General features: G+C 50.5%; 2 protein-coding genes across 17 annotated transcripts; both read left to right on the top strand.

Moving 5' to 3' along the window:
• The first annotated feature begins 45,270 nt into the window (after positions 1 to 45,270).
• On the top strand, positions 45,271 to 62,315 carry GDPD2 (glycerophosphodiester phosphodiesterase domain containing 2). Of its 4 annotated transcripts, none has more exons than XM_051792327.1 (16): positions 45,271 to 45,349; positions 53,532 to 53,680; positions 54,763 to 54,866; positions 54,940 to 55,033; positions 55,237 to 55,296; positions 55,638 to 55,736; positions 56,117 to 56,210; positions 56,652 to 56,797; positions 57,271 to 57,353; positions 57,890 to 58,040; positions 58,579 to 58,794; positions 59,667 to 59,818; positions 60,146 to 60,293; positions 60,528 to 60,610; positions 61,048 to 61,076; positions 61,348 to 62,315. In XM_051792327.1, exons 2-16 carry the CDS (start codon positions 53,567 to 53,569, stop codon positions 61,398 to 61,400), a joined length of 1,626 nt encoding a protein of 541 aa, XP_051648287.1. In that variant the 5' UTR covers positions 45,271 to 45,349; positions 53,532 to 53,566; the 3' UTR covers positions 61,401 to 62,315. The 4 variants fall into 4 exon arrangements, with proteins under 4 accessions (XP_051648287.1, XP_051648283.1, XP_051648284.1 ...); XM_051792323.1 differs by lacking the exon at positions 45,271 to 45,349 and adding an exon at positions 50,676 to 50,939; XM_051792324.1 differs by lacking the exon at positions 45,271 to 45,349 and adding an exon at positions 52,037 to 52,288.
• Positions 62,316 to 62,581: 266 nt separating this feature from the next.
• DLG3 (discs large MAGUK scaffold protein 3) lies at positions 62,582 to 138,629 on the top strand. 13 transcript variants are annotated; one of them, XM_051792140.1, is made up of 24 exons: positions 62,582 to 62,675; positions 64,693 to 64,824; positions 72,664 to 72,812; positions 74,404 to 74,559; positions 101,983 to 102,036; positions 108,581 to 108,631; positions 111,668 to 111,792; positions 112,262 to 112,431; positions 112,797 to 112,933; positions 113,250 to 113,394; positions 113,527 to 113,686; positions 116,595 to 116,751; positions 117,104 to 117,206; positions 122,313 to 122,427; positions 125,972 to 126,148; positions 126,834 to 126,909; positions 127,498 to 127,597; positions 130,437 to 130,478; positions 131,210 to 131,260; positions 132,070 to 132,171; positions 132,347 to 132,519; positions 133,087 to 133,196; positions 134,164 to 134,255; positions 135,970 to 138,629. In XM_051792140.1, the coding sequence occupies exons 1-24, from the start codon at positions 62,660 to 62,662 to the stop codon at positions 136,074 to 136,076; spliced, it is 2,700 nt and encodes an 899-aa protein (XP_051648100.1). In that variant the 5' UTR covers positions 62,582 to 62,659; the 3' UTR covers positions 136,077 to 138,629. The 13 variants fall into 13 exon arrangements, with proteins under 13 accessions (XP_051648100.1, XP_051648111.1, XP_051648147.1 ...); XM_051792151.1 differs by lacking the exon at positions 101,983 to 102,036; XM_051792169.1 differs by lacking the exons at positions 62,582 to 62,675; positions 64,693 to 64,824; positions 72,664 to 72,812; positions 74,404 to 74,559; positions 127,498 to 127,597 and adding exons at positions 87,298 to 88,030; positions 129,294 to 129,339.
• Positions 138,630 to 141,348: the final 2,719 nt, after the last annotated feature.

Raw genomic sequence — 141,348 nt, 5'->3', positions numbered from 1 at the left:
TGCCCCGAAGGAAGCCACCAATCAAGCACATATCCCATCTCTATCAAGTCCAATTGCCAGGGTCCTGTCAAGCAATGACAGAGCTGCCTTTCTGCTCAAAAACATTTAAAGTTTTTCCAGAGATGCTTTCATCTATCAGTGTCCATTTAGGAAGATTAGTCAATCAATCCTTTTTCTAATAAAATCTAACATTAAATGCTTTTTAATGCTAGTGTTTCTTTTCCAGTTCCGGAGAAGCAAATCAAGAAAATGTCCTGGTTTTCATACTTTTTTTTTTCAGCCTGCATTAATGGGTAAAAAACACCACTTTGGAAATGGAAATACTTTCAGATCTCTGCCCAACTAGCAATCAAAAAGTGGTAACCAGTGGTGGAAACCCCAGACACGTGCTTCTTTCTACCTCTAGGGCCCAGATGTAATTTAATATCCATTTAAATTAAAGTCAGTTATCACATTAAGTACAACCTTGTCAATGCAAATTGGGGTTTTTAAAAGAAAAAAAAAATATTTTGATTTAATAATCAAGACTTCTCGTGGAACCACATTCTTTGTGTAACACGCTGAAATAGGGGTTGCCAATTCCAGTGGCAAAGAAATTGCCTGAACTTTGACATTCATAACGAGGTGACATAGTCCAGGAACTTCCTCAAGCTTTTTTGGAAATAGAGAATAGATTTTCCTCTCGTGAAAACCAGAAAATAGAACAGCCCTTCAGTTTCAAACTAAAAAGCATCTGGGAAACAGCTTTTAGCTGAATTAGGCTTAGAATGTGGAATTTAATTAAACTAATCTGAAAGCTGAGGGCTATTATTTAATAAGGAAAGGTTTCACCTTCTGAAGAAATCACTCCTATGCTTTTTGGCTGGCGGCAATTTTGAGTAATGATCACTCCAAGGGCTGAGGATTTATAGGTCCTAAAGAGGAGGCAAGTAAGAGGCCATGGGGGATGAGGTGGCACCTAGACAGAAAGTACATCTTGGCTACAGCTGTGGCATGATAATTTTTAGCAACTTTCATAATCCAGGTGCAGAAGAAGTGTTCCCAGAAAGGTTCCCAGGCAACATAGCTGCTGGCAAAGAGCACCTGAGCCACAGCACAGCTGACCACTTTCCCCCTTTGTAGTTCTTGGTCTCATTGGAGCCACACTTTGGAGGGCAGCTGCCCCCTGTCCCCCCTGGGCTGGCACTGCTAACACAGCCTTGCACTGCAGGGCATCCCCCAGCCCGAGCTACAGGGCAAGATAACCCAGCAAAGGGCTCACGTGAGCACCTCCAGCACAGCTCAGATGTGAGCCATCGTGGAGCTCAGCAGGACTCACAGAGGCTTCTCCTCCCTTTGTTCACAGGGTGGAGCAGGGTCTGCTCCAGTTCACCCAACAGCTGTAACAGAACCACCACGTGTGGGTCACAGGACCCCCCACAGGGGGTATGATCACCTGCATGGGGCAGGTGCTGCATCTGCACCAAAAAATTTCATTTTGCCCCAAGTTAAAAAGAGCAAGAGCAGCAGCAAGCCCAGAAGAGAAGCACAACCAGGTACTTCTTGTTACTGTTAATATGCCTATTTACACAACCCTGTTGTTTTCTTTTCCTCATTCACTTTTCCACTTTGTCCCAACACTTGAATACCTCTGTGTTCACAATGAACATGAATACCTGCATGTTCACAGTGTTCCTCAAAGGGATTGCATCTCTGTTCTTTACCTTGTTCTTGCAAGAGTGACACTTCTTGCTTGCACTCACTACAATGAAATCGCACTTTAATCAATAAGGTTGTTCCTCTTGCAGCCCTGGCACATTATCAGGATGTGCCCTTATGAACAGCAGAAAATACTCCTTATTTGTCCTTGAGATGAGGTGTTGTCAGGCACAACTGCCTTATATTTAAAAGCTCTTATCTCACATCTCAGCTTTCCATCTCTGTTAACTGAAGAAACTAAAAGATAATCTTTCTCAGGCAAGATATATTTGTTTGGAATTATGAAGATGTAAATATTTGCACATGACAGGTCCATCCCCAGTACAAACATCTTGTACTGACTTTTGTAGCTCGTTTCCACAGTCCTTTCTCCTCTTCCTCTGTAAGTCTGATTTAATCCAAGGGTCATCTCTAGGTTCCTCTCACTAGGGGAGTAACTGTCCTTTCCAGATCGAAAAAATTTAAAGGGAAACATTTGATGAAGTCAAGAAACCATTTTGGCCATGATCTTTTCCACAGAGGTAGGGCCATCACCTGTACCAAAAAGGGGTTCCAACCAACAGACACTGCAGTTCCTGACCCACAGGGGTGACAATTTGTGAAAGCAACAGGATTTTCTTCTTCCTTCTTAATCTTGTTGCAAGAAATTACAGACAATGAGATCCTGGGAGTGTCATGTGCTTTTAACAGAAAAAATTGTCTGCAGGAGTACTTCATTATAAAGAACAGAGAGTTCAGAACCCAATCTGCAACTTCATTTTGAATTTTGCAAAAGGATCTCCAAGTTTTTTCAGGCACAAAGAACAGAAGGACAGCAAAGCTCCAAATGTTTCACAGCACTTCTATAGGCAAAACTGGTTCTGCTTGTCCTTCATGTAGCCCATCAGGAAGGTTATCAAATTATGGAAAAAAGGCTTTAATGTCCAGGTAATAGCTCAAGACATCCCACAAATCTAGTAAGTCTGACTGCAGAAGGAGGAACAGGGAGTGCTATCACGTTCTGCAGTCAGGTCACACCAGTGCTCCAGATAATCACACTTCTTTCAGGTCCAGGTTTCTTGTAACTGATATACTCTAAGAGGTGTGATTATGAGTGGTGACAATTTACTGCCAGACACAAAAACATCAAGAATGGAGTGTAAAAAAAAGAAAAAAAAACCAACAAAATAGATTCTTTCTCATTTTGGAGGCAGCCAGGATTATTACTGCTTCATCAATTTATTGCTGCTTCTTCCTTTCTTATCACTGCTGCCAGTGAATCACAAATTGCAGCTTGCAGCATCACAGTGTTTCCTGTAAGATACATATTCACCAAAAGGGCTGTCAAGCACTGAAAGAGGCTGCCTAAGGAAGTCATGGAGTCACTATCCCTGGAAGGATTTAAAGGACATGCAGATGTGGGCACTTGGGCACATGGTTTAGTGGTGGGCTCAGCAGTGCTGGGTTAACAGTTGGACAGAGTGGTCTTGGAGGTCTTTTCCAACCTAAATGATTCTATGATTCTATATCTACAACTTTGGAAATGGGCTTTCCTCCACACCAGGTTACCAGGAGGGCCTTGTGCCTGGATCTACACGGAAATGTGAGACAATGTAGCCCCAAAAGGACTGCATCAACGGCAAAAATAAAGGGGGAGACACTCATGGGCAGAGACAAAAAGAGCTCCTAGAGAAGTGGGATGCAAGCATCCCTCAAGCAGCATGACAGCAGAGAGCTCTGCACACTTTGCAGAGGTAGGAAGCTGCATTCTGCAGTGGCTGGTGACAAGTTTCCCACTGCACTCATATCAAGGCTTCATTTTTATAGAAGTAACAACAACCTCTACTGTTGCATATGTGAAGCAGAACATGGCTTATAGCTTTGCAAACTCCAGACTTTTAAGGTCCCCAACACTCTCACTGACTTTGTTGTGCTGGCTAATTCTTTGAAGTCTAGTCTGCAGCTCAGAAATCAGCTGCCCAAAAGAGTTCCCAGATTTTTTCCTCAGAACTTTTACAGACAGAACTTCTTTCAAACAGGTCCAGGTTATTGCAAGGTACCAACATCTCAGACCATAAGGCAGCTGCCAACAAGATCTCAAGAAGGAAGATGGGCTCCCTGGCAGTGACAGCTCTAGGATATGCTGTAGCCTACCACAGAGCTATCACAGCTCTTCACACGTTCTTAACTTCCTCTGGATTTGCATATCTTGCATATATTTGCATACCCTTATTTCCCTTTTTTATAATAGCAGAAGCCCTGAAACCTGCATTTGGTTTATATAGATCACATACCACACATTGATCTAACAATAAAACAGGCAATAAAGCTCTTAATAGGTGTTTGGTAGCAAAAAGATACACAAATCCTTTTCACATGGAGGACAGCAATCTAAGAAGAGGAATTCATGAAACAAAAGGACTTGTCTCAACATTAGTCCCATATCACATTAAATTCAAAATTTTATATAAACTAACAGGGTTTTTATGGTAGACTAAATAGTTAGAAATAAAGTTAACTTCTAAAATTTATTAAAAGAACCACAGCTAGTGCTATTATCCAAGTAGTACTATGCAATTACACTGCTTTGGACTTAAAGCAGGAGAATGGTCCCATAAGGCACCCTACAGACAGATATACACTGAGCTTGCAGTTAGCAGTGGCTAATGGCTAAGGCATTAAGTTTTCCACCCTTAAATGAAAGGCAGAAGCATATTTTCAGAATGTTTCTATTCTTAATGTTTTCATTCAGAATTTTAAAGAGGCAAGCAGTTAGCTAAGTGGACAGGTGCATACCACAAGACAAAGTACAGGAGGTACTAAAAAAAGCAATGACCAATTTAAAATATATTTCATTACTTTGAAACAAACAAAGTGAGGCAAATACCTAGTTTCACAAATTCAAATTGCTTGGAAATGAACACCTATTGGATAAGTGCAATGCTTAGCTTTCAAAAGTGCCATAGCCCAGTTCTGGCAATGAACTGATACACCTGCAAACCAGTCTATGCTTTTGCTGACTATAAAGCTGCCATTTACAGAAACATTTCACTCCAAAATGTTAATGCAGATATAAATGTCTGAAGCTACGAGCAAACAGGCAAAGGCTGGGTTACAGCAGCAGCACAGTCCAGAGCTGGCTGCTACAATTGCAGCAAGGCACAGGAGGCATCCATGATTTCCCAGAGGAAAACTGCAGTCTTTAACACAGTATTCAGCACAAGAAAAATGTAAATTGCTTATAGACTCCTGTATTGCATCTTCACTACCTGACAAAACCAGCCTACAGAATAAGATGGGGTTTCTGTTGTTCCACATCTCTGGTATAGAAGCAGTTTGTTTTTTAAATAGTGTCTGAGGTGAAGTCTAAAAACATATCCCTTCCCCCAAATGGAGTTCATGCTATACCCCTTGGCTTACACTTCTCTTCCACTTCAACTCTTGGAGAGAAATCCTACTGATTCTCTTTTCCACTTCTCCCAGCCCCAGCAGATTTCAGCCATTGCTTCAAATACCTGGACTATGATCCATAACTGCAGCAGGTCCATCAGACCTCGGCCAAGGAGCATCTGTGGGATATGCTCCTCCACAAACATGGAGTTACTTACTCCATGCTAAATGTCTGCTCGTGCTCAGGGCATTGAAACCACAGCTGCAGTGCACCTGGAGCAAGAGGACAAAGCACCTGATGCATTAAGGCTCAGTAAAGAGGCATTCCACACTTCATTTTCAACTTTCCTTTAAGGCACGAGTAAGAGCAGCTGTTAGAGGTATCAAATCTGGAGTCCACCATAAAAATCACATTTCTTACTAGAACTGCAGAGTACAACTGCTTCTGCTCTAATTAACATACACAGTGTGACAGCCTCCCCTAGAATGCAGCCTTCCAGCAAAGCAGAATTAGCAACTTCAAGGTAATTACCATCATTCGTTTAGCAGAAAGTAGCACCAAAAATACAGGTCTGAGATCTCCCCTGCTTTCTGAGTCTTTGAAACAATTTGGGTAACTTACTGGAATCAGCTAAATGAGCAACAGGGCAGCTCACTGTAGTGTATCACATATATACTTAGTGAATGCAAACTGCTTTTTAATTAGTATATCAGGTGTTTATAATACTTTTCTGGACTATACAAGAGGATATGGAGCACGCAAGTTCTCTACTAGTGCCTAAATCTGCCCATAAACAATTCAGTAACTAACAGCACAAAACACTAAGAAGGACTGTTAAACACATTCTGGAGGGTTTTTTAAAAAGAAGAAAACCCTCAAAATATTTAGGCAAGTAATGCAAGCATGCATCAAAGACAGATATTAAACTTTGCTTTCCAAGAGCAAATCTACTGGTATTAGTAAGCTGCCAGTGATCTGCACTGGGCAGTGTTAGAAATTCTCCCATTACTATTCTAAGTTCCTAGAGGATCCCTGAGAAGCTGGGGTGTAGCAGGCCTATAATCAGGAGAGCAAAACCAGAAAAGTTGGCAATGCCAGGTGCTCCTCAGGGAGTTTAGGATACACAGGATTCCCAGGGCAATAGTATTTCAAGATATATTGCAGATGGAGCCACTCTGCCAGTCATGCTCCAGAAAGTCTTACCCAGTTTATTAAAACTGAGAGACTGCTAGAACAAACAAAAAACCTCCAGGCATGTTGTAGCAACTGGCACAGCATTTTCAAACACTTCATCAACTCTAGTCCTGAACTCCACACGCAGAAGTCAAAATAAAGTTCCCAGATTTTTCTGGAGTAAAATGTCCAGAGTTACTACAACAAAAATTAAAAGATTAAAGCATGTAAATATTATGAAGTTAACATCTTCCTCTGATGAAAAGAGGAAAAAACATCTTCAGGCAAGGGTTATAAATGTAACATTGACCCAGTGATGGTCTATTAAATTAGAAAAATACTGCAATTGATTGAGAACACTTGGACTGCACTTACCCAGAAAGTTCTGATAGGATAAAATATCTTCTCATCAGAAAGGTCAGGCTTTTGAAAAGATGATGTATTCTAAACAGAAACTTAGTGAATTTTCAGGCTTTTGAGAAGATGATTTATTCCACACAGAAACTTGGTGAATTTGTCCACTTCATCGATCAACTGTATTAGAACAAAAATCCAATTATTATTGATTTATTGGCAGGTCTTGGAGACCAGTAAAAATACAATTTTTGTATCTTCCAGTCCAGGAGGATCCACAGCTTGCAACAGCAACTTTCTGTCACAGAGCAAGTATTAGATTAAATATGAGAAGAGCAATATGTTTTTGTCAGCAGAACTTGCTGCAACGCTCTATGCAGGCATCTGAAGCATTTTTAAGCACTGCAGAGCATATTAAGAGATGAACTCATGTCACTACTCACTCTATTAAATTTGAGGGTAAGTAATCTGGTATCACATTTCCTACTTGTTTTGCACAAAGTTAGCAAACTGAGCTTGTAGTAGGGACTACAGTGAGTCAGCAACGTTCTAGTTTCTATAAGAAAATGTCAATCCAATGAAACACAAATGTTTAAAAGGCCATATGTCCTGGAGTGTTAGAGGCCACAGCTAGAATGAGGGGTGAGATACCCTTTACAAAGCTGAAGTTGTGCCCCAGTCCTCACGGTGATTTAGGGCAAAGAAAGACTCACAGGAGGCAGCTCCCTGTGCACCCTCAGCCTCCTCACCAGGGAATGAGATGAGGAGCAGAAAAGGCCTTGACCCTGTGCAAGTGCTGCTCATCAGTAACTAAAACATCTCTGTATTACCAACACTGTTTCCAGCACAAATCCAAAACACAGCCCCATTTCAGCTATTATGAAGAAAATTAACTCTATCCCAGGCAAAACCAGCACAGCAGGGTTTCCAAGCACACAAGATGGTACCACATGCGGCAAAGTCCCACCATGCTGCTGCACTCCTTCCCTCATTTCCAGACTTGCTTGGAAGTGACCAGAAGACTCATATTTTTTCAGACTTTGTCCAAACCCACACCTCAGAAATTTGACTACTCACACATTGGATATTAGATCACTTCTCTGCTTCCACAGCAGAGGCAGTGGTGGAAGGGAGTTGGTCTTCTGGCTGTGAGCTGTGCAAACCTACCCCCATTCACCCTTTGAATGGGAAATTTATAAAAACTCCTTTAAAAGGAAGCTGGTGCACGGAAACAATCTTTTATTCCCAACCATGCTTCCCCAGGCAGCATCCATTCTCCTCCTGCTTCCCCTTCCCAAAGGACGGGTGCATCCATCACAGTGCCTGCTCCGTGCAGCCAACAGTATTTCCGAGCTCCCAGCCACTGCCAGCTCAGTTCTCCCAGTGGGGGAGAAGCCAATTAAACCCAGGATTCATGGGGCTGTCACAGAAACAAAACCAGCACCTTTTTCCAGGCTGCAGCACTTGCAAGGTGTTCACTGGAGATTAGATGCTGGCACTGAGTCATCCTGCAGACCACAGGCAGAACTGGGAGGGGGGCACAGGAAGGGATTTTAAGTGATCAGCCCCTCAGGACATGCAGGGTCAGTGTCTCTGGCTGAATCCTCAGATCTCTCCTCCCTTGCTCCTTTCTCAGACATTTTTGGTACCTCATAGTTTCCAGTTACCTGTCAAATGACACAAAATAAGAAAAGAGAAGGGAGTGAATCTACTCCTATTTTACAATATTTTTTACTGAAGGAGAGGCCACTTTCAGACCAGGTCTGTGCTATGTGTTGTGCATTGCCCTGGAAGAATAATGGACAAGAAATAACTATCTGGGAGATACAATTTAGTACACAAACCAATTTACTGGCCTCTCTCAGCAGATTAATGCTGGCTCACCTTAACAAAGTAGGAGACTGTAGTTTTTAACAATTCCATTTCTTCACTGGAAAACTTCATTCTTTTGCAGCAAATCTTGGAGAGAATAACTGCTTTTATTCAGCAATTTAAAGGGGGGGGGGGAAATCAAACATTTTAATCACAGTGTCTAAGAAAGCTACTGAAACTCTTCTTGATAATCTTGTCACATGCAATGTTAAACTGAAGTACAGTCAGTGTCAGCTTTGCAGTGCATACAGTGTTTTGAGGCTGCTAATTTCATGCATCTCTACATAATACCTTTTTTCCCCTATAAACAAATAAATAAATATTCCACTTTAAACACTGAATATCTCTCCATATCTATTTAAGAAAGAAGTAAGAAACATTTGGAAAAACAAAACTAAGTTATTTGTCAATGTTTCTTCTTAATGACTTTGACTTTACAACACTTCACCTATTGACAATACTTTTAATAATGCATGGGTTTATTTCTTTGAATTTTCTTGACTGAAATAAGTAGGGATAACAAATTTTGATGATAATACACTAATATTTAGTAGTAGTTTCCATTGCTTTTTATTCTTCTTGCAAACTCTTTCTGTCAATATGATATACAGTCCACAGAATGGCTGCAGACCCAGATGTACAGCTTTGAGTTTCCTGCATAACAAACCACAGAATTAAAGTAAACCTGTTACTCTACAGTGGTCCATAATTTCACACCTGTAAGTTTACCAGGAACTGCATTAAAGCTCTGGGGCAAATAAAGTTCATTAACAATTCAGACTTCAGAGGATTTTATTTTATGCCAGATACAGTGTACATTTGTTTGCTTGGAAGGAGATATATTTCTTGTTGATTTACCCATGTCAGTTAAATGTCATCGATATCTTCAGCTGCCAGAAATGGTAAATAAATGTGATAAACATGTGCAGCCTAGTCCAAATGTATTGCAATGAAACAAGGAAAATATTATGAAATATGTTCGTGATCAAGCAAAGAATATCAACCAGTTGCTGTTTTGCTACATTGTAGTAAATATTATTATTTCACATAGCGACACAATTTCATCCACAACATATCGTTTTACTGACAATTTTTGTCACAACAGGTTTTCCTTCTTGTAGAATTACATTTTTTCTCGGGGATTTGATCTCTGACATGTTATTTTGCATTTGAAAATTTGCTCTGGATTAGAGAAGTAGGAGCAAATGAACCTCAGCAAAAACATGGCAAAAAAGCAGAAACCATTATTGTCAAGTCCGGGTAATCCACATCTGAAAGCTGATAATCAAAACAGCACAAGCACTGCAAAGATATTGACTGCTCTTCCTATCACCTTGCAGAGATAAACAGATTCATAGCTTTGCTGAGGCATTTGCTCATTAATTCCCTGGGAGGGTTAAACTTGATAACTGAATGTATTAGTCACACATTATTTTGCCATCTTATAAAATTCTAAAGTTAATTAAATGAATAATCAAAAAAAATCCTGACTATTAATAGAGTTCAAAAATGAAAGTTATGTTTCCTGTAGAAAACCTAATAAATTATTTTTTTTTTTTAAATCTGCTTATGACAAGGCAACAGGCCCAATATTTGACCCTTGTCCACCCACTTCAGTCTAAGAGCTTCCATGGATCTACATTAGCCATCATAATTTTGACATATTCAAAGCAAATAAAGGATAAGTATTTCCTAAAAAGGTCTTTCTCATATCTAGGACTGAATGGGGCTGAGCTCTAAATTAAAATACCACAGACAGCTGGTTAAAGAACAGTTCCAACCAGAAAAAAAAAACCACACCACAAAAAAAAAAAACCATACCACAAAAAGAACCCCTTTCACTTTCAGTCAAATGGTGCTTCTGTAAAAGAAGTTGCTAGAAACAAGGAGAGGTGGGCAGGGAGGAGAAAAACAAAAGCTTAACACTTTAACTATTCAAGCCAAAAGCCTAACAGCTTAACCATTCAAGCATTACCAGGTAAGCTCATTATGAGCCAGGTTGTCCCCTGGAGAGGTGCTGCAGGTTATCTGGCAGCTCTGGCACAGGGTAATAAACAGCAGCCAGCAGAGATTCAGCAGCTGGGGCTGCTCTCCAGCACTGCAGTCCTGCCAGACCTCTGTGTGATGCTCTATGGGACACAAGTCGTCAGTGATGTGAGGCTGGAAAAAAATGTTTTCTTTCCTGTCTGAAAAGAAAAAAGCCCTTCCACAGAACTAACGAATGGAGAATCAACTGAGGGTTGTTCTGCATAAGAACCTACAACATGACCTTTCTGAAGCCATGCAGCTCCAAGACATGATTTTAATTGAACAAAAAAAAAAATCTTTAGTTCAGATTAAGAAGAAAAAGCCAAAAAGCTGATAAATTCAATGTCCAAATGAGGGGAAAAAAAAAGACATGATTTGAGCATCATTCTTTGTCCCGTAACAGTACTCTCAGGCTCTTCTGATCTACTTTTCCTCCTTCAGAAAAGCCTACACTTTTTTAATTGCATAGCATAAAACAAGATTAAAGAGGATAACTGTGTATGTGTTCTGAAAAAGCTGAAAAAAGATGAGTCAAAGTTTCTTTGAGGCAGAAATCAATTTTCTGTAAAACAAGCAATCACACCTCGTTTTATCAGACAGAGCCTTCCTTCAATAGTAAGAAATACCAGTGCTAATATATTGATGTATATGTGGGTGGCACAGCACCAAATTCCTCATCAACAAAATAGAAATAAGAAGCTACCCATTAATTAGCAGTCTCAGTTGCCACAAATCTCTAGGGACAGGGAAGGTATCCTTGAGGGAGTCTCACTCCACCACTGCCCTGTGTTTAGACTTTTCCTCAAGCATCTTTTTTTCAATGCCATCCAACAACCCCATAGGATATTGGGCTAGATCAGCCTTCAGTTCAATTATGTGTGGTCAATTCTTACATGATTAAAAAAGACTTATTTTTTAAGCCTTAATCCGTACACTTTATTTAATTTATGTGAAACCATAAAGATGTCTTTTTGGTGTGCACTAGATGACCTTTAATAGATCCTTTCCAACACAAACTATTCTGTGACGTTGCAGACCTAGAGTGGATATACCCAGAATGTAGAACTGCCTGCAGTAATACAAAAACTGGCTCATCTCTAGGCTGCTGCTTGCTAGATGGGGTCTACAGACAGCAACAGGGAGGAAAAGAGATGATCATCACATTCCCATTGCTAGAGCATGAGAGATGATGTTCTATGCAAAGAGTAGCAGCACCCTAGCAGACGCAGCAGGGAGACTCCTGTTAAAACACACCACAGTGGCCAGAGCAGTGACTTATGTATTGTTTACCTCTTCTCTGTTCCACCACTGGGTTCCCATCAGCATCCTCCACTGCAGAAAAGTGATAATTGTGAATCATACCTCAGCCAGCTTCCCTTTATCAGTGAGCTGAGCCGCTGAGCGCACAGGGGATTCAAATCGCTCTCAAGGATCAGTTACTGGAAATACAAAGCAGCATATAATTAAATTTCTGCTTTTCCTTGCAGAACACTCATTCATCAATTGATGTTCATCAGCAGGAGCCATTGCACTGGCACACAGACTTTGAGCTGCAAGTTTTCTCCTGCAGCTGTTTGTGAGAATGCACAACGTGGTCTTCTCAAGCACAAGCCATCTGTAAGACAGGGGCAGGCATTTTTGTTCTGATGTTCTAAATTAAACCCCACGAGATACAGGAAGACCAGAAGTCCTTCAACTTCCATATATCCAGAGCTACTGCTAAACCAACAGGATAGTGCAAGTACCTTGGAAACTGGACAACCTCTTAAAAGTATATAAAACCCCGCTTATATATAAATTTAAGAGCCTGACTTTATCACCTACCTTAAAAGTGCTGGCTTCTTATCAAACCAGTAACAGTTCTTCAGCAGAAATAGAGACAGATTGCATGAAACATGTTGTGATTTGCAAAGCTCTGTAAATACAAGCCAAAAAGGTATAAAAAAAAATGTACTTGTGAAAAAATATGTGGCCCAAAAAAAAGGAAGCAAAGCATGCATAAAAAAAACCAAGTTAGATATAAATGTAAATGATGCTGCACAACTCAGAATATTGTATAAAATAAATGGATTTAACCATTTACATCAAATATTAAGAAAAATTCACATTCTGTTATTGACAGATGAAGAGCATTTAATTAACAGCCAGGGAAAAGTGGAGAGAAAACTATACCAGTTAGATGAGAAAAAAAAATTATTTTTAACAATAAAAGTATTTAAAACTTAGAGGAGTGTAAATTCTCCTGCTTCAAGTCCTTATTCAGCTTCTCACAGCTGTAAGGAAGAAGCAAAATCCTCTGAGGCAAGCTGTTCTTCTATTGCTCCATCAACAATTCTCACATTCTTTCTTCAGAAATCTGGTCCTGACTACCACTAGAGACAGAGTACAGAGGGGGACCTTGTTTTCATCTCATGTGACAACTCTTACATTATAAAATCCTAAAAACAAGCAATCCCAGGGCCTAAAAAATCTGTGTACACTCAAGTGTAGGGATCCAAATGCAACAGGAAGCATTAACAAAAGTCTTTTTTTTATTGATTTCTGTGGACATTACACGGGACCCTAGAGATCTCAGCACAAATGAGAACTGTAAAATAGATTCACACTCCTGTCAAAACCTGAAGACTAATAGCCTAATGTGAAATTGCTAAATGGAAGATCCAAAGATATCCATCAAAATTTTATTGAGAGGCATGAACATTTCAAGTGACACCAGGGTAATAGGAGCTTGTAATGCAGCATAAGGGTATGTTTCCTTTTGCTTTTCAAGTCCAGTTAAATATTGTCACCCTCTACAAAAAAGTTACACTGATCTACCAAAAGTTTACAGTTATAATAAATTTCCCCTTATTATGTTGCTTTAACAAAGGAAGTGAACTCCATCCTTGTTTTTATAGCATGGTTCATTAGCACTCATGAAATCCCTGGAGGAAATCTATTTTCCATCTTTGAATTTTCCAAAACTGATTGAAAAAAAACCTTCAATTTGCCATCCCAGAAACAAAACCAGAGTGATTACACTAAAACATACATAGAAATCTTCCCAGACACACAGATGTCTCTGCACCTGCTGAACTGCCAGTGTAGACATACAGGTCTGAATTTTACATGCTGTTTTCTTTTGTTCTAGACATAATTTTTAATTCATGTTGCATTATGTAGATCACATGTTATGCTGACACATGACATGAAATTACACTAGAGAAACACTCTCAAACTCAGGTGCACTTAAGGAGAAATAGCAAGTCATTAATTTTAAGGTTCTAGACAAAGTTTTGTTCTATCAAAAAACCTGCACTATAACATGACTAAGATGACTGGCAGGTTTTGGTATTTTCTGTCATGATTCCTGTATTTGCTGTATTATCCTCCACAATGGGATGTTATAAGAAGAGTTTCCCTTAGGAGAGGTCAATGTGAAGAAAACAGGGAGGAAAAAAAATCAGATTCAAGGTAAACCACGTCTTAAGAATTGATTTTTAAAGACTAATGCCAGGGCCACGATATATAAAAAAAAAAAAACAGCTTACCTTTCTGAGTTTGATTAAAGCTCAGACACAGGAACAGAAGATTTGTTGCCAGGTTTTAAGAGTTTTTATCATCAAGAAAAAGTTGGGAGTAATGTGAAGGAAGATGAAACTGGCACAGAAATGTAGTGTGAGTATCTAAGAACCTGAGTTCACAAGTGATCATCAGGCAAGGTTTCAGATACAAAAACATCATATGTTGCTCATAACTCTTAAAGTAATGAAAAATCCACAATAGCTTGCATTTATGGCTTCTGAGAGGATCAGTTATTCTCTACTAGTCAAAATCTTCAACATTTATAAGCAGAGGAGGTGAAATTTGGCTGAATTCCTGGCTGCAATACAGGCTTATCAAGGTCCTTGGCTCACACTAAGACTATACCAATTGTTAAATTTTACCCTTAGAGAAAGAGGCACAAGGACTAAATTTGGGGATTAAACACTGGGACAGAGGAAAAAGGGAAGGGAAACAGTCTTGTCTGCATCACTGGGACTCAAACAGCAGATCAAGAGTCTGAAGGCAACTCACACAAAGACTTCAAGAACTGATTTTAAGCCACATCAGGGGTAGAGGCAGTAGCAATGAATCCTTCTCTCTAAACAGGGAAGAGAGGCAGGTTTTCAGAAACTGTTTTGGGCTCTTATGGAGACTAACAGAATATTTTCTTTTCAACCAAACTGCACAAAGTGGGGACAGGAGGCAGTGCTCCCTTTCATGAAACTGGATAAAGGCAGGTTTCACAAACACTGTTGTAGTTCTTCAACATTTAAACTACTTCACATATAAGAGATAGCAGCAGCTCTTGCTTTTCTGTGAAATATTGCACCAGAGAACATGACAGCGTGTGTCAGTAGTTTCCTTCTGTTTTCAGGACTGAATAAACTATTAAAGTTTCAGTGCTGGCATAAAAGTTCTCTGAACACATTTTTACCACACACATGTAGAACATCAGTTTCCCCCAAGAAGCCTGATCACAACCCAATCTAATGTGTAAATTAAGCCAAATTCCCAGCAACAAGACGTTCACTTAAAATGCCAAAAATAAGTTTTGATCAGGAAACAAACTGCAGTTGTGGACTGGTTACATTTCTGCTTTGTTTCCAACTTAGAGACACTGGTTCAGCAGCAGCACTTCTGTCACATAGTATGTCACAGTACTGAGGCAGAAAGGCTTCTGACTTTGATACAAGTCAAACAAGTTCAGTGACAACTGAAGCCTCTGACAAGGCTTCTCTCAGATCAGGGTGAATGAACTTTGCAGCTGCTTTCGAGGCTGGTTCTGCATCCAGACTTTTCAATAGGCTCTATCACTGATCCCAACACACGCATTCTCACCCAAAGAAACAATGAGTTTCTATCTCAGCTATAAACTCAGACTAGATCTACTCAATACTGCGTAAAACCAGATTAAGCAAGGTCAGAATGAAACCATTAATATCTGCAAAATACAGACAAAAAGCAAAACCAAAATAAATATTGTCTGTAAAAAAAAAAGAAAAAGTTGATAATGAAAAAGGGAAATAATTCTTTCCTTAAAAAAAAAAAATCACAGCAGGGGATCTAAGTGTATCATCTAGACAGCTGTACCATTCTATAAAACAGATTCTCATTATGATCACAAAAGCCTGACAATAATTCTCTATTTTAGACAGGAATAACAATTCTTTTGTTCCAGTTGCTCTTCAGATGATGCCTTTCAAGTAGGGAACAATCATTTCAGTTTTCAGGGGAAGCCAGAAGAAATTACCTGTATTTCATCTCATAATCAAAGCTGTCCTGTTTGTAGTACAATCTATATTTAAATCTCATTTGCCTATGTGAAGATACTTCATATGCATTTAGCTTTAGACATTGTGTATTACTAAAAACCAACAAATCAGAACCATACTCTGTTTCCTTGAAAGTAAATGCAATTTTTTGCTTTGATTTCAGAGATAACAGCATTGGGTCCTGAATGCAGACAGGAGGTATTAGGAACAAACAACATGTTGTGGTTCACTAAGGTGCAGGGAGACAGCACATAGACTTCTAAAGCCAGTTAACAGCTCTGTCAAACATACAGCAAAGCTCTAGGAAGAGTTTCAGAAGTGAACAAAAAAACCACCCCACCCAAACCCACCAAACACCAGTGCAGCCCCTGAGCAGACTCCCATTCGAGAAGGAATGAACAAACACTTCTATCCTGCACTTTAGTCAATAGATGTGGGATGTGATGCAATCAAGTGTGATGTTCCTTGCAACCATCACAGGCTGCCAGTTCTAGCAAATCTTCATCTCATTTGCATTCCCTGATATAAATGTGTGAGTGGTATCACTGATCTGCTTCTCAAGCCATCACAACATTTTTTAAAATGACATCAATTGCTACACTGACTACCATAACCAAGTATTTCACTTAATCTTCTTGCACATAATAAAAGAGAATCTCCTTCTGTTTCTTTACTGACTGTAGACATAACAATTTTATGTTTTTTTCTAAGTATACTGTGTACAAACATTTTTGGATGATTATGTTCAAGGATTTTCTTGAGATAAACTAGAAGAAAATGTGGCTGGAGCACTGCTTCCTGTAACAGTATGTTTGACCACAGATGTTTTTTCCTTCATAAATACATGAATTCTTGCCAACCAAGAAGGATTACTTGCTCAAACCCCTACACTGGCTTTAAAACTTGGGCCAAATTCAAGCATTTCTTTCTCTTCAAATTTTGCTGAATTTTTCAACTGAAGATAAACAAGTAGTAAACATCATGTGGCAAAAACCATATATATGCTCTTCACCGAGCAAATATTTTTAGTTCAGTGCTGTTATCTACAGCTTAGCACATCAAATCTAAGCAGTTCTGGCAGTGATCTTCACTATTCCACTGGAGTTTTTATACTACCACCAACACCACAGTAATTTCAATTGTGAAGAAAGCCACATGGTTAAAAAGCAGGTGGTTAATCAGAAAATTCTTTGAAATTATTTGGCAATTTCCACCCAGTCCTTAGTGGATAATCATGCTTGTCACAAAAGCTGCCAGTGTGGCTGAGCATCCAGTTGGCAGGCTAGACCAATTAAGGAATAAGTAGACGAAGACACAAGAGATATCTTAGATTAAACTCTGATTGCCTGGCACATTCTATAGGAGATAACGAGGACACGAGGTAAGAGAACCCAGTCCTTAGAGGACTTCACTCACATAGTAACTGTGTGCTCACTTTGCTGCAGCAGCTTAAAATATGGGGAAGGAAAAGGGTGGTCATAACTCCCTCTTGCCAGAGCAGAAGCGGAGCCAGAAGCACCTCTGCAGACTTTACTCACTGATTCAATGTTAATCCCAGCTGTTGTCACTAACACTGACCATGCCTTCCTCTTAACTAAGAAAACACACAGGAAGAAAGAGGTGGTGAAAACGCACCCATGATTTCAGTTTTTATCATCTCTGTTGGGCACTTGGAAAAATCACCTCATAAGTAATGAAGTCAAATGTACTGCTGGCTGCTCTCAGTAAGAAGGGAAAGAATCATTTTGATGTGATCACATAAATATTCAACCAGCAAATAGTTTTTTTTACTTTCTGCAGAGCACTCACTACACAAACCAACTTTTAGCCTGATTACTTCAACCACTGTTCTTTTCCTCTTCGCATAATTTATATCACAACATAAGCATTTTAGCACATAAATTAAGCTACCTCCAAAGAGACAGTGATTAAATATGCTAAAAAGCTTTTAGCAGGTATAGGTTGACTGAGTCATTCATTGCATTTACAGCATTGTGCTACAAAGCAAACTTAAAATGAAAAATACAGCGTGTCAAATAAAAGTAAACAATCTCTCATTTTAGATATACTTATGCAGGAGCTGAAATGCTTGATCAAAATAAACTGACATCAAAAGTTCATAGCTTTCCAGTGAGTATTTCATGCTTTATATTATGCTCAAAAGGATATTTCGAGAGGTATTTGGTGGTGGGATGAGTCGTTTTTTGAATAACAGCTCCACCTTGTTTCAAGCAATTCCTGTGGTTTACACCAACGTGGTGGAAGTGACTGGGTGCAAGAGGAACACAGAGCTGCCTCTGTGCTGCTCTCAGGGACTGCTCTGCCAGCTCAGTCAATCTGTATCAGTTTACAGATGATGCCTTAACATTTTAAGAAGGACTTTGTTCGCAGAAACAATTTTTTAGAAGGTACACTTGAAGTTTAAGCATGGAGCAATGTAACACTCCTTGTGAGTCACCACCTTAGAAACTTCGACACTTGCGAAGGAAGATGTGTCACAGTGTGACCAAGACAATCTTTCTGTGATGGTGTTTTGCATGACAGCATCACCTATATGAGGGAGCAGAGCAGATGTTTTCCTGTTTGTCTCCTGCCACACACAGGGCTTTCAACTCCTTTCCAAAGACTTGGGAAGGCAGGAGTTACTCACAAGAAAGACTCAATAACCCACACCAGCAGGTTATTCCTCCAGTTACCATGAATTAATACACAGAGCAGAGTATGGAAAAAATAGGAGAATGGGACACAGGGGAAATTTCTGGCAGCTTCTCACAGAAGCCACCCCTGTTGCCCCCCCACTACCTTGCCACACAAATATATAAGCAACTCAGGACAAGGAGTAGAGCTTTCAGATTGGCTCTTTAAGTGCCCTCAGATAAATTGCAGCATTTTTCCCTTCCCATTTCCAAGTGGAGGCTTTAGTTAACAGCTTCTCTGAATCCTATTTTCCCACCATAAGACACTGCCCTGCTACTTAGGTTTCTGCCCACCAGCTGCATCTGCTCAGAATGTCAGGTTTGCTACTGAAACTAAGAGCTGCCAGAAGGAAGACCTTGGCACCAGAGTTCTGCTCTCTGACCTTGGCCAGCAATGTGACAACAGGGTCACAGTTCAGAGTGAGAACACTTTTCACTGAGACAGACAAGGAGATGTATATATCCTATTTCACTCAAAAGGTATATGTGTTTTGAAAAATTGAAATCTTTCAAGACTTTTGCTAGATAAAAGTTGAATATAGCACAAGACAGGCCAAGGGGCACCAGGGTACCAAAACACCTGCTTGTGAAAGGTACATGCTGTTCACTGAAGTCACAGCTTGTCAAAAAAAAAAAACCCTCATAAATAACTTTTCCATACATTTTTCTAAGTCTTACAGGTAGGTACATGTTTGGATTTTTTAAGGCAGATTTTTACTAATCCCAGAACACTCAACTTGATCACTGTCATCAGCTGTTCTGACCAAACTTACCTTGCTCTTCACCAGATTAATCTGTCCAACAGTCATAAAATTGTTTTCCTAAAGAAATGAGAATAAACTAAATCCAAATGTAACAGCTTTCTTTCCTAACTCCAAAACTGGTCAAAATAATTCATCAAGTTCATAATTCTCGTTGCCTTGAGTTGCAGTCAGTGAGGTCTGGCACAGATCCATCCTCCAAAAAATGTCCAGGTCTCAGATGTAGCTAAGCCCTAAATTCTTAAAAGATGCAGCATATTCCTCAGAATACACAGTGACTGACATCATTTTGTGTGCCTTGTCACAAAACCCCAGAGACAAAACCCTGCTTTAAGTCCCTGGGTCAGCATTTTTCTCCCTATACACGCCTGAAACCCTGTCTGGGACCAGCAAGGACACAGAACAGCAGGACTGAAGGGCAGCAGAGAGGAATGTCTGGGGAAATCACACATGTCCTGAAGCATAATCTGCAGCAGGTCACCTCCACAAAGCACGCAAAGCCTGGGTCCCAATTTCTCACACAGAATGCAGAGTTCATTTGGGGACAGCACATTAACTTAAGAGACAGCTTAAAAGGTACACTGAATGCATGACTGAAAGCAGTATGCATTTAAAGTCTGTGATACTATTATTTTAGAGCAAATCCTCTCCCAGGGATGACTTCAAAAGACTCAATTGAAAAATATCACAGGAAGTGATTAATATGCTAATAGTCGTTCAAAATGCAACACGATTCTTTCCACACCAGGGAATTGGTTTGATTTCCCTTTCCAGAGACAGAAGTAATATATTGTTTTAAACATAGATAAGTCTAATTTTAGAACATATGGACTCTGCCATGTGGTTGTTTACTTAGATGGGGTGCTTTAATTTGCTTGGCACTTCCTAGCGTTTAGGGTGTCTTTCAGGATAAGGAAGAGATGTATGGACACATTGTGGGCTAAAACAGAATATAATTAGAAAGCAAAAGCTTTACAAGATCCTTATTCATTATACCCACAACACTGAACACATTATGCAGCTCTGCACTCTATTATAGAACACTCAACATATATTAAAAGACAAACCAAGAGTAAAAATAGCATCATGAAAAGCCCTCCATATGTGTTTTCAGTGAGAGGCACCATGCAAAGGCAAGTCAGCTGCAGAGAAACCAAGTGAGTGCGTATTTTTCATATATAAATTCTGTCTTGTCTGTTTAGGAAAAAAACCCAGTAAGCAGATCCCTTAGGAGCTCCCAAGAGTTCCTGAAAAAACAAACAAATATATGCTGAATATAGCAATTATAAAACTGTTTATTCGCTAAATACAGGTATGTAGACTATTTTACTCAAAGATTCCCCTAAAAATGAGTTAAGACTTCAGCATAATTGAGTCAAGCCAGCCACAATCAAGGCTTGCAGGATGCAGATCATCTCTGTATATCCTGGCACCATGATAACTGTGGAAGAGGAAAAGAAGGGCAAGTACCAAAAAGAAAATACTGACAGTACTGACAGACAGAGTTTGACATCATTAGATGCTCTGCAGACAACTAAAAAAAGGTTTTCTAAACAAACCTACCTGTTACTGTCTGGCTATGCCAAGGCATGTACTTGACTTTTTACACAATTAGGCAGCTGAGAAAAAGCACCAACACTCAAACCATCCCTGCAATTTGTGTAGCAACAGAAGGAACTGCTCACAGCTCCTATTCACAGATCTGGCCCGAGGGGCCATTTGAGAAGCAGCATCTGTGATGGCCTTTTCACATTCCATGAGAGGTTTTCACCTCTTCAGGCTTTCACAAAATTAAACCACTGTGGTTGCCAGGTACTTTGCTGCTGCACCACTGCTAGCCTCAGCCAAAAGTTTCTGTTTCCAGTAAAAAAACATGGAAGTTTACCTTAAGTTGGCTTTGCCAACTTTGTTAATTTAATACTTCATTATTCTTTCAAAACATTATAGGACATGGCAGAACATAGTTACCTTAGTCTCAAATATGTCCAAAAAGTAATGTTACTAGAAGACTATTAGTATGATTCATCAGTTAACTTCTCAGTTACATAAACATACTCTGTTTAAGAAGAATCCAGAACCACCTGGTCATCTGTTTTATTAATATAGATCAGAGACTTATAGAAAATATTATAAACTCCTGATATTGCTAGACTAACAAGAACTTTGTTCAGATAACTTCTACAATATGGAATTTACATACAATTATAAAACACAAGCAATGGAAGTCACAATTTCTGTGCAGAGAGGAGTCGGATGGAATTGTAATTCAAAGGTAACAATGTTAATAAGAATCAGCATATCAAAGTGTGTTTGCATATCAAAAGATAATTCAGCCCCAGATAAACAGTGTTCATTTGCATTCTTACAAATTCCCAGAATTAATCAAGCCACAACATAAAACTTCCCTAACTTAATTAGCATGAACAAAAGGGAAGTGGAAGTCCCTACATACTGCTCTGAAGACTCATTAGTGCTCAACAGCATCCTGATAACGTTCAAGTGCAATCAGAAAGGGGTACCAGAGCAGAATACATTTTAAGAGACAGAGCCCCAAAAGCAGAGGGCTGAAATGCTGCCAAAAAACACTGCAGAGAAACACAATGTGAGGTAACAGCTTAATGCTTGGCATATTCTCTGCAGAACAGCTGCTTTTGTTTGATGCTTTTTCTTTTCCCCTGTAAATTTATTCCAGTTTTGTAACCACTTCGCTAGAACAAAATTTACTGCTCTGAGCTTTTTAAATCGTCACCAAGAGAAATTCCAACTTACTTTTACTTCTTTGAAAATTAATCCTAATCATACGGAGACACAAAAATATCCCGTAGCAGGCTGAAACTTGAGTCAAGTTTGAGAAGCTGCTGAGTCAAAGTGTATCTCCCATTAAACCAACATGGTCCCAGGTTGGAGCAGAGGAATGCATGAGGAGGAAGAAGCAGAGGAGATGAAACCTTAAGAACTGACTGTGACCCCCTTTCCCATCCCACTGGCTGCTCAGGTTGGGAGGAGGCAGAAGAGCCAGGAATGAAGGAATAAAGTTGAACCTAGGAGGATGTGGGGAGTGGGGGAAGGGTGTTTTCAGTTTTTTATTTGTTTCTCACTATCCTAGTCTATTTTTAATTGGCAACTCAAGTCAAGCCTGTTTTGCCTGTGACAATAATTGGTGAGTGACCTCCCTGTCTCTCCCTTGACCCTTGAGCTGCTTCACCTTATTGAGGAGGGTGAGTGAGAGGGGCTGGGTGAGTGTCTGGCAGCCAGTCAAGGTTAATCCACCACACAATCAGAACCCAGCTCTCATGGTATGTCTACACAAGGATGGCAGTTCTGATGAAGGATAAGTCTGAGCCAGTCTTGAATTGAGGCCTCTATGGCCAATTTATTGCAGCATTACCACTCTCTGCATCTTGCAGTTCTCACAGGTTCCTGAAGGCAAGGACTCATTTACTATGGAAAAAGAAACAACATTTGTGTAGAGGATGAATCACATCCTCAGTTATAAGCCCATACAATTACTCTACCTGTGAATGATGCCTTACTTAGTGTGCATGGCTGGGAGCTAAGGTGTACTATAAAAGGAGAATATTGAATATGATCCTCTACAAGAGTAGGACTGAAAATAATATATATACTAGATACCTATGAAGCAAATACGGTTTTAAGCAGATTAATTGCCATGGGTTTAAAATATTATTATAAACCAGAGGAACTTTCATCCAACAAGCAAATATTTCTGTTCCTGCCGTTTGGTTTCATGAACTGGTTTTGGTTTTCAAACAAAAACAACAACATACAAACTCCAATTTAATTTGGCCCTGACAGAAAAAGCTTCAGAGCAGTCTCAGTACTTCACTGTAATTGTCACACAGGGGTACTAGAGGTATGTCTTGTAGCCTGAGAAATTAGTCCTGGTAATCATGCTGCTGCAGAGTGCCAAGGAACTTTAGTGGGAATACCTTTGTGCTTCATTTGGCACAGGAACACAGTTCTGAACAGAGCCTCACAAACACCCCCACTAGAGTGCTCTGTTGCACCCTGTAGCATCTCCAACCATGTGAACTGGCTCCCTTTCAGCTGAACATAGCCTAGGAATCCACTCCAGCTGCAACACAAACCTGGGCTAGAGCTAATCTGAAGTTAAAAACAAACAAACAAACAAACCACACTGAAACCAACCAACCAAAAAGAGAAAAAAAAAACTCCACACAATCTGAAATGTCAGAAATGTGGACAGCATGGAAACCAAGCTCTGAGCAGCAGTTGTTTCACGCTGTATCTGTTCCCACTGGCCTGCAGACAGAGTTTAGCCCCCCTGCCCAGTGCTCCCTCAGGACTCTCTTGCCCATTCCATGCCACACCAGCCAGCCACAGAGTCCACAGGGGCCACTGTCACAGCTCCCACAGCCCTTTGCTAGTCTGTGCCAGGCATTTTCCTGATGGCCTGAGAAGCTGCTCCAGAACACCACACAGCCCACCCGGGAAAGCCACACTGCTGGGCTGGAGTTCATGGGACTGGGTGAATCCTTGGATACAGCAGGTCCTGCTGAGGGTGACTGCCCAGCACCTTGCTGCTGTTGGAAGAGTTAAATGAGTTATCCATTTCACTGCTCTGTGGTGGAATGACTGGCAAGCAGCTGGAGCAGAGGGCATTCCTGAGCAGAGAGCCTGAGGGGGGGAAAAAATCCAGAAATTTGGGCCTGCCAGGACAGAAAGAATCATCCTCACAGCATGGGAACAGAGCAAAAGGTTCCCTCTAAGACATTTAATTCAACAGTTATTCAAAGTATCCTGTATTGAGCCACAGGCCATGGGATGACCAGTGTATGACAGAGAAGATAGTGTTCTATAGCATATTAAATATTGCACAAACAGTGTCAGTATTCAGCAGTAACCTGAAGCCACTAACTGTTTTTTCAGAAATAATGGCTTCGAGCTATTTATCTAGATTTGATAACAAAACCAGTCAAGACAAAACTCTATGAGATAATTTAGTCTCTTTCTTTATCAAGTTTATCCATGCTGATTACAACAAATCCTAATTACTTCAGCTAAGCCATTTTAATTGAAAGCACAATCCTAGCCTGCTGAGTTAAGAAAAGAAAAAAATAAATCATATGTCTGTGTGTAAGAGAAATATTTTTTTAGGACAGCTGAGCAGTGTTGTTGTGGGTATCCAGTATTTTTCTGCAGGGCATTAACAGTCATTTATTTGCCATTAAAAAGACACAACAAAAATAGAAAATGGGTTAGAAAGCCATGAACACATCAATGTAAAGAGAGAAACTGGCAACTCAATCTTTCTGTTGCCCAAGGATGTTAAAATGGCAAAGAAAACAGAAAAACCCATTAATTATGGTGGAAGGGGAAAACTAACAGTGTCAAATAAGAGTTATGAGTTCAAGCACTTGTGACCAATACAGGAAATAAAAGCAAATACAATAAGATATCAATAGCCAATATGGTCAGAGAAAATAAAACTGGTGCAGTTAAGGGAAATAAAGCATTTTAAAATACAGTGGAACAAAAAGAACCTCAAGTCAGATACAGGTTACTGCTAAATGCAGTTGATAAATCCTAAACAAGGAGACAAAAGAAAAGTACAGTAGATACTTTCTATCCTCAGCAGATACCTGTGGACCTTTTTTAAAAAGATGTGTACCCTGCCTATCACACGTGCAATACAAAGATTAGTGTCTGTGACAGAAGGAAGAACCCATTTTAGACTTTTCATTTTCCAACTTGTGCATCTGACAGATTTGCATCTATGCATTTAGATAAACAGAGAAGCCTTCTAAACTCCAATGCTTAATAAATTCAACAAACTGTGGAATTTCACGAGTCTTGGAGGACTCCCTGGGTAGTTTCAAGATGTAAAAATGGTGAGATGGACACCCATGGAGTTACAGTCTGGATAACACAATATTTACTCCCACAGAACAGTTACTGTGAATCTCATAAAAAAAAAGAATTTGAAGCTAAAATGTAACTAATGACAGTCAATATGGTTTCATAGTCTTTCTATGCCTCAATCTTCTCAAACAAACCTGTAAAGCTGACAAGATTACTCATCTGGTAGATCAAGCTATCTTGACATATTATATTTGAATTTCTTTGAGTTGTTAGATTTAATTCTATATAATGTTGGCACCAGATACAGTCTGAGGGGTATCAAGAAGGATTACAGGGCTCTGGAAGTGGCAGTGAGTGACTCTGGAGTGCAGGCAGCTTTTTCATCAATCCCCACAGCCAAAGGGAAGGGTTTTGAAAGGGTCCCTCCAACCTGATGAGTCAACAAGTGGTAGCAGGACATGTGCCACAGCCAGGGGTTCAGGTACTTCTTCACTCAGAGGGTGGGTGGGCACTGGAACAGCCTTGATCAAATGCTGTTCAATGTTGTTATGAGCGACATAAAATCTTTGCTGATAAAGTTTGCAGTTAACACAAAGTTCAGCAGCATAAAAATGAAGACAGGTAATAAACAATGAACAGGACCATCTGAATTGCCTACAGAAAAAAGTCACAACCCAGCTAAACCTGTTTTAAACACAGCCAAGCACCAGGTAGTGGTGGCAGGATTACAGCACACAGACACAGTAACTGGTTCAGCCTGACCTCGGGGTATGTCTGGAGCGCCCTTCATAAAGTGGAAAATAACCATTAAAAACTGGGTAATGACAGTGATTATGCACATAGCACTAGTAAAATGTTAGAAAACCACATCCATTCAGAAAATGAGTTACACAAAGGACAAAATAAGACAGGAATGAATTCAAAGGATAGATATAAAAATAACCTGAAAAAGCAAACTTCATGACAAGGGGCAAAAAAATCTTAAGAGATACAAAAAAAAAAAAAAAGAAGTTATTGCCCTATGATAATTTCACAATTAAGTAAATGAAGTAAATCTAATTCTGAGTAATTCTTCCTTCTGATGCAAATAACAAAATCCAATGGCTAAAGGTTAAGGCTTGCAAAATTCAGCCTTAACCGTAAGATTTAATTTGCTAATGTAGAAGGTGAGCAGTGGCATACATAAATGGAAAATGCAGTGGGGGAAACTACATCAGTTCAGATTGCTGAGGCAGTCAGTTCATTTGAATTCATCTTCACAGATGTGAGCAAATGAAGCAAACTGGTGTTTGAGCTGGAATCCTGAATGCAGACTTTGAATGCAAGGGAGGACACCAAACAGCAGGAGACAGAATGGTCAGCAGACAAGTCTCTGCATCACACTTTCATAAAAAGTCCTGCTCATTCTGTAAAATCTTGCACCTACTGATATTTGCATCAGCATCACGAGGACTTGCTGTCACAGACACACAACGAACATTTGGTGAGTTTTATGTTGCTCTAAAAAGGATAATCACAGCTGAGAGAAACAACCACATAACATCTGATCCCTCAAAAAAAAAAAAATCTTTGAGCAGTTCACTTGGACACAAATGAATTGCTGCAGAAATGCTGCCACCCAGCTGTAAAAAAAGCACAGTAAGAGCCTCAGCTCCTACTACAACTCAGTTAAGTGGAAAGCTGCTAAAGTTCACTGACTTTCCAGCTATTTGAGCCTTTGCTAAGCAAAGCAGTAAAGATTCAGCAAAAATCAATTCTGTTAAGAAAAGGTGAGCATATGTATTTGCTTACAATACACAAACTATGTAACCCTACAGACCCTGTGAAAACTTCTGAACACACTTAGAACGTGTATCTGACGTATTTCACTTTATGCAACAAAATGTCCTTTTCATCCAGGCACTATATTAAAAAATAATCTTTAAAAGCTGATGTAATTTGGATAGTGGCAACATACCTCATTTTAGAGAGAGAAAAGGTCCTTTTTAATGTGGAGAAAAACAAAAAGAAAGTTCAGACGCAAGTTTCAAATATGTAATAATATTTAGCACATGACAAAACCAACTTCATTAGAAATATTTAGAAACTTCTACTGAGAAACCGATTTCCAGATTAAATTAATAAGTCACAGATGACTATGAATGCCTGAGTAGTGATTGGGGAGTCAGATGTTCTACTTCCATGTAATTCCTAGGTAATTTAGAGAACAAACAACTAAGCCTCTAACACATTTAAATACTAAATCTGAATTACCATATCCAAACCTGGCATTTAAGACCAGGAAGGTTTGGGGGTTTTTTTGTGCTCTTGACTCATTTAAAATAAAGATTAAAAGTCAACAAATGAACAGTGAACCCAGAATTTTAAGTTACTTCACACTGCTGAGTAAATCTTAGAATGCTCTGGGTTGGAAGGGACCCTAAAAAGATCATCTCATTCCAACTCCCCCCTAAGGGCAGGGTCACCTTCCACTAGACCAGAAGTTTTGCAGAACAGATGTGAACGACAGCAGAAGGTTTACCTAAGTAATGCAAGAGAGATCTCATCTAGTCTAGTGCTCCTGCAACACTTGAGCCTAATTTAATAAGAAATAACCTATTAGTGCACAAGTGCTTGCTCCTCTTCAGGCTCTTCAACAGACTGCAGGCACCAAGTGGGAAGCACTGCAGACCCATCACATCCAGCCTGCTCTGAGAGGCTGCACTCCCACACCAGCAATTACAGTTCCAACCAGAGAACCAGGAACATGTTGCAGTTCCTTCCTCACCATCCACAAACCCCTTGAAAAATTCTTCACAAGCACAGGAAAACATGTGACTACTCATAAAGAAAGTAGAGGGGGATGTATAAGCCAGCGGTTTGATATCTCATGTCTTTATTCTAAACAAAAGTACAAAGAATAAATACAATTCTGAGAGTTGTTCACATAACTCAAAGGGATCAGGTTTCAGCCACAGTTCCTTCCATGTCATGCCTGTATCATGAAATTCTTATTTCACATGGTCACTGCAATTTTATCTTGTATGCAGTGAAGTTATGCTCCTTCTGCTAGAAGTATTCTAGTGGCAATGCTTATTAAGTGGTAAGTGATAAAGTTTCATTGCTTCCTAACAAGTGGAAATAATTAGCATTAGGATAATAGGCTAATGTCGCTCAAGAACATAAAGGGCTGTTTGTAAAACTAAGCAGAGATGATTACTCACAGTAACAGAGGATTATTCAAGCTGTTAGTGCACCTACTCAATTGCTACCTTTCACAGGAGAGTTTAGGCACATGGTTGTATCCAGGCAGCATCACAGAATGGCTGAGGTGCCTCTGGATCCTCTGCACAGAGCAGGGTCAGCCAGAGCAGGTGGGTCATGACTTTGTCCAGGTGAGTTCTGAATAGCTCCAAGGATGGAGAGAGACTCCACAGCCTCTTTGGGCAACCAGCTCCAGTGTCCAATTACCCTCATGAGAAAAAAAAAAAAAAAAAAAAAAAAAAAAAAACCCAACAAACTTCCTGTATTTCAGTTTGTGCTTATTGCCTCTTGTTTCACTGTTTACTGCCTCACTGAGCACAAATGAGAAGAGTCTGCCTCTATCATCTTTACTTTTCCCACCATCAGGCATTTTCATTATGCACAGATCCCTCCAAGCCTCTGCTCTTCCAGGCTGAATAGTCCCAGCTTTCTCAGGCTCTCCTTACATGTAAGGTGCTTCAATCCCTTCATCTCCATGGCCCTTCCCTAGACTCACCCTCACTCCTCTCAACTTTATCCCTTGCAAACATGCTGAAGGGGCATTGTCATATTATCCATGCCAGGAATGAAGAACTCAACTGGCTCCATCACTGACCCCTGGGTACAAACCAGTAACTGGCCTCCAGCTGGACTTTCTGCTGCTCATCACAACTCTTTCAGAGCAGCAGTTCAGCCTGTGCTGTGAAACACTTTGCTTTTTGAAAGGCACTAAATGTTCAGCAAGGCAGATGACGAGTTTCACCTTTTTGTACAGGTAGCCTCACAACTGCTGAGTCAGGGCAGCACCACTAATTACAGTTCTGTTGACATTTCAGTTCCTTCCCATCAGTTAAGAAGCAAGTCATCAGCATCAGACACAGCTTTAAGCTGTTCTTGCATAAGAACCTGCATTATCTGTTTCACCCAAGCAGCAGGTATTTATGATCAGTGACAGCTTCCCTCCTGTGAACATAATTATCCACAACACAACAATTCCATGCAGGATCACTGGGATATTAGAGACTGATAACAACACTCACACACAGCATTTAAAAGATGGATTCTGCCCCCCAGAATCTGTGTGATTCCTCTGATCTCAACAGCACCCCCAAGGAACAGTGAGAAATCACACAGCAGCTTCCTATGGACAGGAAGCAGCACATCCAGAGGCAATGCAGCCTCTGTAGATGTGTCTGTGGGTTTACATCCTTTAGTCTTACAGTACTTTCCCTATCTGAAAGCCACAAGATTCCTCTCCTTCAGAAAAATCTTCTACTAAACAAAATTAGGACTTACCCAACTATTTAGGAGTTCAGAGTTATGCAATCCCTTTTGAGTCTTAAGTCATTAATACAGCATCAGGTTTGCTATCAAAGCAATCCTTGTCATAAGAAAAGTGGGTAGGCTAAAAAAAAAAAAAAGGACAGAAAGCAAGCACTTTAGTATAAAAATTCCATGCAACTGCAAAACCTAGGAAAAGTTTGCCTATTTGTCTTATATTCCTACAATTCAGGAGATAAGTCATAACTCCATCACATTCCACACTTGCAGCTTTGGGCAGTCACCAACTCAGGCACTCAAAGAACTGTTGGAAGCACAAATGCACGATGCCCACACAGAAGCATGAAGAACAGAACATGCATCAGGGTACACCCCAGCCAGGATTGTCACACAGTTCATCATTCACAGGCAAAAGCATCAGGGGCACATTATGAATTTCACATGATTTTCAGTGAGCACGTCACAGACCACACATTTTAAGCAACATTTCAGTAAACAATGAGCTTTTCCCCAGATCCAGAACTGCATGTTTGAACCACAAAATCCCACAATACAAATATCTTTAATAATCTAAACACATGGATTCTAACCACAGGGTGCTGCTCAACTGCTTTGCCCACACAAAATTCAAGTGACTTAACAGAGCACTCCTATTGCACCTACAACCTCAAATTTTCATGTCTATGAAGCAGAAAAATGTAGCCATAGATAACACGGCATTACAAAATGCACAGATGCAGATACAAGAATGTTTCAGAGAATAACCAAGAAGTCTGTTGATATTTTTTTTAAACCAAAGCTGTGTTGCAATTTGATCCATTTTCTGAACTTGTTTTCATTATAGCTTATCCTCTTTAGCCAAAGGAAATAAAGGTCAAGTGACATATGGTCCTACATGGCACAATCCAGATAGCTAGAAGGCAAGTTCTTTTTCCACAATTCTGTTTACAAATGACATGTATTTCACTTCATTTGTTGTTCCTATTTCCTTTGACACATGCAATGGCTTTAACTACTACCAGCTGTGTCGGAACAGAGTTTCAACTGTTCTCATGCAACCAGAGGACTAGAGATCTGCAGTACATGCAAGCTTAGAGTTAAGGCAGAACTGCAGGGTTTAGTAGCTCCGTAATACAGTATCCTAATCTATTTAAGCAACAAGAACCCTCCAGTACACTGACCAAAAAGCACCACATTATGCTACTACTGAAGCTGTTTTATTAAATCAAAAGATATCCAATAATAGTTGGAAAAAGAACCATCCACTGCCCATGGGGTATATCACTACTGGGAGCTATGACAGAGAACCATGTCACAGCAGGATCTTCTACAGCACACACCTGGCAGCTCAAAGCATTACAATTTATTTAATCAAATGAATCCAGCCCTTTGTGCAACAGCTTAAAGCTTCTAAAACAGCCTAACTCAAAGAAATCCCATGAAAATATTCTTTCCACTTACATTTAAGCAGCTAGCTCCCCTACTACACTTTGTCACAATTTTCTGGCTAACCATCACAAATCTTTCACTGACAGGCTTTTCAAATTTTCATTTACATGAGTGGCAACAAAACAAAAGAATCCATCCGTTTCTACCTACTGTTCTGTTCACAAACTCTGCAATTGTGGTGCATCATTTTTATTCCTTGTTATTTCGCTAATTGTTTCAATCAGATATGTACAAAGTTATTTTGCACAACAGCTAGATAATTACCCTGTTAGACTCCCACTGCTGCTTATTAATTATTTTCTGCTGTTCTCATTGAGAAAGCTGGAGTTGTTAGAATGCACCAAAATATACTGTAGATTTCAAACTGTGATTTTTTTCTTCAGCACAAAATTTGGTACAAACGCACTTCTATTAGAAAAATGTTAGCCACCTTTGAAAACAAAAATTAGATAAAGAAAAAAAATGAAAGCTCACATCCTTGGCATTGTATAGAAATCCTGCAAAACATTTTGAACTGTTCTTAGCACAGGTTGTGTACCTGCCGAGAGAGGGGTGGGTAAGCCCAAATACCTTCAGGAGTGAAACAACATTCCTATAACACGAACTATCTTTACTGACACTGCCACAGCAGGAGAAGCAAAAGCCACAAACAACAAATATGTACATTTTTATCCAGTGAAATAGTAAATACCTCATTCCTGTGCAGCTGGCCAGACCCTGGGAGCCTGGGGCCCTTTGTAAATATCTGAAAACAAACAAACAAAAAAACTATTGTGAGGAAAGCAAAAAACCTTCAGGTAGCACCAGCATGCTGTTGTATGGGATGTCCGACCCTCCAGATGCCATTCCTGGGGTCACACTTCTACCACCCCAGACTGTCACTGATTTCATTTATCAGTGTTATCCCTATTCCCTCTGTTTGACTGAATAGGTTTCATGATGGTGGTCTGGCTGTGAAATGGATGAGAGGCAAGAATATACATATGTCGATTATTTTTTTTTTTTTAAACAGCAGCAGCTTCCAGTCTTGAAGACAGATCATTGCAATCAGAGAACCTGCATGTTTGCAGACAGCAAAAACAGCTCACTAATAAAGTAGTATCTGCAGCTCTTAAATATTTTAAAAGCAGTTTTAAAAGCAATTAAAAGCTGAGATGCAATTGAGACATAAAACCCAGATACTTCATGGCACACATGCCCTTGAAGGACAGGTACAACTTCATATCATTACTAATTATGTAGAATTAAGTCACTGAATCAAAAATGACCATATAAGTAGATTGAAGACATGACGAAGTCTGTCAATAACAAATAAAAGTTCATATCCTAAAATCAGCATGGCCAAAAGTAGCTGGCAGATGTTCTCTAAGACCATGCAGCACATTCAGCATAGCCACATTCTTGGTATCCACTCTGTGCAGAAGTCACTGCTTGGACCATAGGAATGCTTTTTAGCTTTTTTAATCAATTATATCTCTTCCCACCATAAAACTCCCACTTTTTAATCAGGCACCTAACCTAGCCACAATCTGTTTTTTTGTCACAGAGTAAGAAGGAAGTGCATTAAGCACCAACACCCCCCAGATACCGGCTGCTGAATAATCACGGTCCTGTGCTGCACACCACAGCAACCTTCCAGTACTGCTGCCTTCCTGCCAGCACACCTACAGACTAAACTGAACTCAAGCACAGCAAGTCACTTCAGGAGGAAGCTGCAGCAGTCCCCACATTCCCCTTCGTCCACGCAGCCCCCGCGGTGCCGCTGTCAGACGCTCAGGGAGCACGAGTGAGCCTGGGGAGCATCTCAGAACCCATTTGCCTTCTGCCAAAACTTTGCAAAGGGACATCACACAACAGGACTTACTGTTTCCAAAGAAACTCTTCAGCTGGTTTCAGCTGTGCTTAAAGGGAGAGGAATTATGCAGTCTCAAGTTGTGTTATTCTGTGTTGGTATTTCAAGAAATCACTGGGAATGGGACAGATATCAGCATCTCCCACAGTTGCTGTTGCCAGATGTGGCTGACAATCTTTTACTGCCTATATTAATAGTAACCAAATCATTTGCAAGACACTTAAATATTGACATTTTTCTCCCAGGCCCCACTGAAGAGTTTAGTTCAGTTCTGATTCCAAGATCAAGAGGGAGCATTTTAGCTCACAGATCTCCAACAGATACTGGCTGTCACAGTAAAGAGCTGCAGAATTTCCCAGACCCTGAGAATCAGCCCCCACTATTTCAGGCATCATATCATACCCTCCTTTTCATGAACTATTCAAATACCATCTCAAAAGCAGTTAACATTTCTGTCCCCATTTTGCTTTTAGTAGAAGTCTTCTTGGGATAATCTATTTTTAGGCTGATTATTAATAGATCTAATTACACACTATTTACTTGTACCCACCTGTGCTTGTGGAAATACTGTCTTCCAATTGAACTGGGTTTTTTTTTCCTCCAAGGAAAGCAATTCTACTCTTTTTTTTTTTTTTTGGCAAGTTTTACAGGCCAAGCTTTTCCAGTCATTTATGAAATAGGCAATCCATTCCCTTAACATCTTTCTCTGTACCTGTTAGAGCTCATTACCCTTGTGTACAGCACAGAGGAAATACCTCACTTGAAGGACTGCAGCTGCTTCCTCACACAGCCACTTAACATGAAGTAAAGAAACCTTGTTCTTGATAAATTCATCCAGACCTCACTATCCTGCTCAGGACATCACTTGGAGAATTTCCACTGGTGTAAGGAGCAGTTAAGCAGCCTGTGCTCTCTGCTTTCAAAATGTCTCCATCAGGCACATATCATGCTAAATAAAAATGGAGTTATACACATGTTCAAATGCTTTGAGGAATAATCAATTCCCCTAATTTTACAACAGGTTTCAAGGAAGCAAAAGATCTGCCCGTGAGCATCTCACTGAGAGGTCACAGCCAACATGGTTGCTAGTATTAACTTAAACACTGAGTAAGCATGTTTTAATTAAAAATTGACACCAGCTCTGCCCTTGACTACAGCCTGATATGTTTGGTGAATGTTTAACTAGCAAGTTTTCCAGCTGCAATGTTGCTCTGCTGTATTTGCTGTTGCAGTGAGTCTCAGGGCTTTTATCAGTTTTACAAGTATCCAGGTAGAATGCAGGGTGCTGGGTAGGGGGGCATGCTTTAAATAGGAAAGGTAAAAAGGAAGAAGAAAAGGGGCACTGAGTACTAAAGTGCTACAATGAAGAAGGAACTGCAAGGTAACACTGAGAAACTTCCTGCCTATGCAGAGCCAGCCCCCTCCTACCATTCTCACAAATACAGATGGATGTTGATTACTGGCACCTTAACATCCTTCAAGTTGCATGCAACCTCAGAGCACACAAACTCAGCTGAGACATCCATTAGCAGCTGGCCCACTGGATCATTTTCCCTAGAGATTGATGTTGGCCATTTGTACTTTTCATTTCTTGATAGAGCTCTGCATTGTTTTTCTCTTGCTTGTATGATTTACAAGCTCCGCATGAAAAACTGTAAAATAATTCATTCTTCAGGTGATATGCAGTACAAAAATTTTCACAGAGAGAACTGGGTCCCCAAAGAAAAGTGTGTTCCAAGCTGGCAAAACTGCTTATTGTACAAGATAGATATAGTACTTTTTGTGAGAGATGTCTTGTGTTGAAACACACATTAGCCTTATCCACAGAAAGAGACCATTTTTCTCCACTGAAACTACCTGGAATGATACCCAAATCATAAGTTGTCCCTTAACTTCCCACTGGCACCACAGATTAGCTCACTGCTTTCCTTCCTGGTCTTAGCCTTTTTTTCAGACCCCTGTTAGTGTGGGTTAGAAATAACTCGTGAACAGATTAATCAACAGAAAGCTGTCATCACCATGTAGATAAAAGAGACACCTGCACTGACTCAACTTTCTCACTTTTCCCCCAGGTGCTACATAACAGGGCACCTAAAGAGGCTCATGGACATGGCACTGCATCTTTTACTCCAACAAGGTACGTGCCTCCCAGGATAACCCAATATAGCCATTTCAAGGACCACACTCCAGTTTGACTAATATTAGTGTTCCTCAGCTCCTCGCTCCACTCAGGGTTCCCAGGTGTGGAGAGAGGCTCAGGGACACACAGAGGTGCTGGCAGAGAACCTGCCCTTCTCTGTAAGGTAGCAATGCAGAGGTGCAAGGGACCAGCCAGGTCCCACCCTACTGCAGCAGCCAAGAGGATAAAACAGAACAGTAAAGAGATGTCACAAGGGCTGGCTACAGACCAATTTCTGTTGAGCAATGACAACTGCTCCATGGTGACACAAGGGCACTTACCCCTCAAAGGACAGAGGATTTTTGTTGCTCGTTGGTGTTTAGTTATTTTCTTCCCCCTTTTGTTTTTGGAAGAAGAATTTTTATAGCCTGGGTACAGAACTTGCTGCCTTAGGTTAGGAGGAGAGAAAGATACGGTGCACCAGATAAAGCAACTGAAAGAAGATCTCAGTCCCAAAAAGTTTATGGTTCTTTTTCAGGACTAAGGCTTTGCTCAAAGCTTGAAAGTCACCTTTTTCAACACTCTGAAAAGACTGTGAGAATTATTTGTTTATAGATACTTCTTATAGAAATAGGTATCTGCTTGGGTTCTCTGGGTAGGGATACAGCAAGAAGCCACTACTTCTCACAAGACAAGATCCTCCAAGACACAAGATTTCTGATGAGTTCACATCCAGATGGAGCTGTAAGCCAGAGGCAGGATATTGCCTAACAGCTAATTGCTGGTATTATACTTTGGAAGAAGCAGAGCTTGTTCAGAAGTGCCTGCAAGGTTTTCAGGAGGAGCAACACGAGCCTATAGTATGAATATCTACACAGTATGACTACCCAGCATGACATGGCACACAGATCTCAGGTGTCCTGGTGCAGCCCAGGAACCTGAAGCACTGCTCACAGGTTAGAGCAAAGCAGCTGAAAGCAGCAAAGCATAGGCTAATTGCTTACAGAAGTTGCTATACAGGCCACAACTGCCCTTGCTTTGACCTCCTTCTACAGCTACTCTTCTCTCCAGTTTTGTCATTAAGTATAATTTATACAATTTAAAAAGCTAGAATAAACAAGGGTAAGAACGTCCATCTCCCCTGCATGCTCCAGGAAGTGCCATTACCTCACTGTGTCATGTGAGCAGTTACTCACTCAGCCATTCCCTCCAGAATCCATGTGCTCGTGGCACAAGAACATGCTATGCTATGTCATACTCCACTGTCACCATTCTAGACACTCACTGCAGAACCTCCATCTTTTTCATGTGACAGTAAGGTGCAGAAAGTTTTCATTAACAAGAATTTATTGGGGGGGGAGGAAAATATTAATAGGACAGAATTTGTTTATCCTGAACCTCCAGAAGATGCCTCCTAGTAACAAACTCTGAAAAGCAACACTTCAAATACAAATAAGTCACACTTGAAATCCCTCCTTATCCAGTGTAATGGGATATAATAGTATCTCTTTCAGGGTATGCACATCCCCTATCATCTGTTCTCAGGGTAGCTACTCCAAGTTATATATTTCCCTAGGACTAAAACAAAAACCTACACAACTTTCCAAGGTTACTTGGCAAGAAACTGTTAATTTTGCATGCTATTCACTTTTGGAAGATTCAGTTTGAAATAAAAACAACAGCTGGCCTGATACTCAAAACTGTCATACAGCTCAATACCATGGGGGACCACCCAGTCAGCAATAAAATGTTTTATTATATCAGCTAGAGCTGAGAAATGTAAAAGCCATTCTGTAAATTTAATCACTGGTTGTTGGAAGAGCTGAAGAAAACGTCTCCATTTGTTTCAAGAGGAAAAAAGCAGTCTGGTTTATAAATGACAGGTTACAAACACTGTGCAACTAGTTCTGTAAATTCAGCATCTTTCATCAAATTTGCATTTTAATTTCATGACTCAGAGCCACTTGCCATCTCAGGTGGGATTAGTCCAGTACCTAATGCAATGACTCTTCTAGCAAAAAAACAGTCCATTATTTTTTACTCACTTTGGGACTTTGAATTAGCACAGCACAGTGCAGTACAAACATACAGTAAAGTACAAACAAGTAAATGCTCCCAAATCTCTTGCTAAGGCTAATAAAAATATCAAAGTAGCACACAGTTGTGTTGTTTTATTCAGTAGTCCGGCAGCACAGTGTAAGAACACAATTTATTGAACAATTTGCTCAAGGGACTCCTGCAAAAAACAATATATTCAGAAACTCCCAAGACAGTCTCACCACTGGTGTTTGAAGATTGTCTATTTATGATATTTTACAATGTCTTCATAGAAGAAAGGTTAAAATGCCTGGGTGTATCTTCCCTGCCTTGCAAAGAGGGAAAAACATACCAATACTGCCCCAAACCTGGTTCCCCACTGCAAGCCAGAGAGCAACCTGCTCTCCTGAAAAGCTAAGAAACAACACAGGGCTTTAACTGAAAGATTTCAACATAACAAAACATCTTGCATTTGGGGTAAATTGAACAGCAGCTTAGCAACTGTGCACAATAGCAGGTGTGATGTGCAAGGTTAGGAGGTCAATCAACTAAAAGACAAAAGAATGGGGAAAAAAACCAGTGGGGGATCTCAGATGGGCCAGATGTTTTCTGGCAAAATAGTAAGTTCCATCTCTGGTGCTTCATCACAAACCTGACAGCAAATTCAAGGAGAGGAACAAGTAAGGCCTGCTCCTTTTACTGTTTATTACCTTTCCTCTGCTGCCTCTTTATGTGCTCCAGTACATTGCAGATACTTTCAGTACTATCATCACAGTAATACAGTGTATTTCACCACTATGTCCTGACCCTGGTGTAACACAGTAACTGTTGCCCAGGCATCATGGCTCAGCTAGCTTCAAAGTAATTTATATCGTTAATAATTTGCTTATGCCATTCTTGGAACAACAGGGAGACCACTCGCTCCAGGAATGGGGGCTTGTGTGCAGGAAAACATGGATAGGTAGTGTGTCTAATAGGTACACTCAAGGAGTAGGGATATACAGGGAGCTTAAGGAGATGAGAGGTGTTCTTACCCTCAACACCACCATACTTATACAGAAAACAATGCTAGTTGGTATATAACATATACATGTATAAGAAAGGTGTACTTTTAGTATGAAAGCCACTACATAGTGCTGGCAGTTATTTCTACTCCAGTGGAAGATAAAGGTTATCTTAAGGGATCTTTACTTATCCAGAGGAAAAAAACACAGGTACAAAGACTATTCCCAGGGACGTGCTTCTAGGACCATGCTACCTACAGGAACCAGGAAAATGGAATAGACAGCTAAGGAGAAAAAACAGGGCAAAACAGGAGGAAAAAAAAAAAAACACACTAACAGCTGCTGCAATGCTGGTTAGACTGGCACTAGTGCAACGTTCAGCTGACACCTCATTCTGGATTTCCATGCTCATGGTGGGGGGGGGAGGGAAAGAATGACAGCCCCTGAGAAGGAGAACAGTATCAAGAAGCACCACTTTGTCTCAAAGAGTGATCACAGGAAATGAACACAGTACTGTGTGACAAGCACAGCCCCCTGGCTAGACCAAGACACCAAAAGGTACTGGTCTCATTGGTTTCAGTGACTAAGAAATTCATACTGTTCTTAAGCACATTTTCTCTGATCTTTAGGCATTTAAACAGATTTAAAGATCAGATGCTGGGTCATTTGCTGGCTCATAAATCCCAGATAATGCCTGCATCCCCAATGGTCACCATGAGTGTTGAAGTGAATCACCACCATCTGCCCACAGCAGCAGGACACTTGGCTGCACTTGCTAGTAGCATTCTTCCCAAAAAGCCACCCTCTGACACTGCAGTTCCCATATGGACATACTACCAGCAGTAGCTTGTACTCCCAGGCAGGTCTCTACAGACCCTTGAGATTGCCTGCACACTTGTTTGATTAAATGTTTCTGAGGTTTATCTCACCTGAAGTCTTTATCATAGAACGGCTTGGGTTGGAAGAGACCTTAAAGATTATCTTGCTCCAAGTGTCAGTAACAACCACACACTGAATTGGTATTAAGACATCAGACTCCAGAATAGACAAACTGCCCAGTAAAGGTCTTCAACACAGCAGCTTCCCACCATGAAATATATTACCAGTTCAGGAATCCTTCCATTAAAATTATTCAGAGCCGTGAGGTGCTGTGACTATTTTCATAAATTATGAGAGTTGGGTCCCCAAAGTGATGATGCTTGACAAATCAGAGATTTTATCTCACGAAGTTGCTAACAGGTGCTCAAACCACACAGGAGTACATGATCAGCTAGAGGTGGACTGCACAAGAATCCATTTGAGCCTGCAGCAAGTGCTCTCCCGTGTTCTGGGTTTGGCTCAGAGATCCTGGCTCTCCAGCCCCGGGGTGTCAGCCAAACTCTCTCATTCTCACACTTTTCCCCAGGAGCGTACTCTCTCTTGCATGGAGGCCACTCCAGCGTCTTGGAGAAGTGTCAGTGTTGCTCAGCTTTCCAGCAGCATCAGCTGGGATACACATGTAACTCTGTACACACTGCTTTCCACCAGGCCCAGCCTGCTAATTCCAATGGCACAACACATCCATGCACGGGGATGGGGCAGGAACGTGAGGAAAGATTTTAACTTTGCATGAGAAAACTACCAAATACCTCTGTAATTACTCATACATATTCCTTTCCAAAAAAGCTACACCAGCCTATCACATACTGGGTGGGGAAAAAAAATAATATTACCTAGGATTATTTTTAATATAAAATACTTTATTCCTTAACAGACTAATAACTGATCTGAGCAAGTATCCTCCATAATATTTATAATTTTAAGTGGTTTCAAGCTGGTTATTTCCAGGCAAGTGCAATCAAGTGATTATGCAAGAATAATGCACGCTGCTCTTTGAAGTACAGAACCTTCGGATAACAAAAAAATTTCATTTAATCATTAAGAGCAAATGCTTTCTCAAAGTCAGAAGAACCAATATAATCTGCCTTTTGATGTAGACATCTAGGGAATAAGTATCTCAGTCTGTTAGATCTTTAATTTAAGAACTTGGAAGCTCTCCAAGATTACTTATAGTTCTTTCTAGTTATGTATATCCAAAATTTTCTATCTGTGCTTGTTTAGAGGACTTCTATTCAGGTAGAGTGGACTAAGGTTACAACTTCTGTCAAATGAGGGCTTGAGTTATTGATTTTATCATCTGATGATGAATTGAAAAATTAAATAACCAAGAACAGAAGTTTTTTCAATACTTGAGATGCTGGCACCTCCCTCTGGCAGTGATAGATTAGCCTGGAATCCATTATTTGTTTATGAATATTCTATTACTGTAAAGGAATGCGTTGTAAGTATTTCTGCTTGTTGTTGACTTTTACTGCAAAAAGTGTTATTTATTTTGCTAGAATCTATGCAAGTTTGTCTTGTGCCATCTGGCAACCTTATTTACATGTATCAGATTGTATACAGAAGCACCATTAACTAACTAAGTTTCCTCAACACAACACTTTATTTTTAATTTCAGAAACTGTTTTCATTCTGATCACTGGCCATAAATCCGTTTATTTCCCAGTTAAACATTATTTCATGTTCCATTTAATCTCAGGTAAGTTTCTTCCCTTAATACACAGAATACAACTGATTTTTAGGGCTCTGGCTTTTAAGCACACACACAACTTCAGAGGTGAAAAACTGTCTAACAGATTTGAGGTGCCTGGTGAACAAGCAGGACCTATACTTCAAGAGGTAGCAGGGGAAGTTTAATGCATTCATTGCCAACGGGTTGCCAAAAAACACCCCTTGACTTGGGGGGGAATGGCCTATGTTCTTGTACAAAAAACCCCACCTCCTTTCTCAACAATCCCATTTGCACTCCTCATAGGATTCCCTAAGGTCTGTAAAAGGGATAAGCAGGCACTTAACTGAAGGGAACAGGAAAGGAGAACTCTGGTACTTCATTAACACAAGACACTGGGGTAGGAAATGAACCAAGAGCCAGAAAGAACCATCTGGGTTTCCAGTCCCCTGCCATTTAGGAAGCTACTCCAAATGCTTCATCCCTCTGGTTGAATGCAACCATGTTCTTGAAATGACAAAAATCACCTGAAGTAGCATTTGCAGTCAGGCTGTTACCTGCCACCTCTGCGTATGTCACAACAGATTCCGAGCAAGTTTTGGTTTTCTGTGTGTGTGTTTTGGCATTTGGTGGGGGTGTTTGTTTGATCGTGTTTACATATGTTTCATAGAAAGACACAACACTTATCTAGGCTTCACACAAAGGAAAACATCTTCAAAAAAAAAGGTAATTTGAATATTTCACGGAATTAAAGGTCACTTTAACTCGCTCTGTTAACCAAGTGACTAACACCCAGGAAGGCTCATTCAGAATGTAACATAATATAAAGCACCTACAAAACGCACACAAAGTAGCTAAACATACACTATTATTTAAGTAACTCCCTCCCAACTGCTAGATATATGTTAATTAGCCAAGAGCCTTGACTTGAAAAGTTAAAGCATTCTTGGCAAACACCCTCAAAATGCCAGTGTCACACCCAACTCCACCTGGGCACGAGGCCCCAGCAACATCCATCTACATTTTGCAGTTTTATTCCTAACATCTGATCACACAACTAGGACTCTCAGCTAACCTTCAGTCACTGCTGCATCCCTATTTTAGGCTTGTTCCATTCATATTTATCCTGAATACACTCTCCTGTATTTTCACCACTTTTGTTTTGCCAACAAGCATGTTTTATTTTCTCCCATGCCAGACTTCACGTGTGGGGACTGTCTCAAATATGTGCAGTACTTGTTCTGCTTCTGTACAGTTCTGCAGAACCCAGAAATAAAGACTGACAGTGACAAAACAGCCCAAGTGCCAAGACAAGTGCCCTTCATGCTGAGCTAGGCATATTTTCAGCTCCTCATAGCCATCTGTCAGTAACTGTATCTGACAAGGCAAGCAAGTGCAAGTACCTGAGGCAACAATCACCTTCCTCCTATAGCTGTATGTATCCTATAGCTCTAATGAAGTCAGGGACAAGTTGTGATGGCAGCTACAATGACAGCTGCAAACTTATGAGTGGCATTTTTCATCTCAATATCCATTTCAACCATTGAAGGTCCTCTCAGGATTTGTTCTTTCAAACTTTTTTCCAGGTATGCTTCTTTCTCTCCCAGCTCTGGAGCTAAGGACTTCATGCAACAAACCCTCCCCTACCAGCATCACCCTGCAGTGATCAAGAAGGCAGATTACCCTCTTCATCAACATCAGAAATTCTAAGCTCACCATGCACTTGTAAGTCACAAACCATCCCAGTTCTGCCAAACAAGAACAGAACCTCTGCTGAACATTCAAGCACCTTCTTCAGATAAAGGTAAGTTCTAGAAACAGACATTAAATCTCTGTGTAATTGTCTTATCTCCACAGAGATGCCTACAAGTTCTTAGTGAGTGTTAGTGCATGTCTGCTGCAACACAGGAGACCAGAACCACAAATCTGCTTTTATTTCCGGATGCAAAATATGTTCTGTTCCAGACACAGGATCAAATATTTAATTTATCAGCACAACCCAAGACTAACTTAGAAAAAGGCATAAAAGGGAATTTTATCATAAGCTACATTGTGGGGGGAAGCAATTGGCACATCCTTTAAGTGGACAAGCTGTAACTGCACGAGCTTTGCATTTGAGTGAAATATAAGCAAGCTGGGGGGGAAAAGGACCAAAGTAGTCATTCAGGAGGTACAAGTGCAGAACAATGAGAACAATGATTTTGGACCACATCCAGTTCTTCAGATCCATGCCTAGATGCGAACTGATCCATGATAAGCCGTCAATTAGCACTAACAAAAGAAAGCAAATCCAAATAGGCAAATGACCACCTAATAAGCAGACAGCTAGCCAATGCACAACCCAAAGCTGGTGGCACTTCAGAAAGCTCAAAGAGCACCTTGAAGAGACATTCAAACAGTAACTGAATTGCTTATAGTACTCCAATCTGTTGAAATAGATAAGCAAAAAAATTAAGCACAAAGTTCATTACAGGTAGGCATTAGTGTCATATTCCTGCCTGTATGTCCCACCCACCTGAATCCACTCAGCCACAAAGATATACACCTGGTTTAAGTATCACTACCTCTAAAGTTACTATTTATCTGGTCTTGGTAACACCTGAATCTGTAAAGCTTTTGCTGGCTCCAAAGCAGAACCATCTAGAAGCAGGATTTGTTTGTTCTACCATTATTTCCAATCATCAATTAAGACTTAGTAGGAATAAACTGATAGGCTTCTAGATCAGTTAGTAAACTTAAAAGAAACAGTATCACATACATGCCTACTTGTAAATCATTTCCCAAGCAGATAAGAATACACCTCCAACAGAGATAGTCCACACATACATGGATTCAAGACTCTGCAGTACAAATCATTCAAGCTGCTAATACATTCCCACAGCAGAGTCACTTTGCTCATTGGAAGGGGTATTTAGTCATTCTAAAAGTTCAAGCAGGTGTAGCCACTTCAAGCTGACAGCAGAAAAACACCAAGTCTGGGTAATACTTCCTTGCACAAGCTCCATGACCAACCCCTACTTTTCCAGAGCCAGTCCTTTCCAGCAGGTCCTCAGGTGGGAAGGGGCTTTAGGAGCCCAAAGGTTTTACATTGTGAAGTTCTGCCTTACAGCTGAGCCTCTCCACCACCACAGGACACTCAGTCTTCCATCACTGGAAAATTAAAAAACCACAACTTTCTACTAGGCTTTCTAAAGGTAACTCTTCATTACAGCAGCTCAGACACAACATCAAGCCTCTCCATGCTTTCAACCACTCCACTTGAAAAAGTAGTGAGTGTCTCTTGCAGGCCAGCTTCCAGAGAAGCTCTCACAGGATACAAGCCAAAAGAGAGACAACTTGCACTTTCCCCAATTAAATGCAAAAAAAAAAAAAAAAGTACCCTTTTCTCCCCCCCCAGCCAATATGTGACATTAAGAAAATGTTATTCTCACAACAGCACAAACACCTTTGAGTGTCTGAGGCGGGCACCTTTGCCCTCAAACATAAGTATTTTGTCCATAAATACTGAATATTGGAAACCACAGGCAGCTAGAAACTAAAGCCCCAGAGATACTGATTACACAGTAGCTCTGAGAAAATACAGAAGAAAGTAATAAGAGTGCAGGGCACTAGCTAGAAATCCCACACAACCTTTTGTACTAGTTAAAGGGTCAGAAGAAAATTCCCACAGTAGTAACAGAGCCTTTATAGACACTCACAGTAGCTATCTGTAACAGTTAACTAAGAAAATAGATGCTAGACACTACTAAAGCCTTTCTTCTTTAACCTCTGTAATATTTTTCCTATATTAAATAATTCAGAAGAGCCTGCAGCCAAAGATATTTACAGCTAAAAAAGGCCATAAGTAGGTACAAGAAAATAAGTCATAAATGAAAAGAGCTAGGAAATTACACTTCCAGTGGACAAATAAAGTTAAACTAACGACTCTAGACCAAAAGCATTACCTTTATAAATAAAAACTACTTCTTTCTTAACAACGCTACATACTGACTTCACTGTAATGCAGATACACCACCAAAGGACTTACCAACATCACAACCCCACCACACTACTGAGCACTCCCTAGCAAGGGCCCTTTATATAAACCCACCCTTAGCACAGCCCTGGAGGCTGGTCCTATAAATTTGGCAATGGCAAACAGCTGCTGCTTATATAAACTAGAGTGTTTGAAACCAGAAGTTGTTTCTGCCTGGTAAGCGTGCTAATTTGGGGCTTTTTCTTAGTTTGGGGGTGTGTGGTTTTTTGGTGGTTGTTGGTTGGTTTGCTTTTGGGTTTGTAGGGGTTTTTTCAGGTTTAATATTTAATCTAGTAGCTAATAATAACTATAAAATGTGGAATGTAGCTACATATGTGGGAAAGTTGCTTTCATAGGAGTATCTAATGTAATTATCTCTCTTAAGGCTGTAGGATAGGCCATAATAGTTTTGTAAAGCTGTCTAATAACTAATTTTAGGTATTAAGAGGCAAAATATAGCAGAACTACAAGTACAGTAGGAATACTATTGGCTGCAGCCCATTGCGACACAGAACTGTTACTTGTCCTCCAATAAGCTCTCGGGGAATAAGAAAGTGATAGTAAAATAGGCATGCAAGAGGACTGTGTTCTCTCTGCCTAGATTTAGAGAGAGGATAGAATCCTATGAATGGTGAGACTTGTAGGGGACCAGAAGGGGCACTCCTTGAGCAAGGACTGACCTGAACCACTGGCTGTGTCTGTACCTGAATACAAAGCAAGCACTTACAGGTAAGGTGCTTTGGAGCTTGGGCTGTATCCTAATGGGTCCTCGTTACAGTTTGAGAGTTGAGCTTCTCTTTGTCAAGTGCTTAAGCTCGTTTTTGACATGAATGCTGATGCAGGGTTTTATCCTATCTAGGCAGCTGTTAGCTCCTCAGTAATGCTGTAACAGAGTGTGTGGCTTAACAGTAATATCAGTGAGTGGTAACGACTTCATGGGAGGCTTCTCAAACAATGAGGAAAATTCAGCTTAAGCAACAAATAAATCTCATGTTCCACAGCACACCTTAACACAGTGATCTTGCAGCTGCTTTTACATCCTGAAAGGGGAGGGGGGGAATGCTGTTCTACAGGAACTACCTCTGAACAGAAATTAGAGATGTGGTAGGAGCAAACACTCCACAGTAAAGGCTTATCCCAGTGCAAAAATGGTCTGTCTTAAAAGTTAGTAAATAACAATAAAAAAGGCTAAATACAAAAGTTTCTGTAGTAGAACAACAGAAGTAAGTAGCAGGTAAGATGTTTCATTGACAAGGTAAATATTATATTTTTTTTCTGGGGAAAACAAAAAACACAAATATTGTTCTGAAAATAACACAGACCACTGGTCAAGAGCTTTTCAATGCAGAGCAAGTGGAACCAGATCTACACAACATCAGTGTTGCCAGATTCAGTAAGTTATGCCTACAGCTTAACTTCCAGTAAAGTTAACTATCCCTATAAAAGAAATGAACTAATTAGAAAAACAGTTGCGCCGTAATTAAATTAGTTGACTTCCTTTGTACAGATGATACAAAACACAAAAATATGTAGTTTAAGATGCAAAATTGCATGTGAGTATACTCTGTGAGCATCTCTTCTGCTTCTTAAATGTAAATTTGCCTTCAGTTTGTTATTGTGAGTTCAGATTTGCCTTCAGTTTGTTATTGTGTGACTTCAGAAGATTTGTCTTCAGTTTGTTATTGTGTGACTTCAGTTAAGTATGCAACAAGGCAATTAGGAAATGACAAATTATAAACATTTTCAAATTCTAAACTAGTTCAAGTTCCAAACAGAAAAGAGCTACATCTGAACAAACCCAAATATTTCAGTCCTTGAAAACATGAATGAAGTATAGCATGGTAAGTCTTACAGGCCAGGTCTCAGACATAAATATCAGAATCTGATTAACTATTTTTTTTTTTTTTAATGAAAGGAAGACTTGCCTGCTTGAATTTTTTTTTTTTTCAGCTTTGGATATGACATGATACTGTGTCTAAAAAATAATTTCCTAACTGTATGTATGTAGTATAAAACTTACTGAACGTATTATTTTTTGCTTATCCTGCCATGAAGGACATGAGGTTGCTGGTGGATGAGAGGCTGGACATGAGCTGGTAATGTGCAGTCACAGCCCAGAGAGCGAACTGTACCCTGGGCTGCATCACAAGCAGTGTGGGCAGCAGGTGAGGGAGGGGATTCTGCCCCTCTACTCCACTCTGGTGAGGCCCCACCTGCAGAGCTGCCTCCAGCTCTGGGGTCCCCAGCACAGGAAGGACATGGACCTGTTGGAGTGAGTCCAGAGGAGGGCCGTGAACATTGTTTAGAGGGATGGAGCACCTCTGCTATGAGGAAAGGCTGAGACAGTTGGGATTGGTCAGCCTGGAGAAGAGAAGGCTTTGGGGTGATTTTACTGTGGTCTTTCAGTACCTAAAAGAACAGCAAGCAGGGATTTTTAGATACATGATGGAGAGAGCTTTGCCTTGGTCTATCAGTTTATGTAGGTCAGCTGTTAGTTGGGGTGGAAGGACAGTCTGTGCCACTGGCTTTTAAAGTGTTGACAGCAGAGAAACGGTGAGACTCTGAATTTTTGTTGTCTATTACAAACCGAAAGAGTGTGAAATAATGTTTACAGAAACCTGTATTGCCTTCTTTTTTTCCTGGTCTTGAGTCCTATGGGAGACGATATGAAGGGAAAACATTCCCTAAAACAGCCAAACTTAAAAGCAGTATTTCTTGTAGATTACATGCAGTATAGTGAAAAACAGAAGTAACTGAAACAATGGCTTACATTTTTTTTCTTGAAGAGACTAGTTTGTGATGTCAGTTCAGCTGACCAACAAAAACCTAACACAAAGCCATTAAGTCACTTCCACATGTTCAAAATACCCTCTTGATTCCCCAAGTTACAAGTCTAGAGAGATAACTTCAGCTGAACTCTAATATACCAACATAACACTGCCTGCTCACTCAGACCATTCCTCTCCTTGTTTGTTTTTATAGCTTTACTATAATTTAAAAAAAAACACTCACAGATGAGACTTCACAAGTGAAGGCAGGACACAAACCACACTTAGAGCAACGCAACACTTGATGTTGCGCATGAACTCGTTCAACTGCATGAGCTCACTCAACTGTGCCGACAGGAACTCTATTTTGTCTTCTTCCCCACTAACTCTGGTGCTCCTGACTTTGTGGTAGAGCCAAGCCAGCTTAATGATGTGCTCTGGTTGCCAGCTTTAACTGCTCACCTGCGACTTGGCTCCGGAGATCAGACAAGTGACTGAGTGGGCAGGGCAGTGCATGCCTGGGATGTCCCTGTTTATGGCAGTATGATGGGCTGGGTGCTTGGGTCTGTCCTTGAGTTCCTTGAGTCTCACCCCTAAACTCAACTCCATCCTTCAGTCTCACCCCTGAGCTCGGCTCTGACCTTCAGTCTCACCCCTCAACTCGACTCCATCCTCCAGTCTCACCCCTCAACTCGACTCCATCCTCGAGTCTCACCCCTCAACTCGACTCCATCCTCGAGTCTCACCCCTAAACTCGACTCCATCCTCCAGTCTCACCCCTAAACTCGACTCCATCCTCCAGTCTCACCCCTAAACTCGACTCCATCCTCGAGTCTCACCCCTAAACTCGACTCCATCCTCGAGTCTCACCCCTAAACTCGACTCCATCCTCCAGTCTCACCCCTAAACTCGACTCCATCCTCCAGTCTCACCCCTAAACTCGACTCCATCCTCGAGTCTCACCCCTAAACTCGACTCCATCCTCGAGTCTCACCCCTAAACTCGACTCCATCCTCGAGTCTCACCCCTAAACTCGACTCCATCCTCGAGTGTCACCCCTAAACTCGACTCCATCCTCGAGTCTCACCCCTAAACTCGACTCCATCCTCCAGTCTCACCCCTAAACTCGACTCCATCCTCCAGTCTCACCCCTAAACTCGACTCCATCCTCGAGTCTCACCCCTAAACTCGACTCCATCCTCGAGTCTCACCCCTAAACTCGACTCCATCCTCCAGTCTCACCCCTAAACTCGACTCCATCCTCCAGTCTCACCCCTAAACTCGACTCCATCCTCGAGTCTCACCCCTAAGCTCGACTCCATCCTCGAGTCTCACCCCTAAGCTCGACTCCATCCTCGAGTCTCACCCCTAAGCTCGACTCCATCCTCGAGTCTCACCCCTAAGCTCGACTCCATCCTCGAGTCTCACCCCTAAGCTCGACTCCATCCTCGAGTCTCACCCCTAAGCTCGACTCCATCCTCGAGTCTCACCCCTAAGCTCGACTCCATCCTCGAGTCTCACCCCTAAGCTCGACTCCATCCTCGAGTCTCACCCCTGAGCTCGGCTCTGTCCTCGGGCGCTCCCGCGGGAGCGGCGGCAGCGCGGCCCGAGGGCGCCCCCTGGCGGCCCCGCCCCGGCACTGCCGTGCCCGTTCCCGCCGTGCCCGTTCCCGTTCCCAGCGCAGCTCCCGCCGCTGCTCCACAGCGCTGCCTCCTGCCCTTAGGGGCCGGGGGTAAAACACGGAATAGCGGCCCTGCCGCCGCTCCCCTTCTCTGTTCAGCCCCCGCCGGACCGCACCGCCCGGCCCTGAGCCCGCAGCCGCGGCGCTGCCCCACCCTGGTGGGCAGAGGTGGGCGCTGCGGGAGCTGCAGACCCCGGCGATGGGGCTCCCCCCGCAGCCCCCGGCTGTAACAGAGAGGGAAGGGGGCTCCTGCCCGGCTCGGTCGGACGGTGACCAGTACCCGGGGAGATCCCCGCCAGTCTCGCTGCTCCACGTGCGCGTGGCTGAGCGGTGCCTCCCCCGTCAGCTTTGCCTCGCACCCCTAAAATCCACAGCTTTTTGGAGCTCTGCTGCAACCTCCCCTTCTCCAGTATCCCCGTGGTCTCTTTATTCATGCCTGGGTTTCCCTTCCCCGCCTCCTAAGCTGTTTCTTGGTTTAAGTGGTCCTTCACACCCCCCCCCTTAGTGCTCACTTCTTCATCTCCTTTATAACCTGCAACCCAGTCCTTGACAGTGGATCTTCAATCCCATGAAATGGCCTCTCTGCATCCCGGAGTACAGATCCACTGGGAAGACTCATGCCCACAGGTTTGCTCTGCTGTGTAGCTAGTCCGTGTCAGAGCTGGCACAGCACGTGGATGCAGGACGTGAACCTCAGTGCTACCTGCTCACAGCTCACCAACTCTGGGGTCAGGGCTGCTTGCTTGTCTGAGGGGCGTTCCTGGCAATTGCAATGCTTTCAGCTTACTCCTTTGGGTGCAGAGCAACGGGTGTTACAGCACAACTCCTCCTGCAGTGCTCTAGACCTCCACTGGTAAGACCTTGATAAGCACATTTCCTAGAGCTGTTCAATCAGCTGTGCCAAAGCTGTTAATAGTAGTGTGGAACAGGATCAGCTGGGGGCTGAGCGCTGAGGCTTCTGCCCAAACTGGCAGTTTCTATGTCACTGCAGGATGCCATCACCTCCCTGTAAATCACCTTTCTCAGCTCCTTTGCAAGTGGCAAATCATAGGGGTCCCCTGAGATCCCAAGCAAGGATAGATCAAGTCACTGATACAGAAAGATCTGAGTGCCTGTCGTCCACCCTGGCTCACCCGGGGCTGTGCTTCTGCCGCGACCTGGAGCGGAGGGCGGGGGGCACACAGCTGTGCTGTGCCACAGGGAGGTAGTGGGGAGGTGGAAGGCACCAGCCCATCCGTCTGCAGGTGGCATCAGGTCCGATTTGGAGCCTCCTGTCCGTCCGCTGCTTTAGCAAAGTTTGGATGCGTTGGTTCTGAAGCGTTTCTCTTGGCTTAAAAACCACTTTTACTTCTGTCTTCAAAGCATGCCCTGTTGAATGTCGACTGTGGTGGCCCGGGATGCGTCTGTCCCCGGCTTCCTCTGCAAGGAAGGGAAAAGTCCCCCTTTGACAGAGGAGCTCCCACAGCCCCTCGCTCGAAAGCGCGGCGATGCACGAAGCTCTGCCTCCATCTGCATCTCCCGGGAGCTCTCCCCGGAGCCTCCGCCTGCCTGGACGTGGGCTGCCTGCAAACTCCTCTGCGCTACGACGCGTGACGCCCCCCGGGCCCCTTCCCCCTCTCTCCTCTGGGCCGGCGGGGCCCGCCCTGACCCCAGCCCGGCCCCCCGCTCGGCTCCGCTCGCAGTCTGCCCGCCTCTGCCGGCCTGTGCGGACCTGCCGCGGCCGCCCCGCCGGGCCACGGGCACACCCAGGAGGGTGTGAGCTCAGCGGGAGCGGGGCGCTGCCACGCATGGGCCCCGGCAGAGCCCAGCCCCGCGCTCACCTGGCCCGCCGGAGGCCCAGCGGTGGGAGCCCGACGTCGGCGGGGAGCAGGTATTTCGCCCCGGGGTGGCAGCCCCGGCCGTGGGGATGATGCTGTCCCGCACTGCTGCGGGAGAGCTGACAGAGCGCCACGTGGGGTGATCGTCCTACCCCTGCGTAAATCTGAGCGGGGGAAGGAAAGGGGCTGCCCGTGCTGTTCCCACACTGGAGAGCGGGAAGGGGGAGCCCAGGTCTGACTACCCGGGCATGAGGCTGGGAGTGGGGGCTCTGGGCCAGGCTGTGCTGCTCTTGCTGTTTTGGGGTCATCCTGTTCCTCATGCTGAGCCCATGCTCTGCCTTCCCTCCTATGAGGAAAGGGAACAGCGAGGCTAGGCATCAGCTCCTGCTGCCCTGCCTGGCGGCACACAGCCTGGGCTGGCTCGGCTGCACCAGGGCAAGGGGATCTTGCCCTGCACATGGCCACCTGGTTGTCCTGTGTCAGCATCCCTGGGGCACTGAGGTCCTTGCAGGGCTGCAGGCACATGCTGCCATGTCGCTGACTGTAGCAATGAGTTTGTCACCCCTTCAAATCCCCTGTGCTTCTCACAGGCTGTGGGTGTGCTCTGGGTGTTGTTTGGTGGGAGCTAAAGGAGAGATCCTTCCAGCACTGGACCCTAGCTCCCAGTCTGCTGCTCTCCCGTAGGAGCTGGAGCAGAAGCTGAGCAGGGTCTGCTGAGTGCCTAGCCCAGCTCTGTCTGGGACCTGTGCTCTGTACGGGGGTATCACAGCATAACTGCTGATGCCAGTGCTGCAGTCCCACTTTGAGCTGTGGAACAGCGTGGCATTTTCCCTCCAAACAGCACCATTGGGGTGGATTTGTGGCCAGTCCTGTGCCACTGCTCTACCAGGCTCCAGCCCTGGCAGTGACAGTCCCCTTGGAGCAGCTGAGCACTGAAATACAGCTGGTGCTCACAACCACTCCTACTGTACTTTGTACCCTGCGTGGGAGCCAGGCAGCAGCTGCTGGCACTGGTACTTTGCCTGTGTGACCCGTGACAGGGGACAGGGTGAGTCCCAGCAGAGGCTGGCTGAGCCCACTGCTCCCTGATGGAAGTGGGGGCTCTGCTTCTGGTGACAGCAGGGGTATGAGCCTTCAGCCAGAGCCCCTGGGCATCAAGAAGGGGAATATCTGGTCTCAAGGCTTCCTGCAGTTGTGTTAAGGTTGGCTCCTTCAGTGCCGTCACTGAGCAGGTCACAGCTGCTGATCTGGTCCTTAGAAGGTAGAGGGGCAGCAGATGTGGGGCACTGCTGTGCTGCTCCGCATCCTCTGTGCTTTGACTGGCTGGATCTGCTAATGGCAGCCCCTCGACCTCCCCCCGCCTGCAGAAGCTGACTGGGCAGGTTGGGGATCCTGCTTTCAGGTTGGTACCTGCCTGTGTGTGCCCCAGCAGCCACTGGTCTGGGTGGTCCTGAGGAAGACTCTGCGCCCCAGCCCTGGAGATGCACGTAGTGGTGGTATTTGGGAGCAAGGTGACAGTCTGGGGAGAGACCAGGGCATGGCAGAGCCACTCTGGTCTGGCTGGCTGGGCCTGGGAGGACCTGGGCTAGCTCTGCTCCCTCTCTCCACAGCCCAGACTGGAATGGGACATGGCTGTACTAGGCACAGCATTACCCCCACATGGAGAGGATGTGGCTTGGGAGGATGTGGTCAGCTGGCTGTCATGCCTGGCTCAGTAGTCACAGTGAAATGAGAGTCTGGTTTAATCCACAGGGTGATAGTGTTGTGTAGGGTGCCTGGCCTGTTGGGGAGGTTGAGATGAGGAGGAGGAGCAGCTCCACAGCAGGGCAAGCAATAGTAGACATGGGGTTTCTCAGGGTGGATACAGGGAGACCTCGTTTGGGGCTAGGCACCAGGATCGGGGGATCACAGCAAAGCATCCTGGCCCTCTCCCCTTCCCAGTGCTTGGAGGACTCAGTAGTGGCCCCACACTCATTCTGGGTCTCTGTGACTGTAGAAATGAGTTCCCCCCATAACTGATGCTCACCCACATCATCCCCCATAGTGCTTGGACCAACAACCAACTGGTGCCTGCTCAGCTGCAGCTCTTCCAGCCCCGCTGGGGTCTCCTTGCTGTGCGAGCTGAGCTAGAGGGCTGCCAGGAGGGTGCTGCATCAGCAAGGACCTGGGCTTAAGGAGCAGAACAGGAACTTCCAGGCTGTTGCACGTACCCCCAGCTGCACAGCAGAAGCCCCAGGCTGTGTGCGGCCCATGTGCAGTCCTTGCATCTGGGGGGCCTGGGTGCAAAGTTCTGTCCAGCTGGCAAGGCTGCCTGCCCCTGGAGCCTGCACAGTGATCCTGGCTCCCAGGAGGAGTTCTGAACCCTGGGCTGGGGAGCAGGCTCTGCTCCCTGCCAGCTCCAGGCTTGCTTCAACTTGTTGAGTGAAGGGTCCCAGAGCAGCCTGCTGAACTGGTTGGGCTGCACCCTGTGCTTCTTCTTTCCATGGCACCATGCCATGCCTGGGAACACAACCAGCAGTCCCACTATGTCCCAGGGCTCTGGACCACTTGCCAGGGTACCTGGACCCAGAAGGCTTCAGTGCCCCATCTTCATGGGGGTGTGTGTTGGGAGGTCAGTGCCAACACCTTGTGTGTATCCCCCACAGGACACCTGACCTCTGCTGTGGGACAGTCTGATGCTATGGCAGACCCCCCTGCCTGCTGTGCTGCCTGTGCCACCTGCCTGCTCTGCCCCTACAGCTGCCAGTGCATCACTGCCAAGAAGGAGAAGAGGAAGGGCCTGAGAACCACCAAGGTGATGCTGAGCTGGGATTAACCAGCCCCTATGTGGGAGGCTCAGAGCAGTGGCCGGGGTGTGCAAGAGCTCTGGTTGGGATGCTCAGCCCAGACACTGACCTGCTGACCTCCTGCCACTGCTCCTACTTCCCAGGGCTGAGCCTGAGAGAGCTGGGGTGCTGCCTAGCACCCTCTCTGTCCAGGGACTGCCCTAGCCTGGAGCAGTGAGAAGGCAAGAGGGTGAGCTGTCTGTTCCCACTGGGTGACAAGAAGGGCGGAGCAGCACGAGTGTGCACCTGTGGCAGGGCTCACACGTGCCTGGAGCAGAGCAGAGCCCTAGGGCTGAGCATGGCAGCAGGTCCTGGGGCACCTGGCCAGGCACGTGGGAGACACAGTTCCTGGGCTGGGTGTGGCCCTCACCGGGAGGGTGTCCTCGCCAATTTGTAACCTGGGAGTGGTGAGGCCCTGGGATTCTCTGAGGTCTGCGACTCCCATGGGAGTGGCTGTGCTGCTGCTTGTCCTGTCTTGCCTGGAATGTGCAAACAAGTCTGGGCTGTTAGGTGTCCCTCTCAGCACCTGTGGTACCCCTCACTTCCCTGCACATGTGGGGCTAGGGGCTGGAGACCACGTAGCTGGATCTGGCTTCAGTTGGGCTGGCAGGAGCGGTCTGCAAGTTCCCCACTGCAATGGCAGCTCTAAGGCACTGCACCCCTCCCTGCCCACCCCACAGATCACTCAGCTAGAAGGGAATCCCTGCCCCTTCCCATATCCAAAGTCCCAGCCTGCTCTCAGGGAATGCTGCATGGGAAAGGAGGCAGTCTTGCTGCAGGAGCCATCCTCCTCAGCATGGCATAGGCAGCTTTTTAGCTTGTAGGAGATGCTTGTCCATATTCCTTTAGTGTGGGTCCAGCCAAGAGAGCTCTCCTGGGTAACTGTGATCCCTGTCCATGGGGCAGCTCACTGCCTGGCTCCCTGGGCCAGTGCCTGCTGTGACCCCCTGTGCTCCCTGCTGCTGGCTGGGTGCTCCCCAGGGGTCTCAGCAGCCTGACCAGGGCCAGGTGCCCTGCAGGTGTGTGTATAGCTGTCATCTCCGGCTTTCAGTGTGACTGCAGCTGGTTCCTTTTCCTCTTCTGCGTCTTCCTCTTCACACTGGTGTGGCTCTACTTCGCTATCATCATCCTCAATGATTTCCACAACTTCAACGAGTGAGTAGGACCCCACATCCAGCCTTGTTCCCCATGTCACCCCTGCCGCTCTGACCGTCCCCTTTCCTGGCAGGTTCATCTTCAAGCAGAGGAAGTTGTGGCTCGACTGGTCCCTGGTCCTGCTCATAGCTACGGCTGTGCTGATCACCTACTCGTCTGTGCTGCTGGTGAGCCCTGCTGGTCTCACCTGCACTGGTGGGGGTGTGGATGTGTGCTGAGCACAGGCTGGATGCCGTGCCCTGTGTGGGGCCCAGAGGAGCCCACAGCATCTGGAGCTGGGTCAGCCTGAGCACAGCCAGGCTGAGTCCTGTGCCCTTAGAGGGCTGAGGTGTGGGGTACAGCCCAGATCTGACAGCTCTTGTTCTCGCAGGTCCTTGCTTTGTGCTTGCAGCTCTGCGGCCAGCCCTTGAAGCTACACTGGCTGCACAAGGTGAGAGACTGAGGGAGCAGGGAGATGTGCCTACCCTGACTGCCCTTGCACCTTCAGAAGCTGTGACCAGCCTGCTGAGGCTGTGGTATGGCTGCTATGACCCCACTGAGTGGCTGTATGTCCCCGCTGAGCTGGGCTGCAGCTGTTAGTTCCTCAGCCACATGTCTCTGGGATGGGAATATTCCCACTGCTCAAAGCATGAAGGACAGAGCTCAGTTGCAAACCCAGATGGGGGAAGTGGGGTCTCAGGACTTGGGGCTCATGAAGGAGGGATGAGGAGGGCTCTGCCTGCCCTGCAGGATGCTTGTGCTCTCCTAACTGCCCTGTGCCCTGCCCCGCAGATCCTGCTGATCCTAACTGCCCTGGTGGTGGCTGCAGCCTTCACAGGGCTGGGAATAAAGTGGGCAGAGGAGTGGAGAAGTGCACGTATCTCCCTGCAGGTGAGTCACCTCGATACCAGAGACTCCCCCACTGTACCAAGTGCCTGGCCTTAGGGGACGAGCTGAAGGGTGGTTACTGAACACCCCAGCGTGGCTCTGTGCCATGGGGGTTAACTTTCTGCCCTTGAGTTCTACTGCCTGGCCAGGCAAGGTGCTCCTCCTGGTCTTGCAGTCCTGCCTAGAGCAGCTGCCACCAGGATGATGAATGGTGGCTGGACCAGAGCAGGGGGTCTATGCAGTCCATCCAGGAGCCTGTCCTTCCATCCCTGGCACTTCCAGCAGTACTGGCTGCAGTGGCAGATCCCTGGCCTTGGAGCATGTGTATTTTGGGGACAGGGGCTGGTCTGGTCCTGGCTGACACTCTCCCTTTGTCTCCCCAGGCAACGGGTCCCTTCCTGCACATTGGAGTCGTGGGGGGAATGACACTCCTTGCCTGGCCCCTGGCCAGCTTTGTGTACCGCACCCGCAACACAGGTAACCCCCTCCAGGGTCTGCACATTCCCCCTCAGCTGGTGCCCTGCTTCCTAACACCCAACTGAGCAGCACTGTTGGCAGAGTGGTGCTCACAGAGGTTCGGTGCAGTGGGATCAGGCCTCCAGTTCTCAGCCTGATAGTAATAGCTGTTGTTGGTCGCTTCTTCTCATGCCCAGCCCTTGGTGCAGCTTCAGCCCTCACTGCTTGGCAGCTGGAGGAGGGCTGCAGGTGGCAGACCCAGCAGTGCTGGGTTGGGATAAAAGGACATGTAGTGGGCCAAGAATAAACCTGCAGTTTATCCCTGAGGCTGGGGATACAGTGCTGCACCTAGGGCAACCTCAGGTTAATGCCAGGTGAAGCAGCCTTGGATTATTCCTAACGGCCTGCAAAATACTTCCTCTGTACCTCACCCTTCTCTCTACCTTCTGCCTCTGCCTGCAGGTCTCAAGGTGTTTCTGCTGCTTGTGTACTGCGCAGTGATGATTGCACTGTATCTGGCTCCTCTGGGAATCACCTCCCCTTGTCTCATGGAGGAGAACCAGCTGCCCCCCAAGCCAGCCCTGGTTGGCCATCGAGGAGCACCCATGGTGAGTGACCAGCACCACCAGCACCCGGCAGTGGTCAGGGTGGATGGGACAGGGTGGATGGGACAGTGAAAGCCTGGCCATGGGGCACCAGATCCTTGCTGTCACAGGCCTGGATGAGCTCTGGCCAGCCCAGCAGAGCAGGGTCCCCACAGCAGCCAGGGCAGCTCAGGCTTGGAGGATGGGTGAGCTCAGGGTGAGGAGGGGGGTTGCTTCCTGAGCACTACTGGAGCAGGAGATGCGACTCGCAGCAGAAAGCCTGACTGTGTAGTGTGGACTGGGAAGCAGAGACAAGGCAGGCTCTAGCTGTCTGTCTCCACTCCTTTTCCATCCCCCACTGTGCCAGGATCACCCCAGTCTCATTGTGGTTGCCCTAGAGCCCAGCCAAATTGCTGGATGCAGCCAGGCAGGGTGAGTGCCTGCCTCCTGCCCCGTCCTGCCCATGCCCTCTGCATTAACACTGTTCCTCTTTCCAGCTGGCCCCCGAGAACACCCTCATGTCACTGCACAAGGCCGTGGACTGTGATGTGCAAGTCTTTGAGACAGACGTCATGGTGAGGTAAAGGGGCTCACAGGGAGGAAGGGGTCTGTGTATCCTGGGATAGATATGCCCACATGAGGCATTCTGGTACACACCTGGAGGACTGTTACAGCCTGCATTTGGAGGGAGCCCTGTTCAAAGGGTTCTGCCGCTCCCACTCCCCCAGTATGGGACTGGCTCCAACTTGGTGTCCCAATGATCTGGGAGAGGTACTGGGTTTCTGTCCTCCTGATGCAGACAGATTGCCTTCCAGGGAGGGAGGCTCCATCACACAAGGAGTACTGCTTGGAAAACAGAGCCTGGCTCTAGTTCATCTCATGTAATCCTGCTATGGAGACAGCTGTTGCAGAGAGCAGGGAACTACTTGGTTCCTGGCTTGGTCTCTAGGTGCTCTGTACCTTCTGGGCACTCATATTTTTGTGTAAAGGACAAGAAGAATAATGCTGGGAGCTACCCTAGCAGGTGGCTGGGATGGGGTAGAAATGCAAGGGCAGGGATAGGAGACAAACAGCTTACAATAAAAAAACCAGCTTCCCTCTCTGCTCCTTTGCCAGTGCTGATGGGGTCCCATTCCTCATGCATGATGAGGAACTCACCAGGACCACCAATGTGCAGGCTGTGTTCCCTGAGAGGGCTGCCCTGAACAGCACTGCCTTCAACTGGACGGACCTCCAGCAGTTGGATGCTGGCAGCTGGTTTCTGGAGGTCAGGATGCCCTAAGGGTGGCTGGTCAGGGATGGGTGCATTTGTGGGCAAAGCATTAGCCCTGCCCTGGGGCTCCAGAACCTTCCCTCTGGAGCACTGGTCCTGGCAGACACCTGGACAGGGTGCAGAAGCCTGCACAAATCCCTTGGGTGCGGTTATGCCCCAAGCTGGGGTTTGTTCTGACTCCTGAACTGAGTCACAGAGGAGGCTGGTTTGAGGGGAGATGTCTTGTGTTTGCTCTGAGCTGCACAGCCTGCCTGGGCTTGAAGGTAGCTGTGGCAAGGCTCTTCCCAAAAGGTGACTAACTACTGCTGAGCTGCTTTGAATGCCCACAGGTGCTGGGGCTGCTTGAACTGTGCTGTTAGAGGGGAGAAGGGTAGAGGTACCACATGGGTGTGTATAGGAAGGATCCCTGTGCCTGCCTGCACTGTGGAGAGGCCATTGTAGGAAACTGAGAGCCATAGATGGGCACCAGTCTGGGAGGTGGAAGCTTACAGGGGCCCTGCCTATGCTGACTAACCCTCTCTCACCCTTGCAGCGGAGGCCATTTCCCACCGTGCAGAGTCTTTCTGCTGGTGATCGCCACCAGGCAACTCAGCAGAGGATCCCCTCCCTGGGACAGGCCCTCGAGGCAGCCAAGCAGAGCAACATCTCCATCATGTTCGACCTCCGGCCTGAGAACCACAGTGACTACCAGAGCTTTGTCAATGCCACCCTGGCAGTGATCTTACAGTCAGGCATCCCGCTGCAGCAGGTGAGTTGGTCACCACCCCACCGCTGCGAGGCCCTGCTGTCACACCCCTGCCGTGGTGGGAGGTGCCCTGCCAGCCTCACTGAGCATCCCTGACACCCCATACACCACATCCCCATAGATGATACCTGCTGGGCAACCCTGTCCAGATGTGGGGTCCTCTAGCTGGGAGAAGTTGCCAGTAATTAGGGTTTAATGCCTATAGCTTCAGACCCCTCCAAATACTTTTGTTTCTCAGCACTGGCCACCTTGGCGTGTAAACAATGACTCAGTCTAGGGAGGGGACCATCACTGCCAGCATGAGCAGGAGCACAATGCTGAGGCTTCCACCTCCCCCCAGTGCACCACACCTCTCCCTGCAGCTCTTGGACTTCTGCTGCAACCTCCTGTGTTCCCTTTATATTTCATCCAACCTCTGCAGCACAGAATATATGCTGCCCTTAGGGGATGAATTAGCACTCAAATTGCCTCCCTTCCTTGGCTTTTTGGGTATGTAGGGCAGGAGGGGACATAGCAAAGACTTCTACTATAGTGCTGATCCGAGGTGCATTCTTGATGCAGCGTTGGGGCCAAAAGGGATGCACTGCTTGATCCCTTCAAGGACCCAGAAAGAACATAACTGCTGCAGCTTTCTTAGGCTGGAACTGCATTCTCACCTCAGTGGGGTCTGTTGTGCTTGCTTACTTCTTGGCTGGGACAAGCTCATAGGAGGCTGTCCTGGCTGAGATCCTCAGGGAGGAGCTGAGCATGGAGTTGGGGTCAGGGAGCAGCTGTCTAAGCAGGCTATGCGTGCCTGACCCTGGAAGGAAATATTGGAAGAGAGCAAACTCCCTGGAGCACCTCTCCTCTGCATGTGCCCTCTGGCTCTTGCCTAGGTCCTCTGGCTTCCAGACGGGTTCAGGGAACAGGTCAAACAGCAAGCCCCAGGTGTTCAGCAAGTCTATGGCCGGAAGAGACTCCAGAATGAGAAGGAGCCACTACTGCATGTCAACCTGCCCTACCAGGACATGAGCTCTGAGGAGATCAGGTGAGAACCCTTTGCCCAAGTGCCTGGGAGCTGTGGGGGTCTGGGCACTGTCCCAGCTCTGTCGCCAGCTGAGGCTGAGTGCTAGTGTGCTGCTGGGAAGGGCTGGGTGAATGCTTTGTGGACAAGGCTGGGCTGGTGCAGGGGATGGAGCTGGCTGCAGTCCTCTGCCTTGCCAGCAAATCTGCCCTGGGTCTGGATCTCCAGACAGTCACTCCACGTGGCTGAAAATGCTGGATCATATCCCAGATGTGCAGTCCTCTCTGGCTGTACATGGAGTGTGATGGCACCCTGCTGTCTGCTCCTCTGACCACAGCTGTCCCCATGCAGGCAGTACCGCCAGGACAACATCTCTGTCAACTTGTATGTGGTGAACCAGCCCTGGCTCTTCTCGGTGCTCTGGTGCTCTGGGGTGAGCTCTGTCACCACCAATGCCTGCCAGGTGCTGAAGGAAATGAAACACCCCATCTGGCTGCTTGTAAGTAACCCCCCCATCCTTCACTCTGCCCCACAGCCCTGTGTCCCAGGCACTTGTGGGTCCCTTTCTGCAGCAGCCCTGTGCAGCCAGCTTCCTGGAGGGTGTCTTCTGCTCAGTGCTGTACTGGCATGGGAGCAGGTGACACTGTAGAAGGGACTGGTGGCACAGCAGGCTGGCTGCCACCAGTACACTGCCCCTAGCTGGTGGTCACTGGGTTCTCTTGTTGCCTTGCAGCCCAGCAGCACATATCTCATGATCTGGATCGTTATAGACTGCGTTTCCTTCCTTACCATCCTCTGGGCCTTCCTCTTGCTGAAGTAGGTTTGATCTCTTTCCCCCTCCCGAGGCAGGTCTGTTGGGGGACGACACAGTGTGGCCTGGGTGGTTGGTACATATCCAAACCTGGTCGTATCTGCTGCCACCCCTCTCTGGACTCAGATTGTGTTCCCCTCCAGTCCGGCTAAAACAGCACAGCGTGTGGAGGCAGCTTTTATACTCAGGCTGCAGCTAAAAATCTGTCCTGACTCTGCATCAAGCTGCTGAATGCCTTAGTTCACACTTCCTAACTCACTCTGTACCCCAGGGTTTGGTGGGCTGGGGCTGGGGGACCCTGGTCCTTTTTACCAGTGCTGCATACACTGAGAGCAGATCCCTCGAGGAACTGTGGGGCCCCACAGCCTCCAGCTGGCAGCTTAGGGGAGGGAAGCGGGAGGCCAGACTTGCATGCTAACATCAATCCTATTCCATCTCCTAGGAAATGCTCCCACAGAAGGCGGCCAGCGGGTGAGTGCGCACGGGATGAGAGCTCCCCTCCCTCAGAGCCAGGCTGCTTTCTCCAGCCAAACGTGACAGAGTGGTTTGGGATGGCTGGGGGAGGGAAGGGAATCCCAGCCCAGGGAGTTCCTGACTTGCCCTTAACAAACAACCCTGTGGGACAACACCGGGGAATCCCACATTCCCCAAGTCTCCTCAAACCTGCTTTTCAGGCCACTCCGCCTGTTGCTAGGGGATGCTGGCTGCCCACGAATACTATTTTTTCTCTCTCTCTCCTCAGAGTCTGAGACGGATGTGCTGCTCACAAAGATCAACAGCTTGATGCAAGAGTGACCCCTCTTGCCTGCGTCAGCCGCGGGGAGGGGCCGCTACAGCCCTGCACAGCTCAAGCGGGGAGTGCTCCTCAGGCCAGCTTCAAGGCTCCTTTCCTTCGCTGGCTCCTTCCTGAGCCTTCCTTCTCCCGTAGCCTTCCTGGCTCTTTTCATGGTGCACAGCTGCCCTCAGCTGAAAAGACTTGGAACTGGGTTCCCGTTTCCCACTGGCAGCGAGGAACTAAAGCTTTGCAGGGATTGCCTAGGGTGGAATACTTATCCAGCAGAGTTGGAGCTGAGACCTCTGCCTTGCGGTTTGGACACTAGTGGGGTTTTGGGTCACTGTTTGGTGCAGGGGAAGGGCAGTCTCTACCTGTCGTCACTGCAGTGGCTCTGCAGCCACTGAAGGACACCTGGTTTATGTGTTGTTCGTCTGGCTTGAGGAGTAGAAAGTGGGGTGTGGGGTGGCTTTTCACAAGATGAAGGGGGAGCTGAGCTCTTCGCACCCCTGTGCTGGACACAAATCCTGCCCCTGCTGCTGCTGGCTTCATGCTTCAGGGCCAGGGTCCTGGCACTCCATGCAGCAGTTAATGCCTGTTGTTCTGGGGGGAAAAGGAGCAGGGCTAGGCGGGGGGGTGTCTGGGGCTGGCGGGATTACAGTCACACTGCTGCTGCCGCTCCAAGGCTGCAGAGGGAGCGATGGGACTCGGCATCAGACACGTTGCAGCAGGGCCTTGAACATGGAAAGGGGACGGATGGGGGGGTATCATGTCAATTTTTCATGTCAGTTTTACTTGTTGCTACCTATTTATGTCAATAAAGCAGAGGAGCGGCAGACAGACCCCGCAGGGCTGCGGTGGGCACGGCCGCATCCTCCCTTTCCCCGCGGGTCGCGGCTGCGGGAGGCGCTGCCGGCGCGGGGCAGGGGCAGGCGCAGCCCGGACGGTGCCGGCCCGGGGCGGGCGCGTTCCGCGGCGCCTCCGTGCCACCTAGTGACCGCACCGGGAACCGGGGCCGGCGGGCCGGGCCCTCCGCGGCGGGCAGGGACGGGAGGCCGAGCCGGGCGGGGCTCCGGCCGAGCCGCCCCGCAGCCCGGCGGGCTCCGAGGCGGGGCAGAGCGGCGGGCGCGGGGCGCTCCCGCAGCCGGGGCGCTCCCGGGGGCGGTGCCGGCGGGCGGGGGGCGGCTCCCGGCCGGTCCCTGCGGGGCGGGGCGGGGCGGGCGGCGGCTCGGCCGCTCTCGGGCTGGCACCGAGCGGAGCGGCCGTCGGCCACGGCGGAGCGATGATCCGCCGGGAAGGTAAGGAGGGCACTGCCCGGCCCTGCCCTGCCCTGCCCGCCGTGCCGGGCACCGCGCCCCCCGCGCTCAACAAGTGTCCGCCCCGCCGGTGCCGCGCTGGGACCGCGCCCGGCGCTCCGCGCCCCTGCCGGGCAGCTCCCGCCCTCGCTCCCCGCTGCGGGCGGCCGTGCAAGCCAGGGGTTAAGAGCCGAGGACGGGGCGCCCTCGCTTCACGCCCTCCTCGGGCTGTGGACGTGTCCTCGTGGCTCGGAGCGGGTGGCCGTGGGATGCTGTGCTCGCACAGCCCTTGGGTGCTGTGGGGAGGAGGGCGGGCGTGGGGGTGTGAGTCCTGCGAGGAGGGGTTTTCTGTAAGTGGGACTTGGATGCACCTTGAGGCATGGTGAGATGGGCCCTGGACAACACGTGCTCTTTCTTGGGTGCTGTAAGAAGGGTCCTCCAGTCTCACCCCCATGCCAGGTGCACAAGCACTTCCCCAGAGCCAGTGCTCCCCTGCTCCAGCCGGCTGTCACCCAGTGCCAGTGGCCAGCAGCACAGAAGTCAGCGCAGGGTGCATGCTGCTCTTTCTGCACAGCCTGGACTGGGGTGGGAAGTTCACACCAGGTTCGCTGTCTTTGTGTCCTGGTGTGATGGCCCCAGTTCTTCATCTGTTTCTTTAGCTTTTGCAAATAAGGTCAGGAATGACCAGGCAAAGATGTCTCAGTCCTGCTCATGGGATGCTGGGCAGTGTTTGAAGCAGTCTTATCTTGCAGAAAAGGAAGCTCTTAGTGATAGCACAGGGCTAGGGTCCCCATAAAGCTTAGGGAAGTCCCTGCTTTTCATGGAGCCCAGCTCTGAGTCGGAGCTATTCATGCTTCCCCAGACTCCTTTCCTTGTTCTGCTCCCACTATGAGTCACTGTGGGCTGGGGACACAGGCAGGAGGACCCCCTTTCCCTTTCGGCCGAGGAGGAGCTGGGAGTCTGGGTGAGCTGGGATACCAGGTGGCACACACCCTAGCAGACACAGGCCCCCTTGTCTGATGACCTGAATTCTCTGCCAAGAGCCCTGTGATGAGCAGGGTCATCCTTTCTGCATGAGTTCCTGGCTTAAAAGATGAGTCTCCAGCAGTGGCGGGACAGCTTCTCTGCCTCCTCACACAGACGCTCTTTGTCTGCAGGCTGCCTGGGTGACAAAGGGAAATATCCACTGATAGGGCTGGGACAGTCTCAAGGTCCACAGGAGCTTCCCACCTGCCTGAGATGTGGGTCACATCTGAGGTTTGGGCTGCACTGGCAGCTCTGGCTGTCTGCCCAGAGAAGCATGGAGATGTCCAAACACAGAGATCACAGCTCCACTATTTCAGGTCCAGGGTTTTCATATAGCTATGTGAACCCAGTCTTTAACCAAAGCATTGCTTTGGGGCAGTCTCCAACTCCCCTCCTGGCCAGCATCTCCTTTGACCCCAACGCATCATGTTCCTTTCCCACTTGTCTCCTGCTGACCCACAGCTGCTTGCTGCGTTGAGCAATTCTTACGCTTCACCCTGTAGAAACCCAAGTTTCGCCACTCATGGAGCTGAGCTGTTTGCACTATGTGAATGGGCCTACACTCAGCGTCGCTGCAGCCATCTGGACCCATGTGGGAGACTGCAGCTCCTGCAGTAGTATTCATAGCCCTGTGCAACCAGGATGTGTCCAGCTCCTGAATGGCTTCTCTGCCTGGGAGGTGGCAGAGGTGTTCAGGCTGCCCAGTGCCACAGGGTTCAGAGGTGAACTAATCTGATTTTAGCCACTGATTTTCAGGGGTTTTGGTAGAACCACCTCCCCTGCAGCCCCTGCCCAGTTCTCCACTATGGGCCCTCTGCGCCTCTCAGCAGGGTTAGCTCATCCAGGTGTGAGTGAGGAGACCGCTTTTGTGGCTGTCTGATTCTTAAAAATCCAAGCTGGAAGGCAACTGGAGGCATTATTCAAGCCTGCACTTGAGCCTTCCCTTCACATTCTTCAGTGTTAATGCCTTGTTATTCCTGTGTCATCTCTGCAGACACTGAACGGGCAGTGGAAATTCTGACCAGATACCAAAGCACCCTGCGGTCCCCGGAGGAGCAGGAGCTAAAAGCCTCCATTGGAAAAGTCTCGCACATCTTCCAAAGTGAACTCTTCCAGGCTCTGCTGGGTAAGCTCCTGCCTCGCAGTCCCTGTGGCTTTGTGGTTAGCGGGGCCTCCCAGGGGCCTGATCCTGCACGGGTGCCTGGCACTGACCAGACAGGGCACATCCTGTGCAAACACATGGCACATCATTCCAGGGAGCTGGGCTGTCTTTTCCCTCCAGGACTTGGGCAGGAGATACCAGGGGTCCGGGCTGTGATCGCTGGGTGTTTGTGATGCAATTCCTCAGTTGGGTGATTAAAGACAAAGGGTAAAGCCTTCTTCATCTGGTCATCCCAGATCTATCCAGCACCTGCTAAAGGATCCTGCCATGCTGTGAGCACCCTCTGTGCAGTGCAGCCACCGCTGGGTTTCCAGTTCTGCTGCCATACAAAGACACTCCACCCCAGCCTCATCACAACCTGCTGCTTTCCACTCCTGCTGCCAAATTGAATGGAAATTAACTTTTTCTATCTTTAAGAGAGAATCCACATGTATCCAAGCTCCTTTGGGTTATTCTGGCCTTTTTTGCTCTTAGACCCACAAGCACTTGTGAGTAACACACTGTTCCAGCGGCTCCATTTCACACAAGAAATAGATTTAACAGCAAGGCTCATCTTGGGGCTGGACACCAGAAAATGTCATTTTTAGCACTGTATAAAGTTCTCCATGTGGATTTAGACAAATACAGCTAGAGTCTTGCTGGACTTTGCAGCTTCTCTGTGCAAGACACAGGGCTATCTTGCTGATAAGGGCATTTGAAAATGCCCTTTCTTTGCAAAGTGTTTTTTTAAGAAAAACAAAATTCAATGGGTTTGGACTCTGAAGCTGCTTGACTCCATTCCCTGCTAAATCAGACCAAATCTTGGCTGTGACGGTTGACTTAGAGCACTAATTTCAGAGTTAATCCCAGAGAACCATTTGCAGAAGCTGCAGTGTGTGGAGAGGGGCAGGAGCTCCCACTCAGCTCCTCTCCTTAAGTTCTATTCGCTGTGGGCCTCGGGAAACACATGCAGCCCTGGTGGTCTCTTTTCCTGGGTCTACTGAGAGAGAAGCTTGGTTTTCCTGGTGGGAAGGAAGGGAAAGCACCCCAAAGGCTCTGCACTCTTAGAGGGTCCCCAGGGTGCAGAGGTGCACATGTGGTGTGTGGCTCATTCTCAGTGCATTTTGACCCAAGGCTGTCACAACCCTGGTGCTCCCCCTCACCGCCTGTCTTGTCTCTTGGCAGCTCTCACCTTTTCTTCACACCTCTGCAGCCAGAGACTCACTTCTGTGCCTGCAGAGATGTGAGTTGCCAGCAGCTCCTCTGTGCTTCAGGTTTTCCACTGAAGATGAAATTGAGTGGTGTGTCTTGAGCTATTTTATTCTTTCCTTTCTTCTTTCTTGCTATTGGAGCATCACCTCGAGGCTTTCAGTCCCAGGGTGTCCTTTTGAAGGTCTTGTGCTGGAATCTCTGTGCCAGCAGAGACACGTGGCTAGGGAGGCCTTCCCAGGGCAGGTGGGCCCCCACAATGAAGGGACCAGTGTGCATCTCCTTTCTTGTCTCTTAATTTATACAACCCGTTCTCTAAATGGTCCCCAGCCCGTGGTTCACCCCAACCTGGAGGCTGTGATCGCCTCGGCAAACCTGACATGAACCCAACACCCCTGGCTGCTTTTGTGTGCTCTACCAGCCCTCCCTGGGGCTGTGTGAAGGCAGTGAAGCAGCTTTCCCAAGGCCCAGGGCTGTTGATATTAGAGCAGAAGTGTTGTGGAGAGAGTGTAGCTGCAGAGAACACGTCTGCACACGCGCCGAGCCGGCTGCAGCTGCACGCTGGCAGGCGGATGCTGCACAGAGCTCCCGGCTCCCTGCTCTCAGCCCTCTGTCTTGGTGCCCTGTCAGCGCTGGCACGGGCGAGTGTCGGGAGTGTCGCTTGATTGCTGGTGACCTTTTCAACTGGTTTAACAGGATATTAATTCCCCCGTGCCAGAGCGAGCTTTCTCTAGATGTGTTTACCTAAACTAGGAATTTGCATTAATTACTTCCGCCCCCTCCCCCCTGCTTCCCTTGGAGTAGGTTTGTGAATTCCTCTGTCCCAGCATGGACATTGTGTCTGGCTTCGTGCTTGCTGTGACCACACACAGCTGGCACGAACTGGATTGCCTCGTGTCCACGGTCCAGACCCGCTGGAGCACAGTGACAGCACTGGAAGGGTGATAGGACATTTCTGTTTTATTTGCTTTTCACCCCTCCTTTTCCCAGTGGGCTGCTATGTCTCTGACTGAAGTTTCTCCGAGTCACAGCGCTGGTTCAGTGTTTATCTGAGGGAGGAGGATTTGCAGAAGAGCCACAGATACACCTCTCAGTGCAGAGGCTCCCATCTCACTGCCCCACACCATACCAGATGCTTCTGGCTCTGGAGAGGCCTTAGCCTCCTCTTGCAGCCTTTCAGCAACAAGACCCTGCTTTTTTTCAACCCCTGGGGATGATGAATGTGTGAGTATGGTCTATCCCTGTCCTCAGGTCATCTGCTCCTGCAGGTAATGCTTTCCTAAGGCATGCATTGGCTGGCTGGAGTTTGAGCATCAAAATGCATTAGGCCATGGAAGAGCTACCAGAAGTGAAAAATATCACGGAGTTTGCCAAGTTGGTCCATATGAAAAATGCCAGGGATACGACTTTCCATATAATTTTTTTTCAAGAATAATCCGTTTTGGGGGCTCCAGAAATCCCAGTTTGTCCATCTCCAGGGGTGGATCTGCTGGGATATTCAGATAAAGTTTGTGTTGTGTCCAGGATGCATCTGTGTAGTGCTGGATGTGTCTGTTTCTGTGATCGAGCCCAGTGTTGCTCTGCACATGCACCGTGTTCTGCCAGAGCACAGGACAGCCCCTTAAATCCTTGTGACCACCTCCCTGTCCCTGGAGCTGCCCATGCCTGGGGCACACTGTCTCTGCCAGGACTGCTCCTGTCCCAGCGGGTGCCGCGGCTGGCTCGGCACGGCACAGCGATGCGGGAGCTGCTCTGCGCTGGAATGTGCCAAGCCCTGCTCCGCACAAAAGAAATTCCTTGGCTGCTCGGAGGGAAAACAGGCTGTGCTGGCTCCCTTCTCCTGGCCCCTCTCTCCCCGTGTCTGAGGCTGTGGAGCCAAGTGCGTGACTTGCAGGGAAACAGCCCAGCAAAAGGGCGATCGAGGAGCCTGGACGGGGGTGACGGTGGCCCTGCTTTCCCTTTGCTACTGGGAGCCCCTCAGGGAGACGCTCGGTCTTCTCTCCTGGAGAGGAGGATGGGTCTCACACACAAGAGCAGCTCCCTGACCTTTCCTTCCCAGAGCCGGGGCTGAAAGGGGCCGTTGTGCCCTTTGCAGCGGGAGAAGCTGGGTGGACAGGCAGGGTTTGTCTGCGTCTGGCCATCCCAGCTGCCAGCAGCCCAAGGGGCCGTGCTCCTCCCAAAAGCCCTCTGGGATTCAGCTCATCTCCTGTGCCTGAGCAGTGGCTGGTGCAGACCTCAGTGTGGCTCTGTCAGCCGCTTGGACCCACAACCCTCCCCTGCAGCTCCTTTTACCCCAGAAAAGGTTCCTCCCAGAGCTGTGGTGAAGGCAGGAGAGGCAGGCAGTGCTTCTCTGGCTGCAAACTCCAGCTGGGAGTTCAGCTTGCCAGCAGTGCTCCTGGGGATGGTGGTTGTGACTTCCCTGGGTGGCTGCAGGAGCCGGGGTGGAAAACTGGAGGAATCTGGAGGATTCCCATCGCTGAGGACTCCTCCTCTTTTAGGTTTGCCCATAGCAAGAATAGAAACTTGTAGCTTTCTTGAAAGATCTGCTGTGGCAGCCATGCATGTGAATCCTCCCTGTGGCAGTGGGGACATGGCTGAGGGTCTGGTGTGAGGCTGAGGTTTCAAGTCTGTGGTGATGCAGCTGGTGCCAGAGCACATACTGGGGAAGAAATGTCATTTTTTGGAAGTGCATGTGCTGGCACAAGGACGCTGCATTAGCCCTCAGATGCTGGTGCTATAGAAATATTTAATGGCATTTATTTGATGAATTAACCCCAGGAGGAAATTGCTGGAAAAATTCTAATGTCTGTAAATCTTGAGTTACTTCTCCTTGTTAGATCCAGAATGGATTTACACTGTCATCACACAGAAACTGGGCTGTAAGGCAGAACATGCAGCATCATCTTTTGCTACCACAATATCCTCTTATGGAGGCTTTTCAGGTAGTGCTGCTCTTAAAGAGCACAGGTGAGGCAGATTTGTGTGCAATTTGTGGTGCTCATAAGAAATTAGGGAAACTGGCATATATTTAAATTATCTTTAATGCCACATGCATGTCTTCTAAAATGCACTTCTGTCATGGCCACATCCTTTGCTGCCTGAACCCTGCCCACCAATCCTGAAACTCCTCTAATCCCTGGTGCCAGCAACAATTCCCTCTTCTGGCAAGCACCTAAACCGGGCTGAGGGTTTTGGAGGTGGAGAGTGGCTGCTTCAGGGGACAAGTTTTCTGCTCTGCAGGCACCTTGCCAGCTTGGCTGCCCCAGGCTGTGTTCCTGCAGCAGATGGGTGACAAACAGGGATGCCAGCAGCACTGCACCCCCACAGTGGGGCTGTTCAAACCCTGTTTTCATTCTTGCAGAGTTTTGTGTGTTCCAAATGCAATCCATGCAGCCAGGAGCCGCTGCTATCCTGTTATGCAATTATTATTTTTATAACCAGAGGGAGAGATGTTTTAGCACAAAAACAAAGTCCAGTTTGTCTGGCTGTGCAGTGACCGCTTGCTGTGACCTCATGTCTGATTTGGGAAGGCTTCAGGGGCTGCCAGCAGCGTGTTCTGCAGCAGGGGGGTTGTGGAGGGGTACCCCAGGTGCAGTGGGTAGATCTGGGGACTCCCACTGCTCCCATCATTGCCAGCTGCCCCATGTCTCCCAGGGCACAGGACAGCAGAGCCTGGCTGGGCTCCCCGTGGGCACCCAGCTGGTCTGCCAGCCGAGATTTATAGCAGCTTCTTCCCTGAAGCTGGGAGGTCACCAGACCAGGCAGCCCCAGGGAGGTGGAAGATGGGGGTTGATGCTGCTCTCATCCCATCTGCAACATGGATGTGCTGCTGTGGTGATTGGGCATGTGGTTAAGCACAGGGAGAAAGGATGGGCACTTGCATCTGGGAGTGCAGCCCTGCTTTGTGAAAGCATCCCTGGTGTTGTGGGCAGAGTGGGAGCTTCAGACAAAGTTTATTGGAGAAGCCCTCCTTTTGAGTCATGAGGAGCTGAAAGGAACCCCTTGCTTTCTAAACTCTCCAGAGAGGAGCCTGGGTGCAGCTGGATCCAGTCTTAGCCCCAGACTTTGTCACTGTTTTATGTCTAAAGGATTATAGAGGTGTAATTGAACCTTTATACAACTTTGTCCCGCAGGATTAAGGATGGCCTAATACATTTATATAAATATATTAAATTATTTATTTATGTTGATTAGCGATGATTAGAAAAAGAAGGGCTTAATCAGAATTTATTTACTACACAGTATGAATAGCTATAACTACTAGTGTAGTGCACTGCTTTTGAAGCAATATTAGAGCAATTCTATTAAAGCTAGGTAAAAAGTTATTAAGTAGAGATTGATGTTACTCACCCATACCAATGCCTGTGGGTAAATCTCTTTCACTCGGCCTCAAGGAGTAACCTTGAGGGGTGTCCCCACTCAAGGGAAGGATCTTCACAGACCTTAGGTATGATAGAAGTCCTCACTGTGCAAAAATATGACTGGCCTTTTATAGTATAAAGTGATTGACTGTCAGTCATTTGCATTTTTCAGATTATGTGTTATGAGGTTTAATCAGCAAAACATGCTTTGTGCTGGAAAAGGTGTGAGCAGCTCTTTTAGTTTCTTCTTCTCGCCACTCCTGACTCTCACTTCCACATCAGAGCCTGCACATTTTTGCTGCTCCCAGATTCAGTCAGGGAGCACTTGTCTTGCATGTCCTTCTGGTGGGGTTTGAGAGTTTGACCAAGCTGGTCTCAGCGTTCCTCAGCACTCAGAACAGCAGACCCTCCTCACTCGATCTTATCATTGGTCAGCAGACCCTCCTTGCTCAGGCCTTCACTGATAAATTGTAAGACAAATTTTGAGCTGCCGTATCCACACTTAGGCAGAGCATCCTGCTACACCTGGGAAGTAGCTTCAGTCAGTGGTCAGCATATCCCTGCTCACGCTGCCAAATGCTCACCAGATTTCCTTTGGAAATCTGTATAACGTGGGCATTTAATACCCCGTGGTGCTTTGGTGTGGCACAGCTGCAGGTGAAAAATCACAGACTGAAGGGCTGGTGCAGCCACTTCACCCTTGGGCTCCCAGGGAGTGCCATGGGAATGGCCACGTCCCCCTCAAGCTGGGCCCCACTGCTTGCCCTTCGGGTCACTCGCAGAAGAGGAGCTCTCCGGCTTCCTCCACAGCAGACGCAGGTACAGAAAATGAACTCAGGTTCCTGCTGTGGCTTTTCCTGCTCTGAGTGCTTATTTATGCTGCCGTGACTTTTTGGCCCTGCTGACTCTGCCAGGCTTCCTGTTTCCCAGGTGCTTGAAGGGATTTATTACTTTTTTATGGCTTTTGCAAGGCATTTACCAAACTCTTTTGGCCGACCTTTTGGAGCTTTACCTCTAACCTGGCAGCATTTACCATCCTTTCTGGTTTTCTCATTTAAATGCAGCTTCAGCTGTTTAGATTAATGTCTTCTCACTTTCAATAGTGTCCCTTCCCCTGAGGTCGAACCTTGCTTTCCTCCCTTTTGCCTTTACAATATCCTTCAGCCAGGCACTGCACGTCTGCTCTGATGTCCCAGTGAGTCTCTCTGAATAGGCTCAGAGCCTCCCACAAATTTTTGTTACCCCTTTCAGTTTCTTCATATAAAAGTTTCTCACTTTTGATATAGTTCCCCTCCTGAAATTAAACACTTCTGCAATGGACATATTGGCTTTTGTTGCTCCCATGGAGGTGCTGGCCCTGGAAATGAACTGGGGGCTGCCTGAGAGTGCAGCAGTGGGGGTTTCCTTAGGGAGGAGCAAAGCCCACTGCATCCCTGCTGCTCCCTGGAATCCTCTGTGTGTGACCAGGAGAGGGTAAAATCCTCCTGGAGGGGGTCTGGGCTCCCACAGCCCCTCTGGAGCCACTATGGTTTACAGCAGCAATCTCAGGTCCTTGGAGCCCAGAATGAGGATACCTGACATCTGCTTGTGGCAGTGCACAGGTAAATCATGCCAGGAGGGAAGACAGAATTTATCAGGGAAGGAGCTGGAGATAACACAGATGTAGTCATCAGCTCTTTAGAGCTGGTACACTGTGAGCCTGCCCTCCTAGTGCCCTGTGCCCTCTGCATGTACTCCTGGGAAAGGAGCCCTTCCACAAGCCAGGACTGCTGGGGAACAGTGATGGGGAAGGAAATGCCCATCTGTGTCAGGGCAGAGAGGCAGGCAGGGGCTGGCTGGTGCAGGAGGGTTTTTGGAGCAAAAGGGTCATGGCACCAATCCTGGGGCTGGCACAGCCTGGCGAGCAGGATGGGGTGAGTTTCGGATTGATGTTGCTGAGCATGGTTTGCTCTTAGACCCTGTGGTCTGCACAGTCATTGCTCCTTGGATATGCCTGTGCCTTCCAGAGCCATGGGGCACTGCCCTCTGAGCCAGGCACCCCTCTACACCTCTTGCCTTCAGAAGGGGTGTGGTGGGCAATGCAGCAAGTGCGGGGAGCCAGCAGAGCCCTCTCCCAGGGTGCCAGCCTCTCAGAGGGCTCAGACCTATGATGCTCTGGAGGCAGAGTGGGAGGGCATGGGTGCTGCACCACACACAGGAGCTGGCCTCAGGCTGCCTCCCAGGTCCTGTGGATGTTTCTCGTGCTGTTTTGCAGATATCCATGAATTCTATGATTTCACACTGCGCTCTGCACCCCTGCAATCTCCGAGCCTGGATGCACATCATGGCACAGCCAGGCAGCAGCATGGGGCCAGCGAGCCCAGCTCTGCAGTGACCCCCAGAGAGCCCCAAAACCTGCCTGAGGTAAGAGCCAAACTCGTAATGTTGCGAGGTCAGACTCTGCACACTCCTGCACTGAGAGGGAGGCAAGGAGCACAGGAGGCTGCTGGCCACCACAGCCTGCCCAGCTCTCATCCAGGCTGTTTCCACACCTTCTCTGTCATAGCTTGTCTCATTAATGAGGCAACTTCTCTGGTTCACAAGTGTTAATTGAATTATTCCTAACGTGAACAGCTGCAGTTCCAGCTCTGGTTCCTGCTCTGCTGTTGCAGCTGGATTAGTTGCTCCTGTCTGACACTGTCTCCCGTGGAGGCATTTCAGCTCTCTGATCCAGCCACCTCGCAGGCTGCTTTTGATAAGTGAAGTAGGTTGAGTCCTTTAAGATTCCCTTTTCAGGATTTTTTCCCAGCTCTCAGATAACTTCTGTCTCTCTTATTTGCATTCCCTTTAATTTTCAACAGCCTTTTAAAGGCTGTTCTGGTTAGAGGCTTTTGAAAGATAGAGCACCAGGTGGGGAGGCAGGAATTGAGCAGTAGGGTCTCACTTATCTCAAAGACACCAAGGTAAATAAAATTGCCTCGTGTCTTTGCAGGCCGTCTTCCCATCCCCCTCTCACTGCCTCGTGCCCTGCCAAGGGATGCTGTGGGATCCCCCTGATCTGGAGATACAGGAACGTTTCTGCAGAAATGCAAAAATTCAGGGAAATAATCCTATCGGATAAACACCATTTTCTGCCTCACAGACTGAACTGGCTTTCCATCATACACCTGGGGGGACACCAAATTTGAGTGTCTCACAAGGAAGATGGAACTGAATGATATTATCTAAGAAAGAACACTTGAAAGGAGTTTGGGGATCAAGAACAAGGGCAACAAAAGTGCCCACAGTCAGTGCAAGATATATCTGTGTCCTTCTGACTCAGGAACCATTTTAGTCCCATTTTTTCTTGATTCCCCTCACACTGCCAGTCCCTCTAGTTAAAGGCAAACCTGCAAATCTAGTATGTGTTTATGGATGAATTTTTAGTGATGTTATACCATAGGCAGTGGAATCCTGCTTTGGTTTTTTGGGTGTCCTGTAGCCTTGATCCATCCACCTGTGGTGGCAACAGCCACCAGTGCCTGCAGCCAGGCCAGTCTATGAGTCCCCAAGGAAATGTGACAACAAAAAATTCTGAAAATCAATAAAGAATTTTAAAAATCAATTACGTGGAAACAGGCAGGGAAGCAGCCATGGGCCCAGCACAGCTGGTGTGAGGGGTGCCCCTGCTCCCCTCACCGTGCCCTGTCTGCAGTGGGGAGGAGCAAAGCAGCCAGTCTTGGGGCTTCCTGCACTGAACACAGCCCAAGCCATTGACACCATTAAATCCCTCCTCCTTTCTCCGAAAAATGTGTTTGAGGCATCTTGTGTTGCTGAAATGTGAAGTGGGACAGCCAGAAAGAAAGCCTGCAGTGACCCCACTGCCCCTGGGGCCAGGGCCAGGCAGGCTGACACCAGCGGTGGGATGCTCACTGTGAGCCCCTTGCATGGGGGAAAGCTCCTTTTGGCCCTTCCAGAAGGGGGCCTGAAGGCAGCCGGCCTGCCCTACCCGCAGGTACCCCCTGTTTCATTTCAGGATTCCTCCTGGGACCGTGAGCGGAGGCTTCCCACGGGGACCGGGGACAGCACACCGGGGACACCGCCACGGCTGGTGAGGGTGACAGCACGGAGGACAGAGGCACCAGCCAGTGTCTGCAGCCTGGTCCTCAGCTCTCACAGCACCCTGCCCCAGGTGAGCCTCCGTGGGCCCCACGCCACATCCCACCCTGCCAGCGGCTGGCACTGAGGGACAGCCCCGGGGCCGTGTGCTCGGAGCGCTGCAGGGATGGTGCTGTGCAGGCGCTTCCCTCCCCTGGGGCTGGCAGTGTTTCCTCATGGCCGTTCGGGTGATGCTCACACTAAAAAGATCGAGCAGTCACCTGTGCCAGGGGCTGGACGACCCCGACATCACCCCCTTGCGTTGTTATTTACCACGGCCCAGTGTCAGCCCTCAGGGCTCAGAGGGCAGGTGGGTATGGCGCAGGAATAAAGAGGCTGCGTGGAGCTGGAAATCCTCCCAGCCCTGTCCCTCTCCCCCCGGTGCTGGCACGCTCCCACGTTGCAGATTTCCGTATTTTTTCTTTCTCTGAGCTCTTAAATGGCAGGTCCGTTCCTCAGCTTACCGGGAGCTTTTCTCTGCTGTCTTGTTTACTTGGAAACACCATTTATTTGGATGTGCATCGTAAATCTCAGCTCCCTCCTGGTGCGAGTGCATCGTTTGGGCTACGCATTTGAGGGGAGTTTTAGGGATGAGTGAAGGGCAAAATGCGCTTCTGGGAGGGATGAAGTGGCCAGGATGAATGGAGCTCACCACAGATTTAAAATTATATGAAAATGTTGTTTTCCTTGGCGTAGTCTGAAATAATGTTTGTTTGCTAAGTCTAAGTCTTCTTCCAAAGTATTTTAAATACAAAAATTGCACTGCCTCTTTTCTGTCCTTTTTTTAAATGTTTTCCTTCTTATTCTGGACTGCAATAAAATGGGTAACACCCCATTTTTTTTCCCTTACTGTTTAATTTCTCCTTTTCCTCTTGCTTCTCTCTACATTTTCCAGCATTCACCACATCTTTACCAGTTTTGGAAGGGTGGGACAGTGGTTTTCTGAACATGACAGGCAGATGAGCTTGGCTGCTTGTTTCCATTTGCCAGTGGGTGGGAACCACCACCACAGGGGAGTCACAGGGCAAAACCCATGAGGAGTGAGAGCCTGAGCAGTTGGAAACACTCGTATTTTAAGAGATTTTCTTCCTAATTGTCCCAGGCCGTGGAGCGTTCTCGCATCTAGCCCCAAATATTTGGCTGAGTTGCAATGTCTCCTTTAGCAGCAGACATCTCTAGGTTTAATTTTAAGGCTTTGTGCAATGGGGAATCTGCTCTGTCCCTGGCCTGGCTGGCCTGATGGTTATTTATCCTTCACATTAAAAATCTGTACTTTACTGTTAGCCTGGATTTCTCTTGCCTTAGCTCCCAGCACCAGGAAATTTTGCTGCCTTTGTTTGCTAGGATAAAGGACCTTGGCAATCAGAAATGTTCCCAACATGTAGGTATTTATAGATGCGTCTAAGTTCCCTCTTAACTTTCCCTTAGATAAACTAAACAGATTGGCTTCTTCACTCGCTCACTGTGAGGCAGGTTGTTCCAGACCTGAAATAATTCCTGTCATTCTTTTCTGGAGTTGTTTTTATTTTCAGCCTCCCTCTTTCCCAGCCTGCGTCGATACGGGGCCGGTCCTCGGTGCCAGGCACTGGCGCTTTTGGGGTCACCCATCTGCAGGAACTGCAGCTGCCAGCCCCGAGCAGGAGGTTACTGCCCTGAGAGGGAGGAAGCAGAGGAGACCTGGGTGGGCTCCATGGGGCTCTGGGAGGACTGTGCTCTGGCAGGGCTCTCATCTGCAGCCTTTTTTATCCCAGAGGATGGTCACTACTCTGCAGGCAGAGTAGGGACCTGGAGGTGAAAAGCTGTCAGGATGGTAGTGTTCAGTGCCAGGCTTAGCCATGCCTGTAGTCCTGCCTGAAACTCGGCTTTCTGTGGAGACTCAGAAGCTTTCCTGAAAACTGGAACTAAGCAGTACGGGAGAGCTGCAGGCGTGAGCACTGCTCCTCTGCAGCAACCCCTGGGCTGCAGTATGGAGTCCTTTAACACGGTGGTGAGTCTTTCCTCAAGATGTCATCTTCATTGCTGAACACAGGCCTTGCCCTGGTGAAGGGGGAGCATTTCCAGCCGTCCCCCATGCCAGCAGGCTGGACCATGCCACGGGTGCAGCCGTGCCTGGGGTCAGGCTGTGCTGATCCACCGCAGCACAGGCCCTGTTTCTCACCCCTCACTCTTACACAAAGGCACTGAGGACACCTCAGCTCCTGCCAGCATCACCTCTCATGTCAGTTCTCAACAGCCCCAGCATGCAGGACAGCATCAGGGCTGGATAACACCTACACACCCAGTGCCTGTCAAGCTCCATGGGGACTTGTTGCTCTCCAGCCTTCGGTGCTTGCTTTTTGCCACTGGCATTTCCAAAGTGGGTTTCAGAAAAACACCTGAGATAAGGCAAATGGCACTTGGAAGAACCAGAGAAGCTTTGATAATAGGCAATATTTAATGCTAGAGCAGGGGACACCAGCTGCAGGGCACAGCAGCTGCCTCCCTGGTGCTATCAGCCCAGGAACAAGAGCTCTAGTGGACACCCTGCCACTGATAAAAGGCAAGATGATGAACTGGCTTGTCCTGCCTGAAGTAAGTGCAATGCTCTTATTGCATCCATTGATGTAAATAAGTTTTATGCTGTCCTAGCTTTTTCCTCTCCCCTGCCCTCAGGTCTCCCCTGCAGTGTTAGCAGAGCAAAAGCCACCTAAACCTGCTTTAGCCAGGAAGATGCACGACAAATAAATTGCCTCTCTGCACAAATGCTTCCAGGAACAGGAAATTTCTGCCTGCTGGCGAGGATATGGGTGTGCTCTGAGTAGCCCTGCAGTGTGCAAATGGCTGCTACAGAGGAAGCAGTGCCGGTAAATACAGCAACAACATGTGCTTCCTGTCGAGGCTTAGTGGGCTGAAACCATCCCTCCAAGGGCAAGTGGATGTTCAGCCCTCAACAGGGCAGGAGCAAAGGGACTTTGCCAGCTAAAATGCCCTGTTGAGGCACACAGAGGCACAATCCTGCCTGAGCTCTGGGGCTTGTGGGGTTTTATTTGCTGAATCCTTCACTTCAACCTTTCCCCGAGCCCTGTGGTTGCCTTAGCAGGGCTGCTCGAGGCTTATGTGTGTCTGCAGCGGGAAGACTCGGGAGGATGCTCCTGGGGCCGATGCCACTCGCTTGTGCTCACAGGCTGGCAAAGCTGCAGCTCTCGGAGAGAGCAGAGCAGCCAGCAGAGAGCAGCCAGCTCTCTGTGCAGAGAGCAGCCAGCTGGAAAGATAAATGAAAGGGGAACAATGCCGCTGATGAGTAGAGCTGTGCGCCTGCGAGGAAGCGCCGCTCTTCTTCCCTGCCACCCTCTCCTGCTTCCCAGCACGGCTCTGCAGCCACTCTGACTTCATCCCTGTCATCGCGCCAGTGCGGTGCCGCCCCTCCCGCCTTCTCCTGCCCGTGCATCCCCTCCCACCTGCCGAAGGGTTTGTCGCTTTGCTGGCCGACACCAACGCCAGAGCTCTGTCCTTGCTCAGCCCTACAGCTGACACTGAGCAACAGCAGGTCAATGTGATGGAGAGTACGAGCGAGACTCCTTCAGAGGACAGACACTGCGTGTGTGCTCTGAGATCACTGGTGAACAGGAAACCTTGCTGGCAGGGGCCGCTGCTGCTCCCACAGGCTGTGGGTGTGTGGGGATGCTGTGAGCATGAGACGTGCACTCTGTGCTTTGGCCCTGCTGGGCCGAGGCCAAAAATGTCCCACTCCACTCCCGGTGTCCCAAGGAGGACGCACCCCTGGAAGAAATGCCCTGGGCAGTGTGTTAGGAGCCCTCCCTGCTGCACGTGCTGCTGAAGAAGAGGCATCAGTCTGCCCTATAACCCACAGCTCAAGAGCTGAACAGGTCCGTGGAGCTCCCTGGGGAATGTGGCAGAGAAAGGCAAGCTGTGCCGCCGGCGTGGCGACCGGCTGTCTGCTTCCGCCGTCCTTCTCTCGAGTGCTTTTTCCTCTTCCCGGTATGCCTTTGGCCGAAGAGAAGGGCGTTTCCATGCTCTGCACCTTTGCCTGGCAGGAGCAGCGGGTCAGGATGAGCCCAGCGTGTGGCAGATGCTGCAGCTGCAGAGACGCCTGAGCTGTGAGCTCCCCACTCCCCTGCCTCGGCTGCAGCCCCACCACTCTCCGTTTTCTTTGCAAGGTGTGTGAAAGGGGGAGCACCAAGGAGCTGTTTGTTATTGCATGGAGCATCAGGGAAATTAAGCAGATCCCTGTTGTGGTGAATGTCTGACACTGAATGCAGCCCCACTAAGAAGCCCCCCATCAAGTTACTTGGTTGCACTTGCCCTGCTGTCCTCACCACCCCATGTCCTCTCTGTGGGCTGACTGGGCAGGTAGCTGAAGCCATTGCTGCAGGTCAGACTGACCACTGCTTTGTCTCAACCTGAGCCCAGCAGCGTCAGCCCTGCAGCCCCACAATCCTGGGAAGTGGCTAATGCTCAAGCAATGGGAACACAGAAGTAACCAGCTCCCGGGGAAACTCCCCCCTCCCCGTTGCATCCCCATGCAAGTCTGAGAGCATGTTTATTTTAGGAGAAGCAGAGAAGAAAAGCAGCAACCCACAGCTCACAGGCCCCGGCTGCTGCCCCAGAGTCACTTGAGCCACTTTGTGCCTGGAGGTCGCCCCAGGGCATTCAGATGCTCTCCAGCAATTTTGTGTTTTGACATTGTAGACATAGGCTCCAAAGTGCTGAACCCAAGAGGGTGTCTGTCTGCAGTAACACACACAGATTGAACACACATCAGCCCTGCACAGCACGAGCACCCAGCTGGGCAGCTGGCTGCCTGTGTCCCACTGATGCTGCTGCTCAAAGGGGGGTCAGCAAGGGCTGTGTCAGTAAGAGCTGTCACTTTGGTGGACATTTTGGGGTTGAACGGCCTCAGCTTTACTAGAGGCTCTTGCTATTCCTGCTGCAGAGATGAACATGCTTAGACTTCAGTTCTCCCACTTCAATATACAGCTTCAGCAAAGGATGAAGAAGTCAGTAGAGCCACCAGGCTGTCAAACCAAAATCTCATGCATGGCCACCTATTGCTACTCTACTTGAGGGCTTTTTGTCTAAAACCAGCAGCAAAAGGAAGATCCTTGGCAGACACAAAGGTGTTTCTGGCTGCATAGGAAAGCCTTGCTGGACATGGGACTGTTGGTCTCTCCATTCATCAAAGTCATTGTCCCTGTTCTGAAGTTATTTTGATGGTGTGAGTGCATGCAGCACTCCCCATGCAGTGGCAGAAAGGGAACAGTGAGGAAGAGGCTCTGGGAAGCCACAGACAGCCATGCTCCAGTCATCCAGACAAACTGGAGTCCATTCATCCTCTCTCCAGATTAATGCTTCAGCTCTGTTTGCCTTCGTCTCCTGTCTGTGCCTGCCCATCCGCAGGGGAGCACAGCTGAGGAGCAACTTCCATGCCGAGGTTCACACTGATGGGTTTCATGCGTAACTCTGAAAACAAGAACCAAGACCATTCACAGGCATCTCCAGCAGGATGGGCTCTGACCAGGGCCCAGCCCCATCAGTGCCTTGGCCAGGAGCTCCATGAGCCACTGCACTGTCCCTGCTGGGTCTCTGTCTGCTTTGCTTACCGAGTTTCCAAGATGAGCCTGTGCAGGGTCTGCACAGCACCTTGCAGGTTCCTCCTTTCCTGCTTTGCCTTGTCAGGTGACTGACCATATTCCTGCAGCAACCAAAGTGAAGCCCTGGAGACTGTCCTGTAGCACAAACCCACCAAGGGCTCCCGAGTGTGGAGCCTCCATACCCACAGCCTGGGATGTGCCACCCTGTCCTCTACCCATCCACACTCCACTCCCCCTCTTAGCCACCCCAGCACCTCAGAAGGGTGGGGACAGTTCACCCGGGGTGCATTTCTGCAAAGCAAACAGGCTCTCCTCGCCATTTTTTAAAGAAACAAACCAAGCTTGAAGGCAGAGCCTGGCAGGCCAGCTGCTTTCTATCTGGAGTGCTGGAGCTGGGGGAATGTCACTGCATCTTAATGGCATGAGGCTGGACAGAGATCAGGATTCTGGTGGCAGAGGCAGTACCAGCACTGTTATAAATAGAGCAGCCACGATAACTGCTCATGAAGGTTTATAGTCTTTAGGATTTGGAGGATCAGTATCAAGCTACGCTGAGAGATGCATTATCCTCGGCATTGGTAGGAGCTGGGGGAAGTGCAGGGGGAGGACAGTAACTGAGTGTGGGTTTGGAAATCATCCCTCTTGTGAATCCAAGGGTGAGTCCTTGGGAAGGTGCTCTCTGCTGTGTGCTGGCTCCTCTGGCTTTGCCCTGCCTGCTCTGGGGGTTCAGGCTGTGCATGGCTGCATCAGTGCCAGCATTTGGAGCCAATCTCATGCCCTGTTTCGGGAAGAGAGGATTTGCCCCAGGGCAGCACCTGCCTGAGCCCTGCAGCCTGCAGGTACAAAGCACCTTGCAGGAGTCTCACTGGCATTGTACCTAAAAATTATTCCAAGTATTCAGCCTCAGGCAAAGGCCTCCTGCAGTCTGTGGCCTGGATAGCTCTTGGGGCTGGCACTGCTCAGGTACACCAGGGCCTGTGCCCAAAGCCCTGGCACAGAGACCATCCTGCCTGGCTGACATTACTTGCCCAGCTCACAACCAGCTTCCCACCTGCACGTGTCCAGGAAACATGGCAATGTCCTGCCAGGCTGTTCCCCCCCTTTCAAAGGGTATTTTTAGATCCAATCATTTCACAGCCTGGGCTACAGCAGACTGCGGGAGGAGCTGAGGCAGAGCAAGGAGGGGGCACTGCACTGCAGTGCAAGGGGAGACCAGGCTGGACCTGGAGCTGGGTTTATTGCTGAAGCCAGGGGCAAGCTCTGCACGCTGCTTCACATGTATATTGCAGTCCCGTTCTGCGCTGTTCGTTCCCTCTCCCTTGGCAGGTACCACATAGCTATTCCCCTCTGTGCAAGGGTAGATTTTGCACAGCTGAATCTCACAGGGTGTTTTTGCAGGGAGGTTTCGTAAGCTTTGGGGTTCTGGGGCTGTGGGAGCTCTCCCACATTCTTCATCTGTTCCAAAACAAGAGCAGGGTGATGAAACCACTCTCCCAGCTGCCTGCTCTCCCTGCACCATGGCTTGGCAGCTCATGGCCTCTGGGGGAAACTCAGCCCAGCTGTGTGCTTTGGCCAGCATGAATGTCCAAGCCAAGCCCTAAAGCCAGGGTGAGGGAAACGGCACCTCATCCGTCATCATCCGTCCTCCGGGGCTTGTGTTGCTAGTGTGTCACTCTTAAGGAACGGATGGGTGTGGCTGTGCCTCAGGAACTCCTCACCCGGCGGCTGGGAGCCGCTTTGAAGGTCACCTCGGGGCTTCCGAAGCGGTGCTGTCTGGTGTCGTGGCGGAGGCGGGCGGGCGGGGACGGTGCGCCTTTAAGAGAGACCCGTGCTCCGGCTGCGGCCCCGCGGCGCGCTCGCTGATTGGCCGAGCGGGGCGGGGGCGGGGCCACCCATTCACAAATTTTCGAGCAGCGCTTTCTCCCTTAAAGGGGCAGGGTCGGGCCGGCCAGACCCACCTCCCCTTCAGCGCGGGTGCCCCAAGGAGACCAGCGTTCGTTTTGCTCCCCGCGGCTGGGGGGGTTTCCGTGCCAGAGAGCGTGTTCTGGGGCAGCACTGCGCGGGTGAGGCACCGGTATCCCCATGGCTGCGGGTGGTGGGAGCTGCTGAATGGGCTTTGCTCCGTCTGGAAGGGGCAGATTGGAGCAGGGCTCGCCAGGCAAAAGAGCTCCCCTTCTCGTCTCCCATGCAGGTGGAAATAATCGAGGATGGGATAACCCTTCCTGGGCCCTGGATGTGGGGAAAGGTCCCTCTGGGCAGGTCTGTGTTGCCCAGGGCATCCCCAGTTCTGGGCAGGGCGGTGCTGAGCCCTTGCCTTTCAGAGCCACAAACTGACCCACTCTGATGATGGTACTGGTTCCTTCAGGGATGGCTCCTGGTGAGGAGCCCCAGAGAGTCAACTTGTGGGGCTTTGTGGCCCCAAGGTCACATTGGCTTATGCAGAGCCAGCCAGGAGATCTGTGACAGCCTTGTAGAGCCCAAGTGGGGTGTGTTTGGCTCCCACTAGGTCTAAGTGTGTGTAAGCACACCCAGGGACAGCTTGGGATTAGTGAAAGATGCAGGGGAAAAGGATGTCTGGTGGGGTCACACTAGGCACAACCAGCTGGAGATCAAAGTACAGGACAGAAAAAACAGCAACTGATTCTCTTAAAGACATGACATGCAAATGCTCTGACTCTGGCTTGGAGTTGTGAAATTGTGCCCCGGTCACATTGTCAAAGCTTTCCTGTGCTCCATCAGGCTGGAGATGTGAGGCACACGCAAGGAGTGGGCACCTGCAGACCACAAGACATGTCAGTGCTGTAATTGCTGTGCCCAAGCAGCAGCAAGGCTCTCCCCTTGCACAGAGAGAGGGGCACAAAGGCAGCCCACAGACAGCCCATGCTTCCAGAACAAGGCAGGAGCATCTCTGCCAGATGATGGGGAGAGCAAATGTGGGCATTGTGAGGTTGTCAGGAATTCTGCTGCAGTTGATTGCTATTAAATAGAGCCTCCAGACTCTCCTTTGCAGGGAGGGAGCCTGGGCTCTGCTGAAGGGACCTGCTTCAGGTCTCCCTCACCCCTCTACCCCACCAGCACAGCCATGGAAGACATTTAGTTGGCCATGATATCCGTTGCAGAAACCAGCCGATGGTGTTTACTGAAGATCCTTGTACCATCCTGCTACAAGCGAGGATACAGGAACTGGGCAATGTATCAGGGATCATTAATAGAATGAAAATAGGTTTGCCCTGGAGGAGAATAATTTGTTGGGCATGTGCCCTGAAAGTGCTGAGAGCTATTGGTCCCTTGGTATGCCTGGTTATTATTATCCCAGCTGCGCATTTCTCAGCGTGAATCGCTGCTGGTGGCAGGAAGGAACAGCCACAGAGTGAGATGTTTGTTAACCTGCCCCTTCCCAGTCACCTGTGACTGTGCAAAGCCTCCAATGCTCACTGGAACCTCCAGCCCTGTTTGCTCAGGAGCTGTGCAGCCTCTACAGAGCGACTCTTCCAAGTTCCGTTTGACAAGCCCCAGACACAGCAAATTGCAAATCCCTGCAGGATGAGGTCTGTGGTAGTGCTGAGGAACTGACTGACAGACTGAGCCAAGTTCAGCTGGTTCCTCTCTTTGCTGCTCACCTCCCCACTGCCTGCCCTCCCAGATACATTTCCCTGCCACTGCTCCCTGCTCCCTGTTCTCAGCTGGGTGGCTGCAGATCCTGGTGCCTCCCTGTGCTGTATGTCTTGGGCAGCTTTTTGCAGGTGCTTGTGGTTGAAAAACATACCTTCCCCATGCAAAACTGTCCTACACTTCCTCCCTCCAGCATTATAAAGATTCCCTATCTGCGCCCAGGCTCAGAGCTAACGCATGGCTTTGGTTCCCCTGGCAGGACCCAAACTCTCTTGGGCGAAAGTCAGGGAGCAGCGTGACAGCACTCTCGTGACTGTTGTTTCTGCAAGGAGCTGGCTGCCTTCAGCCTGCCCTATCTTCTGCTCCTAGAGAGGCTGTGGGTGCAAACCCCCAGCTCCTGGTCCCTCACACTTGCCTTCCTCTTCCCGCAGGACTTCATGCGAGAGGAAGGAAGCGACAACAGGGGCTGAAATGCCGGCGACACCGGATAAAACCTAGCTCCGTGCCGCCCTCGAGCCTTGTAAATAGCATCATCTCCGGGGATTTCTTGACACTTTGCCGAAATTAGCTCCTGTAAAAAGAGCATCTGCCAAAGCTGAATTTAAATAAGACGGGGAGAGTTCTGGTAGGAAGAAGGTAGAGGATGAGAGAGCTCTTGGTTTCCTCAAATCACTTCCCTCTATGAAGGCACCTGCCTGGGAATCAGCTCCCAGCTCCTTTAGCTCTGCTCAGTGCCCATATCACTGCAGTGAGATGCCTACAGATGCCTGACCATGCTGGGTACTGTGCCTGCCCAGCCAGACCCAGGTCTGGGCACCCCAGTGTAGGTGCCCACACCTCTTGGTCTCCAGAAGAACCACTCCCAGAAGTACAGGATACAGATGCCCCTGGCCAGCCAGCCCTGGCCTCCTCTTGAGCTTGATAAGGTGTTCCCAACCCTGTGCAGCATTAGGGAATGTTGCAAGCAGGTGGCAGCAACCAGGAATTATTTTTTTCCTTTAAACTGAGGCTAGCAGGCAGCACATGCAGTTCATTACAAAGGAATAGGAATTAATTCTTGTGGCAGCTAAAATGGGACGTGGGTTTTTGGGAGGGGACATGCAAGAGGTAGGGAAGGGCTCTGTCAGAGTTGCAGCAGCTGGGGCTCAAGGCCCCTCTGTTTGCAGGTAGTGATGAGGCGCTAAAAGATAGGAGAGCAGGGGAAAGCAGCAGAATGTTTTAGATCATGGAGCTGTCCCTGAGTTTCCAAGCTGGCAAGTGGAGTGGGGTGGAGGCAGTGATACTGGCACCCCAGGGCTGGTAGGGAGGGTGTTTCCCGTGTGGGGCTGCCCATGGCAGTCCCTCAGAGGGGCTACTGGAGACCAAGCATGGAGGGGACCAGATATTTTCCTTTTGGAGGATGCACGCAAAAAAAATTGAGAGGGAAAAAAAATCAAGTGCTTCTCTTTATTGTTCACTCGGCTCCTTATTAAAGCATTTTTCCCTAACTGCTCTTGTCCTTTGCTTTTGCACTTCCCCCCTGAGCGAATGGCCATGTCCTTGCCTGCCCCCACCAAGGACAGAGTGAAAGGAGCAGGGCAGGTGAGAGCAGTTGGGGTTACACACTCTGCACGTGCCCTTCCCTGGTGCTTTCCTCCCACCCAAGTCAGCCTCATCCAGACATGGGTCTCCTGACTGGCCTTGGCCCAAAGATGGCTTTGGAGAAGGCTCATGGTGGTGGAGGGGGCCTCAATGGGTGGCCACTGCATGATCCCTGCAATCTAACCATGCCATCCCAGGGTGGGAACCTTGAAGGGAAGGAGGTTTGCAGCCGGGATGGAGCAGTAATTAATTATGGCTATGCTACTGTACCTCTTATTGATGAAGCGACTCAGATCTCAGAGGTGCCACAGGGTGGGTGATGGTGGGTAGCCAAGATGGAATTCCCATCCTTTTGCTCTCATGCAGGAGACAGTGACCACCTGCCTATTTCTAAAAGGCTTTTTGTTCTGCTTTGGTGCAGCAAACCCCTATCTCACTTTCAGTCCAGCCCCAGTCCCTCCTGTCGTTCCCACCTCTGCCCTCCCTGCTGCAGGATGCCCTCTCCACATAGGCAACATGCCCCACCCCACTGGTCCACACGGGCTGTCAAGGAGGTGCAGCATCTCCCAGAGCACAGGGCTTGCCAGCCCAGCATCCTCCTGCAAGGCCAGCACCATGTGCTCTGGGAGATGGCACAAGGAGCAGTAGAAGATGTGATGATCCTAATTCCTTAAAACCTGAAGCGTAAAGCTCTCTGACAGTTCCAACACTGTGTGCTTTCCTGCCGTGCACATACAGACAGGTTTTCATGGATTTACCTCTGAACAAGCTTGCAGGCATCCCATCCTTCCTTGCCCTAGTGAGCTCCTGGGGTCTGCAGTGTCCTGTGGCACTGCGCTCTGCCGGGTAGAAACACTTCCTTGTGTGCTTGGGAGCAAACACTGCAGAACACCTCTGTCTGCAGAGGTGAAGTGCAGAAGTAATTTTGTATTGCAGTTTAAGGAGCTAAAGAAATAAGGAGTGGGCAGGGGCATTTGTCTGGCCATCCATCGTGTGCTTCCTCCTCCCACACGTGCCCAGGACCATATTGCACCAGCTGCAGGAGGCCAGTAGGAGCCTTGCAGACCTTGCAACCTGAACTGGGGTGTTGCACTACCATGTTTTGTGGCTCAATTTGTGGCCCCCTCCTGCTTCTATCTTTTACCCATACCCTGCAGGAGCCCTCTTGTGCACATTTCATTGCTCTTCTACGCATTTATGTACCGTTGCTTTGAATAGTTTTTCACCCACCTCGTGTTTATTACAACTGTTAAGTGTTAGGAGGCTGGGTTCAGGTGGTCAGGTGGTTTTGTAATGGATTTTTTTTCTCCCCTTCAGTTTTTCTGTGTGACTCTCTTCTAAACTTCTTCCAGTCCTGCACTTCTGTGCAAGAGGTGAAGGACTGCCTGAACTGCACTGGGAGCAGCACCCTTGCCCTGCTGCACCAGCAGGCATTTCTGCTCTGCTTATACCATCCCCTGATGACAGTATGTGGAAGGTCCAGCAAAGGCCCTCAGTGTTTCTACATCCCCAATACACCTGTGGCTCAAGGGGCAATGCCAGCATCCCTGGGGTGCTGGTAACATTCTCAGCAAAGCAGGGTGAGAACTCACATGGAGACACAACAAGAGATGCTGCTACCAGCCTAGCGACCAGTTCAGGACTGGAAAAATGATTTCATACTCCAGTACGGACCACAGCTGAGGCGAACTGAACCCCTCTTGGGTGTCAGCCACAAAGCTGGCAGGGCTGCCAGGCTGGAGGAAGAACGGCGAGGGTTGCCCGGCGCGGCGCGGACGGGCTGCGGGGCAGGCGCAAGGTGATGCCCGAGGCAGCGCAGCGGAGCATCGCTGTCCGTCCTGGATGGCGCGGGGGCGGCGCGGGGACTGCCCGGTGCGCGGGGCGAGCGCGGGGAGCGGCTCCCCCGCCGGGGCGGGGCGCGGAGGTTCCGCCCGCGCGGATTGGCCGTTGCGGGGGCGGGGGGGCGAGGGATGCTCCGCGCCGCCGCAGGTGCCGCGCTCCCGCACCGAGCCGAGCCGAGCCGGGCCGGGCTGGGCTGAGCCGGACCGCGCTGAGCCGCCCGATGCAGCGCAGCGGGTCGGAGCTGCTGCCCCGCGCCCCGCGCCGGGAGCGGCCCCGCGACTGAGCGGCGTTGCGGACGATGCCGCGGCGCGCCCCCGCGGAGATCGCCGCGCTGTAACACCATCCCCCTCCCTTCCTCCTCCTCCTCCTCCTCCTCCTCCTCCTTCTCCTCCCGCGGGGCCGGGGGCGCCGAGCGGGCGAAGAGGCGGCAGGCGCGCCTTGCGCGGGGCGGGGGCCGCTGCCGCCCCCTGAGCATCCCTCCCTCCCTCCCTCCCTCCGCCCCTCCGCGCCGCCTCCCTCCCTCCCAGCCGGCTCTATGGTGTGAGGGCAGCGATGCACAAGCACCACCACTGCTGCAAGTGCCCCGAGTGCTACGAGGTAACGCGGATGGCGGCCCTGCGGCGCATGGAGCCCCCCTCGTACGGCGAGTGGCAGCACGAGCAATACGGCTACGGCGGGTACGGCTCGCAGACCCTGCCCGCGCCCGGGGGGGCCGCGCCCGCCGCCCGCGGCAAGGCCAAGCTGGGGCCCCCCGCCCGCGACCCCTCCGCGCTGAAGCCGCCGCCGCCGCCGCCGGGGAAGAGCGCGACCAAGGTGAACGGGAGCGGCCCGGGCTGGTGGCCCGAGTGCACGTGTTCGAGCCGCGACTGGTACGAGCAGGTACGGGCCAGCCCCGGGCAGCGGCTCCCCGGTGAGGGACGGGACGGGGCGAGCGACTGTCGGGGTAACCCGGGGTCCGTGGCGGGTTCGCGGCAGGGCGCAGCATCACCGCCGGGGCGTCGCGGGCGGATGCTGGCACTGCCGGGGCTGGATGCTGGCACTGCCGGGGCTGGATGCTGGCACTGCCGGGGCTGAATGCTGGCACTGCCGGGGCTGGGTGCCGGCGTTGTTGCGGTTGGCTATCGTTTCTCGGGCTGGCGTCGGAGTCGGTCGGGTTGGTGTTGCCGCTGCTCGGGCTGGCTGCCGCCGTCCTGCCCGGCATAGGAGCTCAGCACTGGAGCAGCCTCCCCAGGGCCGAGCTGGGCCAGATGGATCTTGCTTGGCGAAAGGTGGGCGTCGGGCATGATGTATTTTGGACGCCCCACCTGAGGTCCGTGCTGCTTGCGGTGCCGTTGCCTGAAGCCCTGGCAGCATGAAGGGCATCCCGTCATACTGTGTTTAGCAGGCACGGTGCGTGCTGCCCGCTGGGCAGCCTCGTGGGTTCGCAGCGTTGCTTGCCAGCGCTCCCAAACTGTCACCCACTCTCCACTGAGTTGTGGTTTCCTCGCTCTGCTGCTACGTCCCTGCTCCCCGAGATTATTACGTAACCCTGCTCTGGTCGCTGGCGTGCTGTGTGCATTCTGCCCCATTTCACTGCCTCCATTTCTTCCCACACACATTCGTTTTATTAGTGTTCTCCAGGACCCGTTCTCAGGCTATGTCTCTCTTCCTCCCCTAAATGGAGAGACCAGTCTTGTTCTGAACCCACAAGCCAGCTTAGAAAATGGTTGGATCTGTTTGATAAGCATTAAAATGGAGGCTAGACCCTGCCTGAAAAACAATTTACCCTGCTTGAGAGAAAGGCATTTCAGTTTGCTTCTTCTGCCTCTTTCATTCATTATCTTCAAACCTCACATGATTTCTTATTGATCCTTCTAATTATTATTTCAAGATGCTGTAGCAGGCAGACACACGGGAATCAATGGGAATTCTCTCCTCCTCTCTCCTCGGCAAACACAACCCTCTTCTTCCCTTCCTCTGCTTTTTCTTCATTACTGTCTCAGTCTGTAGCTCTGGTTGAAATAATTAGATTAAAAGCTGATGGCTCAGATGATATTTACAGAAGGCACCCAAAAACCCAGCCACCATCCTATCAGCCTGGTCCTACTTTCTGTCTCTTTCTCTACCACTCTTTGCATCAAAATCAGCCTCAGCTCTCTCTCGCCTGCTGATTCCTGGCAAGCGTTCTTCCATCTTTCCTTCGCTATCTCTTTCCTTCCCTCCATCCAGAGCAGCAAGCTCAGGGAGCTGGGTAGGAGCAGAGAATTGAAGCAGGTTTGCTCTCTCCTTTCTACTCCAGCTTGCACGAAAGGTCCGGCCCAGGATTCCTGGTAAGGCGATTGCAAGCAGTGTGAGAAGGAAGTGATGCCAGCTGCATTGCTGCCGTGGCAGCCTGGGCAGGGGAGCCTTTCATGTTTTTGCAATGGTGGAAGAGAAATCATTGTCTCTTTGTGGTGCTGCCATGGAGCTTGGGCTGCTCGGGAAGTCCGCGTTGGGATTCTCTGCTCTGCCTTAGCCTTTCTGAACACGAGAAAAAAAAAATTAAAAAAAAAATCAAAAGCTCCTCACGGCATCACAAGCAACAGAGGATGCCAGTGTTTGAGGCTATGTGAGCATAGCAGGGTCTGCATGTAGAATATGACGTGTGTGGTATGTGCACTGCCTGTATCAGAGCAGGCAGCGTTGCTCCCTGGTGTGGAGCAAATGTATGCAATGAGTAAAGCTTTGCAGCAAATACCTCAGCAACGCTCTGCTTCTGATCCAAGGGTGCAAAGTGCCTGAGCCACGAGGAATCCATGTTCTTCCCAGTCCAGTGGTGGGCAGAGGGACAAAAGGTGGTGACACAGAAACCTCTAGGCATGGCTTGTGCCCAGGCACGCGGGTTTGTCTCTGGGAGGCCGGGAGATGTTGATCTCTGGGTAGATTTGGCTGGATGTTGCGGATGCAAAGCGACCTCTCCACAGGCAGCCTCTGTGTCCAGGAGAGCCTCAGCTAGAGGCAGGGCTGCCATTTTTCAGAGCTGCCCCTTTAAATGAGCTCCCTGTCCCTGGAAGCACTTCCAGCAGCCAAGGTGGGAAGGGGTGTGCGGGCCAGGAGGCTTTCCCGGGAAAGAGGGATCTGTTCACCTCCTGAGGAGCCTCCCCACCAGTCATTTAAGCCTTTTTTTCTCCCCTTGCTTCTTCACACGATCAGAGGGGAGGCGCACGCTGGTGCTCCAACATGAGAAGCGTGCTCCTGGTTGCATATGGTGGTGTATGTTCTCTGGCATCATGGCACACTCACAGACCCTCTGTCAGCTCCGCGGCACATGAGATGAGCCCACACGTGCTGCCCAACACACGGCGTGGTCACAACGTCAACCTGCACCTCCTCCCACTTCCAATGTCCCTTCTGTTCTCTCCTCCTGCCTCTCTCCTTCTCTAGGACACAAATTAGCTTGCTTAGGCAATGCCAGTAACTGAGAACCCCTAATCCCTGCCAGAGGGAGGGGGGAAATCTCTGAGCTCTATGTTTCTCATTTTTTTTGCTTTGCTTTTCTTCTCCCCTCTGAGATCTCTTCCATTTCTTCTCCCTTATCTATCCATGTTCCTTGTTCATTAGTTCCCGGTCCCTGCACTTGATGTCATTGCTGTCCTCCATTGTTTCCATCACCACCCCTCTCGTTGGCCCTGTGCCCTCTTGTCCCCCCTTGCTTGCTGGTGGGGGACTCAATTCCTCCCCTGCCAGACTAGGGTGACAGGAGGACTCCTGGCTTTGAGGGAGGAATGGCAGCATGATCCAGGGAAGCATCCCTGATGCACAGCACTAGAGGAGCAGACTGCTCAAACCACTCCTCTCACACAGCGAACGCCCACAGCCTCTCAGGAGAGGGGTGCTCAGCTGCCTGGCCATGCCCAAACCCCTTCTCTGGCACTGCTCTGTGTGCTGAGGGCCTGGAAGTGACCAGTGCTTTTCCCTTCCTCAGGGAATGTCCAGCTCTGTGTCTTAGTTCACTCCAAGGTCCCTGGTGCCAGGCATAGTGACCAGAATGAGGCCCCCCATGAGAATCCCAAGGGTCTCACCAGTGTATTCATGTGCATTTGGGGTGTCTAGGGAAGGGGCCAAGGGCAGTGCAGTTCCCTGGCATGTGGCTGGGAAGTGCCCTCTGCCCCCAGGGCTGCCCCAGGTTTGCTGGCCCTTCTTGGCCAGAAATGTGAACTCCTGCTGCCCCCTCTCTCTGTGGTCCCTTTCTCCCTCTTGGGGGGTCAGGAGGATGCAGAGGGGAGTTAGAGCAGCATTGCAATGAGTCTCTTACCACCCCCAAGTGCCCGGAGCATGCCAGGCTAGTGTGGCTCCCACCCCTGGCAGAGGCACTCCACGGCCAGGCAGGTGGAGGAGTGGGACAGGTCCTCCCTGTCTGTCTTTGGCAGTGAGTATTTCACTGATGTTCCCTGGTGGGTTTTGATGCACAAGCAGTGCTTGTTACATTCCTCCCATGCCCTGGGAAATTACCTGCACTAGGTGGGCACAGGGCAGCACTTCTTGGCAGGAGTGCCAGCCCTTGCTGAGCCCTTGGGTGCTGTTGGATTTGGGTCTCCTGTCTCTTGGGGCCTGGGTGGCAGAGGGGAAAAAGCCTTGGAGAGGCCATGGGGGTTCAGACTTGAATTCTGAGTGATGAGCAGGTATGGCTGGAAGGAAGGAGGGAGAGCACCAAGAGGGCAGGCGGGAAGCCAAATGCAGGTTGTTTTGTGGGAAATGGCTGAAGCCCCAGATGTTCCCTGGGGAGGTGCGAGGGAGGGTGAGAGGAACAGGGTGCCGGGGACACGGAGGCAGTGGAGGTGGTGAGGTTGGCAGGGTGATGTTGCTATGGCTACTCCCGTGCTATTCATAGAAGAAATTAGCTAAATCTTTGCACTGAAACGTGGAGGAGGAGAGAGGAGGAAGGCGTTCTCCGTGTTTGGAGGGAAGGATAGAAGCCAAAACAGGAAGGGGGTGAAGTTTTCCTTCTTTGCTCTGTGCCTGCACCGTGGAGGGGCATTTCAGGGGAGCACAGCTGCCTGAGCTGCCCTGCACTGGCAGGACACGGGAGGATGCAGGAGAAGAGCTGTCCCACGGGAAAGCCACCCCGCAGAGCTTCCACACAGAGCCCCGCATGGCAGGAGGAGTTCTGTATCGTGCCAGGAGCACAGGAGACATCCTTTTAATTAAAGACAGCCAATCTGTGAAAGGTATTTTTGGCAACCTAAATGTAGATGCAACTGTAGTGAAACTTGCCCTTCGCGTCTGGCTCCGTTGCTGAACACAGTGCTCATCTGATCCCAACCCCATCCACCTCCTCAGCCTCTGCTCTGTGGTCACTGGTGGTCCCCCTGTCCTCCTTCCACCTCCAGAATCTCTTCTAGCACATCCTCCTGCCAGCCGGAGTCCCAGAGAGTCTTCCCTCTCCGACACTCCTCATCACACTCCACTCCCTCGTGAGAGTTTGATTCCCCTTCTGAAGACCTGTTTGTCACCTCCTCACTGACGATGTGTAAATCTGCATGTCTGTTCCTAATATATCCCACTCCATCTGATTTCACCTCTCAGCTTGCTTCTTGGGCATCTCCATCTGGTGATCCTGCCGTCATCACCCAGTTGAGTTGCTATAACCAGGTACTGAGCTGCTCTCCTTCCCCCAAACCCAGCCTCGCACCCACCCTCGGCCCATTGCCCCACGGACCTGGGAAGCAGCTGATGTTTGTGATGGTCTCCATGTTTCTGTCCTGCCCCCCATCTGGAATCAAGGCCTGGATAATGCTTTATAAGGTCATTCCCCCTTCCCTGTGCCTTTCCTGGGGAAACTTATGCTTTAACACACAGATGATGAGTGAGCCAGTTCCCCTCACCCATCCTGGAGCATCTCATGTCCTGCTGCCACCCTGGGGCTGAGCTGAGGAAGGTCAGATGTTCTCAGTGCTCCTTCACAAAACATATCGAGTTCATTTAGGAGTGGACAGATGAGGACATTTGTCTCCTTAGTTTATTTATTCACCTGTAAGACTTTTCCACCTTTCTTTGAGCATGTGAATCCCTTGGACAGGGGCTGTGCACTTTTCTTGTTGACTATCCTGTTAATACAAGGGATAACATTGGAATTAGAGAAGTGAGTTGAAGGACTGAGTTTAGCTCCTCTCCAGCTGGGTTACCAACTGCTGCCTGCCAGCCAGCCCAGATGCACAGACCACGGCCCTAGGGCTGCACCCTGCTGCTGGTTTTGGGGTGTTGAGCTGCTGGAGGGACCCTCAGAACATCACAGGGAGAGGTGTTGGGGCTGGTGTTCGAACTGGCTGTAGTAGAGATGTAGCTGCTGCTGCTGCTGCAAAGGCAGCATCTGAAGTCACATAGGTGGGAGTTACCCCATCAATGCAACATGTGGAAAAAGAGGGAGGTACTTGCCAAAAATGGGAGGATGTGGCCCTGCCACACTGCTGGAGAAGGAGGAGGAAGAAAAGGTGGGGAGTGGATTGGTGAGGCATCCAAGGCCGAGCACGGGCAGGTTTCAGCAGGGATGTGTGCAACGTGGAGGAAGTTCTCCTCATGAAGAACCTGGGGGTGGCTGGAAGGCCTTCAGCTTCCACCATAGTAGCATCTGCTGTCATCCCTGCTGGAGGGATGTCCCGTGCCTCCATGGCTGCACTTTCTACCTGACTCTTCCACTATCATTTTGGGCATTACACGACTGGGACCTGCCTGAGCCCAGTCCTGACCAGTGCCAGGGATTGAACTGGGATCTGCTGGCCATCCTCAGGGTGTACTCAAGGGTGGAGGGTCCCATGGGGAGTTGTATGAGAGGGAAACCCAGGGGATGGCCATACCAGAGGTCCAGTCCAAGTACCCTGGGTGTGGAGGAGGGTGAGAGGTGGAAGTGAAGCAAAAACTGTCACTGTCCCTGGAGGGTTGCTGTTTTTGGGTAAGCCCCTCAGCACATCGTGTGCTATTATGGGAGGAGAGAAGCTTCCGCTCCTTCCATAGCTGTGAATGCTCGTTTAGAGGGAGGAAGTCATTAAGACTAATCAGGCCATAATCAGGGCTGTGGCTGTTTGCCGGGCACCCGCTGCGCACAGCTCCGTGCAGGATGCTCTCCAAGGGGACCCTGGTCTCTGGGTCCCAGAAGACAGCAGGTCCTGCACTGGTCTGTGCTGGGGCACGAGGACCTCCGTGTGGTTGGGGTGTGGGGGCTCTGCCTGCCGCCCCAAACCCCAGGTGATGGCAGGAGGGACGGCGGCGCCTGTGGCTCAGCACTGCAGTTGTGATTCAGGAATGGGTGTAGCCCTTGCTGCGAGGTTGTGCCAGCGCTGTGGGTGCAGTGGGCTGTGTTAATGCTCGCAGCTGGTTTTAGCACATGCAAAGACGGGATGATGTAGGGAGCCCTCAAGGGCCCTCGTCGCAAATCCAGCAATATGAGCGTGTATCAGGGACTTGGAGATGAAAACTTTTAATACAGCGTTTAACAAGTTTAGAATACCTGAATCTGAAATGAACTTCACAGTTTAGTCTGCAGAGCTCACTTGGATGGGGCTTGCTAAAGAACTGCTCAGAGGGTGTAATTATTTTTGGGAACATGTGGTGCTTCAGAGCACACCAGACCAGGCCCTAGATACCTTCTTGTCACCTTTGTATTAACTAGAATTTAGATTGAAGCTCTGCTAGTGGATCTTGGTTTGTTTTTTTCCCACAGAAGCATGTTTCTTTCCAGCACACACACTTGTTAACTAGGTGTGTGCTGGAACTTACTGAAGAGAACAGGACATTTGAATTCCAGGAACCAAAGAAATCTTTATGTAATCACTGTCCCTTATTCACTCTTTTTCCCCCTATACATATGTATTTTGCTGAGAGGAAGATAAAAGCATTTGGCTCTTTCAGAGAATAACAACTCTTCCTGTGAAAAAAGGAATCAAGTCAATTTTATTTGGTACCGCCAGGTCAGAGGGAAGCTACTGAAGCCCAGCACCTCTGCAAATTGGGTCACTTATTTTAGAGGGCTGAGCCTGGAACAGGATGTCTAACTTTCAAGTATGAACACGATGGCCTTAATGGTGTCTAAATGGAAACTGAGACTCCACAGAGCTTCTGTTTGGGAAGCTTTCTTCCTTCCCTGCTGAGTGAAGGCTTTTTCCAGTCCCTATTTAAGCTTACTCTTTTTTTTTTTAAAAAAAAAAAAAAAAAAAAAAAAAAAAGAAGGCGCTAAAACAAAGATTAAACCCTCAGTAGCTGCTTGTGTTCACATTACACTTTGGGCACTTCAGTGGCTTTGCCAAAGATCCTTGTGACCAGGGACCTTTCAAGTCCCCCGTTCCCCGTTTCCGGATGGCTGGGATGCTTCGAGCCCGTGCCAAGGTGCAACCACGGGGCAGGGGCTCTGCTGCCACAGCCCCAGAGTTTGCTCGTGCCACCAAAAACGTCCCAGCTCAGCTGTCTCCCAGAGGCAGCCTGGAGAGGAGGGCTGATCTTGCTTGCAGGCCACCCACGCTGGCTGGGAGCCGAGCACAGGGGCATGGGCAGCAGCCGGTGCCTCGGTAAACGGGACTGACACAGAGGGTTCTGGGCACCCACAAGCTCCACAATCAGCCCCATCATCATTTCCTACATGGTTGATGCCACATTTTGAGCTGTGCAGAAGGAGGGCAGGGCCAGGCTCAGCCTGTTGCTCCCCTTCATGCAGGCATGCTGTCAGGTCATGTGTGCCTGCCCCTGTCCAAGCCATGTCAGCCAGAAAGTCGCTCTTGCCAGGGGTGAGAAAAAGTGCAGAGAGACTTACTTTATCCAGCCCAGTTAAAGTGAAGGGAGACTCATCTCTGGCCAAGAAATTCTTCAGTCTCCAGCAGTTTCTGGTTTTCTTTTGCTCCCTTTCCATGTCCCAGCCTCTGGGAACCCTAAGGGATCAGCTCTCCCTCAGGGCTCTGCAGCCCCCTGAATCTCCCAAGCACCCTCAGCTCTGACCACCATGTAAAGCCCATGAAAGCAAAGAGAGATGAGCACAGGGATGTGTGAGAATGGGACCAGCCCTGGCAGCAGTGTGGTACCTCTCCCCTTGAGAAGGGAAGGGATAGAAAGGTCAAAGCATGGATTTGGTTTTTTGAGATGTAAGAAAAGCCCTACATCTCAGGGGCCAACTGGGAGCCAGGCTTCAGTCTGGGAAGGGATGTACCATGCATCGGTTTTTGACAGAAGGTCTGCGAGGTGGCTTCCCTGGGCACAGCCAGGTGAAAGCCAAGGGGGTCTTTGAGGGTCCAAGAGCAGCCTAGAGAGATGGTGCCAGTATCTCTCTGCTCCATGCACCTGCCCTCTGGCAGCAGCAGAGCTGGGACTCATCCTCTCCCTTGCCTCGGGCACAGGGAGCCTCAGGGTGGGTTTCTGTCCAGCATTGACCTCAGACATACCCCCAGGTTGCTCAGATGCATTGGGAGCTCCATGTGGGGCTTTAGGTTGGTGCAGCAGGTGGTCTCAGCATTGGGAAAACCAGCGTGTGTGCGAAGGGCAGGGAATTCTGGCACGAAGCAGACGAGCGTGTCAATGCTCATCAGGGTGAGCGCCGCCGAGCACGGGCTCCCCGTGTGTGCTGTGCTGGCAGGACCTGAGCTTGTTCCTGTGAAATTAATTCATTATCTTGGTGCAAACCTGCTCCCCACAGCAGCAGGAGCCTGTTGGTGCCCAGGCATCCTGCAGCCGACCCCGCTGCTGCAGCAGCATCACACCACTCCCAGGCATCCCAGAGCTGGTACCTGCACGTTCACAGCTAGCACTCGGCACGGTGGGGTCCTGAGACACAGCAGCTGCTTCCAGAGCTGTAAATACACAGCTTTCTCTATGGTTTAACACTCTTAAAAAAGAAATCGAAGCAGATGGAGCTGTACTACAAGCAGCTCAGTGTCCACCCTGATTAGATGCTTCTGTTGGGCATCTCCCCACTTGTGGCCTTTGCCCCTGAGAGCTTTTAAAAGGATGTAAAGACTGAATTTCACTTATCTCCAGAGCCATTTCCTTCTGAGTGCTACTGTTATACCTCAGACGGTATGAAAGAAAGCGTATTAAAAGACAGATTGACTTTTCAGTCTAATCCAATCTGGGGAATTTGCAGAAATAAAGGAGTTAAGTTAGTACTTTGCTTCTCATGCACTAGCCCAGTGTCACAAATAGTCACTCTGTCCTGCACATTCCTTCCTGCATAACACTCTGGGCACACTAGCCTCCAGCAGAGACCAGCTCTGTGTGTTAGGCCTGGTATTTGTCAGCTGTGGTGGCTCCTGTTTGAGTTCTGTTGCTGGTTAAGGTGGAAATGGGTTTATACGTGGGCACAATTCAGTTGCTGTTGGCCTGGGACATCTGTAGCACATGTATTTTGCCTGGAGGAGACATGTAATTCCTGACCTCTGTGGGCTGGCCCCCATGCTGGCTCTGTGGAGGATGTGAAGCTATGGCAAAGCTTTGGAATTTCAGTTCTGGAGAGATTATCTTGAACTTTCAGTTCAGAGTCTCCCTGCTCAGCTCCTGTGTGCCAGCTCTGAGAGCAGTCCCTTGGGAAATGCCACAGGGCAGGACTCAGTCCTCAGCAGCAGGCCAGTGGATCTCCTCCATTTGCATGTAATTGCAGCTTTCCTTTGGCTTGAAAGTTTTCGAAAATCATCATGTTTTGCAATTCCTACCTTTGTCCCTGCAGACAGCAGCAACAGAAACTGAGGTGAAGGGTGATACCTATAGACATTTGGGGCTTGGCTGACCCCAGGTGACTGTGCTAGTGCCCCTGAGCTGCCAAGACCAGTCACCCATTGGAAATACAGCCCACAGGGCAGCAATCCCTCTCAGATGACCACCCAGAGGGGATAACTAAAGGTGTTTCTGAAAGGCTGCAGTGGTATTGCTCAAGCCTGTGGGGCAGGAGACATCCCTTCTGCCCTGCATGCAGACCCTCAGCTTCCTCCTGGCTTTAACCACGGAGGCAACTGCCCCAAAAGGTCTCAAGGCTCTTCCAGGGCCTCTGCAGGGAGCCAGCCCCTTGCTGGGGACTGCATGGAGCAGGTTGCTGCTCCCTCCATCAGCACCTGGGCTGTGGCTGCCACCAGGACTGTTGTGTAGAGCTCGGTGAATGCAAGGCTCTGCTTCTGTCAGCGCCTGTGAGACCAGAAAGCTCTTGAATCCTGACCTTCAAACTTCATCCCCCTTCACCCCTGTTCCCCTTGACTCCTGTTGCTGCCCAGATTTTCCCAACAGCTGTCCTCTGCCTCGCTGGCTTTGTGCCTAGATCAATCTCTCTGCCCTGCATGTGCATCTGTGCAGTGACCCCACTCATTCCCCAAGGTCCTCGAGTCCCCACAGCCTCCATCCCCTGAGACCCAGGATCTGTGCAGCCCCTTGTGCCTCTGTCTGATGGAGGGAGTTCCAGGCACCTCCAGCTCCACTGGGTTTGGTGATCCTGCTGCCATGGAGTGAGCACTGCAGGGTTTGGACCTCTTCTCTTTCCATTTGTAAATCCCCCCAGCACAAACAGGGCTTGGTAAATAACAGTGTGATGAAGGGGTTTAGATGGAAGAGATCTGACAGCCCCCATTGAATGTGATCTGAACGCCCAGCCCTGTTCCCTCTCCTCGCTGCATGCAGCAGCCCCCTGCTCCTTAGGGCATAAATTACTTACCATTCCCTATAGAATTGAGGGCATGGTTAATTCACCAGCACGTTCCTGCTGCCCAGCAAAAAATTATGAGGCTCTCTCTCCTCCCCTGGCTAGCAGAGCTGCTCGGTACATCTGCTGCCTGGCGGAGGGAGGCAGAAGCTTTTTATTGTCAGGTCCTCTGCTTATTTCTTAGTCTTAGGTCTTGTCTGACTCTTCAGTGGAACTGGCAAGGTGCAAATGTTGGAATGTTTGCAAGTGGAAGTCAGAACTAATGTCCGAACACCTTTCTTGTAGTAGCTGGAATAGCCGGCCGCAGGAGGCAAATGGAGATTTCCTGGTCTGAGCTCTTCCTGACCACGTGTGACTTCGTTTTAGAGCAGCCATTCGGTATCTCCTGGGTCCCATCTGGAGCCTGAGTGGGAAATTGTGCTCCTAGCAGTATTTTGAGATGTAAAAAATCACTAGTGTGGAATGGCTGCGAAGGATGCTCAGTGCACAGGGAGCAGGCTAAACAAAATATGTCCTTAGGGCTCACCACTGTGTGAGAGAGGCAATGTGATGTGTGATTTTTGGGCTATTATTAATTCAACAAAGAGAGCAGTGGGGCTCAGTGGAGGACTTGGGCTGGACCTGCAAAAGCCTCTGTAACAATATGATACACAGCACTTCTCCCTGGGAGGCATCCAAAGCCTCATTTGTGGAGCTGAATTCTTGTTATAAATCATGGGGCACGTGACGGGCTGCATTCATTTAGGCTGCCTCTTCTGCATCCTTCCTGGAAGCTCATCTAATAAGAGCTGGCCTCTGGATGCTCGAACCTTGATGTGCCACCGTTTGTTAATTGCTGGCAGTAGAAGAGCTGCTTTTTTTGCCTTAAAATGTGGAATCCCTTCCTAGAATTGCACTTGGGACTAATAAAAGCCCGTGCCAGGTTTAATATATTCTATCTCACAAATTATCTGGATTAAATACAAGGGCTGTATACTGCCAGAGAGGGGATATTCCAAGTTTAACATTGCTTCTGGGCCTTGGAGATCCCAAGACACTGAACCTGAAAATTGTGATTCTCTTATGTGTGGAGGAGGGGTTTGGCAGCAGTGCTTGGAAGTGGTCATGTTTGGCTGAGTTAGAGATTTAATTGCCATAAAAACTATGATTTTGTAACCAATAGTTACAACTGCAGGAAAGATCAGAAAGCATCTGAATAAATCAAATTAACTACCTCCTGCTCCATCTATATGAGAGCAGAACCTTTCAGGGCAGGATTTAAAACACAGCCTGGTTGACCCTTAACTCTCCCACCTACGGATTGAGGAGAGTGAATAGTCTAGAAATACGATCGACTGAAACAAGAGATAGAAGGGACTGTTGTGCTGGATTATGTGAGGAGGCTGGTCTCAGTCAGGGATGGGGATGGGTAAATGCAGAGGAGGGCAATGAGGAGGTAGCCAACTCCTGTGAAAATATCCCAGACTCACAGAGGCCTTTGGGCTGCGCAGTCCAACACCCCCGTTAATGGGCAGACAGTGGGCCCTGTTAATTGCTGCACTAGCCCACACCTTGACTCGCTGACTCCTGACTCTGATGTTCCTGGTGCCCTAAGGCAGACGGTTCACTTCACCTCCCATTGTAGCTCGTATCTCTTTGCGTGTCTCACTCTGGCTGTTGTTCTCCTCACGAGCCTTGGGATGATGTGGCGAGTCCCGACTCACGCCTGACCTTCCAGATTTCCCACCACTCTCCGTTGCGTGCCGGCGAGGAACGTCAGCTTTGGGAGATTTTGAGTTTCTCGCTTTTGGCCGATCCTCCCTCACGCTCCCCGTCAGAGACAAAGGCCTCCCCAGCTGCCTCGCCCCTCGCTCCGGGGCAGGGGCTGCGGCTCCGCGGACCCCGCGCCTTCAGCAGCCGGCGGCGCTGGACAGCTCCGGCGGGCGGAACCCCGCGGGCGGCGAGCGGGGCCCGGCCGCCCCCTCCAGCCGCCCCCCTCCCTCCGGCCCACCAGCCTGGCCCTACAATCGCCCTCCCGTCCCGTGCCGTCCCTCCGGTCACTCCTGTCGCTCCTCCGGCCGACCTCGTCCCTGATCTCCGGCCGTTCTGTCTCTCCTTCAGCCCCCCCATCCCGACCCTCCAGTCACCCCCCCTCCTCCAGCCACCGCGGCTCTCCAGCCGCGCCCTCCTCCGTGCCGTCCCGTCTCGTCCCTCCGGCCACCCTTGGTCCTCCTCCGGCCGCCCCCGTCCTGGATCTCGGCCGTCCCGTCCTGTCCCTCCGGCCACTGTGGCCATCCCGTCCCGTCCCTCCTCCGGCCACCATGTCCCCGATCTCCGGCCGTCCTCTCCTGTCCCTCCTCTGGCCGCCCCCGTCCCTGATCTCCGGCCATCCCATCCCCTCCCGTCCCGTCCCTCCTCCGGCCACCACGTCCCCGATCTCCGGCCGTCCCCTCCTGTCCCTCCTCTGGCCGCCCCCATCCCTCCGGCCGCCGGCGCTGCAGCTTCCCCAGTCCCCTTTCTCCCAGGAGATCCTCCCTGCCTCCCTGCCCTCTCCTGCCCGAGCTGCCCTCTGTGAGCGTCTGTTCTGCGATGTGCAGCGAGCCGAGAGGCAGAGGGCAGCCCAGGAGGAGGGGTCTGGAGAGAAGTTCATAGGGAGCCCTGCAAGAGAGGGGGATGTGTGTGGTGCTGTGGGGGATGAGCCGAGGCTGCCAAGCAGAGGGTTTTCCCCAGGACTGAGGAGGATGAAGGACCAAATGCTGTCATCTCTCCCAGGACATGGTGTCCCTGTGCTTTGAAGGGGGCAGCAGCTGTTGGAAGGTGCTTGAAGGTCTGACCTGCTGGCAATATATCCCTCTCTCAGAAGAACTTTTTTCCCTACTCCTCCTGCTTCCTACCTCCTTGGTAGTGTGAATTTTAAGTAAATTTTGGTTCTGGTGGGATTCTGGCACAAGGCTGGGAGAGTTTCCAGTCTCCACTGCCTCCTTCCCAGCAGCCAAGGCCATGGGGTCTTTGGGACACACCAGGCCTGAGGAGGGGACCAATGCCCAGAGCCATGTTGTGCCCCTGCTCCTGCCCCAGGGCTCCCGGGCACCTGAAGGAGGGCTGAGGAGAGCCCTTCCTCTCTGCTACCTGGCCTGGATTGCCTGTGGTGGCATGGCCAGGGGAGAGGTAGAGCACCACGAAGGGCTGGGTTCATTGCTCAGCTTGGTGACATCCCACTTTTGTCTCCTCACAGGCCAACCCCGCTCCCATTATCGTGAACACAGACTCGCTGGAACAAGGGCTCTCTGTAAGTCTCCCGGTTTCGTTTTGCTTCCTTTGATCAAGTGGTGCATTTGCCCTGCTCAGCAATGCAGGAAAGACTTTTCCAGCCCAAGGGGGCCCTGGTGAGGCGGCAGAGGAGCCTGATACCTGCACCACGTCCCCACAGCACATCCCACCCCCAAATCTCGCTGGGTGATACTGTGCAGAACCAGGGCTGGCAGCAAGCGATGCTGGAGACTCCAAGCACACCGAGGGTACAAGGCAGAAGGCCTTGGCAGAGGAACTGCTGGACTGGGTGCATTCAGGGTTAATCATACAGTCATTTACTCCACCTCCCATGCAGGTTGGCTGGGAGGCTCTGCTGAGGCATCTCTTACCTTCCTGCACTGCCTCAGCCTCCTTAGGCAGCCCCAGCCCCTCAGGAGGGAGGCAGGGCTCTCTGGGTGCTTTCTGGCACCACACTCACCAGTCTTCAGGGCAGCAGGACCCATCAGATGCTGCTCCTCTCCCAGTGAAGGCTGCCAGCAGCTGAGCAGTGCTTGGTGCCTGTGTTTGCAGCCACAGTGCATTTGGCACTCTTGGCATAGTGTAAAGATAATCTTTCTCAGTTTGTTGCAGGGTTTGCACACTGTTGCATCCCTTCTCAGAACATTTGGAAATCATTCATACTGGGGGGATGGAGGAAGGAGGATGGCCAGGAGGGTGGCCAGCATGGGTTTCTGGCCAGCAGCACTGGTTCCACACTTGTGGGGTGCTCCCCTTTTCATTTGCCCAAAGGGAGCCCAGTTAACAGCTTGACAGGGCTGGATGCTTTGCATCTGGTTTTCTTCTGGTACATGAAACTTCAGCTACCTTCCACATTAATGAAGAGGCACCAGGACTCAGAGCTGGGATGGGTTTGTCTTTGGAGTCATGGTAGAGGGCTGCAGGGGACTTCTGGGGATTGAATCTTCCTCGTAGAGAACTGCAGATCTCAGCCCACAGCCTGTGGTGGGGTCAGCACACATTAGAGCTGTGCTGGGCTGGTTGGGCAGGGCTACAGAAAGGAAGGGAGGCCTGGCTCAGACCTCTACAGCCCTGGCTATGTGATTTAATTATCTCCCCAGGCAGGTTCCCAAGCCCTGCAGAAGCCAACAGCAGGGTGCCCACCTGGGGGGCAGCAGACACCTCCTTCCACGGCAGTGGACTCCACTTTCCTGCCCTCCTGACTGCCTCCCTCTACTCCAGCTCATTAACTCATATCCTTCCCTCTCCCTCCACCTCTATATCCCTGTCCATACCTTCTTCCTGCTGCAGCTCTTTCTTGCTGTGCTGGATGGGAGCTCCCTTCCTGCAGCCCCTAGGGTGGGTTTGGCCGTGTTTCAGGGGGTGCTCTGCAGCCCTGACAGGCACCAGCATCACCCTGGGGATGGCAGTCACTGATCCCATCCATCCATCCTCAGCAGCACATGCCAGGAGGGACTGTCCTGCAGGGGTCAAAAGGCCAGCAGATTGTGGCTGTCATTTTCTGGGCAGAGTGGGGACCACCAGCTCTGTACCCAGGTGTGTGCCTGGGGTGCCTGGAGGAGCCTGTGCCCAGGGCAGGGGAGACACCTCACTTTGATTCCTTTCAGTCTCCAGCCTGGAAACCCTCTTGCCTCCTACTTCATGTTATACCAGGAGAGAAACGAGCCCTGCTCCATCTTTTCCTTCTCTGGAGTGCTGGATTCCTCAGGCTCCAGAGAAAACACCCCCTCAAAACCTCAGCAGTTTATAAGGTCAGCAAAGGAGCCACACCAGGAGCTTGCTGCAAAATCCAAAATGCCAAATCAGTGAGCATGTTTTTTCACAAACCCAAAAGCTGAAGCCTGTTGGTACCGGGTGTATTTGGAAGGGTTAAAGTCACATCTTCCAGTCTTTAATTACTTAACTATTCAATGCTTTCTGTAATGATAAACAGATGGATGTAGTCTAGTTCCTTCCTGTTCTAGCTCCATTGATTGCATTGGACTAGCTGCTGGGCTGGATTTGGCCCCGACTGTTTATCAAGAAGTCTGTTCTGCATTTCAATGTCCCTGTCCACCCACTTCCATCCCCAAGAGCACCAGCAGCACCGTAGCACTGGAGTGGCTGGGGCTCAGCTCTGTTGCCTGTGGCTTGTACAAAACCCAGCACCCCCACAGTGTAAAAACACAAATAAACCATTATAAAATGCCTGCAGTATTAAAACCATCCTTTGAAGGATAAGGATGGGTGCCTGGGGAGATCACCCACGCAAGCCCCAAGGTCACTGCTCACAGTTTCCACCCTGTATTTTGCCCAACAGGTCCATAGCAGGGAGATGGAGAATCGGAAACAGAGTTCCCATGGCAGATGGGGTCTCTGCATTTCAGAGCAGCCTGTCTAAAGCTGAAACAACTTCTTGCTTCCAGGCAGTCCCAAAGTGAGCAGGGAAGGTCACTCCAAAGCCCTTGAGGAGTTGATGGTTTCAGAGTCTGGGTCCTTGGAGCCAAGCAATGAGGTGCCATCACCTCCTCAGTTTCTAAAAGCCAGGTGTGAGGAAGCAAAGTGCTTCCCAGGCCTGATCCCAGCCCATGAGCACCACAGGAGCCCAAGGCTCTGCCACCAATTAACACAGAGGCAGCCTTCTTGTGCGGGGAGTCAGCAGTGCTGACTCTGCTGTTGGGGTCCCCAGTCGTGGTCTCTGCAGGGTGGGAGACAGCAGAGATGGCCATTGAGTAGGGCAAACTTGCTTGTAAGCCTGAAAAAAAACCAGAAAAAAATCAAAACTAAACTGCCACCCTCATGCTTTGGTCCCAAGTGCTGGCAGCAGCGCATCCCACTGCCAGTTCCTGCAGACAGTGTGGCTGCACAGTCCTCCCAGCTGTTGCTGGGGCTGTCACACTGCAAACCCCTTCCCTCTGCCCAGGCTCAGCAGGTTGGCCCTCACGGCCCTCTGGCAAAAGGCTGACCAGAAATAGGGCATTTAGGACATTTATATACTCTGTGCACAAGGCCAACACCGTGGGCAATGTACACCAGGGGTTGAAGCCAGGGGTTAGCTGGAAGCAAGTCAGTAGGTCTCAGTGCTGCGGCAGGACATGTGGATGCAGGGAGGTGAAGGGAAGGAGCTCTTGACCTATTTTCCTGGGCCCCCTGCCATGTGCAGGCAGGGAGAGCTCTCCCTCGCCAGCAGTGTCGGTGCCCATGCCAGCAGGGACATGCCCATTGCTCCTGCTGCTCCCCTTTCCTCTTTCTAGAGCGGGCGTGGGGCATCACCAGGTGCCCTCCACCCCCAGCTCTGCCTGGCACCACCAAGGGCTGGCTCTCCAGCCTTTGGACCCTCTTCATTATGTTGATACACATCTGTTCCACCAGCAGGTCCCAGTGCTTGTCCCCATGGCATCCCTAACCACAGGGTGTGGGCTAGATCCTGCTCTGAAAGGGGCTGTGGGCAGTGTCACCCTTCCTGCAGGTTATTTTCTCCTGCAGCCTGGTGGGCTATTCAGGTTGCATTTGAGGAACCCCATCTTAGTCTTCTAAATTTGGCCTTCTTTTTTATTTAAAAAACAAGTGAACGCCACCACCACCACCACCCCCCCCAAAAAAAAAAAAAAAGCCAAAAGAAAAGAACCAGAAAACCCACCCCCAAATCCTGACTCTCCAGCAAATTGCAGAGCGTGTTCCGCGTGCGCTGTTGCGGTGTTGGCCGGCGGAGCCTGCAGACAGCTTGCAGTAGCTCTGGAAGGTGTGTGCTCTTCTGTTTATCAAATGAGTGTTAACTCTGCAGCCTTCTGTTGATGATCTAAATGCCGTCATTGGTAACTATTTCCCTGCTGCTCAAAACACGACGGGGAAGTGAAGGCCAGCAAAGGCGCCTCTTCCTGAGCCCTCAGGTGGGCTTGTTGCATGGGAAGGGCTTGGAAAAAAATACCATTACTCTTTTCCATGAGGAATCAGGTGATTCTTAGGATCAGAATAGGCAGGGAACAGCTGATTCAGTACCTGTCCAACCCCTGACACCCCTGTCAGCTCTGCAGGTGCTACATGAGGAGAGGAGAGCAGGGTGGAGTGTGCTCTCCCTGCCTATGGGTGATGGAGCCAGGATCTTCCCACCAAACCCATAGCGCTGAGTCAGCCCCAAACAGGAGCTGGGGAGGAGCACAGGGCACTGACAAAAGACAGGAGGAACAGCCTGTGGCAGAGCCAGGCCATGGCAGCTCCGATGGGTGTCATGGGGAGGTTTTTGCCGTCAGCGAGTGACTGCTATTTGATTTTCCGACACTGGAACGTTTGCTTTGTTGGCTCGTTCCCTTGGTTACGTGGTATATATTAAGTTCTTCATTTGGCTTCCTTATACAATTAACTGGCATTTCGTTGCGTGGATTTTGGAAACACAATCAGAGCTGAAACTTTGTGGTCAGGCCTGGCTGACCCCAACGTGCCTGGCCAGAGCAGGCTGCTCCCAGCAGACACCACTTTGAGCGAGCGCCGACACTGCTGGCTGACAGGGAGCAGTGCAAAACACTGCTCAGCGTTGGCAGCCCTGAGGTTTGGGGACTGGGGATGCCCCCGGCCCCCCTGCCTGGCAGCGGGGTGCCTGACGGGGTTGAGTGCTGGGGTGTCTGTGCACCCCGGGCGCCTGCCAGCTCGCATGCTGCTGGCTCTCGCCACGACTCACAGATTGTCAGAGTTTTCTGCAGATCCCCATCCTGTAGGGATGTGTACACTGTTCCTCCGAGGCCGTGGGTGTGCATATGGCTGGCTGTGTGGCAACTGTGCTGAATGCCAAAGCAGAGAGGACAATGTGTGTAGTAGCAAAGGGTGCCAGGAATCTGAGTCGCTGGAAAGCTGGAGAGAGGCGACGCCGCGCCCCACGCACCGGGATACCAACTGCAGGGATGAGCTGAGCCCGAGGGCTGCGCTGAGAGAGGCTGTGAGGGCGGCACGGGCCAGTGAGCCGGCTGCACTTAGGATTAGTCAGGACGGCAGGACGAGAGGAGGGAAAGGCAACTCATGCAGGAGGGGGAACCTGTGGCGAGGGAAGCGATGCCCCTCTGCCCTCAGGAGCACAGCCCAGGGCAGCACTGTGGCAGAAGGTGGCACTGGCCATGTGTCCCTGTCCCTCTGAGGCTATCAGGGATCCTGCTCTGGGGATTGTCCTGCTCTGCTCTGCGCTGGGGTGGCCTCACCTCAAGTGCTGGGGGCAGTTTTGGGCACCACAATGTAAGAAGGATATAAAGCTATTAGAGGGCATCCAGAGGAGTGCTACAAAGGTGGTGAGGGGTCTATAGGGGAAGCCATATGAAGAAAGGATGAGGTCACCTGGCTTGTTCAGCCAGAGGAGGAGACTAAGGACAGACCTCATCGGGACCTGTGGCTTCCTCACGAGGGGAAGACGAGGGGCAGCACCGATCTCTGCTCTCTGCTGACCAGTGACAGGACCCAAGCCTGAGGCTGTGTCAGAGGAGGTTTAGGTTGGATCTCAGGAAAAGGTTCTTCCCCCAGATGGTGGTCGGGCACTGAACAGGCTCCCCAGGTCAGTGGTCACAGTCCCAAGGCTGCCAGAGCTCAAGAAGCATTTGGACAACACTCTCAGGCCCATGGTGGGATTCTTGGGGCTGTTCTGTGCAGGGCCAGGAATTGGATTTGATGACCCTTATGGTTCCCTTCCAACTCAGGATATTCTATGAAAACTGTTGCTGTTGAGTGTAACAGCTCTGGATGCTCCAATAGCCAATTGCTTTGCAAATCTTGTTAAATTTTGGACGTTAGCAGCTGTTTATGGTCTGATCCTGATGACGTGGAGTGAACCTGCTGCCTTGTTTTCCTGTGTATGGCTGGTTATGAGAAAAATGGATTTTTTTTGACTGTACATTTACCATTTTAGAGCCTACAGTTGCATCCCTTTTGTTTGTATCCATTATGTTTCTGAGAGCTCTGCTTTAACACTGAGTATGGAAGACCTTTAAGTGTGGGGATCAGTATGGTGTACAGCACTGAGACAGGCTACACCATTTTTGTGTATAAGGGCAGCACGATGTTTTCACCTCTCGCTGTGCCCCACTCTCACACCTTGTTTCCTTTGCACCCAACTAATTTCATAGAATGAATTATTCCGAATTTTCCGTTAATACAATCATGCTACTAAAAGATTTTAAAAATATAAGCTGCTAAAGGTGTTTATTATGTTATTATGTACAGACATTTTTTTCTTTTAAATGGACCGACCCCCTCTCTTCCTTTCCTCCAGCAGTGAATTCCTGAGGTTAATTATATGCCGCGTAACAAAGGTGTTATTTCCTTTTGTGCCTTCAGTTGAGTTCCTTTTCACGGCTGAAGAAATGAGCTGGGAGAATAAAGGCTTTGCACTGAAGTGCATTAAAGTCAGTGGGCTTTGGCTCATACCCAGGAAGAAAAGCAGCACATGGTTTAATTCCAGGGCAGGCTCAAGCAGTTGCATTTAAGGTTTTTTCAGCGGTGATGGTGCAGCTTTTTGGTTGGATTCTTCATATTCAGCTGTCAGAGGGGAAAAATGAATTCCCCAAGGACCAGCACATAGTCGTAACACGCTGTCTCCCTCTCTCCAGATGAATGGCAGTGATGGGATGTTCAAATATGAGGAGATCGTCTTGGAAAGGGTAAGTACTCTTTACTCACCCGCCAGCAGTCTTTGCTGCCTCTTCCCACTCACCCACCCACCAGCACAGCCAGCCCCCCAGGCATCCCTGCACCAGCTGATGGGGAGGGGTTGGTCGCTGCTCCCTGCTCTCTCTGGAGGTTTTTGCAGGTGTCGCAGTTGCTTTGCCTGCCTGGCCCTGCAGCACGGGGAGAGGTGGGCTTGCTGCTCCCCTCTCCCCTTGCAGACCCCTCCAGAAGGCAGGGAGGAGGGCTTCTCCCTTGCCTCCCTCTCTCACACCCCCACCCACACAAACCATCAGTGCAGTGGAGGAGGCTCTTTGTCATTGCCTTTGCCAGCAAACGGAGGTGCAGGGAGCTCTGCTTGTGCTGGCACTCAGGTAGGTGCACCCCACAGCTGGGCACAGGGGACGGATGCCACCCCGCCACCAGACTGCCCACTGCTCTGGGCTACACAGCCTTGGGATGCTAAGCTGCAAGAACAGGTTTTATAGTAAAACAAGCCACAGTGGGAGAAGTTTCTGCTGAAGCCTTTTCGTTGTTGGCAACACAGAGGTGATGGCATCCTCTGCTAAACTCAGCTCCCCCCACATATGGGGTTTACCCAGGGGCAAGCCAACACCACAGAGGGCAGGGAGGGCTTTCCCTTGGTGCCCAGGAAGTGAGTGGGATGGAGGGATGGACAGGGAGTGGGAAAAGCAGGCCCAAGGTTTACTCCAAGAGGCAGGCACAGCCCTGCTGACGGGATGGCCGGGGTGGGAGGCTGCCCACGGCGCTCCACGGCACACCTTGCCTCCTCCTCAGAGCCGTGCCAGCCTCGCCGCGTGGCCAGCATTGCAGGGGGAGACGCATCGCTCATTATTCTGTTCCTCTCTGCCTTTAGTCATCTCCCTCCTTCCCTTGGCTCTGCATCACGGAGGTGGGTGGACGGAAGGTTATCTGGGGCTGCCGCCTCACCCACCGCTTCCCCGGCATGCCTGACGAAACCAGCCCAGGGGATCCTTCCTTTTTGGGCTAAGCAATTCTTGCTCCGGGCCCAAGGTAGAGGCAAAAGCCTCATTTTCAGGGATTCTTCAGAGCATCCTCTGTCCTCGGGGCTGAGGGAACATGGGGAGAGCTGGCAGGACCACACAGAGAGGCCCCCATTGATGCCCCACACTTATTGATGCCCTCGTTTTAAAGCCCCAGGCAGCAATTCCCTCTCCAACAGCATGAGAAAATTTCAGTGATTAGCAGCCAGGATCAGCATGGACCATACTCAGGTCCTTTCCCTTCAGTTTATCCCCAGTGGGATCCAACAACCCTTTCTTAATGCAGGAGAAGCACCCTGGTGCCTGCAGGTGAGGCTGTCCCCTTGCTGGGAAGTTTGGTTTCCTCAGTGTACCCCAAAATTGCTGGTCTGTGACTGTCATTAATCCTTGTCTTTGTTGTAAATGCAAGGGTAAATGCAGCAGCATTTTGGGGGCAATAATTGAGGAAACACCATCTGCACAGGGACATGGCTTTGGGTTTACCCACCATACATGTGTCCTCTGCAGGAACTACCCCTGTGTCTGCATCAACCCTGATGCCAGCTAAGAAATCCCTTGAACTGCATTTTGAGGTTTATCAAAATAAAAATTAACACCTCCCAGATGATTTCCAGGTGTTGTAGCTAACAAAGGACAGGCACAACAAATGAGATCATTTTGCAGTCTCACTTGCCTTGCTGTGCCCAGGCTGGGTCTCTGTGACAATAAGGAGCTTTTTTGAGTTGCACACAGGGTAACCAGAATCTATCTTGGAGAAAAGAGAGCGGCCCCAGGCCCTTTGCTGTTGAGTGCCTCCTTGTCACATGCCAGCCAAATTCCAGCTGGCGGGAAAGTATCCAGGAGCATTGCACAGTGAGAGGCATTGGTGGCTCCTGGTGCTGTGTCATGAGTGTCAAATTGTGAGAGCAGAGACTTCTGCATCACTGCAGGAGCTGATGCTGGGACCAGATTGCTGGGGAGAAGTGCAAGCCCCAGCTGGCTGTTGGTGCTAAGTGATCCCAGGGAGCCTGAGCTCCAGTGTGGCCCTCCTGGCCACAGCTCCCCTGGAAGGGCAGAGCACCCCATCATCTAACACCAAGCACTGAGGCTGTGGGCAGCCAGGGGAATGCTTGGCCTGAGCCCACTTGTGTATGAGAAGCAGGCATGATAGTATGTGACTAAGTGTTAGCTCTTCTGCATGAGAAAACAAGACTAGGAGCCATCTGATTTTCAAGGCAGAGCAAAAAAAGCAGGAATTGTCCACTTGTATCAAGCATGGATCTGGAAGCAACGCCTGTGAGTGTGTCACTAATGAGGATCCTGCAAGTGGGAGAGGCGGCAAAGGGCCACAGCCACTCAGTCCTGAGATGTTGCGGGAATGGGTTGGAGATGAGCTGTGGCCTCTGCATTCCCCCCAGGCATACTCCAGCAGGAGAAGCTCAAGTGATGCTCCAAGCATGTGTGTGAGGAAGAGGAGGCGTAACTGGAGACCCCACTCCATCCTGATAGCCACCTCCACCCAATCCTGCAAATTTTGGCACCAGCATCACTGGTCCCCCAGCTTGGCTCTGTGCCAGGGCTACATCCCAGGGGTGTAGGGAGGCAGGGGTGGGATGCTAGTGACTGGCACAATCCCCGCTGGTCCGTGCGGCTGCGGCGTCAGTCTCTCCTCCTGGGGAGCAGCCAGCAAGGGGAGGTTTTCTCCGCCAAGGACCACCTCCTCTTTCCCCAGCCTGCCTCAGAGTCTCTCCGTGGAGACGCGGTGGTGAGGGAGGTCCTCGGCGGCTCCCACTCTCCCACTCCATCTGTTCAGCGCTCCACGCTGCGCCGAGCGCTCGGCTGATGAACGCTGGCCTCTCCTCCAGCCGCGCATCCCTCTGCCCCCTGGGCCAGCCACCCTGGGGTGGGACGGATGCTCTCGGGGCTCCCACACCCCAAACAGTCCCGCAGCTGAGGGGAACCATTCCGGGAGGGCCGTCAGCGAGTGGTTGCCCATGGGGGAAAGACGCGGCGTTTGATTTCCCGCAGGGTAACTCCGGGCTCGGCTTCAGCATAGCGGGAGGAATCGACAACCCCCATGTTCCGGATGACCCGGGTATCTTCATCACCAAGATCATCCCCGGGGGAGCGGCAGCCATGGATGGCCGTCTAGGGTGAGTACAGGGCTGGGGGAGCAGCTCCATCAGGGTGTCACCCAGGATCTACCCCAGACCCTCTAGTCCCCTTCCCTGCCATGGGCCCTGGCCCCCCCGTGTCTCTTCCCCACAGCTAGATCCTCTCAGTACAGGGATGCCCCTCCGTCCTGGCCACCAGCCTCCTGTCTGTAGCCACCCCTCCTCCCCTCCCTGTGCGAGGTTCCTGCTCCCATCCTTCCAGCCACAGCCCAGGGCAGGATCCAGTCTTTCCTCTCATATCGCACCTCCACCAGGGTTGCACCATGAGGACCAGCCCCACTGCCTCCTGCTTTGGGAGGGACCATGCTCTCACCCCAGCAGGGCAGGATCTGGCCAGCTTGAGCAGCTTTCCTTTGTGCATCTGGAGGAGGGTGGCAGATGTAACCAGAGGAGGGTGGCACGGGCTGGTGGTTCCCCAGGAGAGCTCAGGGCCACGCTGTGCCCACAGGGTGAACGACTGCGTGCTGCGGGTGAACGACGTGGACGTCTCCGAGGTTGTGCACAGCAAAGCTGTGGAGGCCCTGAAGGAAGCGGGCCCCGTGGTGCGGCTCGTGGTGCGGCGCCGGCAGCCCCCGCCAGAGACCATCATGGAGGTTAACCTGATGAAGGGCCCCAAAGGTGAGCCCCTCACTCTGCTCGCTTGACTGGGGTGCCTCCCAGGAGGGTATGGGGTGACCCCTCGGTGTGAGATGCCAGGAGATGCGGGGCAGCATCGTGGGGCATGTGGGATGCAAGGTGGCACTGCCGCAGTGCAGGATGCTGCGGGGTAGCCCAGCAGTGTGGTATGCTGTGGGGCACAGGGTATGGGAAAGACCCACAGCACAGTGAGTGGTGACTGGGCTGGCTCCAGGCAGCTGCAGGGTGGCCCATTGCCTGCTGAGTTTGGGACAGAGTGAGAAGTCCAGCAAGGCAGAGGGGCCATGTGCCAGCCTGAGATTCTGTCCATCTGCGTGTCCCTCACCTGCCTTCTCACTCCTCCTCAGGCCTGGGGTTCAGCATTGCAGGGGGCATTGGGAACCAGCACATCCCTGGCGACAACAGCATCTACATCACCAAGATCATCGAGGGAGGTGCTGCCCAAAAGGACGGGCGCCTGCAGATCGGGGACCGGCTGCTTGCGGTAAGCCCCGTGGCCACAGCCAGCCGTGAGGTGAAGCTGGGCAGGCTCCACCATGCTGCAGTGCTCATCCTGAGCTCCAACACCCTTCCTGTCAGCAGCCTCATGCCCCTTCCTTTGGGTCCCCACTGGGATGGTGCTGTGGGAGGGGCAGGAGCAATACTGGCTGCAGGCAGAAGGGCCAAACCCAAGGAGATGAGACCCTGTCTTTGGAGATACTGCAGCACCTACCCTGTGGAAAACTGCTCCCCTCCTGCAGGACTGCATTGGTCCCTGCCCTCCCACTCATCCATCTCACCCAGCCCTTTCCCTCCGGCAGGTGAATAACACAAACCTGCAGGACGTGCGGCACGAGGAGGCAGTGGCTGCCCTGAAGAACACCTCTGACATGGTGTACCTGAAAGTGGCCAAGCCCGGCAACATCCACCTCAACGACATGTACGCGCCCCCCGACTACGCCAGCAGTACGTACGCACTGGGCTGGGCACGGGGGCTGGGGGGCACGGAGTGTGCTGGGGGGCAAGAATGCTGGGCTGGTCTGCATGTCCTCGTTGTGCATGGATTTCTGCTCCTGATGACCTTCTCCTCCCCTGCAGCCTTCTCAGCCTTGGCTGACAACCACATAAGCCATAACTCCAGTCTGGGCTACCTGGGCAGCGTTGAGAGCAAGCCTGCCTATCCCGTCCCAACCCAGGTGACTCCGTCCCGATACTCGCCTATTCCTCGGCACATGATTGGAGACGATGACTTCACCAGGTGAGTACTAGGCATGAGCATCCCCTAAGCCCTGATGCTTCTCCTTTCCTCTCTTTCCCTCTGTGGTGGCTTGACCTCATCCCCACTGCCAGTGCAGAGCCTCAGCCAAAAGCCTGTAGGTGCACGGTGCAAAGCTTTAGGCCCCCACAATGTGCTCTGTGCTCACCCACCTGCTGTGTCAATCCCTGGCTTGCTGCATCCACTCCCTCTCCATTCCCTCTCCTGCTCTTTCACAAGCTTTACTCATCTTCATTTCTGCTTAGTTTTCCTGCTTGTTTTACAATACCTGGAATACAAGGTGTCCTCTGCCAGCAGTGCCACAGGCTCCCAGGATGTCCCTAAGTGGAGCTGTGCTGGGGATGAAGGGCTGGGGGGAGCATAGCCTTGCAAACAAGTGGGGCTCCTCCTCCCTCACTCCTTGAGACTGACATCCCAAATCACCTGCACACAGGTACCATTTCAACAGCTGCCAGCCCCGGGCTTGCCAGCCCCCTGCCCAGCCCTGCCACAGCCCCCTTTGCCCTACTAGAATCATTTATGCAGGTTTGTTTCCAGAAACCAGGAAATAAAGAGGAGCACAAAGACATTATTGCTCTGAGCCTAAATGTGGTATAAAATTTCTTCAAAGCCTCAAGCTGAGAATGAGAGAGCGAGATCTGGCAGGTCCTGCTCTGCTTGCCCAGGCTTACAGCTTTCACTCTGCTTGCCACAGCCTTAGGGCCAGTGTTGAGCCTGCTCTGGATTTGGTATCCCCAGGGCCAGGACTGTAGGCTTAGGCTGTATTCTAAGGACCAACACTCAAGTTAGTCTTAGGGCTGGCTCTGCATCTGGAATAAGGTCTCAGGCTGTTTTTGGGGTTGTGTTCACAGTGGAAGATAGCTTTGGCTGGGATTCTCCCATTCTGCACGTCAGTGGTGGATGCTGGCATGGGAGACCATGACTTTCTGTTTGCTGTCAGGTCTGCTGTCCTCCTGGAGAGTGGCTGCACTCATCTTTGTCACAGGGATTTCTCTTTTCTTGGTGCTCAGCCACGGCTGGGTGCCTTTGCATGCCATGACCTGTGCAGCACTGGCTTCCACACACCATCCACACACCATCTCTCCCATATGGTCTTGGCACCAATGATGCCAGTTCTACAGCCTGTTTCTGGTGCTGCATCCTCACCAGGTGTAGCAACTCCTGTGCTGTCAGGGCACTAGGGGATGATGCCACAGGCAGTAGCAGTGCTTTCTGCCATTACATTGCACTACAGAAGCACTGAGTCCCAGCACTCAGAAAACACACCAGGGACACTGATCCCATCAGGATGTCCCTTCTTACATGTACCAGCATTCTTATTGGTAGGTTAGAGAGTGGAAAGAACAGCCCAGCTTAGGCTGGACACAGCCAGTGGCAATGGCACAGTGATGTCTATGCAGTGGCTCAGCAGTGGCTTGGCAGCAACAATGGCACAGTGATGGTTTGGCAGTGGCACAGTGGTGGCTCCCTGTGGCTTGGCAGTGGCAATGGCACAGTGGTGGCTCGGCAGTGGCCCCGGTGCAGCACGTGCCGGTGGCCACTAGAGGATGGTGCTGCCTTGTGGAGGGCCACACTGCAGATGGGCTGGCACCACTGGGCCACCGTGCCCAGCCACAGCCCCCTGCTCCCCAATAGATTCACAACCTGTGGTGGGCCAGCACCTTCCTCATCCACCCCTGGACAGTGCTGAAAGCCTCTTGTGCATCACTGACCCCGCAGGACACCTTCATCACTGAGGGTCTGTTGGCTGTGAGGTACCTGTCTGAGGCTTCATTTCCTCTGTTCATTCCTGTATCTCTCTACCTTCCATCAAAGTGTCTAGTCCTCATGGGTGCTGGACGGGCTTCCCCTCAGACTGAATTCGGATGGTGGTTCCTGCACATTGCTTGGGCAGCAGCAAAACCCAAAGGGCAGAGCAGGTTCATCTCCTGGTTGGAAGCAGGGTTTGCAGACCCAGAAATCTGACCTAGTTCTTGCCCTGGAAGAACTCTAGCCCTAGGGACAGCTTTGCTGCAGAGGGATTGAGAGCTGCAGCCCTCCCTGACCCCTTCCAACTGACCCTGTGCTGCCAACGCCTGCAGGGGCAGGAAGGAGTTAAGCCTGCAGGGACCAGTAGAGCAAAGGCTTTGTCCTTTCAGCACTTCCAGAAAAAACCCTGTGTATGGGTGGGGAAGCCACTGGCCCAGCAGCTGTTGGGAGGCAGAGACAGGCATTGCGGGGCAGTCATTGCACAGAGCATTCTGAACGTTCCTGCCCCTCATGCTTCCCGGCAGTGCTGCCAGCAGAGCCTGCCACACCTCAGTGTTCACTATCAATGCCTCATCATCCATGTCCTACAGGGGACAGCCAGCTCTGTCCCCCTCCAGGCAGCAGCGAGGCCACAGGAGCAAGTGTGACCAGAGACAGGGGACCGGAATGCTGTGCCTAGTGGGAAGCACAGGGACAGAGAGGAGCAGCTGGGGGAGTTGGGAGAGTTAAGCTGTGCTCACTCCAGGGTCTGGGCAGGGCAGGAGCTCATCAAGACCTCACAAGGCATCCTGCACTTCTGTCTATCCATTTCCTGCTCCTCTTGCTCCTTATGAGATGATTGCCTGGAGCTAAGTGATAATTCAGCCCATCAGGACTCCCCCACAGGGAAGGATGGTGGGAGACTTTTCCTGGGGTGCTGGCACATGTTCCTGGAGGTAAATCCTGACACCTGCATCCATTAAAGCACCAAAACCTTTCCCCATCTGCCCAACTGATGGCAGTGATGCTTCAGCCTGGCCGGAGGGGCTGAAGAAGACTCCAGCCCCACCCATGTGCTGGGAAGCCCGGACACAGACAAGCCTGTCACCAGCTTTGCTGCTTCTCACTCTGATGTCTCCCTGTCCCTTATCTGTCCTTTCAGGGAGCCGCGGAAAATCATCCTGCACAAAGGCTCCACTGGCCTGGGCTTCAACATTGTTGGAGGGGAAGACGGTGAGGGGATCTTTGTGTCCTTCATCCTGGCTGGAGGCCCTGCTGACCTCAGCGGGGAGCTGCGGAGGGGAGACCGCATCCTCTCGGTGAGTAGGTGGGGCATCCACTGCCCCTCCATGGCCTCCCCCAGCCCCGGGAGGACACCTGTCTCCTGCCACCCCAGCAAGACGCAGCTCGATGGGATGCACGCCCAGTGCGGGTGTGGACATGGCTGCGGTGGGGGGCAGCCCCGGTGGCCGGGAGGGCCGGGGGCTGGTACCGGGGATGTCGGTATAGAGATGCCGGTACTGGAAGTGCCAGTAGTGGGGCACGGTGGCAGGGTGATGAGGCACTGAGAGTGTGGGTACCATGGCTATCGGTACAGGAGCGGGGCAGCGAGACACAGGGCACACCCCGCCGGTCCGGTCCCGTCCAGCGGAGCCGCTCTGTTCCCCGCAGGTGAACGGCGTGAACCTCCGCAACGCCACCCACGAGCAGGCGGCGGCGGCGCTGAAGCGGGCGGGGCAGACGGTGACCATCATCGCGCAGTACCGGCCCGAAGGTACCGCCACGGGGAAACCGGGAACCGGGAACCGGGAACGGAGACCGGAGCGGGGCGGGGCGGGGTGGGCGGGGTGTCGCGATGAGGGGGCGGGGCATGCAGATCAGGGGGCGTGGCGGTCGCTGGCGCGCGGGCCGGGGGGCCGGGGCGGGGGCCGGGGGGCGAGGCGCCGATTGGCGCGGGGCGGGGCCCGAGGGCGGGGCGGGCGCCCATTGGCCGGCGCGGCGGGAGGGGGCGTGGCCGCGGCGTCCCGCCGGCCGTGCCTGCGCGGCTTTGTGTGAGGGCAGGGCGGGAGCGGGGCCGCGGCCGCCGCCCCCCGCCGGCAGGTGAGCTCCCCCGCGGCACCCGGGCCGGGCCGCCCCCCGGCACCGCCGCCGCCACCGGGCTCGGCGGGACGGGCTTCTCCACGGGGGAGGAGGGAGAGCTCTGCGTGCCCCAGGGCGTCGCCGCGAGGCCCGGCGCCGTGGGGTCCCGCGGGCCTGGCTGGGGCACACCGCGGCCGGGGGGGTGCCCTGGGGTCCCTCGTGCTGGGGGCGACCCGCCGTGCGGGCGGGGCTGGGTCGGGGTTCGCCCCCACCTCCGAGCATCGCACCTGCGAGCCTGCGGTGAGCGCCGGGCTCTGGTTCCAGCGGCCGCGCGGGGCGGGTGGTCCCGCGGGGGGCAGCGGGGGCAGCGGGAAGGGAGGAGCTGGCAGCTGCCTGCCCGAACCCCCCCTGGACGGCAGCGCTGGAGAGTGGCCCACTGGCTGGGAGGGGGAGCGCTGGGAGGATCCTCCCCCAGCCAGCGAGGGGCCAGGGGATGCTCCCGGGGCTGTGCCGTGCCCCGACTGGCACCGTACATGTGCCGGGATGCACCATTCCCGTCCCTTGGGAAAGGGGTCTCTCCTGAGCCTCACTGGCTTCCTCCACCAGCGGTTCTGGTCCTCTCCAGGGAGGCCAGCGTGCCACCCCTTTGTCTTGTGCCTCCTCAGAGGCATCGCTGGGCAACGTCCTGCTGATCCCTGTCCCTGCTGTTCCTCCTCTGTCCCGTGGCAGAGGCCACTGGGGCGTGGAGTCATTAGTGCTGCTCAGGGCTGTGCTGTGGGTGTGGGGTTTGTTTGTTTTGGCTCTTTTTTTTTTTTCTTTCCTTCTTTCTTTCTTTCTTTCCAGGAAGCACTTAATGTTCTTGTATTTCTGGCTCCCTTTGCCACTTGAGATTTGGCAAAGACACCAACCAAGAGTGGTTTTTAAATGTCAAACAGGACAAAATGTTTTCAAACCCCTTTAGACCGAGGAGGAAATGTCAATGCTGTGTAGCTGGTGGCTTTCTGGGTCTGGGATGGCTCCTGGCATGTGTGGGCAGCAGCACCCAGCACCCAGGCTGCAGCCATCCCAGAAGGCAGCATTGGTGCTGTGGAATACAGGCTGTTGTATTTTGGAAGTTGCTCTCGGTGCTCCAGAGGCTTGAAGGCCTGGGAGCCATGGAGAAAGGTCTCTTGGGTGTGCGTGAGGCTGAGCCTCCTCAAGGGGACGTGTGGTCCCAAATGTTTGCCTTTTCCACATTCATCACAGCTGTGGGAAGAGCAGGAGGGCTGGATTGTAGGATGTCCAAAGGAAGAGATGCTGGTGGAAAGGAGATTTGAGAAGTTTCTCCCTGTTAGCAGGGGCAGAGGATGGCACCAGTCTCCTATACCTGAGCATGGGTAGAGCTTCTCTTAGGCTGCTGGATGAGAGCAAGTGTGCTCTGTGTCTGACCTTGTGCAGGTCTCAGGGTGCAAGGGGCCCTCCCTGTGGTGTCCTGCCAGGCACTAGTAGGGAAAAGAAGCAAAGACCAAACCAAGGAAGGCTAGAAGGAGGAGCTGCTGTCCTGCCTGGTGCAGTGCCTTTGACCCCTGCTGCATGCCATCGAGGAGGAGGAGGAGTGATGGTTCTTCTGAGTTTTTGTGAGGTCCCTTCCCTCTGAGCACTTCTCCTGCTGACCTTTGCCTGCTGCTATTGCCAGCACTCGGGTTTGGCAATTCCTCTTCCTGCTACAAAGCCTTGATATTCCTCACCTGGAAATACTAAAACTCACATGATGGCGTTTCTCTGAGCTGGCTGCTCAAAGGGAAGTGCCAGGGCTGTGCAATGACTTCTGAAAGCTTCCAAGCTTTTCCCAGAAGGGCTGTGCTCCCTTCTGCTCGCCTGGGCCTGTGGAGGGAGGTGTCTGTACTTTAACCCAGCACTAAAATGCCAGACTGAAGCTGTGGGTAATTTTTGCAGGTGGCTGGGCTGAAGCCTGTGGCTGAGCATCTCTGGACTCTGCTGATTGCCCAGCAGAGCCTGCCCGGGCCTGGGTAAGAGGGTTTGGATACTAGAGAGAGCAGGGCACATGTGTATGCAGGGCTTTCTGCACGCTCAGGCGTTTCTTTCCAGTGCGGCTCCCCTCTCTACCAGCACCTTCTCCTTTGTGCTGTCTCCTGGTGCCCAGAAATCAGCTGCAGCCCCACTGCTTTGTTGGCTGTGCTGGGCACGTTTGCAGGTGTGTCACACACGTATGCTGGTTCTGGGGGTCCTTGGGGCAGGCGGGTGATCCCTGATAAAGGTCTACAGTCTGCACTCGGGGGTGCAGAGTTGTGTTCTGCTCCCAGCACCGAGCTCACCCCACGGGGCAGAATCAGTCCCAGCTCCAGGGGCACCCACACCCTGGGAAGAGCAGAGCAGTGGGAGGGTAGAGTGGTGTTTTTATCGAGCTGCTGAGTGAGGAGAGCAAACATCCCGGCACGGCGTCCTTCTCCTCGATGGCACTCACGGCAGGAGGTGCCGGGTCCCCTGTTACATACTTTTCAGTTTTGATAAGCGTGTCCTGAACCTGTTGAACACTCAATCCCATGGGGATCAGCCATGGCTTGCCTCCCTGCTGAGCCATGGGCAAGCTTCCTGGGAGGGTTTCAGCTGCACAGAAGATCTTCCAGCGTGCAGAGGTGAAGTGGCTCAAAGCTGGGGAGCAAAGGCAGGAGCAGTGCTGGCTGGGGGTGTTCTCCTGGTAGTTGTCTCAGAGACTGTTCTAGCATGCCATGAAGAGGGTGCTGGTGGCAGCTGGGAGCATCCTATGCCCTATGCTGGGGTAACCTTGCCTCCTGTGCTCTGGGAGGGAGGTGGTGGGTTTGCTTTGGGGCTGCTGCTCCTCCGTTCTGTGCCCTCCCACAGTCGGGGTAAGTGTGGGTTGGTGTCTCCTTGGGGAGACCCTTCCTAGGGCAGGACTGTATTCACTTACCAGAGGATAAAGCCAGAGCAGCCCCTGTGTCCTTCTTCAGTTTGCCACAACCAGCCTGGTTTGTGCTTCTTGTCATGCCAATGGGCTTTTCCCACCCAAGGAGCATGGCCACTCCAGCAAAATTTTGAAAGTCCCTTTCCATGTAATGCCCCAGCCAAGGTGGGGGTGTTTGAGAGCTCTGCCCTTAGGCTGCATGCAGGGGGTGCATAGGCAGTAGCTGGCAGGGCAATTACACCTGGGGGAAATAGCCTTTCTGTACCAAAGAGGCTTTATGAAGCAACTGTACCCACTCCTGACGGATGCTCTTCTGGGATATAGGAGCTTTTGAGCATCCTGGGGCAGAATGAGCTGTGCAGGGCGAAAGGTGTGGAGTGGGATGAAGCTCACTTCCCTCTGCTGGGAGCTCCATAAAACCCTGATGCTGCTTTGGTGTCAGAATTCAATTTTCTTAATAAGCCTTGCCCATGCCTTGTTGCTTCTGTGTTTTCCTCTGCTGGCAGAAAGGCAGGTGGGGCAGTGGGTGCCCTTTGGTGTGGGACAGCTGAGGGTCTGGTGATCTCCACATTAAGAAGCTGTCCCTGCCTGGTGTTGCAGCACCTTTGGATGTTGCATAGCAGAGGAAGGGGCTTCATGGGGAGTTTCTTTGTGTGCCACGTGGCAGTTTTTGTGTGTCTTGCCTTTCTTTTTTTTTTTCCAGTCTTTAAGTAAAAATGCATCTTTGGCAACTGGGTGCAGGACAGGGATGCCCAGGCGTGTCCGATTGGAGAGTCAGGAAATGCCAAACTGCAGCTGCATCATCCCATAACCCCAACCCTACATTTGTCTGCACCAAGAGTCCACGGGAGAGGGGCTGGTTCCCAAACACAGCCCATGGAGCATGTCTTAGCAGTGTTGCTGCTCCCCCCGTGTGATGCAGCTCGGTTGGGGCTCTGCTCTGCAGCGAGCACTTGCCTCCACAGCTGAGCTGCTGTGTTCCCCTCCACAAAATTAAAACCCAAACCACCTCTAAACTGCTGGGTTGTGGTCTTTGAGGCTTTCTAGGCAAGTCTTACAGCAGAGATAAGGCTAGTCCTCTCTCACCTATAACTGCAGGTTATGCCCAGGGGTATGAGGGGACATCTGATGGGGTGAGCTGTGGCATTGCCAGCAACTTGCCTGGTGTTTTTCACCTGGCAAATTTTCCTGGGCTGGCCCTGGGTAGGGAGGCCGGTGCCTCCACCCTCTGTGTGTCTGCCCGACCTTTACACCCGGCTGAAGGTCGGGCTGCCGCGGGGCGGGTGCTGGGGTGGCGGCTGCTCCTGCCCAGCCTCCTGGCAGGGAGGTGCCAGCAGCTTCTGGAGGGTCCCCCAGCTCTTCCTGCAAGTCTCTGCCGTGGGGATGTAGGAGCAAAAGGTGAATTCCTCTTCCCTGCTCCCCTTCCAAGGGCAGGGGCTGTGTTTTGCCTCCCCTGCCTGCTGGGGAGAGGGGCTCTGCTACCAAAAGAGCAGTAGGTGGGGACCCCCCCAGTTTCTGCGGTCGTGCTTTGCTGCTCCAGCTGGTGGGTGATGGTCTCCTGGAGGGGTTCTCACTCTCTCTGCGTGTTTTGAACTGCTCTGTAGGTCATCAGCTTGCTGAGCCCTGCCGAGCCGTTCCCTCATGGAGCGTGGAGGTCTGGCAGCCCTTGCCTGAGCTGCCTGTCTGGGGTGGGTTGGGAGCAGCTGGTACCCTGCCTGTTCCAGATGCCCTGCTTGGATGCCTGCAGAGTGCTGTAACCTCTTTAGCTTTGCCCTCCCTCGTGTGCAGGCTCATGGGCAAGATGCCTCATGGGCAGGCCTCTCTTGGCACTCGGGGTGGGGGCAGCTCTGCCTGCACTGACCAGCCCTTTCCCCACAGAGTACAGCCGCTTTGAGTCCAAGATCCACGACCTGAGGGAGCAGATGATGAACAGCAGCATGAGCTCCGGCTCTGGCTCGCTCCGGACAAGTGAGAAGAGATCCCTCTATGTCAGGTAAGGCTCAGCCCCCTCCATTCCCTTGCTCCCAGCAGTGGGAGGCAGATGGGATGGTATATCCCCACAGGATGGGGTGCAGGGAGGGTTGGCTCAGCCTGGGCTGTGCAGCACCTCTGAGGACAGTGTTTCAGAGGCCAGGGGAGCAAGTGCTGTAGAAGCACCACGAAATCCGGAGGGTGCAGCAGGGAGAGCGGTGCTTTTGCACTGGGTTGCCTAAGCTAGGTGCTCTACACTTGAGTGTCTCTTCCAAGGGCTGCTCCATTTTGGAAAGCAGTGGTGTCTCTACAGAGCCCAGGGTGGCTGCTGGCCATGCCAACCTGCTGAGGACCACTGGAGAGCTGGGAAATAATGGGCACCCAGCCTTGCTTCTGCCCCAGACAGCTCATGGCAGCTTTCAGGGTGCTCTGCTCAAACCACTCCCAGCTAACAGGGAGACAGGCTTCTCCATGTCTCCTGCCATTCCTGTGGCAGGATCTGGCTGGATGGGAGATGAGCTCTTAGGAGGATTATTGCTCTGAGCCCTCGCTGCACTTTTGGTCTGGAGCCAGGCATGGGGCAGGCAAGGGTTAAACAGCCATGCAGCAATACCTACTGTGAGTCCTGTGCAGCCAGGACAGCCCCTGCTTGCTGCCTGCCTCCTGGCACCTCATGCCTGCCACAGTGCCAGTGGGGTGACAGCTAATGAGTAATTTTAACTTGGTAATTAAAATAATCCTGTAAATCCTCACCCTGCACAGCCTGTTGCAGGTGGGCCTGGCAGGAGCAGGGCATGCTTCTTCCCTGTGAGAAGGATGGCAAGGGCTGAGGCTGCACGAGCCTCAGCCTGCATCTCCCATTGCACAGCTGCTCTGTGGAGGGGTCTTCAGGCATGGTGGATGTGATGCAAGCCTGGCCTGGCAGGAGGGGAGAGCTGCAGCTCTGGGTTCCTGCAATTCACACCTTCCCACAAGTCTGTGCAGGCAGCTTGCTTGATTTAGTATCCCCGGGCTTCCTGGGGGTGTGTGACAAGTGGGCACTATGTTGAATAAACATCATCTTGCTAGTCCTGCCCTTATTTCCCTGCTGTCCTGTGGACACCCTCATGTGTGGAGGAGGTTTAGGCCAGTCCAGCTTGAGTTGAGCCTGTTCCCTGCCTGGAAAGGTGCTGTATGTATCGGAGTATTCCTGTGAACCAGAGAGCTCTCTGTTGCTTCCATGCTGCTCATAGCATCTCTTGGTGCATCTCTCCGTGTGGCTTTGGAGGCCTCCACAGCACTGTGTCCCCTCACACATGCCCAGTGGAGCAGGGCAGTGCCTTGCTGAGAGGGTATCCCAGGGGAGAGCTTTCCCCCAGTGTGGCCCTTCACAACATGCTCCAGCTCTGGTCGACACACACCCTGCAAATGTGCTTGCAAGAACTGCTGGGCGCCCAGGCTGCCCCAGCCCTTCTGGGCGGGGTAGTTTCAAGCACAGTTTACCCGAAACCAGCTGAGCTGCTGTGCTGTGGACAGGACATCAATTACAGGACTTGCTACCCAACTGCTTGAGTCAGCCCCATGCAGCTGCACTGCATCCTGAGTGCTGTGGACAGGCTGGAGCTGGGCACCCGAGTGCCTGCTGGAGCCGAATCAGGGGTGCTGGAGCTGCAGCCGTGCAGCATGGGCAGGGACAAGGCATGTTCACATTCTGCCTGTCACCTGCCTGCACTGCTGCGGGGCAAAGTCTGCCAGCACTGGGGTAGGGATGGAGGTCAGGCAGGCATTGTGCCTGGGTACCGGGAGGAAGCCATGGGAGTCCTTGGCACTGCTTCCCTCCCCTCCAGCCAGACCATCTGCTCTCCTGGCTGTTTGTGCTGTGAGCTGGCCTGGGGGCAGAGCGGAGCGACCGTGCTGCAGTCTGGCCCCTGCGCCCTGGGGAGCACCCAGACATGGTGGGTCCTGGGTGCCAGCACAGCCAGGGGCTGGTCTGCAGGAGCATCGTGCCTTGGGGAGGCAAATTCCTCGTGTGCCGGCTTTGCAGGTGTCCAGCCCTTGCACAGGTCCTGCTGTGCCTGTCCTGGGATGTCGGTGGCTGCTGCGGGAGGAGCCACGGGCCCAGCACTGCTCTGCAGGGCAGGGTGCATGAGTGGGCAGGGCTTCCCTGGGTTTGGGAACCGGCCTGACCAGTTCCCTGGGGCCTTGGCCAGCGGCACAGGCCTCACAGCAGCCTGCCAGCCGCATGCAGCCTTATCTTTTGGCCAGGAGCTGCCTGCAAGGCTTATTTACCTCCAGCCAAAGCACCCGTTGGTGCTTTGCTGCCGGCTCCAGTGTGCTGAGGGACGAAGTACGAGACCTGCCCCAGCCCTGAGCAAGCTGGGAAAGGTGAACTGACCCAGTGGCTGAATGTATCTGGATGCATAGGACACACTGGGGCTTGTCCCAAAGAGCCCTCCCCAAGCCACAGGGCAGCCCCTCTTCTCATCCCCATTTGAGACCCAATCCCAAGTGACCCAAAAGGTTTCATAGCCCAGCACTCCCATGGCAGAAGTGCCATCTCAGCTCTGCTGCTCCATGGGGATGTGCCACGTGGTCCCTCAGCCCTTCCATTTACTGTGTGCTTTTAGACCCCTTTCAGTCTCCTCAGTAGATTTATGGTAATGAGCAGAGCAGAGGATGTCTCTCCTGCTTGAGGAAGGCTTGTTAGTGCCAGGATTAAACCAGCAGTGAGCCAGCGTTTGCAGTGCCTGGGCTCACGGTGGGCTGAGGGGGCGAGCAGGGCCAGTGTCCAGAAGCAAACACAGGGGTTGTGCTGCCAGCAGTGGCAATTTTTAGTGACTCTTCCCTTGGTTTGGTTTGTTGCACAGTTGATGTGTTAAAGCAGACGTGGTTTGAGATCTGACATAGTAAAATGAGTTGCACATGAAGCCACTGAGAGCAGCTTATGGGTATGTGTCCGAGTAGTGTGTGCAGGAAGAGTAGTGCTCTTCTAGTGAAAAAAAAATCCTTTCTATAGCTGGTTAGTTTAATATTGAAGATAATTTTAAACTAAATAAACTATTCTCAGGGGAGGTATTTAGGAGACTGAAGAGAATCAGCTGTGGAAGCAGATATATATACCCTCAGATGCATTCCTAATTCACAGGCTCTGGACTAACATAAAATGTGTGCTCAAAGCCATCGTGGTCTGGTAGTTTCTGCCTGTGCAACCACCAGCAGTGGGGTCTGATGTTCCCCATCCTGCTCCTTGACACCACAGCCACGGAGGGACGGTGGGGAGCAGCCCTCCTGCAGGCTGCTGCTGTGAGCCTCACCTGCTCTCTAACCACAGGCGCCTGCAGCGCATCTGTGGTTCGTGTGCCTCCTGCAGCTGAGGTCAGGAGCGAGCTGTTTTGGCCCAGCACTGTTGTTCTTGCACTGCACACTTCAGGGAGGTGTGCTGGTGGCTGGCAGCGCTGCTCACCTTGGTGGATGGAGTTTTGGCTTAAATCCTCTGAGGTGTGAAGGTGGCAGTGCCCCAGGAGGTTGGCAGTGCTGCTGCCTCGCTGTGCTCAGAGAAGTCATCGCTCCTCTCTGCTCCCCCACAGAGCCCTGTTTGACTATGACCGGACCCGGGACAGTTGCCTGCCCAGCCAGGGGCTCAGCTTCTCCTACGGGGACATCCTGCACGTCATCAACGCCTCCGATGACGAGTGGTGGCAAGCCAGGCTCGTCACACCCCACGGCGAGAGCGAGCAGATCGGGGTCATCCCCAGCAAGAAGAGGTGAGTGTCTGTCAGCAGGAGCTGTCACACATGGTGCCTCCTGGAGCCCCCCAACCTCTGTGAGCCCTGCAGCCCTGAGGGCTCTGCTCAGGCTGGGGTCTGCAGTGCACTGCCCTCCGTGGCTGTGCAGCGTGCAGGGCACCTCGATTGCAAGCTGGGGCTTTGTGCGGGTCTCCCTAGGGAGGTGTTTTCCAAAGCTGGGTGAGATTCCAGGTGAGGAGGGGAGTGTTCAGCCCCCTCTGTGGTCCCTGTGGGGATGGAGAGTTGATGTTAGCCAGCCTGGGGTTCCAAGTGAGAGCAGAGTCAGAGCAGTGACTGTGGGCTGCTCCCTGTGTCCTCAGTCAATCTGCCCAGCTCTGCCAGCCAGGTCCCATCAGGTGGGAAGTCACAGAGAGCAGAGGAGCTGGCTGCCCTTGCCTTCAGGTCTGCACAGCCAGCCTCGTGTCTGTCCTCCATCCCTCTGGGAAGGCTGGTTGCTTGTCCCCTGTCCTGCTCCTGCAGCCACTGGCCTGGGCCAGACCCTGGGCAGGCAGTTCCACATCTGTCCTTCCCTGAGAAGGTGCTGCCCTTTGCCAAGGGGGCCACCACCTGAGGGTGCCTGGAGCTGCTTGAGGAGCCATATGGGCAGCATGGAGGGCACATGCATGGGACTAGCAGCTCTTTCTCCCCTTTAACTTCTGATCAGGGTGGAAAAGAAGGAGAGAGCACGATTGAAAACAGTGAAGTTCCACGCCAGGACTGGCATGATTGAGTCCAACAGGGTAAGTGCTGATCTGGGGCTCAGCGGGGCACCTGGAGCTGGTAACTAGTGAGGGCAGGATGAGTCCCAGCAGCCAGAGCTCCCAGTGGGGCAGCTGGAACAATCCCAAAGCAAAGAGCAATGTCACTGGACCTGCCCCAGGCCCACATCTGCTTGGCACAAACCCCCAATGACTGTGTAGGAATTGAGCAGAAGAGTCCAGGATGGTGCAGAAGTATTGGGGAAGGAGTCCTGGTTGGAGTGGTGGGGTAGCAGAGCCTGTGTCCAGGAGCTGCCTGCAAACAGCTCATGAAGGTAGCTGCCCTCATGCCTCATGAGCAGTGCTTAATATGCCAACAAGGAAGGGAGAACGGCCTGGCTACCCCTGCAGAGCTGCTGATCGCCCCATCAGCTTCCCAGCATCCCTTCCACATGTTTTTCTCCATGCTTAATTTTTTTCCTGCATTACAGTTCTCATGTAATCTCCATGATTTCATTTGAGGGTAACTGCCCTGACACAGCTCCTCATTGTCTCTTCATTTTAATTTTCCCCACATGCGTTAAACACCATTGTTTTTTCTGTCCTCCCTTCCATCTCCATGTTCTTCAGTCGATCAAAACGAAACGTAAAAAGAGTTTTCGCCTCTCTCGAAAGTTTCCATTTTACAAGAGCAAAGAGAACCTGGCCCAGGAGAGCAGCGGACAGGAACGTAAGTAGCCGCTGGCCAGAGAGGGCAAGCCTGCAACCCTCAGGTGCCCTGCCCTGAGGGGAGAGATTCAGCACATTTCCACAGCCAGAGGTCCTGGCATCTGCCTGGATTTCAGGACTGTGCTCCACAGTTGTGCCAGCAGCTAGAGAGAGACCGGAGCTTGAAACAACAGCAACAGCTGCAGGCTGGCACTCCTTTCCTTTCTCTCATGTTCAATGTCTTCATCTTTTCATCCGACTTTACACTCACCTGACTCCCTGCTCTGCCTCCCCCTGCTCTCCACCCTTTGCTGCGGGCTCTGCTCCCTCCCTCCGCCTGCCAAGGGCTGCTTCCCTCCGAGTGAGGGGCTGGCTACCTCCTGCAGAGCTTCTCCTGTTCCTGTCAGGGCTGAGGGCCTAGGAAGGTTCCAGCTCCATCTCCCCTAGAAGTGACTTGCAGCTCTGTATTCCCACTGGAGAGCCCTTCCCTGTGTGCACGGGGGAGCCGTGACCCCGCTGGTGGAGGAACTGCCACCTGTGACTGAGGCACACCTTTGGTAGCTGGTTGCAGATGTTGGGGGGTCCCCAGCTCTTGTCTGGCAGCACCCTGGGACTCTTAGCAAAGGCAGGTCATTCAGCTTGTTGCCCCAAGCCCTGATGTGGGCAGCACTGGAGCTGCTCACCAAACCCAGCCCCTCCTCCTAGATGGTAAACTGCATCCAGTCCTTCAGCAAACCGTCACACCTCTGGAGAAGGCAGAGCAGTGTCTCTGCCCCAGTACCAGCACAGCAAGCACATCCTCTCCCCTCTGGGGCTGCCTTGGGTGTCATACAGAGCCAGGAGTTGTTGCTGGGCTGCTCTGGGTGCTGCCTGCATCCCTCTGGCATGGTGTCCATGCCAGGCTAGTGCCAGCTTCCAGTGATCTTAGCAGCCAGCACAAGCCTCTAGCCTGCACTGAAGGTTATGTCTGTGTGTCTGGGTATCTCTAGTAGTGCCTCCACGTGGCTGGGCTCCAGTCAGCTCCATGCCGAAGCTGGGGGCTCGCTGGGGCCCTGCTTTTGGCCAGCCCTGCAGTGAGGTGACATACAGCACAGGGATGAGGCAGGCCACAATCTTTCAGCTTGTGTCACAGACCCACAGCCAGCTCCCTCCTTGTGCTCTGCCACTGTCCATCCCAACTTGCAGGGGGGCCCCCTGCAAGCCCGTGCAAGCTTGGGGTGTGGGGGCAGCTGACACATGCAGGTGGGGAAAAGCATGTCCCCTTGCACATGTTCTAGGACTGGCTTGCTGTGCCTGGCCCCAGAGTGGCCAGGCTGAGCCAGGGGAGCACAGAGCCACTGTGCCCTGCCACTGTGCTCCTCAAGGAGAAACACTTTGGCCCCCCGTGTCCTGTGCCAGCAGATCAGGGCTGCAACTGCTCAGTGCCAGCAGATGCTGCCAGGGCTGTCCTGCCCTTCCCAGATCCAGAGTGACCCTTGGGGGCTCTGTGGCAGAGGGTGAGCTCGGTGGGGGGTCCAGCTGCACAAGGCAAGACGTTGGCAGTGGGCTGATAGTGTCAGCTCTGAAAACACTTAACCTCACTTGCAGTTGCAGCTCTGGGCCATTCTGCACTCCTGTCACTAATGCTGGTCTGGCTCTGTCTCCCCCATCCCTCTGACTCCCCTTTCCTGCGCTCTCTTCTCTCCCCCTGTCTCCCTTCTTGCTGTCTGTGAAATCAGGACTTCCCTGGGTTAAGTGACGATTATTATGGAGCAAAGAACCTGAGTAAGTTGAACTCCAATGCACATTGTTCCCTTTCCGTTGCTGGCGGTGCCTGGGGAATGGCCTGGCTGTGGCTGGGGCAGCTGTGCTTCTCTGGGTGTGGGGCAGGAGGAGCCCCCCGAGTGCTGCTCCACTGATGGGGACCCCACGTCTGGTGGCAGAGGCTGCAAGGCTTAAGGTGCCAGTGCTGCACGTGGGACAGGATGGGGGAGCTTGTTTGGGGGTGTTGGCCATGCCCTAAGTGCGCTCAGCTGAGGGCTGCCTGCTGCACCCAGGGTGAGCTGTACCTCCTCATCCTCTTCTTCATCCTGCTCCTGGCTGGGCTGGTTGTTGCTTTAGCACTCAGAGCCACTACCAGTGTGGGTGGAAGGAGTCCATGACCATGACAGGCCTGCTCTGAGTGGGGTTGGTGACAGCATTTTGAGGTGTTCCCACCTTCCTCTGGGTTGCCACTACCCAGAGCTTCAAATCAACACTGGCGAGAGCCCCATGGCCCTCCCAGCGAGTCCCCACCAAGCTCGTCACCCCCCAACCAGTGCAGAGCCTGACAGGGGCAGGCAGTGGCCAGCAAGCCTCTGTGGGGTGGTCGCAGCACTAGGATCAGCCTGTGCAAGCAAAGCCCCAAACTCTGTCCCATCCTGTCACTGTCTTGTCTCTGTGCGTTCCAGCCCCATCCCAGAGGTAGGCTCCCCTCTCCCTGTGCCAGAATGGAGCCGTGCCCTCCCTGCCTGCTGTGTGCATGCTGCACCTGCTCCCCCTGCCAGCACCCTCCTCCTTGTGCACTCCACCTTCCCTCTGTCTGGGAAGCCCAGTGCCACTACCACGTCTGCCCACACCTGCCAGGCAGCCCTCCTGGCATTCCTGCCTTCTCCCAGAGTAGCCAAGCATCCCCCTGCATGTCCCCCATTCCCCAGCAAAGGGTAAAAGATGCCGCCCTTGCCCATGTGGCACAGACTTGTCCCAGTGGGTGCTGGGGCACAGGTTTTTTGGGAGGCCAGTGCTGTCCTGCCCTGGATCAGTAGTGCTGGGTGACAGCCTGGGTGCCCCTGTGCCTCCCACCCATGCTCCTTCTGAAGGGGATCTCTCTGGTTGCTTTGCAGAGGGCGTGACATCAAACACCAGTGACAGCGAGAGCAGTTCCAGTAAGTGTGTCTCACCTGCTCTCCCAGCCCGTGTACGTGTGTGTGTGTCCCTGTATGAGTGTGCACGTTCTGGCACTTCCATCTTGTCTTGTCCCAGTGGTGGTTCTGTTCGGAGGCTGGTCCTTCCTGCTGGTGACACAGATGCTGCGGCCAGCTCCCTCCTGGGAGCCAGGGAGAGCAGGGGCTGGGGAGCAGGAACAAACCTGCCTGCTCCACTGCTCACTCCTGGATGCAGGGCTCTGCTCCAAGCTTGGGTGGTGGGTTCCCAGTCCATGGTGGTCACCCATCCTCGGTGCCCGCTGCAGGAAGCGATGGCCAGAGGCCAGGTCTGTAGCATAGGTGACTCCTGGAGCCCAAACCTGTACAAGAACATGGGATCCAGCTGCAGCAGATGCTCCCTTTGTCCCCAGCAGGTCCTCTAAATACCTGCAGCACACCCGCCATCCACCCTGCAGGGAGGATGGTACATTCCAATGGGCCTAGAGCCTGCAGCGGTGGGGAGGGAAAGAGGAGTCTTGAACCAGAGCTGGGACATGAATAATTGAAGTGGCTCAAGGGCTGGTAACTGCATGCCTGTCATGCTCCACATCCATGGGTGGAATGATGTGGGCAGCCTGGAGTGTCCCCAGAGCTGCAGGAGTCTGGAGGGGCAGGAGTCAGCTTCTCATGGGTGCAGAGGGGCTGGAGAGCTGCTGTGAGCGCTCACCTGCCTCTCCCTGGCTCTGTTGCAGAAGGACAAGAGGACACCATCCTGTCGTACGAGCCCGTGACACGGCAAGAAAGTAAGTCCTGGTGCTGAGCTGCCCCACTCCTGCTCCAGCGTGGCCACCTGTGTCCCCAGCACAGCCAGGGTGGCCGAGGTGCCCTCCTCCCCTCCTGCCATCCCAGCACCACGCCGGGTGAACACAAGTGGAGTCTCGTGTGTTGTGTGCAGCAGGAGAGCCAGGAGTGCAGCTGCCTTGCTGGGCTCTCCCCAGCCTTGACTGCCCCTTTTCAATCAACAGAAAAGACTTGTGACGTGGTCTGCAAGACCAAGGGAGAGATCCAGAGCTAAAACTGAGCTGGGCTTTAGTCCCCAGTTGAGGACAGGATTATCCCTTCCTGCCTCAGACCAGGTCCCTGCTGCAGAGCAACCCTCCTCCCCTGGCCCTCAGCCTGTAACCCTGCTTGATGCTCAATCCCTGCAGACCCTTTTGCAGGCTGAATATTCCCAGCCTCGGTGGTCTCTCCTTGCCAGAAGCTGGATCTGACTTTTAGGCTCCCATCACTCCCCCAGCTCTGTGGCATCCTCACCCAGCTGTCCTGGTTGCCTGGCTCCTGCCCCAAGCAAGGGAGCAGCTTTGCTGATCCACGACCCTGGAGACCTGCAGCACCTTCCCCGGGGCCACGCAGATGGTTTGGGTCAGATGGGAAGGAGATGTTGACCGTGACCAGGAGGAGATAAACTCGCACGGAGGAGGCACCTTTGGGTGCCCATGTGAGCAAGAGCACCCACTGCCAGGAGGGAGAGGGCAGGTCGATGCCAAAGGTGGCAGTAGGGTCAGCTGCCCGCAGCACAGGTGGGGCCTCAGGTTGTGGCTCTTGTTCACAGTTCACTATGCGAGGCCGGTGATCATCCTGGGGCCAACAAAGGACCGAATTAACGATGACCTCATCTCGGAATTCCCACACAAGTTTGGTTCCTGCGTGCCCCGTAAGTCCCAGCTGACATTCAGTGCTCTTGCTGGAGGGAGGGGAAGGTGGGGGCTCCGCTGCTTGTGGGGTCTCACCCACAGCATGGGGAGGGGGCCGGGAGCACTGGTGGGTTTTCCCCCTCCCGGTTTGGTGTGTGTCACTCGGGTTCACTCTTGGTGCCCACTCTCCTCCAGACACTACCAGGCCTCGGCGGGAGAACGAGGTGGACGGACAGGACTACCACTTCGTTGTATCCAGGGAACAGATGGAGAAAGACATCCAGGACAACAAGTTCATAGAGGCTGGGCAGTTCAATGACAATCTCTACGGGACCAGCATTCAGTCAGTGCGAGCAGTGGCAGAGAGGGTGAGTGTCAGGTGGCATTCCTGGGACTGGGACACATCCAGCCTGAACCCGTACACATTCAGCAGTTCCTCTCCTTTCCCTGTGTTGTTAGTGAAGGGCTGTAACCACATTAAGTGAGTGTGGCACAAGCCTCTCCTCCCTTGAGTCCTGCCAAGCCATGTGGCTGCTTTTCTCAGCCATGTTACTCTACTTCACTGTCATACCTTTGTCATCCAAACTCCGCCCGAAAGCCCAGCACTGGTGGCACCAGCCTCGTGCTTGGGAGTTCACAGGACAAAGGTACCTGACTGCCCTCAAAGCAGCAGCATTCCTCTGCAGGAGTGCTGGAGTTACCAAGGGCTTGTAAATCGTTTCATGTGTCCAGGCAAAAATTCAGTCCCTTTGCATTGGTACTGTCCTGCCCTGAGCAGGCAGGAATGTGATGCCAGTAGGAGCTGGCTTGTGTCTGAGGACTGGGGTTTCATCTCTGTGGCTCCTCTCCTTTGTAAGCACATCTGTATGAGCAAGCTGTTTTCTGCACAGAGTAGAATGTGTGGGCAGGTCTGATCCCAGCTGTCTCCTTTCCAGGGGAAACACTGCATCCTGGATGTGTCTGGCAATGCTATCAAGAGGTTGCGACAAGCACAACTGTATCCCATTGCCATTTTCATCAAACCAAAATCCATCGAAGCTCTCATGTAAGTGCAGCACCGTGTTCTGTGCCACTCCAGGGCAAGGAGCTCTGGCACGTTGGGGGGCTGTGTCTGCTGCCTTTGCTTTTTAGAAAGCAGCAGAGGTTGCTTTTGGTGCTGAACTTGTCCCTTGTTAAGTAGGAGCTGGGCCCATTGCTGTCTGTGTGATGTCCCTCCACATCTAATGCCATAGTGCATCCAGGCTTTCTGGATTTCTCTGGCTTAAAGCCCTTCATTCATCCCAAAGAGGATCATCCATGGGAAATGTAAAAATGCTCCCAAATGTGCCTGGTGTAAACTGCTCACCTGGGCCCAGAAGAGCTGTTGAGAGCCTGTAGTGCTGGATCACAGCTGGGTGGTGGCTGAGCCTGGACAGCCCTGGGGAACAGAGAGGGGATGCTTCCTATGTGCCTAAGGGGACCTTCTGCCTGTCCTGTTGTTCTGGCCCTGGATAGTGCAGGCTGGAAAGGATGTAAGAGCTGAGGTTTCAACTCTTCTGAGCAGCAGAGAACAATATCTCTGAGGAGGTTCGACAGCTTGAGGCTGACTCTGAGATCAGAAGAGACTGCTGGGATAACCCCTTCTCAAGCCAGAAGGGGTCAATTTGCTTATTTGGGTGTTTTATGAAGATGAGGAAACCTAGGCAAGGGGGGTGGTGACAGGCTCTGGAAAAGCTGGGAGACTTCTGCAGAGGTCTTGCAAATTCAGGGAATTGTCTGGATTTGAGTTCACTCCTGTGCTATGGTGAAGGGGGGAGGTGGTGGCAGTGGGAAGAACAGTTGGAAGTTGAGATGAAGTGCCAAGGCAGCCTGGAGCACGTGGGGAAGGGCCCTGCCTTTGAGAGCTGGGTCCTGCACAGCTTCCATTCCTATGAGCACAGGATTCCCAGGCACCCTGGCTCTGTGGGCTATTTTTGGTTCTGTTCATTGCGAAGAAAAAGAACTACAAGTTTCTGTTTTTTTGTGCATGGCAGGGAGATGAACCGGAGACAGACGTATGAACAGGCCAACAAGGTCTTTGATAAAGCCATGAAACTTGAGCAAGAGTTTGGAGAATATTTTACAGGTGAGTGTCCTGAGCAGGCTTGTATCTGATTTATTTCATTTTTCCATCTGACAGCTGTGACCTCTCTACCAGCACTGTCTCACTGCAGGGTCATGGGAAAACATCCAGCTTCATCAAAGCAAAAAAGAAATGGCAGTTTGCCAGGAGGGCTCTGCAAGGGGACTGCTCCAAGATCAGTGGATAAGAGTAAACCAGCTGTAGAGAAGGAGATGAGTTGTCAGGCAGGATTTTCTGAGTTTGTGAAAACTTATTGCCAACTTTAGTACTACTAAAGGGGAAGCACAGCAGAGATTCAGGGTGCTGCAAGTCTCCAGGAAATAAGCTCCCTGCGTGGGGAAAAGGGGAGCATTTTCAAAAAGAGGGAAGTGTCGTTTTTAAAGAGGAAAGATAAAAAATTAGTGACCTAAATAGTGGAGACTGTCCTGAGTTATTACAAAACATCTCCCAAAAAAGACTGGAAGTTTGGCTGACTTCCTAAGTAGTCTTTGCTGAAGAGTGAGGCTGGGGCTGCTGGCACTTTGTGCCTGTAGAGATGAGCTGCTCATGACATAGGCATCCTTGTGCATTAAGGAACTAATGTTTGTAACATGATTAATTGTGGAAAATCATGGGCAGGCAAAGACGCAGAGAAACTGGTCTTCCATCTTTTCTTCAGAGCAGTAACTGTTTATTCTAAAGCTGAGGAGTCATAATCCTGCCAAACCCTGTATAACCCACCTAACAGCTACTGGGAAAAATCCCAAGCAGAACCTTTTTCAAAAATTGATCTTGTATGAACAAATGTCTGGGTAGAAACAGGGTAAGAGCTTTCCCCAGACCTGTCCTGGGCAGCAGCTTCAGAGCTGCTGGCTGTTATTCCAGGGGGCTGTGCTGCAGTTTTGCAGGCCCTCAGCACACCACTGTGCCCTTGGAGGGTGAGTTTGAGGGTGACCTGGGGAAGGAACACCCTTGGCTGAAATGTCGTGTTGAAGGAACTGGGTAATGGGCAGAGAGATGGTCACTGTCACAAGTTCTGTGCCAGCAACTTAAAATGAGGGGACAGAGATGCTGGAGAGTACAGAGGCAGGCTGGATTACCAGGAAGCTTTGGCCCCCCATGTGCATGTTCCTGTGATGCAGGAAGCACAGTGAAGTGCTTCGTGCTGTGTCTGTGCTGGGCAGTGAGGCCGTCGCTGCTCTTTGAGCCAGAGTTGCTGGGAGCAGCGGCTGTGCTGTGGCCTTTCCCAGCCTGACAGCACACGATCCTCAGCCTGCAGCAGGGGAAGCAGCAAACAGAAGGAGCCCTCAGCAGCCAACCAGAGAGTACAGACCAACCCAGCACCTCAGGGCAGACTGATGTGCCCCAGCCTTGCCTCCCCTCGCTCGGGTTCACCGGGGCACAGCAGTGGCGGTGGCAGTGCCAGGCCCACCCACAGCCTCGGTGCCTGACACAGTTTGCAAAGCTGATTAGCAGCCTGGTGTGGAGAGCCCAGCCAGCCCTGCACACACCGAGGAGCTCTGCCAGCCGGGATCAGTGCTGGCTAATCCCCGGGGAGGTGCTGGTTTAACCCTCTGTGTCACAGTGGGGCTGTTGCAGCTCCTCTGACACGGTTCAGTCCCTGCTGGCTGTGCCCTCCAGCCCCTTCGGGACAGAGGGAAGGCCCTCCTGCAGCTCATGGCAGGGAAGGGAAGTGCTGCCTGATGCTCAAGGTCTTGCTTGTTCTCTCCTCTTCCAGCCATCGTACAAGGAGACTCTCTTGAAGAGATTTACAGCAAAATCAAACAGATCATTGAGGACCAGTCCGGGCACTACATCTGGGTCCCGTCCCCAGAGAAGCTCTGAAGATGTCCCCCACCTGCTTCCTTGTGAGCAGAAGATCTCTGAAGTCCCACCCATCCAAGCCCTCTGCCCTGAGGGGGAGGGATATGAAAACTATTCCTGCCCCCTTTTTTAGATCGTCGCAAAATTGAGTTTTCTAGTCCTGTTTCTTTTGTTGGGATGAACTCATATCATTCATCACGTGACTGTTCCCACCATTCCTGCATGGACCTTCCCACTGCTCCATTAGAGACAGATGAGAACCCATTCAAGGTCGTTTTTTATTATTATTATTATTATTATTATTATATTATTATTATTATTATTATTAACTAAACAAAGAATCAAGATGGGAGGAGGCGGATAAGGACTAATGTAAGAAACAAGTGAAACAATGGACTCTGAACATGAGCTGGTATCAGAGCTCCAGGGGCATTTTTCCAAGTGTGACTGTCTAGCAGCTCTGAACAGTGCGACACACGGGCAGCAGAAAGCATTTTATTTATCTGTATATGTAATTTATATATAATATATAGAGAGATATTATATATATATTATATATATATATATGTATGTGGACTAGGAAACCTGAGGGACCTCTCTGGAAAGGTATTGTGTTATTGCAAGGTTCTTTCAGTTCCTCTGTCCCAACCACTGGGCGTAGGGAGTCCACTTGGGCAGGAAGAGCTCAAAACGGTACCAGGTGCTTTGGAAGCATCTCCCATCCAGGCCAGTTCCCTGCAGCCACCCTGGGTCTGAGGCAGAGCAGAGACTGGTACTGCCTGTGCAGGAGGGACCAGAGCAAGGAGCAGCAGCTGGTCTGAGAGAGGCTGGGAGACAGAGACTGAGCAAGGAGGCTGCGGAGCAAGAGAATGGATGATACTACATATTAAATTGCACATTGTTTTACACACCACCTTATGTGTTTGCATGAGAGGTTTCCTTTTGGTTCTATTTTTTTAAGCTGATTTTAAACCAAAACCATATTGTGTTGTTGTGTTGGCTTTTTTTTTTATTATTATTATTATTATTCCATTTTTCTCTTGTTAATAATGAACTGAATGGGTATAAAATCCAGTTTTTTAACTTATTTTTTAAGCTGGCTCTATTGTAAATAGAATCTAGATCTGTGGTGTTTAGTTAAGAAATACTCTACTGGCCACATGGAACAAATGTACTCACTGTCCTGTGTTGCTGTGGAAAACCTGGGATGTTGGACTGGCCCTGTACCTGTGGGTGCAGGTGAAATGACCCATTCTAGCTCGTGGCAGCACACTGACATTCCCTTCTGCATTAGCCACTGGCAGGAAAAGCCCCCAGCTGTGCCTTGGATGGACACTCACATTTTCCAGATCAGTAACAGAACTGAAAAAACTTCCTCTCTTCCCTGCTCCATGCCGGATCCCTGGCTCTGCTGCGTGCAGGTGCCAGTGGTGGCTTTCCCAGTGGGAGGCCCATCCTTCCAGCACGGCAGGACCTCGCCTGCTGGGAGCTGGGGCTTGGCGGGTGACTGTGTGGCCACCTTTGCCTGGTTCTGTCTCTGACACCTCTGCACGAATCCTGTTCCAAAACTGGGCTCTGCTCCCCCTCTCGGGGTGCCCCCAGAAGGCCGAGGTGGTGCCGAGTGCGGGCAGGGCTGAGGGCAGGGGGTGCAGAGCTGCCCCTCCTGCTGGGCACTGGGATTTTTCAAGTGAGACAACTGTGAGCACCCAGACTGTCGGCCCTGAGCTATGTCTGTCCTTGAGGACACCTTGATTTCCATACTTGAGTGAGGGCTCCAGTGTGGGAATAGACCCTGGTGTGAAGCCGGGGGGACACTCGTGTGGCCTTTGAGAAGGAGCTGTGCTGCTGGGCACCTGTGCAGGTACGAGCACTCCCACCTTGCACAGAGCTGGCCGAGCACCAGGGCAGAGGTCACTGCACAAGCACGAGCAGGTAAGTGTTCTCCTCCTGTTTGGCAGGGATGGGTGAGGGCACGGGGTGCTGGTCCCCTCTCCCAAAGGCAATGGGTGTGTCAGTCTGCCTGGCACACACAGGCCGCGGTTGTCAGTGCGAGCAGGAAATGTAGGACTGTCCCTGTGCTGTCTGGGGAGAAGCCCTTCTTTGCCCCTCCTGCATCCCAAGGAGCCCTGCAGGGACTGAGCAGCTTCTGGGGACAGGAGGCGGGACACAGATGCAGCCGCGGTGGAGGGCAGGAAGGATTCTGCTGTCGGGGGACCGACCCTAAAGGAGCACATGGAACTCTGGCAATGGATTCCCGCTCAGCATCCACCCCCTGCCCCGCTGCTCCTGCTCCGGCTGCTACAAATGTCGGTCCCTGGAGAAGTGGAGTAAGTCAAACAAAAGTCCTTAAGGTGCTAGTCACACCATTCCTGTATTTTTTTTTCCTTTTTCTTTTTTTTTTCCTAATAGCCTGTCTCCCTCTGTCGAGTCACGTGGAGAAAAAGATGATGTACTCCATGGCATAGCTGACAGTATCGAATCGATCATGACAACAGTAGTTGGTTAACAGTGTTTCTTCCGAGGAGACATATATTTTTAATAAACAGAGAGTTGCAAAGAACTCTGTCTTTGAGACCTTCTTGTAGAGTCCTTCATTGCATGCCAGAATTGGTTTGTTGGTGATCTTAGCACGTGTTGATATGGTCTCTCCATGGCAAACTGAAGTGTTGACAGGGGTTTTAAAAAAAAAAAAAATTTTTGCTTTTTTTTTTACTACAAAAGGTGGTCACTGAGAACTTGCCTAATGCAAAAAGGAAATAGAAAAAATAAAAGAAAGAAAGAAAAAAAAAAAAAGAGAAAATAAAAGAAAGAAAGTGGCCGGGCCTGTAACCAGGCCACTGAAAAGCTCTTTCGTGGTTGGGATGTTGTAACACAGGTTGAGTCTGGCCTGATGATGTGACACCATAAGTGTATTTTGGGTCATAGTTTGAATTGTGGGGAGGTTGCTTTGCAAATAATAGGGTTTACATGTTACTACATAGTTGTTCCTGTATTGAATATGAAGACTGCAAAGTAAATACATAGTCTAAACAATACAGAGCTTCTTTTTACAGTTTAACACGCTGGTCAGATATCAGAGAGGAGAAAGAAGCTGTAAAGACAACTAGTATCATTTTAAATACCTTCAAGTGCAGAAAAAAAGAGTGTTCACTGGAAGACAGATGGGGTGAGTAGGGTGTCACTCTACATTCTTGCCCGAATCCGCTTTGTCATTTAGCTGAGCTAATGGAAAGGTGAGAGGGGTTTGGTTTTTAAATATTATATTTCCTTTTTTCTTGTCAAACAGCACACAAGAGAAGCATATTGAGGTTTCAGGAGAACAGGAGCATTGACTGAGCACATGGGCATACAGTTTGCAGACAGTTCACAGTTTATGAAGCCCACTGGACAAATTAAACACCGTTTAGAAACTCCTTTAGCTGATCAGATCCACCTTCTGGTGGTGGTGGTTGTCCACAAAACCCCAGCGGATCAAACAGGTGCTAAGCAGATCTGACATCAGCAGTACCACTCTCAAAAATCCAACTGTTTGCTTGCCTAATGGCAGACTTGGAATGATGAAGCATCACAGAAGCGTTGCCTGTTGCTGGCTGCCACAGGGGCAGCTCATGGATCTGCAGCCACTCCTCCCTGGGCAAACCAGGATGTGTCCTGAGCTGATGTGTCATCTCAATCTGCTGTGACAGGAAACATTCAGGTTCCAGTGGGGAGAGGAACACGGGGTTATGTTCTCAAATAAACCCTGTCACTCCTGTAAGGCGGAGACAACCACTGGCAGAGAAACCGGCATGGGAAGAGAATGAGTGTGGTGTGAAGGAAGAACTTGCTCTGTTAAAGCTTTTTATTATTAGCACCACACTCTAACCAGCTGAGCTAATCTCAGGGTTTTAACAACCTATTTTTCTGGCTGAGGACAAATAGCTCTGGCTACCAGGACCTTTGCAAAGTCCTGGACCAAACAAGTGCAGAGCACTGTCCTGTTAATGGTCCTGTCTCATTGTGAAGTGTAGGGGAATGGTTCTCTCTGCCAAGATGTCCTGCTACAGCTGCCTGGAAGAGGCATGAGACTAATCTGCCCTAAGACACCTCTAGAAAATTAGACCATAAGCTGCTTGTGCTGCAGAGAAACATGTCTGTGCTTCTCTCTGCAGCTCTGGATAATTAACTGTCTTGGCCTTGGTTAAGCAGAGGAGCACAGGATCTGTGAGCCTACTGGAAGAGGGGCTTTAAAGGAATTTGATTAGAGTTTTCTGAAAAATTGTCTTCCCTTGGATGCCTGAGATGGGGGAACCTGGATAGCCCTTTGTTGCTAATGATGCTTGGCAGCACAACCTTCAAGGACTGCTGTTCTCTGCTCTCCTCAGGATGTCACAGCAGGATCCGTGGCTGTGCAGCAGGTAAAGTTATCATCATGTCAAAGGTGTCTCTTTCCTTGAAGAATCCTCAGGTTCCCCTTGACTTATAGTATTTATTTATATCCCTTTCCTCCAAAATGAGGGTTATGTTTAACTTTGGGGTTTTTTAACCCTAAGGAAAAACATTTTGTTGTTGGGGTCAGTGGGTGCAGCACCATCTCTTAGTGGAACGAGCACACAGGAGCTCTTGTGAGACTTGGAATCCCTTGTTGGGGCCACACTTGGCTCAGCACAGGGATGATCGTGGTGTTTCCTCCCTTAGTTCAGTGCACTGCTTGACAAAAGCTTCTGCCCAATCCCCTAATGAGCTTCAGCCCTCTGCCAATTACCTTGATTGCTGTGACCACTTCAATTCTAGGTGTTGGTGGCCAGGCTGGCCCCTCTTCCTTCCTGCCCCTCCAGAACACTCAACAGCTCAATCAGCCACAACAGCAAAGCTCTTCCCAGAGTGTGTGGGGGAGGCAGCCCGAGGTGCATCCCCAATGGAAAGCTGCTGGAGAGCCACCTCCTCCAGGTGAGAGGGGGTAGAAGGGGCTCCTCTCCAAACAGTCACGAAATTATCAGATTGGTGTGGGGGGGAAGACAGGGCACTAAATACAGAAAGGGGGGAAATTTGTGACCTCCTGCCCTAGAGGATCCATTTGTATTCTCAGAAGCAAGTTCCAGAACCAGTATCCAGCACACCCTGCAGCTTCCACAGTGATGTGTAAATCGGAAACTACCAGTGCAATGCCACCCCCTGGAGCCATCTGTGCACACCCAGGGATGAGCACCCGGGCTCTCTTAGCTGAAAGAAAACAATGAAAAGAGAAGACTGGGGGAGGAAAGAGCAGCACTGTTTTTTTTTTCTTCCAAGTCAGCTGTTGTTGGCTTAAAAA

The sequence above is a fragment of the Manacus candei genome, unplaced genomic scaffold (assembly GCF_025592945.1).
Source record: "Manacus candei isolate 608988 ecotype Guabito, Panama unplaced genomic scaffold, ASM2559294v1 h1tg000003l, whole genome shotgun sequence".
NCBI classification, from domain to species: Eukaryota; Metazoa; Chordata; class Aves; order Passeriformes; family Pipridae; genus Manacus; species Manacus candei.
This window is presented reverse-complemented; position numbering and strand designations above follow the sequence as displayed.

Bases quoted from the DNA above. Each gene is read 5' to 3' on its own strand.
- DLG3 (XM_051792140.1), top strand. The intron at 108,632-111,667 runs GTAAGTACTCTT...GATTTCCCGCAG, and splicing joins AGGAGATCGTCTTGGAAAGG to GGTAACTCCGGGCTCGGCTT. The intron at 127,598-130,436 runs GTAAGTAGCCGC...GTTGCTTTGCAG, and splicing joins GGAGAGCAGCGGACAGGAAC to AGGGCGTGACATCAAACACC.
- GDPD2 (XM_051792320.1), top strand. From the start codon at position 53,369: ATGGCACCATGCCATGCCTGGGAACACAACCAGCAGTCCCACTATGTC. The intron at 55,737-56,116 runs GTGAGTCACCTC...TTGTCTCCCCAG, and splicing joins GTGCACGTATCTCCCTGCAG to GCAACGGGTCCCTTCCTGCA. The intron at 58,041-58,578 runs GTCAGGATGCCC...TCACCCTTGCAG, and splicing joins CTGGCAGCTGGTTTCTGGAG to CGGAGGCCATTTCCCACCGT.